The following is a 144,179-nucleotide window of genomic DNA, read 5'->3' as shown; positions in this document are numbered from 1 at the left end:
ACGGTCTAAGGATAAGGGGTAAGCCATTTCGGACCGAGATGAGGAGAACCTGCTTCACCCAGAGAGTGGTGAACCTGTGGAATTCTCTACCACAGAAAGTTGTTGAGGCCAATTCACTAAATATATTCAAAAAGAAGTTAGATGTAGTCCTTACTACTAGGGGGATCAAGGGGTATGGCGAGAAAGCAGGAATGGTGTACTGAAGTTGCATGTTCAGCCATGAACTCGTTGAATGGCGGTGCAGGCTCAAAGGGCCGAATGGCCTACTCCTGCACCTATTTTCTATGTTTCTATGTTTCTATGTTCACATTGATCATATTTTACCTACAGATGTGGAAGGAGTTGAAAGTTGGAATGATTCAATTATTTCTGACGAGTCAGATAGTCTTGTTACAAGTAGAGTACCAGTAGCAAATCCTACATCAGATATACTAGAAACAAGTCCAAGAGAATGTCAGAATTTAAGTCTGAATCCATGTTAGGCAGACAAACAATCTGAAGTTGTAGAGAGTCAAAATGTAGATCAAAGGGATTCCCTTGGATAAAAATTCTCCTCAGGCTTAGCCTAGATTGAGTCTAAGTTCAAAATCAAGTTTTGGAAAGTTCTGTTCAAGAAAGGAGGTATTCTCTTCGAAACAGAAAACCATTTGTTAAGTTTGATTTGTAAATATGACAAAATAAGTCCATATCTTTTGTTGTGCATAACCATGCAAGCTATGTATAATATTATTTTGTTATGATTACTTCTTCAATAAGGAGGGAGATGTGTAATAATGCTCCCCCTAATGGACTACTGCTCCACCTAGTGGACAACCAATGTAATGCAACTACTGATGTAAATACAATAAAAGGGTCATGTGGAAAAGTCACATGATGACAGTTGGAACCATCTTGTAGAGTGTGTTTCTTAGTGATGTTAGAAGAAAATATCACACTCATCCTCCTGAATCTAGAGATTTTGGAGGACATCTTCCTCAGCCCAGAAAACTAATTCGCCATTTAAATAATGAAGTTCCGCTGGACACACAAATGCAGGTTCACCTTGGCTTGTGATTCATTTCACCCAACAACAGCCTGAACTGTCCAATCTCTGCTCCCAACAGCTACTTAATGGTGTTTGATGATACTTTTCCAAGTTATTGATGCTGTTGAAATGCAAAGGAAAAAGGAGCAAAGGATTCTTCCAAGATAAAATGGGCAGGATTTTCAATTAACAGAATTTAAGTACAATACTCCAGAAAAACAGATTCATAATACCTTGGGGTAGATTATGACTTTGTGGGATAGTGTAAAATGGGTGATAGTAAATCGGCAGCCTATTTAACACTTCTCCCGATTCACTATCATCTGTTTTACCCTATCGCGCAAAATCAGAATTGCCGACTCCAATGCCCCATTCCTAAAACAGGTAAATATGAGCACGAGTGGGAGCCTTGGCCAATTTAACCCAGCTAGGGAAAGCCAACTCAACACAAACCCCAGGCATTGAACTTGGCACCTTCCTGTGATTACCAGACCTAAGGCAAGAAATAAATACTGGTGAGCATTTGATCAAATTCCTCTGTCAACTGTTTTAATTGAGCCAATGAGATTGATTCAGGGCCGCAGTTGGAAGAATGCCAAACACATTAAACATTGGTGAGCTTTTAATGCCAACTATAATTTCTGACATTTTAACATTAATGCTCCTGATTCTCCAAGTAACATCTGAAAATATGCACGTATATCTAAGGAGCAAAGATCACAAGCTGTAAAGTATTTTTCTCAGAGTCGGCATTCCATTAGTGTCAGAGAAAGAATCCGAATCAAGCAATCCCATTTTCATGGACTGATGAAGTCATGTATACTGTTAAGAGAAAAAGGCAACATTGAATCGGTCGTTCAGCTTCAAATAGCTGTTGCTGCAAATTATTAAATAAAGCCAATGAATGTGACTGAAAACCCTGATATGTAAACAGCAGAGGACAGTGGGGAATGAAATCAGCGGCTGGAACTGATTGAATGATAACGCATCCTGCAGAGAGTGTGAGAGCTGTTCTTCCTTCAGTCTGCAATGCTCAAACCTTTCTCTGCTGCTCAGGTTCAGACAGAACTTCCAGTGATCTATTAAATACATTTTCACATGATGCAATAAAATGGTGAAATGTGTTAATCTAAATAAACTGTTTAAGATGCTGACCCAATGCTTTTGATGGACAGGGAGAGTGGGTAGTAAATTCTTGCTATTCCTACTTTTTAGGTTCATGTCTCGAGTCATCCCGACTCTTCCCACCATTTTGCCCTCTTGTTCCTTCCTCTGCCACTAAAGAGGAACAAGTAAGAGACACAAGTTTGGGTGGACCAGAGAGTCGACACACTAACGGTCACGTGATGTTCAATTAGAGTACCCATCAAGCTTGGCACGGAGCGCACTACATTGTTACATGTGCTCCACGGTCTGACAGAACTGGGTGACATCCTCTCATTCACAAAGTACCAGGACTCAATAATCTCACAAGCTTCAGACATCGGGACTTCTCAGGAGCAATTCGGGATGGTCAATAAATGTTGGCCTTGCCAGCGACACCCACATCTTATGAATGAATTTTAAAAACTTGTAATCCACTAGGACAGGAGTTCACGACCCCTCGAGTTCCGCGAGAAGGTTTCAAGAGTCCGCCAGAGAATGACCGGTTTCCCGGGCCTGGGACAATCCGGGGAAGTCCGTGTCAGGGGGAAGGCCCTGGGTCGAGGTGAGGGACAGATCACAGGGGACATTGCACGGACAGGGACGGAGCAGCTCTGCGGCCTGTCATCAGGTAGAGGCAGGCTGGGTCTAGGGCTGGGGGATGAGGAGGTGGGCCTGGAACAGTACAGAGTTAGCTGGGGTGAGAGGGTCCCTGCATGTCCTGGGACAGCTGACTCGCTTCACTGGGCTGTGCGCTGGCTGCCGAATCCGGGCACCAGACCCCAGGTCCCAGTCTCATAACCCCTGACACCGTTACCAGCAGGCTCTGCTCACCCTGTCCATGGAGGCCCGGCCCATGGGGTCTCCAGAACCGTTCCAGACCGGGGGTCAAACTGTCTACCCCCCGTCCCCCACAGACACACCCAACCCCACAGACTGGGGGGGTCAAACTGCCCAACCCACACACACACACACACACACACACCCCCACAGACTGGGGGTCAAACTGTCAGCCCCCCACACACACACACCCCCCACAGACCGAGGGTCAAACTGTCTAAACCCCGTCCCCCACAGACACACCCAACCCCACAGACTGGGGGGTCAAACCGCCCAACCCACACACACACACACACACACACACAGACTGGGGGTCAAACAGTCAGCCCCCCCCCACACACACCCACCCACCCACCATAGACTGTGGGCTGTGGGTCAAACTGTCAGCGCCCCCCACACACACCCCCCACAGACTGGGGATCAAACTGCCCACACCCCCACACACACACACACCCAACCCCACAGACTGGGGATCAAACTGCAGCCCCCCCCCACACACACCCCCCACAGACTGGGGGTCAAACGGTACCCTCCATCCTCCATAGACTGTGGGACAAACAGCCTCCCCCACACACAATTTTTATATATAAAAAATATTTGTGTTGTGTTACAGAGGTCCGTGTAATTTTTATAACACGGGAGAGGGGTCTCAGAAGCAAAGAGGTTGAGAACCCCAGCAATAAACCACCAGGAAACTGGACTCATCAGGGCCGAAATTCAGCTCCCAAAAACTGCTGGAAAGCAGCGGCCACGCGATGGAGTCGAGTGGTCACCGACTTCCAGTCCAATGGCCGCCGCCAGTGAAATTCAGCTTGGGGATTTTTCTGGCAGTTCCCACTTCCGCCCCGCTGCTGCCGACCGGCCTAAGTGCGTCATCAAAGGGCGCACCGCCGATCTCCCGTACCTCCAGCCAAATTCAGCGGCAAAAATCTTAGATCCGCCAAGCGGTGCCCCGGACAGCTTTTTCTGTCGGTGCATCTTGCTTTCTGTGTGGGAGACTTGGCTACGCAGCGGCCATTAAAGGCGAGGGCCCACGGCCTCAGCCACCGTTTTTTATTTTTTGCTGGCCGGCTTCCAGATCGGCCGGAAAATTATGCCCCCGGTTTGGCGGCCTGGCATCCCCTCTTGGGTGCCAGACAGCTGGCCTGGCCGAAACCCTCCCTGGTGGCCCAGTGGGCTGAACCTAAAGAATCGCTGCTTCTCTCCCCTTTAAGTGAAGGGGAGAGCCGTGGTGATGCACACGCGTCATGATGTCATCACCGCTCCGCTGCTGACTGAGAGCGGAGGATACTCCGTCCCTCTAGTGTGCTCACCACCCTACTTCCGCTCCCATTATGACCGACTTTCACTCCACTTAAAAAAAAACGATTAAGAGCTGAATTTTACGAAAGAGGCTACTTCATCTGAAGTGGCGGAAAAAACACTTCAGGAGTGGTAGGTGCGACCTGTTTCGGGCGGAGGTGAATTTCGGCCGATCCAATCATAAACCACCAGGAAACGGGACTCAACCAATCATAAACCCCAAGGAAACGGGGCTCAACCAATCATAAACCAGCAGGAAACGGGACTCAACCAATCATAAACCACCAGGAAACGGGACTCAACCAATCATAAACCGCCAGAAAACGGGGCTCAACCATCAGGAGTAAATATTGTGCTATTAATACTATTCAAGGATTCCTTGAAGGTACTAAGATCAGAAAGGCAAATAAATGAACAGCAAAAATGAAATTAGTCTTGTTAAAGGCTTGTTAGCACTTTTAATGGCCCCGCTGAAAGGAAATTGTGCACAAGTTGTGCTGATTTCCTCAGAGCTCAGTGCAAATGAACTTTCCTTTGAGACCAAACATTACTGTGAGAAGGATACATAACTCATGGCACTGTCAGTACAGCTTGGTTGTGTTTCGGCAGGTGTCACTGACCCCCACTATCACGCTAAAGCTCACCCTACTACTCTGCATCTGCTAAACCACCATGGCAGCCGTCAGGGGAGCCTGCAACACAGCCCGCACACTGCTTCATTTCTGTGTATGAGAAATTAATTGATTCATTTAGTTCATGTTTCTGAAACTGCCTTCCATTTATTGCGGTTCTATCTACAAATGACTGGCTCCCCAACTGTTTTTTTTTATATGCATTCCCAGGATGTGGGCATCACTGACAAGGCCAGCATTTATCCACTAAAGCCCACTGACTGCCACAGTTACCTTGTCTACACTTCCTCCCACCACACTTACTGTAAGGACTCTATTCTATTCTCCCAGTTTCTCCGTCTCCATCTCATCTATTCTGACGATGCCACCTTCCACACCAGTCCTTCCGATACGTCTTTCTTTTTCCTCAATTGAGGATTTCCTTGTACGATGGTTGACATGGCTCTTGACCTTGTCCGTCCCACTTCCTGCTTCTGCTCTCACCCCTTCCCCTTCCTCCCAGAACCACGGAAGGGTTCCTCTCATCCTCACCTTCCATTCCACATTCCAGCCTCCACATTTAACAGATTATCCTCCGCCATTTCTACCACCTCCAGTGTGATGCTACCACCAAATATGTCTTCCCCTCCCCTCCCTGTTCAGCATTCCGAAGGGACCGCTCCCTCCGCGACACACTGGTCCACTCTGCAGTCACCCCAACACCCCATTCCCTTCCCACAGCACTTTCCCAGGAGATGCAACACCTGCCCTTTTACCTCCTCCCTTCCCACCGTCCAGGGTCCCAAACACTCCTTCCAAGTGAAACAGCGATTTACTTGTACTTCTTCCAATTTAGTATACCGTTTTTGCTGCTCACATTGTAGCCCCTCTATACTGGGGAGACCAAACGCAGATTGGGCGATTACTTTGCTGAACACCTCCATTCAGTCTGCAAGCATGACCCTAGTCATCTGCCGTTTTAATTCTCCGTCCCAGCCCCACTCCGACCTCTCTGTCCTCGGCCTCCTACACTGTTCCAAACAAGCTCAATGGAAACTCGAGGAACAGCGCCTCAACCTTTGATTCGACACTTTACAGCGTTCTGGACTCAATATTGAGTTCAACAATTTCAGACCATAACCTCTGCCCCCATCTTTTCAGACAGCAGGAAATGGTTCTCCTATTGCCATTTACGCATCCTCTCGGCCCACCTTGTTGCTTTACTTGTCCCATTACCATCCCCTTTTGCCTGCCACCATTTTGTCATTTAATCTCTCCTGCTTTTCACCCTATCACACACCGACCCTTTTATTCTTACTTCCCTTTCCCTGCCTCTATGCTTGCCTAAAACCTGTTACAGCTTTAACTTTTTCCAGTTCTGCCGAAAAGTCCTGGACCTGAATTTTGAACTTTGTTTCTCTCCCCACAGAAGCTGCCTGACCTGCCCAGTGTTTGCAGCATTTTCTGTTTTTATTTCAGATTTGCAGCATCTGCAGTATTTTGCTTTTGTTCCAGCATTTAATCGAGTTGCTGCAAGAAGGTAATGGTGGGTCATCTCCTTGTGGTGCTGCAATACAGCGATTTGATACAACTGGATGGATTTCTAGGCTGCTTCAGAGGGCAGTTAAGAGTCACCACATTGGTGTGGAACCAGAGCCAAACCGACAGGCATCCTTCCCTAAAGAACATTAGTGAACCGGTTGAGTTCATACGACAAACCAACAACTTATTGGTCACTTTTACTGGTACCAGCTGTAAATTTATTGATAAATTATTCCTGATTGACACAGGAGATATTTGTTATAATAATAGGAAAGCTGGGAATTGATGAATAACTCACACAAGCCAGTTTTACTTCAGCCATTTCAGTGTGACCTGTCATTGGGGACTCGTGTGACAGCTGTCCTCAGGCATTCAGCTTGATGGTTGTCATGGGTGGCTGAATCAAAAACTGGTAGTGGAATCAAGGCTGGGACCAGGGTTAAACTGAGGACTGGGCTCAGGGTTAAACTGAAGGCTGGGACCAGGGTTAAACTGAGGACTGGGCTCAGGGTTAAACTGAAGGCTGGGCTCAGGGTTAAACTGAGGGCTGGTCTCAGGGTTAAACTGAAGGCTGGGCTCAGGGTTAAACTGAGGGCTGGTCTCAGGGTTAAACTGACGACTGGGCTCAGGGTTAACTGAGGACTGGGCTCAGGGTTAAACTGACGACTGGGCTCAGGGTTAAACTGAGGGCTGGGCTCAGGGTTAAACTGACGACTGGGCTCAGGGTTAAACTGAGGGCTGGGCTCAGGGTTAAACTGAGGACTGGGCTCAGGGTTAAACTGAGGGCTGGGCTCAGGGTTAAACTGAGGACTGGGCTCAGGGTTAAACTGAGGACTGGGACCAGGGTTAAACTGAGGACTGGGCTCAGGGTTAAACTGAGGGCTGGGCTCAGGGCTAAACTGAGGGCTGGGCTCAGGGTTAAACTGAGGACTGGGCTCAGGGTTAAACTGAGGACTGGTCTCAGGGTTAAACTGAGGGCTGGGCTCAGGGTTAAACTGAGGACTGGGACCAGGGTTAAACTGAGGGCTGGGCTCAGGGTTAAACTGAGGGCTGGGCTCAGGGTTAAACTGAGGACTGGGCTCAGGGTTAAACTGAAGGCTGGGACCAGGGTTAAATTGAGGGCTGGGCTCAGGGTTAAACTGAGGACTGGGCTCAGGGTTAAACTGAGGGCTGAGCTCAGGGTTAAACTGAGGACTGGGACCAGGGTTAAACTGAGGACTGGGACCAGGGTTAAACTGAGGACTGGGCTCAGGGTTAAACTGAGGGCTGGGCTCAGGGTTAAACTGAGGACTGGGCTCAGGGTTAAACTGAGGGCTGGGCTCAGGGTTAAACTGAGGACTGGGACCAGGGTTAAACTGAGGACTGGGCTCAGGGTTAAACTGAGGACTGGGACCAGGGTTAAACTGAGGACTGGGCTCAGGGTTAAACTGAGGACTGGGCTCAGGGTTAAACTGAGGACTGGGCTCAGGTTTAAACTGAGGACTGGGCTCAGGGTTAAACTGAGGGCTGGGCTCAGGGTTAAACTGAGGACTGGCTCAGGGTTAAACTGAGGACTGGGCTCAGGGTTAAACTGAGGACTGGGACCAGGGTTAAACTGAGGACTGGGCTCAGGGTTAAACTGAGGGCTGGGCTCAGGGTTAAACTGAGGACTGGGACCAGGGTTAAACTGAGGACTGGGCTCAGGGTTAAACTGAGAGCTGGGCTCAGGGTTAAACTGAGGGCTGGGCTCAGGGTTAAACTGAGGACTGGGACCAGGGTTAAACTGAGGACTGGGCTCAGGGTTAAACTGAGGGCTGGGCTCAGGGTTAAACTGAGGACTGGGACCAGGGTTAAACTGAGGACTGGGCTCAGGGTTAAACTGACGGCTCGGCTCAGGGTTAAACTGAGGACTGGGCTCAGGGTTAAACTGAGGACTGGGACCAGGGTTAAACTGAGGCTGGGCTCAGGGTTAAACTGAGGACTGGGCTCAGGGTTAAACTGAGGGCTGGGCTCAGGGTTAAACTGAGGGCTGGGCTCAGGGTTTAACTGAGGACTGGGACCAGGGTTAAACTGAGGACTGGGCTCAGGGTTAAACTGAGGGCTGGGCTCAGGGTTAAACTGAGGACTGGGCTCAGGGTTAAACTGAGGGCTGGGCTCAGGGTTAAACTGAGGACTGGGACCAGGGTTAAACTGAGGGCTGGGCTCAGGGTTAAACTGAGGGCTGTGCTCAGGATTAAACTGAGGGCTGATATTGAGATTCAACTCAATGCTGCTATCAAGATTGAACTGAGAGTGGGTTTACGGTTGAACTCAGGGCTTGCATTTAATTGAACTGTGGGGTGGTATTAACAATGAGTTGAGACAGAGGGAGTGGTAAACTGAGGGTTAGGAACAAGGCTGAACAGAGGGCTACATGCAATTCCATGAACCCGGCAGCCATCAGCAATGTAGGAAGATTTCCTTCTGTTTTGCTGACTGCACCACTGGAACTATGAATGTTGTGGCTTCTTTACTTGTTCAGCAGTTTGTTCAGCTGTTTGAGAAAAATGGGCCGGAATTTAACATCTTTGACCCGCCGGGAGCGGGAGAAATCCGGAAGTCTGGGATTCCCCGCCTGCTGTGGAGTTTAACAGCATCCTTTTATTCGGATGCTAGCGCACAAGAGGATCTGTAAAGAGTCCTAATATACATTACAACAGTGACTACACTCCAAAAGTACTTCATTGGCTGTAAAGCACTTTGAGACGTCCGGGGGTCGTGAAAGGTGCTATATAAATGAAAGTCTTTCTTTTTACAAGAGGATCTGTAAAGGATCCTAATAGAAGATCTTCAGTGAACACATTCCAGAAAATCAATTTAGATGTTGTGGTACCCTGACTCCTGAATAATCTCTAAATCTGCCACCCAAGAGTGCCAAGGGGACCAATTACCCATCAACTGTATGACATAGGTATGGTGCGTCACCAACTGTTGCCCTACCTCTGGACAAGAGCACTCACAGATGGTGAACTCGCCTATTTTTATTCATAAGATTACATAGGGTATACGGCACAGAAACAGGCCATTCAGCCCAACCAGTCCATGCCGGTGTTAATGCTCCACTCGAGCCTCCTCCCGTCTTTCCTCATCTAAATCGATCAGCATAACCCTCTATTCTTCTCCCTCAAATGCTTGTCAAACCGCCCCTTAAATGCATCTATACTATTCGCCTCAACTACTCCCTGTGGTAGTGAGTTCTACATTCTCATTCTTTGGGTAAAAAAGTTTCTTCTGAATTCCCTATTGGATTTCTTGGTGACTATTTTATATTGATGGCCTCTAGTTATGCTCTTCCCCACAAGTGGAAACATTCTTTCTGTATCCATTTTATCAAAACCTTTCATAATTTTAAAGATCACTATTAGGTCACCCCTCAGCCTTCTTCTTTCAAGAGAAAAGAGACCCAGCCTGTTCATCCTTTCCTCATATGTATAACCACGCATTTCTGGGCTTCTGTGCGCCCTCTCCAGTGTTTCTATATCCCTTTTATAATATGGTGACCAGAACTGTACGCAATGCTCTAAGTGTGGTCTAACCAAAGTTCGATACAGGTTTAACATAACTTCCCTACTTTTCAATGCTATACCTCGAGAAATAAATCCCAGTGCTTGGTTTGCTTTTTTTATGGCCACGCTAACCTGTGCCGCAACTTTTAGTGATTTGTGTATTTGTACTCTGAGATCCCTTTGTTCCTCTACCCCATCTAGACTCTCACCCTCCAAGTAATAAGTGATCTCTTTTTCTTCCTTCCAAAATGTAATATCTCACATTGATCTGTGTTGTATTTCATTTGCCAATTATATGCCCATTCTGCAAGTTTATTTATGTCCTCCTGTAATTTGTTGCAGCCCTTTCCTCAGTATTGACTATCCCCCCAATTTGGGTACTGAGGGAATGATCAGCCATGATCTTATTGAATGGTGGTGCAGGCTCGGAGGGCTGAATGGCCTACTCCTGCACCTATTTTCTATGTTTCTATGTCATCCGCAAATTTAGAAAAGGTGTTTTTGATTTCAAAGTCCGAATCGTTAATATAAATTGTGAACAACAGTGGTCCCAGCACATTAACAGTCTGAATCACTTTGAGACGTTTTGATGTGATGGGTGCAAATAAATGCATGTATCATGGTATTAATATTTATTTTTAACCTTGGTCATGGTCTGCACTGAAGACCTTGGCGCTTCACCTATGTCTCTCAATGAAAGCTGTGCATTGAGTTCAGCGTGTAACGCGCTGGTTAAAATCAATGCTCCATCAAGGAAGCTAAGTCCGACAAATACAGCCTATGGTTCTTTTCATTAAAGGATTTGCTGGCAGTCAGCATTTTCACGCTGCAGGCTCCATTTGAAGCAGCTTTTCAAATCATGCTTTTCTTTTTACAATATAAAATTGTAGGTTACCGCCCAACCACACCACATGTATTCCCGGATTTTAACAACGGAAAGACTTGTACTTATATAGCGCCTTTTTGCGACCTCAGAACGTCCCAAAGCACTTTGCAGCCAATGAAGTATTTTTGAAGTGTAATCACTGTTGTAATGTAGGGAAATGCGGCAGCTAATGTGCAGTACGCAGAGTCCAGAAAATTTCATCCTTGCCAATGTAAGGACAAAGGAATCTTTTTTCCGAGCATAGCTCCCTTAACGATCGTGTGCATCATATTGTCATTTCCAGAAACCTAGTTACAAAATAAGAGTGCAGATGAAGCAATTAGGAAAGAAAAGGAAAAATCTAAGCAGTGGTGATTAATTTTCCCTTACCTTTTAGAAATACAAGTCATGTAATAAATTAATGTAACAGAAGCTTTGTTTTGTTTTGAGGGAGAGGCAGAGAGTGAGAGTGTGCGTATGGAAAATGTTACGAAATGTAATCAATTTCATTTTTTAATGTTCTCATTCATTATTAAAATATGACTGTCAACTGGTATTGTGTTTGATTAATAGCTGCAGTCAGACCAGCTAGTACAGGAGCAACAGAGCAGTTAGCATCGTATTAACCCTCGGAGTGCTGCTTGAATATGTAGCTCATGGCTTAACATTTAGATACTTGCATCGCTACATTTGTCTTCGATAGTGTTTAAGATTGTAACAGGGACCCAGCACTGTAGGGTGCAGCTCCCAATGTTACAACACGAGCTAAAAGCAAAACCAGTCAACACAAGGTAAAAAGTACTTGACGCGTCGTAACCTACAGGGCTATGGACCAAGAATTGGAAAGTGGGATTAGGTGAATAGCTCTTTGTTGGCCGGCGCGGACACGATGGGCCGAAATGGCCTCCTTCTGTGCTGTAGATTTTTATGATTCTATAAGGTGACAGAAATTTCCCTCAAGCTGTCAGCGGGCTAACATAGAAACATAGAAAATAGGTGCAGGAGTAGGCCATAGAAACATAGAAACATAGAAAATAGGTGCAGGAGTAGGCCATTCGGCCCTGCTAGCCTGCACCGCCATTCAATGAGTTCATGGCTGAACATGCAACTTCAGTACCCCATTCCTGCTTTCTCACCATACCCCTTGATTCCCCTAGTAGTAAGGACTTCATCTAACTCCTTTTTGAATATATTTAGTGAATTGGCCTCAACAACTTTCTGTGGTAGAGAATTCCACAGGTTCACCACTCTCTGGGTGAAGAAATTCCTCCTCATCTCGGTCCTAAATGGCTTCCCCCTTATCCTTAGACTGTGTCCCCTGGTTCTGGACTTCCCCAACATTGGGAACATTCTTCCTGCATCTAACCTGTCTAACCCCGTCAGAATTTTAAACGTTTCTATGAGGTCCCCTCTCATTCTTCTGAACTCCAGTGAATACAAGCCCAGTTGATCCAGTCTTTCTTGATAGGTCAGTCCCGCCATCCCGGGAATCAGTCTGGTGAACCTTTGCTGCACTCCCTCAATAGCAAGAATGTCCTTCCTCAGGTTAGGAGACCAAAACTGTACACAATACTCCAGGTGTGGCCTCACCAAGGCCCTGTACAATTGTAGCAACACCTCCCTGCCCTTGTACTCAAATCCCCTCGCTATGAAGGCCAACATGCCATTTGCTTTCTTAACCGCCTGCTGTACCTGCATGCCAACCTTCAATGACTGATGTACCATGACACCCAGGTCTCTTTGCACCTGCCCTTTTCCTAATCTGTCACCATTCAGATAATAGTCTGTCTCTCTGTTTTTACCACCAAAGTGGATAACCTCACATTTATCCACATTCTACTTCATCTGCCATGCATTTGCCCACTCACCTAACCTATCCAAGTCGCTCTGCAGCCTCATAGAATCCTCCTTGCAGCTCACACTGCCACCCAACTTAGTGTAATCCGCAAATTTGGAGATACTACATTTAATCCCCTCGTCTAAATCATTAATGTACAGTGTAAACAGCTGGGGCCCCAGCACAGAACCTTGCGGTACCCCACTAGTCACTGCCTGCCATTCTGAAAAGTCCCCATTTACTCCTACTCTTTGCTTCCTGTCTGACAACCAGTTCTCAATCCATGTCAGCACACTACCCCCAATCCCATGTGCTTTAACGTTGCACATTAATCTCTTGTGTGGGACCTTGTCGAAAGCCTTCTGAAAGTCCAAATATACCACATCAACTGGTTCTCCCTTGTCCACTCTACTGGAAACATCCTCAAAAAATTCCAGAAGATTTGTCAAGCATGATTTCCCTTTCACAAATCCATGCTGACTTGGACCTATCATATTACCTCTTTCCAAATGCACTGCGATGACATCCTTAATAATTGATTCCATCATTTTACCCACTACCGATGTCAGGCTGACCGGTCTATAATTCCCTGTTTTCTCTCTCCCTCCTTTTTTAAAAAGTGGGGTTACATTGGCTACCCTCCACTCCATAGGAACTGATCCAGAGTCAATGGAATGTTGGAAAATGACTGTCAATGCATCCACTATTTCCAAGGCCACCTCCTTAAGTACTCTGGGATGCAGTCCATCAGGCCCTGGGGATTTATCGGCCTTCAATCCCATCAATTTCCCCAACACAATTTCCCGACTAATAAGGATTTCCCTCAGTTCCTCCTCCTTACTAGACCCTCCGACCCCTTTTATATCCGGAAGGTTGTTTGTGTCCCCCTCAGTGAATACCGAACCAAAGTACTTGTTCAATTGGTCCGCCATTTCTTTGTTCCCCGTTATGACTTCCCCTGATTCTGACTGCAGGGGACCTACGTTTGTCTTTACTAACCTTTTTCTCTTTACATATCTATAGAAACTTTTGCAATCCGTCTTAATGTTCCCTGCAAGCTTCTTCTCATACTCCATTTTCCCTGCCCTAATCAAACCCTTTGTCCTCCTCTGCTGAGTTCTAAATTTCTCCCAGTCCCCGGGTTCTCTGCTATTTCTGGCCAATTTGTATGCCACTTCCTTGGCTTTAATGCTATCCCTGATTTCCCTTGATAGCCACGGTTGAGCCACCTTCCCTTTTTTATTTTTACGACAGACAGGAATGTACAATTGTTGTAGTTCATCCATGCGGTCTCTAAATGTCTACCATTGCCCATCCACAGTCAACCCCTTCAGTATCATTCGCCAATCTATCCTAGCCAATTCACGCCTCATACCTTCAAAGTTACTCTTCTTTAAGTTCTGGACCATGATCTCTGAATTAACTGTTTCATTCTCCATCCTAATGCAGAATTCCACCATATTATGGTCACTCTTCCCCAAGGGGCCTCGCACAACGAGATTGCTAATTAATCCTCTCTCATTACACAACACCCAGTCTAAGATGGCCTCCCCCCTAGTTGGTTCCTCGACATATTGGTCTAAAAAACCATCCCTTATGCACTCCAGGAAATCCTCCTCTACCGTATTGCTTCCAGTTTGGTTAACCCAATCTATGTGCATATTAAAGTCACCCATTATAACTGCTGCACCTTTATTGCACGCACCCCTAATTTCATGTTTGATGCCATTCGGCCCTTCTAGCCTGCACTGCCATTCAATGAGTTCATGGCTGAACGGTTAAATTACCAAGAGATTAGGAATGAGCATCTCTAAAAAATGTGTGGGTGCAGCAAATGATGAACGTAATTGTGGAATGATACAAGCAAAATCACATTGTGTATTAATAGGAAGTCAGAATGTATGGATTTAGACACAATCATACAAGCTGGACAATTCCACAGACTCTTCAATAAGCATAGGTTACACTGCACTGTTACATAAGAACATAAGAAATAGGAACAGGAGTAGGCCATACGGCCCCTCGAGCCTGCTCCACCATTCAATAAGACCATGGTTGATCTGATCATGGACTCAGCTCCACTTCCCCGCCCGCTCCCCATATCCCCTTATCGATTAAGAAACCGTCTATTTCTGTCTTAAATTTATTCAATGTCCCAGCTTCCACAGCTCTCTGAGGCAGCGAATTCCACAGATTCACAATCCTCTGAGAGAAGAAATTTCTCCTCATCTCTGTTTTAAATGGGCGGCCCCTTATTCTAAGATCGTGCCCTCTAGTTTGAGTCTCCCCCATCAGTGAAAACATCCTCTCTGCATCCACCTTGTCAAGCCCCCTCATAATCTTATACATCTCGATAAGATCACGTCTCATTCTTCTGAATTCCAATGAGTAGAGGCCCAACCTACTCAACCTTTTCTCATAAGTAAACCCCCTCATCCCCGGAATCAACCTAGTGAACCTTCTCTGAACTGCCTCCAAAGCAAATATATCCTTTCGTAAATATGGAAACCAAAACTGCATGCAGTATTCCAGGTGTGGCCTCACCAATACCTTATATAGCTGTAGTAAGACTTCCTTGCTTTTATACTCCATCCCCTTTGCAATAAAGGCCAAGATACCATTGGCCTTCCTGATCACTTGCTGTACCTGCATACTATCCTTTTGTGTTTCGTGCACAAGTACCCCCAGGTCCCGCTGTACTACAGCACTTTGCAATCTTTCTCCATTTAAATAATAACTTGCTCTTTCATTTTTTCTGCCAAAGTGCATGACCTCACACTTTCCAACATTATACTCCATCTGCCAAATTTTTGTCCATTCACTTAGCCTGTCTATGTCCTTTTGCAGATTTTTTGTGTCCTCCTCACTCATTGTTTTTCCTCCCATCTTTGTATCATCAGCAAACTTGGCTACGTTACACTCAGTCCCTTCTTCCAAGTCGTTAATATAAATTGTAAATAGTTGGGTCCCAGCACTGATCCCTGTGGTACTCCACTAGTTACTAGTTGCCAACCAGAGAATGAACCATTTATCCCGACTCTCTGTTCTTTGTTAGTTAGCCAATCCTCTATCCATGCTAATATATTACCCCCAACCCCGTGAACTTTTATCTTGTGCAGTAACCTTTTATGTGGCACCTTGTTAAATGCCTTCTGGAAGTCCAAATACACCACATCCATGGTTCCTCTTTATACACCGTGTTCATTACATCCTCAAAGAACTCCAGCAAATTTGTCAAACATGACTTCCCCTTCATAAATCCATGCTGACCCTGCCTGACCGAATTTTGCTTTTCCAAATGTCCTGCTACTGCTTCTTTAATAATAGACTCCAACATTTTCCCAACCACAGATGTTAGGCTAACTGGTCTATAGTTTCCTGCTTTTTGTCTGCCGCCTTTTTGAAATAGGGGCGTTACATTCGCAGTTTTCCAATTTGCTGGGACCTCCCCAGAATCCAGGGAATTTTATTAAATTACAACCAATGCATCCACAATCCCTGCCGTTACTTCTCTTAAGACCCTAGGATGTAAGCCATCAGGTCCAGGGGATTTATCTGCCTTTAGTCCCATTATCTTACTGACTACCACCTCCTTTGTGATTGTGATTGTACTAAGTTCCTCCCCCCCTATAGCCCCTAGACCATCAACTGTTGTAATATTGTTAGTGTCCTCTATCATAAAGACTGATATAAAATATTTGTTCAGAGTTTCTGCCATCTCCATGTTCCCCATCACTAATTTCCCGGTCTCGTCCTCTAAGGGACCAATATTTATTTTAGCCACCCTTTTTCTTTTTATATGCCTATAGAAACTCTTGCTATCTGTTTTTATATTTTGCGCTAGTTTACTTTCATAGTCTAACTTTCCTTTCTTAATCATTTTTTAATCATTCTTTGCTGGCTTTTAAAAGCTTCCCAGTCTTCTGTCCTCCCATTAGTTTTGGCCACTTTGTATGCCCTTGTTTTTAACTGGATACCATCCTTTATTTCTTTAGTTAGCCACGGATGGCTATCCTTTCCTCCTCAGTGGAATATATTTTTCCTGAGAGTTGTGAAATATTTCCTTAAATGTACACCACTGTTCATCAACCATCCTACACTTTAATCTATTTTCCCAGTCCACTTTACCCAACTCTGCCCTCATACCTTCATAGTCTCCTTTATTTAAGCTTAGTTCGCTGGTTAGAGATCCAACTTTCTCACCCTCCATCTGAATTTGAAATTCAATCATGTTATGATCACTCATTCCGAGGGGATCCTTTACTAGGAGATTATTTATTAATCCTGTCTTATTAGACAGGACCAGATCTAGGATAGCCTGCCCCCCTGGTTGGTTCCATTACATACTGCTCAAGGAACCCGCCCCTTATGCACTCTATGAACTCCACCTCAAGGCGACCCTGACCAACTTGATTTGTCCAATCAATATGGAAGTTAAAATCACCCATGATTATTGCTGTTCCCTTTTTACAAGCCCCACTATTTCCTGGTTTATGCTCCGACCAACAGAGTTGCTACTGTTAGGGGGCTTGTAGACTACACCCACCAGTAACTTTATCCACTTATTGTTCCTTATCTCCACCCAAACTGTTTCAATACCCTTATCATTTGAGCCACTATCATTTCTTACTATTGAAATGATTCCATCCTTTATCAATAGAGCTACCCCACCTCCTTTTCCTTTCTGTCTGTCCTTCTGGATTGTCAAGTACCCCGGAACATTTAATTCCCAGTCCTGGTCACTTTGCAACCACGTCTCTGTAATAGAAACATAGAAACATAGAAAATAGAGTAGGCCATTCGGCCCTTCGAGCCTGCACCGCCATTCAATGAGTTCATGGCTGAACATGCAACTTCAGTACCCCATTCCTGCTTTCTCGCTATACCCCTTGATCCCCCTAGTAGTAAGGACTTCATCTAACTCCTTTTTGAATATATTTAGTGAATTGGCCTCAACAACTTTCTGTGGTAGAGAATTCCACAGGTTCACCACTCTCTGGGTGAAGAAATTTCTCATCATCTCAGTCCTAAATGGCTTACCTCTTATCCTTAGACTGTGATCCCTGGTTCTGGACTTCCCCAACATTGGGAACATTCTTCCCAATCAGATCATACCCATTTGTCTCAATTTGTGCCGTCAACTCATCTATTTTGTTACAAACGCTACGTGCATTTAGACAAAGTGCCTTTAAGTTTACCCTGGTCAGTCTACTGAAAGCAATAAGCTCAGTGAAGAAACAAGGCACAGGAAACAGATGTGATGAATACATCCATTTTATTCCAACGAACATGCCAAGCTTTCATGGTAAGTAAACTATAGAGGGTTTTTTTTATTTCAAAATATACTTTATTCATATAAAAATTTGTACAGTACATTCAAAAGCAGTTCAGTACATTTAGTTGCGGTCAGCAATCCCATACACTACATTTGGGTGCTGACAGCAGTTCCGTTCAATACATTTCCTTGCTTTTCAGTTCAAGTACAATTCGGTACAATATGGGATACATTGTAGAACATTCAACAAATTACATTACATGTGTCACTATACAGTACACGGAATGGGTAACGGTACATTTACATTTTTCTTTTCAACGTGCATTACGAAACAGACCTTGCATTGTACATGGCACAACATAGGTGTTTACAGATCATGGTGCTCCATGTACACAAAAAAGAAGTTACAAGTACAGTCCGAGGGGAGTTTTGTACTGATTCCTGCCCCCGGGTTTACCGTGGCAGAAGGGCTTTAAACTGTGGCCCTTCCCCACCGTGCCTTTGCGGTGACTGCACCAATTTTAAGTGCGTCCCTCAGCACGTAATCCTGGATCTTGGATTGCGCCAGTTTGCAACACACAGACGTGGACATCTCCTTGCTCTGGAAGACCAGCAAGTTTCGGCAAGACCAAAGAGCATCTTTGACCGAGATGATGGCCCTCCAGCAGCAGGTAACATAGAAACATAGAAACATAGAAAATAGGTGCAGGAGTAGGCCATTCGGCCCTTCTAGTCTGCACCGCCATTCAATGAATTCATGGCTGAACATGCAACTTCAGTACCCCATTCCTGCTTTCTCGCCATACCCCTTGATCCCCCTAGTAGTAAGGACTTCATCTAACTCCTTTTTGAATATATTTAGTGAATTGACCTCAACAACTTTCTGTGGTAGAGAATTCCACAGGTTCACCACTCTCTGGGTGAAGAAGTTTCTCCTCATCTCGGTCCTAAATGGCTTACCCCTTATCCTTAGACTGTGACCCCTGGTTCTGGACTTCCCCAACATTGGGAACATTCTTCCTGCATCTAACCTGTCTGAACCCATCAGAATTTTAAACGTTTCTATGAGGTCCCCTCTCATTCTTCTGAACTCCAGTGAATACAAGGTGATGTCTGTCTTGGTGTGTGTCCCTGGGAACAGCCCGTAGAGCACAGAGTCCTGTGTTACGGAGCTGCTCGGGATGAACCTCGACAGCAACCACTGCATTTCTTTCCAAACCTGCCTTGCGAAAGCACAATCCTGAAGGAGATGGGTGACAGTCTCGTCCGCCCCGCAGCCGACTCAGGGGCACCGTGCCGTGCTGCTGAGACATCGGCTGTGCATGAACGCTCTGACGGGTAAGGCCCTCCTCACTGCCAACCAAGCTACGTCTTGGTGCTTGTGTGAAAGCTCTAGCGATGAGATGTTCTGCCAAACGAGTTCGACAGTCCGCTCAGGGAACCACCCGACAGGGTCCACCCTCTCCTTCTTTCGTAGGGCGTCCAGGACGTTACGTGCTGACCACTGTTTTATGGCCTTGTGGTCAAACGGGTTTTTTGTGAAAAACTTTTCCACGAAGGACAGGTGGACAGGCATGGTCCAACTGGTGGGGGCGTTTCGTGGCAGCGTGGACAGGCCCATCCTTTGCAACAATGGGGACAGGTAGAACCTCAGCACGCAGTGACACTTGGTGTTTGCATACCAGGGGTCTGTGCACAGCTTGATGCAGCCGCACACAAAGGTGGCCATCAGGATGAGGGCCACGTTCGGAACATCCTTTCCTCCACTGTCGAGAGATTTGTACATTGTGTCTCTGCGGACACGTTCCATTTTGGACCTCCAGACAAAGTGGTAGACGGCCCGGGTGACTGCCACGGCACAGGAGCGAGGGATGGGCCAGACCTGTGCCACGTGCAGCAGCCCCGAGAGCACCTCACTCCTGATGACCAGGTTCTTTCCTGCCATGGAGAGGAAGCACAGCTTCCACCATCCCAGTTTTTGCTTCACTTTGGCGATACGCTCTTCCCAGTTTTTAGCGCACGCCCCGTCCGCTCCGAACCATATTCCCAACACCTTCAGGTAATCTGGCTTAACGGTGAAGGGAATAAAGGATTGGTCGGCCCAGTTGCCAAAGAACATGGCCTCGCTTTTGCTGCGATTGACCTTCGCTCCCGAGGCCAGTTCAAACTGGTCGCAGATTGTGAGCAATCTGCGGACCGACTGCGGATCCGAGCAAAAGATGGCCACATCGTCTACGTACAGGGAGGTTTTGACCTGAGCGCCTCCGCTGCCTGGGATAGTCATCCCTCTAGTGCCCACATCCTTCCTGATGGACCCGGCAAAGGGCTCGATACAACACACAAACAAGACAGACGAGAGAGGACAGTCTTGCCTGACTCCAGATCTGATTGGAAAGCTTTCAGTTTCCCACCCGTTGATTAGAACTGCGCTACTGATGTCTCTGTAGGAATGCAGGAATGTATCACTACATGTGTACAGTGAAGCAATTCCAAATTTAAATGAGACTCTCGAGCTTGAAACTTAAACAAATATCAGGGTCCAAGTCAATATCTCAAGTCCAGAGTCCTGACTGGCTCCATCATTAGCCTTTAGAACTCATTATCAGCCAATCAGAGGTCATCTTTGGAAGATGCTGATTCCCACCTCCAGAAAAGAGCCTGGCAGTTCAGGAAAAAAAGGGAAAACTTAAAAAAAATTGGAACAAGGTAAAGAAAAAATTGGAAGGTAGCATTATTTATAAAGGTGGGCAATTAAAATAAAGTTAAACCAATAACAAATAAAGGAGGAAATAAGGAGAAAAGAATGAAGGGACAAGGGACTGCAGGAATGGTGTCTCAAACACATTTTATTTCCAATTTAAGGTATTTATTTTAGTAATATGAGATTCTTGCTTCAGTAGCATTATTACTCTTGAATTCTCATTAGGTTTATTATTGCAATATTAGGGTCTGTTTAGCCGCACAACATGAAAACTGTAACCTGTCTGGCCCAGGCAATCTCAGGGTTAAACTGTAACCTGCCTGGCCCAGGCTATCTCAGGGTTAAACTGTAACCTGCCTGGCCCAGGCTATCTCAGGGTTAAACTGTAACCTGTCTGGCCCAGGTAATCTCAGGGTTAAACTGTAACCTGCCTGGCCCAGGCTATCTCAGGGTTAAACTGTAACCTGTCTGGCCCAGGCAATCTCAGGGTTAAACTGTAACCTGTCTGGCCCAGGCAATCTCAGGGTTAAACTGTAACCTGCCTGGCCCAGGCTATCTCAGGGTTAAACTGTAACCTGCCTGGCCCAGGCTATCTCAGGGTTAAACTGTAACCTGTCTGGCCCAGGTAATCTCAGGGTTAAACTGTAACCTGTCTGGCCCAGGCAATCTCAGGATTAAACTGTAACCTGTCTGGCCCAGGTAATCTCAGGGTTAAACTGTAACCTGCCTGGCCCAGGCTATCTCAGGGTTAAACTGTAACCTGCCTGGCCCAGGCTATCTCAGGGTTAAACTGTAACCTGCCTGGCCCAGGCTATCTCAGGGTTAAACTGTAACCTGTCTGGCCCAGGCAATCTCAGGATTAAACTGTAACCTGTCTGGCCCAGGCAATCTCAGGATTAAACTGTAACCTGTCTGGCCCAGGTAATCTCAGGGTTAAGAGGTGGATGAAAATCTGAGCAAGTACCAACAGATTTTTCAAAAACCGAGTTGATTAAATGAAAGCCATTAAGAAATAGAAAAATGGCACTGCCAATTCTAATCTCAAATCAAGCCACGAATGGGCTGCTGGAGATTGCCAGGGACTATTAAAAACAACTAGGTAAAATCTACAGATATTAGAAATGGATGTGGGATGAATTGAGCCGATACTGACAATATCATTCAGGGGGGATTATTAAAAAAAACCTTTTAAAAATTAAAGGGAGGAAGAGCTCAATCTTTGGGAGTTGTCAGGAGAAGCCGTGAATACACAGACCTGGGGTTCTGCTTGTTTTGTAGTGATATTGTAAATGGGAATGTGAAAAGTTGCTCTCTTTGTCAATTTTTTTTTGTCTTATAACACTGCTGTGAAGCGCCTTGGGAAGTATTACTACGTTAAAGGCACTATATAAATACAAATTATTCCTGTTGTCGTTTGGTGTTTCTAACAAGATCCAAACACATTGGGTCCGAACTTGGTTGAAGTTCCGCCCACAGCCACCGAGGCTCCGCCGGAAATAGTTTTTTTTTGCCAATTGCTCCGGTCCCGCCCATCTGTCGCCCAGTTGCCACCCAGGTGCCACCCGCCGGGAGATTCCTCACCGAGGTTCCGCCGGCATTACTTGCTGCCGCCCCCGCGCTGGAAGCTGAAAATTCGGGGTTCTCCTCAGGCACATCCCGGGTATCGTGCACATGCTTCAGCATTAACAGTGGCACAGAACTAGCAATGTGATGGACTTAACCCGCACAGAAAGAGTTGGTATATGTTAATCCGGATTACTCCGTTGAAGGGAAGGTAAGGTAGAGGAAGCGGCAATGAGTAGCGAAAGATGGTAAAGGCTTAATGGAGATGCCCTACAAGAGTTTTGACAGCATTTCAGGCGGAACATATTTAGTGACAGATTGTGACTGCGCAGATGGTATGAGCTTATGTCAAAGTAAATAAGCGAAAGTTAGAAGATGTAAAGCTCTGTCAGTTCGCTGCATGTGATAGTGAGAACAGCACGACATGAGGTATGGAAGACGGAAAAATACATATAATGGACTGCAATGTCACTGATGCACATGTCATCTCAGGGGTGGCACTCCGCCATGTTTAGCATCAGAGAAAGTGGGTTGAAGTGCAAGCCTTAATGTGTGCCCTGCAAGTAGTGCAAATGACTCTCATTGAATGGAAGCCTTCCTGCATTGGTGACCCTTACTTGTCGTGGCGAGATGGCTTGATGGCAGGGCCCATTACACAGTCGAATCATATGTGGAGGGCAAGATATTTCTCATACAGCAGAACACCTGAGGGAGAGCTGTGTTTTTCTCAGAAGGCACCACACATTATGTAAAAATTACACACTGGCCAAGAGTGGGTGAACAATGTGACTTTATTGAAAAGTGCAGCATTCTAAAAGTGACAGAACATAATAAAATTAATGAACATATCCACCACCAACATCCACCCCTCTACCCGTCACCACCACCTCCCTTCTCCCCCTCGATGTGAGGCCCATCGTCCTCTTCTTCACTCTGCCTTCAACACAGCGCCCCGCACCCCTGCCCCTCACCACCTCTGCTTGAGCAGGTAGTGCAGGAGGGCAGCCAGATCCCTACAGACATGTCTGTCTTGGCGAGAAGATAGGGGGCGTGACTGAAGGAGCCGGCATGTCCAGCTCCTCGGGATCTGTCTGCCTCGAGGGTGTGGGCTCGGGGGCTTGCACGACCTGGCCAAAAGCCATTGCTTGCCTCATCGTCTCGACAGACTCGGTGTTGCGCTCCACCACATGAATGAGCCGCTCCATGCTGTCAGTATGGTGTTGAGCAAAGGTGGCAATGCTGGCAGCTATCCCAGCCTTAGTCTGCAGCAGATCGCGACCGAGCTCGGCGTTTGTCCTCGAGAGGTGGACTATCTCGTTAATGGCCCCGAGCCGTCCCGCATCCTCAGGTGATTGTTGGGTCTGTGAGGGTGAATGTGCCGTGGTTGGTTTAATGCCACGGCCTCTTCGCCTGCCAGCATTTGTTCCTGGTTCGTCTGGTTCGAAGCCCAGGATTTCGGACCCTGACGCCGAGGCTCTCCGTACAGGTGGCACACATGTCAAGAGGCTGGTGTCCTCCTCTTTCAGCTCCTCGAGCTCAATTGGCTCGACCACGAGCCCTTCTCCCTCCCCTACCTCCTAGTCTTCCTGACTCTGGGTGGCAGAGGTGGGTGATCTTGGGGGGGATGGTGGGGTGGGGGAAGGAGCCGCTGTCTTGGGCTGGTGACAACGTCGGGGTGGCAGAAGTTAGGATCACACTCCTCCTTTATGTTCCATAGGTGGATGGTGTGCATCTGCAAGTAGAGGACAACATTTCAGTCTCTAGCTGGAGGGTGGGATTGGTCGAGATGACATGTGAGCCGTGCCATCTCACATTGCGCCATCAAGGAGTTCCATCACTACATGGGCGCACCAATGATGGCCGACAAAGTGTGCGTTAAACGCATTTGACTTAACATTGCATGACCTATCATACATGAGCGCCACACACACCAGAGATTAGTATAACCTTACCATGCTCTAACACGGGATATGCATCACCCACCAAAGCCAAGGCACGCTCCTCTAGGCTGCTCATCTCTATGACCTCAGCTGGGCCTCCTCCCTTTGCTCTCAGGCTTGCTGTCTTGGATGTATTTTTCTTCTGCAGAAAGAAACGTTGCAGACTTGACCCCTTTTACTCATGCCCCCCACACACACTCACAGACACATCTGGCACAGAACCTTTTGGAGTTGTCCAATAAATGGTAACTCACTCTTGCTGGCAACACATCGTTCTAACGTTTCCTACATAGGTCTCCATCCTGAACAATGTTGCCAATTGAGGACACGGCCTCACCAATCTCTCTCCAAATGCGTCTGTATTGGGGTGGTGGAGGCTTTCCACAACCATCCCGGGTAAGGTCTTTGTACCTGCGCTCCATCTCTGATACAAGCTCTTCCAGTTCTTCATCATTAAATCAGGGAGCTCTGGGCTTGGTTTAACAGTCTTCCTTGAAGCTTGTTGTCCACTCATTTTAATTCCCTTGATGGATGACCTGTGATTACTTTGTAGCTCTGTACTTCCAACACTCTCCCCTTTCCAACTGGTAGGTGCAAAGGAGTGATCAGCATTCAAGCACATGCGCAGATGTCCCATCAGCCCGAATCGCGGCAACACTGACGTTAGCTGGCAAATGAAACTACAAAAAAAAACTCCCCAAGTCTCGCGCACGCGCGGTGCACGGCCTCCGACGTTTTCTGAATCGAGAGGCCTGCACCTACCGCCCACTGCTTCCGCCTCCCGCTGACGCCGATACAACCGCGGCGAAACTCGCTTCACGCTGGCCCCAGCGGCAGCGGGCGGCAAAAAGGTAGGTGCCGCCTGGGGACTGCCGAGAAACGGACGGGCCTTAGAGTCAACCAAGTTCGGGCCCAATGGCTATGAAATGCGGTGGTTTAGCGGCGGACATTAAGGCCGATTTTGTGAAAAAATGGTGGCCGCATCGCTTTCGGTGTGTCCCGTGGCGGCCGCCATTTTGAGTGCTGGGTAGCGCTGCCATTTGCCTGCGCTCGCTCCACAGCTTTTGGTGAGGCCGATCGTGGCATCAATGATAGTGCAATGCTGATTTGACGCATAATCTATTATTTTGAACATCACCGCTCCATTTAACTCCTGATCATAACCAGCTAACCAAGCGTTCAGCAGCAAGAAGGATCCCCCACCAGCGTCACTTAAAGGAATCATCAGCAACTTGTACCTGACTTGCTCTATCAGTTCTACTGGCTCTCTGTAAGTTTGTGCAACTGTTTGGAGCTTTCTACAGTTATTTAAAGTTGCTGAGGTGACAGGCAGTGTTACTGCAAGTGGAGAATGCCTTGCTTCTCATTTAAAGGGTTCTGCTCACACCACTGGCTTCCCCCTTGTAGTCCCCCTCGCGCTCGAGGGTGATAGAGAGATGGAGCGGAGACAGCGAAGAAGAGGACAAGATGCTCACAGAGGGAAGAGGAGGAGGGGCAAGGGGGCTCTCAGCAGGAGGCCTTACCCACCTCGGCTCTTCAGGGAGCTACTTCTCCCACCTGTACTTAAGCCAGGAGCAGTGTAGTCGGAGGCTCCGCTTCATTATGGAGGTGGTCACAGAAATCTGACACCCCCTGCAAACCAGACCTGCAGCCTCAGAGCAGGGCAATGATTGCTCTTCCAATAACCCTTAAGGTCACGTGGCCCACAACTTTTTGCCACCAGATCCTTCTAGTCTGGAGCAGGCGACATAACTAACATCCCCCAGTTCGCCGTCCATCGCTGCATCTGGGAAGTCTGGGGCACTCTACTCCAGGAGAAAGGACGTCATTGCCTCCTCTCTGAAGCAGGACGGGCATGCATGTGGCTTTTACCAGGATAGTGGGCTTCCCCATGGTGCAGGGCGCCATTGACTGCACACTGTAAGTGGTTTTGCCCTTGGTGGTTTCGAATCACCCCGCTTACAACGGTTCTACACTCGAGAATTATAATGGTAAACAGAATACATGGTTATAGACAGATCTTTCGGTCTCAATCATCACAATGCTTTTATTCAAGTTAAAGCACACACCTGCTTCCAGGAAAACACACCCTGGTGGTGTAAAACAAAAAAAAAAAACACACAGTACAACACAAGCCTGTCTGAACAGGCCCCTATTGCGAAGTACCCACGACTGAAACACCCCTGCTTGGCTCAATAGGGCAGCACCGAATCTGTGCAACAGACTGTGCGTAATACTATGATCCAAGCAGAAACCTCTACACTAAACCCCTAAGGCTTGGTTGGGACACACGACGCCCCTTCACATTATGCGGTGGTCTTAAAGATGTGTGGGCTGGGATAATGCTCACCAGTTACCCCTCTGGCTTACTCACTGCTTCTCCTGATGCGCGAGGCTCTCATTGCTCATAGATGGTGGTTTCTTCTCTCCGTCCCAGATGGAGTGCTCGATCCATGAGTGCGTTGAACAAAGCAAGCAAGCGTAGAAGAGGAGCGAGAGAGAGATGGCTGCAACTGCCGTCTCTTATACCTGAAAAAAATGCTTCAATTCTTCGCGCCAAAAAACAATCCTTTGCCTGAGGCAGTCGAACTAAAGAGCAATGATTCACATCTTCGGCCTGTGCCTTTGTTACCAGGCTCTTCTGGGGCCAAATGGCTTCCTTTGACCCGAGGTTCCCGCGCTCTGGGGCTCTCACTCATTTTGATGGCTTGAGCACTGACCAATTTACTTGATCTCTCACTGATGGGTTCCCATTACATGACAAAGGGTCCCATCAGCCATCTTCCTACGATCTCAGCCATCAACCCATCCCCGCCCACCTGACGTGTATTCCTGTGGAACATGTTTGGGCCTGTCCCGAGTCATGCTGGCTGTAGTAACAGAAAATATAGAAAAGCAAAATCCAGAACTTAAAGTCCAAAATGTTTAGAAGTCTGTCGATGTTTCTGCCGATTCTTACAGCACACATGGCTTTGAGGGCGCCAATTACCAATCCTGAGATGTTCCAACCTGGCCAGCCAGTCCCTGAAGTTGTGGAGGAGAGTGATGGAGACAAGTCTGTCAGAGAGCCTTTTGTCAGTGTCAAGGAGCGTGGAGGAGTCCGGCTCCAACATTGCACAGGTGTTTTGCACAGAGCTTGGAACCCATGAGTTCCAGGATGGAGATGATGGGCAACTCCATGAAAGAACCTGTGGGCCCAGCCATGATGCTGTGTGTGATGGGCGATGTCGCAGGTTCCATTGCAGCATAGGCGAAAGTGACCCAATGTCTCAGTGTTGCTCTCCTGCAGTCTCAGCTTGCTGCCACCCTAGATCAGAGTTCTTGGGTATGTGAGAGGAAAAAGGCACAAGGGTCGGGTTGTAGTGAGGGGAGTGGTGAGCGGAAGCAAGGATTAAATTAAATGAACATATATGAAAATATATTTCATTGTTTAAAAACCTTCCCCACTACGGTAAGTTTATTTTAAGGCATAATTAAAAAAACTTTTTAAAAAGTCGGGAAAGTATAAAATTTTTTCAGAACTTTAATTTAAATGAATCTTAAATATGTAGTGTATTTTTCTATTTTTTAATTAGTGTTTTGAATGTTTGGGGGGTTTTCTCATTCATAATAATGGGAACTCCAACTTACGGAGTTCCCATTATTATGAATGAGAAAATACTGTACCTTGATTGGCTGCCCAGAGCCATGTGACTCCAGCTCCAGCATACGGATGTCCCAACGTGCACGCGTTCTGATGCGTAGGAGTGAAGGCCTCAGGATCGGAAGTTCGAGCGGGCGTAGCAGGAACAAGTAGGTGCGTATCTTTTTTAACTTTTTCAGTCGATTGCCCGCGGGAAGAGCTCGACCGGGATTTCTAGGCCAATCTTTTAGAATCTAGAAATAGGGCAGTGGAACTCTTCATGAATATGGGGAACCTGGGAGTCCAGGCTGCAGCAGTTAATCTTAGATGAATGTCTTAGAGTAGAATGAATATCTGCTTAGAAATGGAATTGATGGTTTCAAGCTAGTTAGAATGAACATGATGGTACCTGGGCTGCTAACACCATGTCACGTCAAGGATAGCAATTTGTCAAGAGATGTAAGATATGTAAGATAGTAATGTAAGATATTCGGTCAACCCTCTGAGAACTTTGCATTCTTCCAACCCTGTGCATCTCCCCACTTCCTTCACCCTACCAGTGGTGGTCGTGCCTACAGCCATCTAGGCACCAAGCTCTGGAATTCCCTCCCCAAACCTCCCCACATCGCTCCTCCTTTAAGGCGCTCCCGAAAGCCTACCTCTGTGACCAAGCTGCTAGTCACCTGTCAAATTCTCACTTTCTTTGGCTCAGTGTTAATTTTTGTCTGATTACTCTCCAACGAAGTCCCTTGGGACGTTTTACTATGTTAAAGCCATTATATTAATGCAAGTAGTCGTTTGATTTACATTTGGGGCAAGGAAGACACTTTCTGGTACCTTCCCTCAGGAGATTCAGTGGGTGGAAAGTGGCCACAACAGGGCAGATTGTGTGGGTCTGTTGGAGGAGTGGGCATGATGGGCTGAATGGTCGTTTCTCATTCCATACTTTCTTGTTACTTAAGTCTTTTATAGTCCGGATCTGTGGGCTTACTGTCTTTAAAACTTTTATTCTTAAAAATAAAGTGATTTGAAAGGTAACGTGTGCTGGCATGATTAAACAGGCAGAGGTTATTTTCCTGGCCTTTGCAAGAGGTATGTCAGAACAATTTAACATAAAATTCCAAATGCTGACCCCTTGAACTGAAAGCCTGTTCGTGTCATTTCGTCTCATTAATCAAAAGGGATGATAATACAAACGCCATAATGTCTGGCTGACATCTCGGTTTGCCAGTTGGTTAAAAAGTACTTTGAACAGTAAGAGGTGGTTTAGTGAAGCAACTTCCTTTCCTGTCAGCAAAAAGAATGAAAGACTTGCATTTATATAGTGCCATTCACGATCTCAGGATGTCCCAAAGTGCTTTACAATCAATGAAGTGCTTTTGAAGTGTAGTCACTGTTGTAATGTTGAAAATGTGCACACAGCAGGCTCCCACGAACAGCAATGAGATCATGACCAGATTACCCAGTTTAGTAATGTTGGCAGAGGGATTAATTTTGGCCAGGACACTGGGAGAAGTCCCTTGATCTTCTTTGAATAATGCCATATATCTTTTATATCCACCTGAGGGGGCAGACAGGGCCTCAATTTTACATCTCATCCAAAAGTGCAGCACTCCCTCAGTACTGTACTGAAGTGCCAGTCTGTGGACTGAACCCACAACCTTCTGACTCAGAGGCAAAAGTGCTATCTCTGAGCCAAAGCTGACATCTTGGGTTCTCAGAGGAGTAAGACGATCTCTCCTTAATCACAGTTAATCTTTTCTGTTGGCATCACCCAGGTAACAAAGCATCAGTTAGGAGTTTACCTTCAAACTCGCGTGTCAGCTGTGCCTCATTGGGTAGCACACTCGCCTCTGAGCCTTAAGCACATAAATCTAGTTAACACTCCAGTGCCGTACTGCGGGAGCGCTGCACTGTCGGAGGTGCTGTCTTTCAGATGAGATGTTAAACCGAGGCCCTGTCTGCTCTCTCAGGTGGACGTAAAAGATCTCAGGGCACTATTTTGAAGAAGAGCAGAGAAGTTATCCCCGGTGTCATGGCAAATATTTATTCCTCAATCACATAACAAAACCTGTTTATCAGGTGATTATTACATTGCTGTTTATGAGAGTTTGCTGTGTGCAAAATAGCTGCCACATTTCTCACATGATAACAGTGACTACACTCCAAAATTACTTCATTGGCTGTAAAATGCTTTGAGACATCCGGTGGTCGTGAAAGGCACTATATAAATGCACCTCTTTCTTTCTTCTTTCTATCCTTCTTAGTAATTAGCACTTTTGGTGTTTTTTTTGTGTTTATCACAGTGAGGGATGTGTCAGTGATGGAACATTTACTTTTCTTATTCTTTAAATGATTCAGGAGAAGTTATTACCAACATACAGTAGCATTGCTGCCTCACTCACTGCCTGTTCTCACAGTGGCTGGTGCCATATATGGCGTAAGATATGGTGACGCGTAGGATATGCTGTTTTATAACTAAGGTGTTATTCCATTGTTAGAATTTCAGACCTGCCGTAGACACTCTCTCAATTGCCATGGCGCCAGTAGCTACTGGAAGTGGTCTGAGCATTTGACCTTTGTGCGAGTTGGCTCTCACATTTTCCTACATGTATTTTTATGAAAGTGTAACCTGAGATCAATAATACCCCGTTGTGACCTGAACCAGATATCGGTGTTAATCACATGTACCCTGTTTCAATTTTTCTGAAGGCAGATTGAGCATACACTTGGTGAAAGTAAGCTGGATACGGATCAAGAAACTACTTGATTTCACCATAAGGTGAACGTACAGAACAGCAGTTATATTTGGACATACTCCATTGGAAATTTTTATAAAAAGAATGAAAGACTTGCATTTGTATAGCGCCTTTAACAACCACCAGGCAGCCCAAAGCTAATTAAGTACTTTTTGAAGTATAATCACTGTTGTAATGTGAGATATGCAGCAGCCAACATTGCGCACAGCAAGCTCCAACAAACAGGTGATAATGGCCAGATAATCAGTTTTTGTGATGTTGATTGAGGGATAAATATTGGCCAGGACACTGGGGATAACTCACCAGCTACCCTTTGAAATGGTGCCATGGAATCTTTTAGGTTTATCTGAGAGGGCAAACAGGGCCTCGGTTTAACATCTCATCCGAAAGATGGCACTTCCGACAGTTCAGCACTCCCTCAGCACTGCACTGGAGTGTCAGCTTAGGTTTTTGTGCACAAGTCTCTGGAGTGGGACTTGAACTGACAACCTTCTGACTCAGGTCAGGGTGCTACCCACTGAGCCACAGCTGACACACACACACACATATATATATATATATGTAGGTTGTTATAGGCTGTTCTAGGACGAGAAAAGATCGACACGCTAGGAGTCCGTGCGAGAACCCACTGGCTCGCCGGACATCGGACCTCATCAACATATTTCTGGTAAACTGTGGGCGCTTGACACAACTCCAGAGGCAGCTCTGCCTCCAATTTTGGTCCGGCAGCAGCTTTCAGGAAAGCCCTGTGGTCTTTCTGTGGTCAGGAAGGAGAATGGGAAAGGGGCTCGGGTGGGCCATCAGCAGCCCGTAGTAGTGCTGTGGAGCTGGGAGGAGCAGGACCCGATTCCACGTGAAGGTGAATATATAAAAAAAACGCTTACTGCTGGTTAGGCCGCAGCAAACCCAGGAAAACCAGCGCTGACCAGTTTAGCAGAGACGTCCTGAAACAGGAGTTAGGCCCCTTAGTATCACACGCGAGAGGCCAAGCGCCTGATTTAGGGACGTCTGAATTTTACCATCATGGTGACAGATGTATTTCAGACATACTTAGCACATTTTTTCCCCTATTTTATGCTTGAAAAATGGGGTCCAATTTCCTGGCTTTTTAAAAATATACTTGCCTTCATGTAGAGCTGGGAGTGGCTCCACAGCACTACTGCGGATTGCTGACAGCAAGGTAACCCTCCCAAAATTGGAGGTCGGGACACCGGGGATCTGCCTCAGCAGGCATGATAGGTGCCCGCACATCTCTTGGAAATATGATCCCCACATCAGTCTTACTTGACTTTAACAAAAGGTGCTGAAATATAACAGCAATGTAATGCACGCTGTCCTATTATCGGGCTATTGATTCACACTGATTGAACTCGTTAAATTCTGTTTTGTGCAAATCAACAAAGTGTGATGGGGAAGGTGTTACAGGAAATATGGCACTTACAGGAAGCACGAGCTATACACACTGGCTCTGAAGTTTTGTTGAGGTTCTCTCAACCTGCTGCAGTACCTGGGAGTCCAGCGGATCGCCCAATGAAACCACAAACAGCAGAACAGGACCCCCTGTGAAAGTTCAAGGCAAAGGGGCCAGAATTGCCCCTTTTTATAGCCCCGTTGCGCCCCCCTGAGGTGCTATGAAGTTTTTGCTCGGGCGAGGCTGGGTGATTGCGGCTCCTGGGAAATTGCCCTGGAGGTTTGGGAGGCGATGTGCTGGTAGCGGCATGCGATTAGCACCCTGGGCCGGTGCACACATGCCGATGACATCATTGGCGTGCGCGCCGACCCCTTACCGCCCCACACCGACCCCTTTGCGCTTCGCGATGGAAAATTGCCCGGCGGGCAACGAGGATGGCACCGGCGGAAGTCACTGCCAGCTTCGTGGTACACGGGGCGAGAAGCTGGCGGCCATCCACCGCCAGACGCCCCTTTATGGGGGAGGCCTTCTGCAGCGCAGGCCGCCATGTTTATTTGTCGGACAATGGCGGCCCTCGCATGTGACTCGCATCTACTCCGTTATGGGTGCCGGGCCACTGGCCTGGTCGATCGCGTCCCTGGTGGCCCAGTGGCGGCCACCAAAGGGCCCGCAGAGTGCGCAGCGGCCCTGCCCTTTAAATGAAGGGATGGGGCATTATAGCACGTTTGCGCTACACTGAGCATCCGCGTAGCTCTACTCCGGAGCCCGGCTCTGCACTCCACGCAGCGCTCCCGCCCCTCCGAGAACACAGAACGCCGGAGGCCGCACTCCGCGTCCTTGGAGGGGGGCACGTGCCCAATTCCGTGTCGGGGCCGGACGTCCAGGCCTGCCGATAAAGGTTCCGGCGCAGAAGTTTACCACCCCCGATCGGCGCGCGGGGCAATTTCGGCCCCTGTATTTTAAAGCTTTATAATTGTTTAATCCATGCTTCGGATGCCTTTGTACTCAGAGTCAATGACCATGGCGCTTCAAACTTCGCCATGATTGAGTCAAATTCCTTTGTCAGACAATGAATTCTAATCTCTGCTGTTACTGAAATAGCTTGTACATCGTTATTCAACTGAATCAATAGGAAATAATAAGTAATGAGATCAGGTAAACTGACCTCGTAACAATCCTTCCATATCTTGTTACTATTCACTGTCAGTTTGATTGATCTGGGGCTGTTGATGGGGCTTTAAACTAAAAAAATGGGGGGGAGGGGCCGGTGAGAGGAAATTGAGGAATCTAAAGAGAAAGGTCAAAGCAATAGAGCAATGTAGCGATCTGGGTAAAAATAAGCGGGGTGTGACAGGAAGGGACAGAGAGTTTAACGGTAGCAGTGCAGCAGAGAATAAGGTCGAAACAGGGGATACTGGTTTCTGTCAGAGTGTACAACAGTAACAATTGAATAAAAACAGCAATAAAGAGAAGTTACTTATCCCTTACTGTACATCAAAGATAAAATATAATAATTCTGGAACGATTGAATAAGGAGAAGTTACTAACATAACTACTTCTGGGAAGGTTTGCTACTACAGAAGATTTGTTTCTAATTAACAAAAGTTACATATTGTTCTGGCTAAAATGGAGGCAGACCATGCTGCTTGCTGGCTCTCTCCCCTGTCTTTCTGCCTCTCTGCCCAATTGGAAAACCCAGTGGCGGGAATACATCATGACAGCTACGGTGGCCACAATCAGTCAAGAAGCTCCAACCATTACACAGGGAATAATGGTAAAAAAATTAAATTAAAGGCTCTTTATCTGAATGCACGAAGTATTCGTAAGAAGAAAGATGAACTAGTGGCACAAAGAGAGATAAATGGGTTTGATCTAATAGCCATTACAGAGATATGGTTACAAGGTGACCAAGGTTGCGAACTAAATGTTCCAGGGTACTTGATATTTCGAAGAGACAGGCAGAAATGGAAAAGGAGTTGGGGGTAGCCCTGATAATAAAAGATGATCGGGCCAAAAATTGCGATCAGAGGTTTCCTTCTTACGAACGCCTCTGACCCGAAAAAAATCTACAAAACTACCTGTTGGTCCTGGAGGAACGTAGAATTCCGGTCGGAGGCCTTCATTCGCTGCGCGGCGTATGGGAACCTGTCTTCCACGTATGAACGCATATCCTGAAATCATATGGGCCTGGTCCACCAATCACTATCTAGTATTCTCATTGATAATAATGGGAGCTCTGTTTGTACAGGCTCTCTTTACTATCAATGAGAATAACCCCCTAAAACACCGAAACACAGTATAATAAATAACTAAAACACCTCACATATATATAAAATTAATTGAAATTAAATGTAATTAAATGTTTTAGGAAAAAAATATTTTGGGAAATTTTTTTAAATGTGTTTTAGTAGGGTTAAAAATAAATTTACCTTAATGGACAAGGGGTTTTTATATAAAAATGAGTGATTACATTTAATTTTTCTATGTTTTCAAAGTGGTACGCTGGTAAAAGTAGGCTATACGCCTGCCTTTACCAGGCTTAAAAGTTTGAAGGACATTCGCTGGGCATGAGCTGGGCAAATAGCCCAATCTCTCCCGCGCGGATGTCCTTCTCCCGGGGATGCGTAGAATCCGCTCCTGAGGAAGGGCAATTTCTAAAATGGTGGCCCCTCCACGAAGATTATGGCCACAGCTTTCAGGTGGTCAGAGGCCTTATCGAAAGGGGCAATTTCGGCCCCGAAAAATCTTGTGAAATGCTGAGAAGCTGGCACAGGAGTTAAAAGGCTGAATGCCACCATAAAAAGCTGTCAGTTGCCATGCATGCTGAAGTTTTTGGGCCTAAGCCTGAGGCCATGTACTGACACTGCTTTTCTGCAGCTTCTGTGAAAAATTAGAATATCTACAAAGCAGCGAGTGATATGCAGCATATGAAAATAAATCTTTATTTGATGAAGTTGGCATTGCTTTGTTTCAATCAACCACAATGCACCTGTATATGTTTGAGGGAAGGAACAGTAGTGGGTACAATCGTGAGCTCTACAATGGCACACTGCTCTGTTTTGTTTCTTTTTAAAAAAATATCATGGCCCTCTGGCAAAGAACAATTTTATTTCTAATCGAGGAGTATCAAAATTGGTACTACGCTGTATAATGTGACATATTTGGAACATGAAAATGTTTTGTTTCACAAAGTTCATTAAAAACAACTTGTGTTCCCACTGATGACCAAGTACTGAAAAACATTGACCCGGTGTAGTTCGAAGCAATACACACCAGAAAACCCAAGCTCAAGTCCCAGTCCATGCTGAACCAACCACTCTAGTTAGTCTCAGAGCCCATACAGAAAAGTCAGCCTGGGAGTCCTGCTTATTGTTTGCTATCTAGGCATCGCCTACTGGAAGTGTGAGCGTGTGCAGGTTGTGTGACAACCATGATGGTGGTGATGCTCCCACATGTGAATGGCCTTCAACACTCACTGTCTGGACTCACATGTCATCTGGGCGAGGTGATGGATGTCAGCTGGTGCCCGTGAAACTGCACAATCGGAGCGGAGCGAAGAAAATTGGGAATAAGAACCGCTCTGTGTTTTCCCTTGGTCCACAACCTACTGGATCATTAGGTATCAGCTGTGGCTCAGTTGGTAGCACGCTTGCTTCTAAGTCAGAAAGTCATGGGTTCAAGGCCTGGCCCAGCCCAGAGATTTGAACTTATAATCTAGGCTGACATTTCAGTGCGGGAGTGAGGTACTGTCTTTTGGAAAAGACTTTAAACTCAGGCCTCTCAGGTGGTATTCTTTCTTTATCATAGAATCATAGAAATTTACAACACGAGAGGCCATTCACTCCATCCTGTCTGTGCCGGTTGAAAAAGAGCTATGCTGTCTAATCCCACTTTCCAGCTCTTGGTCCGTAGCTCTGTAGGTTACGGCACTACAAGTACATATCCAAGTACTGTTTAAATGTGATGAGCATTTCTGCCTCTACCACCCTTTCAGGCAGTGAGTTCCAGATCCCCACTACTCTCTGGTTTAAAAATGTTCTTCTCAACTCCCTTCTAATCCTTCTACCAATTACTTTAAATCCATGCCCCCTGGTTATTGACCCCTCTACTAAGGGAAATAGGTCCTTCCTATCCAATCTATCTAGATCCCTCATAATTCTATACACCTCAATCCAGTCTCTCATCAACCTCCTCTGTTCCAAAGAAAACAACCCCAGCCTATACAATCTTCCCTCATAGCTAAAATTCTCCACTCCTGGCAACAACTTTGTAAATCTCCTCTGTACCCTCTCTAGTGCAATCACATCTTTCCTGTAATGTGGTGACCAGAACTTCCTTCCTTCCTTTCATTCACTAGACAGTTTCCTGGGATGAGAAGATTGTCCTAGTGGAGAGATTGAGTAGGTTGGGCCTATACACTCTGGAGTTTAGAAGAATGAGAGGCGATCTCATTGAAACATATAAGATTCTGAGAGGGTTTGACGGAGTAGATGCTGAGAAGCTGTTTTACCGGGCTAGAGTGTCTAGAACCAGGGGGGTCACAGGCTCAGAATAAAGAGTCGGCCATTTAGGACTGAGATGAGGAGAAACTTCTTCACTCAGAGGGTGGTGAATCTTTGGCGTTCTCTACCCCAGAGGGCTGTGGATGCTCAGTCATTGAGTATATTCAAGGCTGAGATTGAGATTTTAGGACTTTATGGGAACCAAGGGATATGGGGATCGGGCGAGAAAATGGAGTTGAGGTCGATGATCAGCCATGATCTTTTTGAATGGCGGAGCAGGCTCAAGGGGCCGTCGGGCCTACTGCTGCTCCTATTTCTTATGTTCTATTCTTTCTGTTTTTTTCCACAAGGGCGCATGGTTCGGAACAGCAGGAGCCCTTTTGACCTCAGTCTGTTCCTTGTTTTGACAGTCTAATTCTTAAGTTAAATAAAGATGGAGGAAACAGAAGGCTGGACCAGTGCATCACACAGCAAGCAGGCCCCGTGGGTTCCACTCCCATCTCTCTGCTGGAACTGCGCATTCATTTCTCTCAAATCACTATTTCATTCCTGGCCTGGTCCCCAATGAACTTCTGATCCTCTGAAGGAACCATGGCTCCAAGTCTCTAGCAGAAACCAATAAATAAAATGAACAAGCAGCATTTATTATTCCTTTGAAGTCCATAATCTCTATGAATGGACATTAGCTGTTACCGCTCCATCTTATTCCCTGAGGGATAAAGAAAGTTGCTCGGAGAAGGTAATAACTTATAGAACCAGCACATGTGGACTAGCTTCACAGATAAGGAGGCTCATATTGTGTTCACTCCCTTTTAAAGGAGCTGGAGAAATAAGCCAGTTCAGAAAAATGATTGAGTGCGATTTGGAGAAGGATATACATCAAGAATCAAGTGCTCTATGGACATGATTTCTGTGCTGCTACAATCACGAAATGATGTACTGAGTGCTGTAAAAGCTGTTTGATTTTAAATGTGCTTGTTTTATATTAAAAGCTGATGTTATTAGTTTCTAACTGAGTGATCAAAAGCATGCATCGCCCAAAGTTCAAAGTGCTCCATTTCCATGGTTGAGTGAGTGAGTAATTAATGGGAAGTTTTTAAATTATATTTGGCACCTCCATTGCTGAGATTCTATAATGTGCTAATTGGATCTTGTGAATGTCGGACGAGCTACCGATTGCATACACACATATATATATATATATATATATATATATATATATGTATCCGACTTTTAAAATTGTCTTCTTTGTGTTGTCAAATTGTATTCCCATTTTCAGAATATTCATCTACTGGCATCTACAAACCTGTAGCCTACTCAGTCGTGAATTATGCTTGTCTGGAAAACACATCAATTGCCAATTCCCAGACAGATTGAATTATAGAATTTTACATAGAAACATAGAAAATAGGTGAAGGAGTAGGCCATTCGGCCCTTTGAGCCTGCACCGCCATTCAACAAGATCATGGCTGATCACCCACCCCAGCACCTCCCCCCCCCCCCCCCCCCACGCTCCCTCCACACCCCCTGACATCCCCCGGCCACAAGGACTACATCCAACTCCCTCCCGAACACATCCAATGAACTGGCATCAACAACTCTCCGTGGCAGGGAACCCCACAGGCCAACAACTCCCTGAGTGAATAAGTCTCTCCCCATCCCAGCCCCAAACAGTCCACCCCCCATCCCAAGACCGTGCCACCAGCCCCCCTACCCGCCGGCTCCGGACCCACCCAACACCGGAACACCCCCCCGCACCCAACCCCCCCCCCCGTCCCGTCAGAATCCTGCCGAACACCCCCGGAAGTCGAGCCCCCAGCCCTGGCCATCCCGGAGCCACGCCCCCACCACGCCAACCACACCACATCCACCAACCGCCATCTGCACAGTCAACCCGTCCACCCTACTCCGAACACTTCCCGCATCGAGGCACAGAGCCCCCAGGCCCGCCCCTCCAACACACTTCACCCCTCCCACCCCCAGACCTCCGCTGCAGTGTGGCCCCTCCCGTCCCCCGCCCTGGGTTTCTCCGCCCCCCCACCTCCACCACTCTCTCCTCCATCCCCCGCCCCCATCTCCCCTCCACTTCCCTCTGCCTCCCCGCACAGACTCCCATCTTGGGGCGGTAACCTTCTGGGGCCGGGAATTTTAGCCCCCAGCGTGGAAGTCCTGCTCCCGCCGCAGAATTGGCCTTACCACCCCTCAATGGAAGCGGAGTGCAATTTCCTACACTCCACTTCCTTTGGGGGCAACAAGGAATCCCTTCCCACACTGAGAGCAGGTGAATGGCCTCTCCCCAGTGTGAACTCGCTGGTGTCTCAGCAGGCAGGATGATGTACTGAATCCCTTCCCACACTTGGAGCAGGTGAATGGCCTCTCCTCAGTGTGAACTCGCTTGTGTCTCAGCAGGCAGGATGATATACTGAATCCCTTCCCACACTTTACAGCACGGAAGGAGTCCCTATGGCCAGCGTGTCTGTGCCGACACTCCGAAAGATTTATCTATTTAGTCCCATTCCCCTTCCCTATCCCTGTACCCTTTCATTTATTTCATTTTCAAATATTTATCCATTTCCTTATTAAAGGCTATTAAGGATTCTGCTCCCATCATTGTTTCTGTTGTGTATGGAGAAAGAGTCAGACTGAACACTGAGCTCAAAGTAAAGTCTGACCTTAGTCCTTTATTGCAGGTCTCCAGAGTGCCTCTCCAACCTGTGAAGCCTCCTTAAATACCTGTCTTCTCAAGGGATTATGGGATCCCTTGAGATTCCAGGGGATGAGCCCTCTGGTGGCTGTACAGAGTAAATACAAGTTTACATATATAACAATAATTCCCCCCCCCCCCCCCCCCAAGTCAATAGTGTAACTATTTACAATGTGAGTTGATCTGGGGCCCTTCTTGCCCTGGTTGATCATCTTGGTGTGAAAGCTGGTGTTGTTGAATCATTTGTTGGGCCCTCGCTGGGCTGTTGTGCAACTGACCTTGCTGGGCTGCCTGGTGTGTTGGGCCCTGCTGGGCTGCTGTGGGTCATGGGTTCTGCTTTGTGGTCAACCACAGTTGCCGGTTGCCACTGGTGTGTATGTTGGGGGATCAAAAAAGGTGGGGTCCAAGGTGGGTTGCTCAGGATAGTCTGTGAATCTGAGTTTGATTTGGTCCAAATGTTTCTGGTGAATGAGTCCATTTCAAAGTTTGACCCAAACACTTTGCTCCCCTCTTTGATCACAACAGTGTCTATAATTTAATACAAATACAGGATAATTGATTTCAATCTCGCGTGACACATTTGCGCTATCATGGTATGCACTTTGTTGAAGCCGCCTGCTCTCTACCTGTTCATGTAGATCAGGGTGAACTCACGAGAGCCTTGTCTTAAGTACTCTTTTCATGAGCAGTTCAGCAGGTGGGATCCCAGTGAGTGAGTGGGGTCTCGTGCGGTAGCTAAGCAGGACTCGGGCTAGGTGAGTCTGCAGTGAGCCTTCAGTTACCCTCTTCAAGCCTTGCTTGATGGTTTGCACTGCTCTCTCTGCCTGACCATTGGACGCTGGTTTAAATGGGACAGATGTGACATGTTTGATCCCGTTATCGGTCATGAATTCTTTGAACTCAGCACTGGTAAAACATGGCCCATTGTCGCTCACCAGGACATCGGGTAGGCTGTGTGTGGCAAACATAGCCCGCAGGCTTTCAGTAGTGGCAGCGGACGTGCTAGCTGACATTATCTCACACTCAATCCACTTGGAGTATGTGTCTACAACCACAAGGAACATTTTACCCAAGAACGGGACTGCATAGTCAACGTGTACCCCAAAACCACGGTTTGGAGGGCCAAGATCATAAACTTAGCAGTGCCTCCCTGGGTACATTGCTTAACTGCGAGCATGTATTATATCTGTGAATGCAGGACTCTAAGTCCACATCGAAAGCGGGCCACCACATGTGGGATCTGGCTATTGCTTTCATCATTACAATGCCTGGGTGGGTACTGTGGAGGTCATTGATGAAGGTGTCACTGCCCTTCTTGGGATCCACTACTCGATTGCCCCACAGAAGGCAGTCTGCCTGTATAGCCATTTCATCTTTGTGCTGCTGGAACGGCTTTATCTCTTCCTGCATTTCCACTGGGATACTGGACCAGCTCCCGTGAAGCACACAGCTTTTGACTAGAGATAATAAGGAGTGCTGGCTTGTCCAGGTTTTGATCTGCCGGGCAGTGACGGGTGATTGCTCACTCTCAAATGCTTCCATAACCATGGCTAGATCTGCGGGCTATGCCATTTCCACCCCCATGGTGGGCAATGGCAGCCTACTGAGAGCATTGGTGCAGTTTTCTGTTCCTGGCCTGTGGCGGATGGTGCAGTTGTAGACAGACAGCATGAGCACCCATCTCTGGATGCGGGCCGATGCATTGGTATTTATCCCTTTACTCTCGGAGAACAGGGATATAAGTGGCTTATGGTCAGTTTCCAATTCGAATTTTAGCCCAAACCAGTATTGATGCATTTTCTTTACCTCATAGACACACGCTAATGCTTCTTTCTCAATCATGCTGTAGGCTCTCTCAGCCTTAGACAGACTCCTGGATGCATAAGCAACCAGTTGCAGTCTCCCAAAATCATTAGCTTGTTGCAATACACACCCGACGGCATATGACGACGCATCACATGCTAGTACCAAACACTTACATGGATCATACAACACAAGCAATTTATTTGAGCATAACAATTTTCTAGCTTTTACAAAGGCATTTTCTTGGCTTTTGCCCCAACCCCATTCATCCCCTTTTCATAGTAAGACATGCAGTGGTTCTAACAGTGTGCTGAGACCCGGTAAGAAGTTACCAAAGTAGTTCAGGAATCCCAGAAATGACCACAGCTCCGTCACTTTCTGCAGCCTTGGTGCATTCTCGATTGCCTCCGTCTTCAAGTTGGTGGGCCTGATGCCGTCCGCCGCAATCCTCCTTCCCAGGAACTCCACTTCAGGCGCCAGGAAGACGTACTTCGAGCGTTTTAACCTGAGCCCCACACGGTTGAGTTGACTAAGAACCTCCTCCAGGTTCTGCAGATGCTGAACTGTGTTCCGACCTATGAGCAAAATGTCATCCTGGAAGACCACAGTGTGCGGGACCGACTTCAGTATGCTTTCCATGTTTCTCTGGAATATCGCCGCCACCGATCAGATTCCAAATGGGCATCTGTTATAAACAAAAAGCCCTTTGTGCATGTTAATGCAGGTGAGGGTCTTCGAAGATTCTTCCAGTTCCAGCATCATGTAGGCTGAAGTCAAATCCAGCTTCGTGAACAACTTTCCTCCCGCCAGCGTTGCAAAGAGGACGTCGGACTTTGGTAGTGGGTATTGGCCCTGCAGGGAGAAACAATTAATAGTTACTTTGTAATCGCCACAGATTATGACGGTGCCATCTCCCTTGAGGACTGGGACGATAGGACTGGTTCACTCGTTGAACTTGATCGGGGAAATGATGCCCTCTCATTGCAACCGGTTTAGCTCAATCTCTACCCTTTCTCTCATCATGTACGGTACAGCTCTCGCCTTGTGATGGATGGGTCGCGCCCCCAGAATTAGGTGGATCTGTACTTTTGCTCCTTGGAATTTCCCGTTGTCTGGTTCGAACAGCGAAGGAAATTTGTTTAAGACCTGGACAGACGAAGTGTCGTCAGCGGGCGATGGCGCTCGGACGTCGTCCCAGTTCCAGCATATCTTTCCCAGCCAGCTCCTGCCGAGCAGCATGGGACCATCCCCCGGTACCACCCAGAGTGGTAGCTTGTGCACCACTCCATTATAGGAGACCTTTACGGTAGCACTGCCAATTACAGGAATCAGTTCTTTCATGTAAGTTCTTAGTTTCATGCGAACTGGAGTTAAGATTGGCCTTGAGGCCTTGTTGCACCACAACCGTTCGAAAAACTTTATGCCCATGATGGACTGGCTCACGCTCGTGTCCAGCTCCATTGACACCGGAAGTCCATTTAGTTCAACATTCAGCATTATCAGGGGACAATTCGTGGTGAATGTGTGCACCCCATGTACCTCTGCCTCCTCGATCTGAGGCTGTGGTTCGTCGTGATCCTCTGTGGATCTGCCCTCCTCTGCAACATGGTGGATTGCAGGTTTAACAGGCTTTGCAGCTCACCTGCACACTCTTTGGAGGTGTCCCATTGTTCCACAGCTCTTGCAAATGTACTCTTTGAATCGGCATGAATGGAAACAATGATCACCCCTGCAGTGCCAACAAGGTGTTAATGGCCTTGCATTCATCACCCTTGATGATGGATTCTGAGACATCTGCGGACGTGTAGCTGCAGGTATGTGTGACCTGCCCTGTACGTTACGATTTGTAAACAACGTCACTTTGTTCACAGTACTTGTAGCAGCACTTGTGTGCTGAGAGATTTGCTTCGTATTGTAACTGGTGGCAATGAACGCCTGGGCTATCGCTATGGTCTTACTCAAGGTTGGGGTCTCTACAGTCAAAAGTTTGCGAAGTATGGTTTCGTGGCCAATGCCAAGTACAAAAAAGTGTCTGAGCATGTGCTCCAAATGTCCTTCAAATTCGCAATATCCTGCAAGGTGTCTTAGCTCGGCGACATAACGTGCCACTTCCTGGCCTTCGGACCTTTTGTAGGTGTCGAACCGGTACCTTGCCATCAAAACGCTTTCCTTCGGGTTCAAATGCTCTCGGACCAGTGTGCACTGGTCATACGATTTCTCCGTGGGTTTTGCTGGAGTAAACGGATTCTTCATGAGGCCATACGTTGGTGCCATACGTTGGTGCCCCACAGATGGTGAGGAGGATCGCCCTTCGTTTGGCAGCGCACCCTTCCCCATCTAGCTCATTGGCCACGAAGTATTGGTCGAGTCACTCCACAAAAGTTTCCCAATTGTCTCCCTCTGAGAATTTCTCCAGGATGCCCACTGTTCTCTGCATCTTTGGGTTCACTATCTGTATCTCATCGACAGTTGTTGTGTATGGAGAAAGAGTCAGACTGAACACTGTGAGCTCAAAGTAAAGTCTGACCTTAGTCCATTATTGCAGGTCACCAGAGTGTCTCTCCAACCTGTGAAGCATCCTTAAATACCTGTGCTCCCAAGGGATTATGGGATCCCTTGGGACTCCAGAGGATGAGCCCTCTGGTGGCTGTACAGAGTAAATACAAGTTTACATAAATAACAGTTTCCAGTCGGGCTTTCCATGACCCAATACCCCATTCCAGTCGAATCATTCTGCCAACCTCTTCTTATATTGTTTTGGGGATGATCTTAAATTTATGTCCTCTAGTTACTGACTCACCGACTAGAATTTCCTCATCAAAGTCCCTCATAATTTTGATGTTTAAAACAAAAAACTTGGAAAGGGCTGAAGCTGTATGATGTTTTCAACAACTCCAAGGGTGGGGAAATTCAGTAATGCCCCATTTAGGGTGTTAACTTTTTAAATTTTGAAAAGTTAGCACCAGGCGCAAACAATTGCTAACTTGTTCTGAATTGGGCTTTAGCACCGCAGGAAGGAAGGGGGCGGTAAATGAGGCGCTAATGACCTCAGTGAGGCACTGCAAGGGTGCTAGTGGCATGACGCCACCCAATTTCAGGTGACTAGTATTCAGCAACCATCCTTCAATCCTTTATACTTGCTCATTCCAGCTCTTAAAGGGGAGGTTATATCAAACTGCACCTGCTCATTTTCAGCTGCATTTGTGGGAGAGTTGTGAGCAAGTGCAACAAGTTTCTGGGATGGCTCTTACAAATCCAGCTGGCAGGAAGAGGGCAAGGCTATTTAATGACGTGGCATTGAAGGCATTGGTGGGGAGAAGAAGGTATGCAGTGTTCCCCGCAACTGGAAGGAGGATATTGCCATAGGTTCACGGCCATGTGGAGAGAAGTGGCGATGAGGTGTCGGTCAGCCTTGTGTCAATTAAACCCTGACACAGTGCCGGAAGACATTCAATGACCTCAGTGGGGTGCTCAAGGTGAGTACATGCTTCCACACCTCCTATATTCCAGCCTTTGAACCTCTGTCTGTGCACACTGTGCAAACCACCACTCACCCACCAAACATATGCAGCTACTGAAAATCACATCCTCATTTCACGCCTTGCCTACATTCAGAGCTACTCAACGACGGCAGGCATATCTCTCACATACAAAGCTGGATTCTGCCTCTCACACATTCCTTTCTTTTGCAGGCCAAGATGGCACATTATCAAAGGGAGTAGCAGAGGACTGGCGGGTGTGAACCTCAGCTCCAGGAGCTGTGTGACCTGATGGAGCGAGTGCTATGTCTCATTGGCCTGCAGGTGGGCACCACAGCCGTCGGTGACATCGACCCCGTTGAGGGCAACAACGGTATCTTCATCTTCTCTCCTTTTCTCATCCCATTTCCCTGTCACACCAGACGGCTTTATCAGTTTCCAGCTCCTGACACTGTCTGCCTTCCTTGCTGCATTCCTGTCCCCTGCCCACACCTTAACATGAGTCTTGTGCCATTTATCTTTTCAGGTAGTCAGCAAGCAGATGACCAGCCTGTCCCTGAGCCCCCCATGATGCAGACGAGGGAGAAGAGGAGGAGAACCCAAGCACTGCATCATTGCATCTCTCACCCGCAGGCACTAGCTCAGAGACCTTAGAGCAGTGGTTCTTAACCTTTTTGTGTTCGTGGCACACTTTCGAATATTAGAATTTTTGGCAGTACACTTGGTACATTTGAAGGGATTAAAAGGTGAACACAGGTTAAAAAAAAAAGCAAGTTTCAGAAAATTTAAAAAACATTTTATTAATCACAGTATATGAAGATATACAACATTGTACACATGTATGTTATTAATTATTTTTTATTCTGAAAGTAACACTAAAATAATAAACTATAATAATAATTCCTCACATTAATTATAGATTAATTAGTATTTTAATGTGGTACTTGAGCCTGACTTTTTTGAGTTATGTCACTAATATTAGGGTGTAAAACCGATAAGACGACTCTCATTTCGTGTTCAAGTTCGCTAAGTTTTGCCCGTTTTTTGCATTTGATGTTCGTAAGAGTTGAGAATCCTAATTTGCAGAGATATGATGTTGAAAACTGCATCAGAATTATCAAGGCCTTTTTTGATATTGCAGGATATTCTTCTTTAATAGAAATCCAGAACGCATCAAGAGACATGTTTCATTTTAAGACCGCGGTCTGTAGAAACAGAAGTCAATTCTTCTTCTTCTTGCAATGTAAAATCAAAATCTGACATACTAATTGGAGAAAATGGATTTCTTACCCAATCTTACTTTTCTACATCCAAAGATGGAAAATATTTTTTAATGTTGTCTTCCAGTGATGCCAAATGCTCTAACACGATAGGATCAACCTTTTTAATACTGTGATTTGGTATCAAAGGGAACATTTCAAGATTTCTTTCTGTTGCTCTCTTTTTCCAGATATAATTTTTTTTCTGAAAACTAATAGCTTGTCTGTAGAGGTGAGAATGTTTTCATTTCGCCCTTGCATACTGGTATTAACGCTGTTAAGACAATTAAATATACCTGTCAAATATGCTAACTTAGCACACCACATTTCACTTACGGTATTTGCAAAAGATATCGTTTCCTTCTCTTTCAAAAAATAGTGACAATTCTTCTTTAAGTTCAAATACATGACATAAGACTTTTCCCCTTGAAATCCATCTTACCTCTGTATGCAAAAGTAAACATTCGTGCTGTGCATCCATAGCTTTGCAGAGCTGTTTAAACAAGCGAGTTTTTAAAGGCCTTGATTTTATATAATGTACAATATTAACAACTTGAGCTTCAACACAGATTTTAAATCTAGCGGTAATGTCTTTGCAACAAGTGCTTCTCTATGCAAAAGCAATGGTGAATAATATATTTGGATTATGTTTTTTTGCGAGCGTAACGAATCATATGACACATTCCACCATAGATGGAGCACCATCATAAGAATGTGGTTAAATGTAATTAAATAGTTTTTGACATTTTATTATAAAAACTACACTTTATACTGCATATGTGTTAGACTCGTCTTTCATTTCTTTCATCCAAATTAATAATCAAATTTTAAGCTTTTCACATGAACAATTTAATACTATTATTTTTGATTAGGGGTGGCCATGGCCAAGTGCCCCCCCTGGCTACGCCCTTGGTACAGACGCAAATACACACACACACGTAAATATACATACACACGATTATACACACACACACACACACACACACACAGTTTCATTCGATGGTTGGCACTCGCACTTCTCTATCAGTAATGGGAGGGAGTAAAGGAGTGGGGGGGCAGGGGGGGGCGGGTGTCGAGTACTCAAAGGAAATAAATTTTGCCAAAGGATTTTGTTCTGAGTATGGACATTTAAATTGTTAGTGCATGTTGCCTCTTGTCATTATTACTTGTACAACTCTAGAACATCATTTTTTTGATAATAGTAGAGATAAATAGATAGTTATTTGTCAATATTGGCAATGTTTACTGCAGCAGTAGCGTCATACATATAGGTAGATGACATATGTGTCTGTCTGTCTCTCTCCCCCTCCCCTTCTGTTTCAGAGTTAAATGGTTTGTGTTTCATTGTGAAATCAGCTAAAGTCCACCATACTTTTACACAATTTGGCGGCTCACCTGTGAAGGCCCAGAACTGGTTGAGGGCATCGTGCAAGGCCATCTGTAGTCTCTGGCCCTGACACACAGCAGCCTTCCATCAGCCCTGCTGCATCCACAGGGGACACACTGTGGAGGAGCTCTAGAATAGGTAAACTGAATGTTAAGAGTAGATATAAGATATCGCACAAAGGTGATTCTTAAATATAATTGTTGTTTATGATACTGTTAAATGTTATGAGATAAATTTTTATTGGAATGTTCCTTCGTTGGTGGTGTTTCTCATTTCAGTTTTGGGGCTGAGATATGGAAGGAGAAATTGATGTGCTGATGGGGACGTGCAGAACAACCGGGAAGTAGGCTGCAATTCACTGGAACCGAAGTCTGATGAGACGGTCGCGGACTGCCCTTGCAAAATCACGATTGAGTGACAGCCTCCTCCGTTGTTGGTGTTGCTGTTCCTGCTCCTCCTCAAACTCCTCCTCCTCTTGCTCCTCCTCCTACCCCTCCTCCTACTCCTCCTGAGGTGGTGGAGCTATGCCTGGTGGCAATGGCTGTGCCCTCATGATGGTCAGGTTGTGCAGCATGCAGCAGAGAATGACAAATAGGCACACCCGCTCAACTGAGTATTGGAGGACTCCTCCCGAGTGGTCAAGGCAGTGGAACCATTGCTTCAGCACTCCAATCGTCTGCTCAATGATGTTCCTGGTAGCAGCATGGCTCTCATTATATGAGTGCTGGGAACGCGTGTTGGGGTTGCGGAGGAGGGTCATGAACCAGGGGGAGAGTGGATAGCCCTTGTGTCTCAGCAGCCAGCCACGAGCTTGATGTGGTGGCTGGAAGAGAGCTGGCACGCCGGTCTGGCGTAGGATGAATGCATCGTGGCTGCTGCCAGGATAGCGGGCATTGACGGTGAGGATTCTGCGTGTGTGGTCGCATACTAACTGCACATTGTGAGTGCAAGCCTTCGCGGTTACGGAATACCTCAGGATTGTGATGCGGTACCCGCAAAGCGATGTGGGTGCAGTCAATGGCGCCCTGTACCATGGGGAAGTCCGCTCGGGTTGCTTCTCTCTGGTCACCTGCGTGCAGTTTTGGTCACCTTACTTAAGGAAGGATATACTAGCTTTGGAGGGGGTACAGAGACGATTCACTAGGCTGATTCCGGAGATGAGGGGGTTACCTTATGATGATAGATTGAGTAGACTGGGTCTTTACTCGTTGGAGTTCAGATGGATGAGGGGTGATCTTATAGAAACATTTAAAATAATGAAAGGGATAGACAAGATAGAGGCAGAGAGGTTGTTTCCACTGGTAGGAGAGACTAGAATTAGGGGGCACAGCCTCAAAATACGGGGGAGCCAATTTAAAACCGAGTTGAGAAGGAATTTCTTCTCCCAGAGAGTTGTGAATCTGTGGAATTCTCTGCTCAAGGAAGCAGTTGAGGCTAGCTCATTGAATGTATTCAAATCACAGATAGATTTTTAACCAATAAGGGAATTAAGGGTTACGGGGAGGGGCGGGTAAGTGGAGCTGAGTCCACAGCCAGATCAGCCATGATCTTGTTGAATGGCGGAGCAGGCTCGAGGGGCTAGATGGCCTATTCCTGTTCCTAATTCTTATGTTCTTATGTCATGGGGAAAGAAATGTAGTCCCTCCTCCTTCTGTACAGAGCATCTGTGACCTCCTGGATAGAGCAATGGATGCCAAACTGGGAGATGTTGGAGATGTCTCCTGTTGCTTCCTGGAAGGATGCATTGGTGTAGAAATTGAGCGTGATGGTGACCTTGACTGCCACTCAGAGAGCCGTCCTCACTCTGGTCTGAGGCTCGAGATTCGGTTGCAGGAGATGGCAGAGCTCTGTGACCACGTCCTTGCTGAAGCGCAGCCTTTAAACACACTGTTCCTCAGTGAAATTGATGTATGAGAACTGCTGCTGGAATACCCTGGGAGGGTAAGGGCTCCTGTTGACAGCCCTGTTGGGCCTTCTTCCTCTGGCCGCATTTTGCTGCCTTTCTCTCGGCCTTTTTCTCTGCCTACATTGTCTCTGATGGTGACGTCAGAGCAGGAGGGAGAGTGCCAACACAGCCATATAAAGTTTGTCCTTTCAAATCTTCCCTCAATGAAAGTCAGGAATGTTTAACAGCCAGAAGACTCCTTCAACTGAAAATTGCTGAAATCTCTGAAAAAGATTGTCTGCCTATGTGGAAATAAGCTGAAAACAGTAATGGCCGACTAAAATTTTTCCCAAAGATACGCCTTTAATTAGCGCCCCTCCAGCCGACGCCCGACTGACCCTAAACGGAACACAGGGGTCACAACCCAATTGAGCTTCCGGGGCTGTAACGGGGCAATGCGTATGTTGATGACATCATCATCGCCGGGCACGGCCGAGCGAGAGCTACATGCTAGCACTGCTGCTATAGGAAGGGGGTACTGAAGTTGCATGTTCAGCCATGAACTCATTGAATGGCGGTGCAGGCTAGAAGGGCTGAATGGCCTACTCCTGCACCTATTTTCTATGTTCTATGTTTCTATGCAAAGCCCCTGCCCAATTTAGCGGGAGGCGCTGTTCTCGCCGCGCCCAGGCGGAAACTCATTTGCGCCCCTGGGGGTGCCAACGGGAGACGCAGAGTACGCACATTTCACCCCCTAAGTGTGCACATTAAAGAAACATTATACTGCTGTTATAGTGCATTATCAGGAAATTCCTTTTCAAAAGAAAAATATTTCTTCAGCAGAAATCATTATAACAGGCAATTACCGTATATACTCGCGTATCATGCGACTTTTGAAGACCTAAATTGTAACCTAAATTTGGGGGGTCGCATGATACGCGAGATACAAAATTTGCGGGTGTGAAGTGCTGGCCAAGATTAGGCTGTTAGGCTGTTAAGCAGACCGTATCCACGCTGAATCTCGGCAGGTATCTCCTGGGCTGGATTGCAGCCTCTATTGTCATTTGTACTGTATCTTTGCTGTGGTCTAGAGATCGCCACCCACAACTCCCTCTGAAGTTTGCTGCATTATTAGAGGCTTTAACAATCAAATCTCCATCTATCTCAGCCCATGCTTCTTTTACCCGCAAACACAGTAGAGGCAAATCCGGAGCCTTCATATTCCTTCCCTTCGTAAATGATTTCTCTCCTTCCATCATCCAGTCATTCCATTTCTTTCTTATATTGTCTTTAAATGGCTTATTAATGGATACGTCAAGTGGCTGAACGACGCTAGTCAAGCCAGCTGGAATGATTGCTATATCGGTGTTCGATTCGCGAACAGCTTTCACAACAGAATCCACTCGATGTTTCATGATTCGGTTGTTAAGGTCTGTATTCGATCGTTGTTATGTGTTAGGGTACTTGTTACGTGTTGGGTACTTGTTAAACTTGTTTGAAAGCCTAGCCTAGTGGCATCTGGTATCTCAAAAAAGTGACTCGCATGATACATGAGATATATGATAAAATCATGTTTTGGGGACGAAAATTTAGGGGTCGCATGATATGTGAGATCGTAGGATACGCGAGTATATACGGTAATTCAGACATTGCACACTAGCGGATAAACATCACCTTTTTGCAGTTTACCAACAGGAACAGTGAACTGCAGGGAGTCCAGTAATCTTCTTTTGAACCTGATTACTTATACATGGTGAACTCCAATCTATAATCCCATTTATAATCGCGGTCACTCAGTCTGTGTATAATTGGAGTCACTCAGTCTGTGTATAATTGGGATCACTCTCAGTCTGTGTATAATTGGGGTCACTCAGTCTGTGTATAATTGGGGTCACTCAGTCTGTGTATAATTGGGGTCACAGTGTGTGTATAATTGGGGTCACTCTCAGTCTATGTATAATTGGGGTCACAGTGTGTGTATAATTGGGGTCACTCTCAGTCTGTGTATAATTGGGATCACTCTCAGTCTGTGTATAATTGGGATCACTCTCAGTCTGTGTATAATTGAGCTCACTCTCAGTCTGTGTATAATTGGGGTCACTCTCAGTCTGTGTATAATTGGGGTCACTCTCAGTCTGTGTATAATTAGCCTCACTTACAATGCTACTTATAATTGGGCTCACTCACTATTCAGTGTACTATTGAGGCACTTTTTATATTTCCTTCTGATTATCTCATTTAAATTTGCCTTCAGGAACACTTCCTTTCCACATATCCTCTTCCTTCTCCACATGTTCTGGTAGATTTTCCTGCCCTGGAAACACTGAGGCATTGTTCGATACTCTCTGACCGTGATTGAGCTTGGCTCTTTGTCAATGGTCTGCACATTCAACTTTTCAACTCCTGCTCTGCAAGTTTGCTAAACAGTGGGTGGTATTTGAACTATGCCCCCAAACTTTCTGTGTTCTGGCAACAGCCCAAATCAAGGCAAGTTTCCTTTACCTTGGGAGGACCTGGCTATATCTCTCTTCTTCTGATGTTTTTGATGAAATTTTAACAGTTTGGTTTGGCCTGGCGATATTAAGAACTTAAGAAATAGGATCAGGAGTATGCCATACGACCCCTCGAGCCTGCTCCGCCATTCAATAAGATCATGGCTGAACTTCATAATGCCAACCACGCCATCTCATAAATCAGAAGACAAACACTGAAAAATCATAAGATTTAGTAAGAAATCATGAGTTGGTATTTTTTGCTTTATAAACGTCATTAGTCACTTTATTTAATCTCTAACAGGTCACAGCTTTTTGCAAACAATATATCACCACTTCTGAAAATTATCACCACTCATCGCGAGTTGTGAGGAATTTTCATTAAAAATCGCGTGTCTTGTGATTATTTCGCCAGAGTGGGCATTACTGCTCCTGTTCTGTGACAGCTGCTACAGATCTGCACTCTGCTTCACATGACTAAAAACACCATATTTTATAATGGCTCAGAAATTGCGGTCGGAGGCTTCCCGCGGGCAGATGCCTCCGACCACAATAATTTCTACGAAAGTACCTGGTGGTCCCAGAGGTTCAGCGACTTGTAGTCCTGGGGCTCCACGCGAAGGCCAGAGTAATGGACCACGTATCAGGATCGTACGGGTTTCGTATGGATCTCTGGGATCACGTGGGCCGGCCCAACCTATCAGAGTAGGGGGATTCCCATTCACACTTATAGTAAGTCCGTATGTACGGAACTGCGATAAGTATGAATGGGCACACCCCCCCCAGAAACACTGAAAATAAATTTCAAAAACATGTTACATATTTAAAATGAATTAAAATGCAATTGAATTAAATATTTTATGCAAAAATGTATTTCACAGGGCTAAAAATAAACGTACCTCAGTGGACAGGGTTTTTAATATATAAATGAGTGATAACATTTTATTTTTCTATGTTTTAAAGCTCTTACGCTGGTAACAGCAAGCCTTACGCCTGCTTTTGCCAGCGTAAGAATTTGAAGGACATTCGCTGGGCAGGAGTTGAGCAAATTTCTCCGCCCGCGGAGGCCCTTTTCCTTTGCAAGCGTACGATTTTGACAGATTGCAAGTACCGGGTTTAGGCGCATGCACTTCGCATTCCTAAACCCAGAACTTGCGGGGACCCCACGGCTGCATGCGCACTTCGTACACGCCCGTGGGGAGTGAAATTTTTGACCCATTACTTTTGCTTTTAGATTATAAATGAGTTCCACCAAAAGCATCTCAAAGTATTTTTTTTAAGTCCCTGAACTGGAGCCAGGTCCTGTGGATTGACTTCAGTTTGATAAAAGACCCTTTAAATCAAAAGAATTCCTTACCCTTTGTGCAGGCAAATCAGACAGCAAATTTATTCTAGTCTGCCTGACTCATTTATAACTCAGTTGTAACACAGGCAGAGTCAGCTAGAAATATCTTTATCCATTGTATTAATCCAGCCAGGATATCACTGAAAATTAAACTATGTAATAGGCTCTGCAGTGGTCTCTCCTCCTGGTATATTTCAGGGTCCCAGATGTCAATTCACACTCAGCGCAAGCCCCGGGGAGAGGCAAACTTTTCAAATAAACAAATTGCAAACTAAAACTTCAGCTGCTCAAGGAGCAAAGAGCAGATGCCTTGGGGATAGCAACATAAAATTACTTTACAATCACATTATTATTTTTGCAACTTTTTTTTTCAATCCCGGATAACCGTCGCTCACAGCCTTTTTTCTGCAACAAAAACTGTTTCGCTTTTCCAGCTTAGATTTCTGACAGCTCAGAGAGAAGTGGGAGCTTGGCTCTGATATATTTACTCACTGAACTCCTCCACTCCCAATCTCTGTGACTACATGCTGCCTGCCTTGGGTTTGGTCCTTGACTGTCACGTGACCGCAGGGATCTGGTCCTTGCCCGAAGTCTATGTTTGATTGGCTATCTTCTTACCCCGCTTTCCTTCTATTGGTCGGAGGAGACTTTTCGGGGACACCCTCAGGGCCTCTTTAATGAAATGCGGCATCCCCACCGACACCTGGGAATCCCTGGCCCAAGACCGCCCTAAGTGGAGGAAATGCATCCGGGAGGGCGCTGAGCACCTCGAGTCTTGTCGCTGAGAGCAAGCAGAAAACAAACGCAGGCAGCGGAAGGAGCGTGCGGCAAACCAGACTCCCCACCCACCCATTCCTTCAACCACTGTCTGTCCCACCTGTGAGCAAGACTGTAATTCCCGTATTGGACAGTTCAGTCACCTAAGAATTCACTTTTAGAGTGGAAGCAAGTCTTCCTCGATTTCGAGGGACTGCCTATGATGATGATGATGATGATGATGATCTGTTGGCCTGCGGTAACTAATGGTTACAATGCTCGTGTGGGGTCAGTTGGTTTCAAATCTGAAGCTGTTTCCGGTGCAGCAGCACGGTTTGAAATCCTCCCTTTGCTCCATAAGGAAAATCCTGAGACTTTACAGTTGATTCGCGAGTTGGGGCAATTTTTTAATTAGAAATCGCATGCCGCGCAATCAATTCACAAGAGTTGGCATTACTGGAACTTCTACCTCAACTCCACTTTCCTGCACTATCCCCATATCCCTTGATCTCCTTACTGCCCAAAAATCTATCGATCTCCATCTTGAGTCTACACATCGACTGAGCAACCACAGCCCTCAGGGACAGAGAATTCCAAAGATTCACCACCCTCTAAGTTAAGAAATTTCTCCTTATCTCAGTCCTAAATATCTTGAAGCTGACCCCTAGTTCTAGACTCCCCAGCCAGGGGAAACATCCTCTCAGCATCTACCTTGTCAAAACCTCTAATCATTTTACATGTTTCAATGAGATCACCTCTCATTCTCCTAAACTCCAGAAAATATAGGCCCGTTCTACACAATCTCTCATAGGACAATCCTCTCATCCGCGGAATCAATCTAGTGAACCTTCTTTGCACTCCCTCTAAGGCAAGTTTATCCTTCCTTAGATAAGGAGACAGAAACTGTACACAGTATTTCAGGTGTGGTCTCAAAGGCCAGTATAATTGCAGCTATTCTGACAAATCCACACGCACACTCATACTGCTTCTCTCTGGTCATGGGGAAGGAAATGTAGTCCCTCCTCCTCCTGGGGCCGAAATTGGCCTCTTGTGCACCTCCCGTTAGCTCCTCCGGGGGACACTAACGGGGCGCAAATCTGTTTTCGACCAACAAAATTGGCCTCCTTTTTTGTGGTGACGCTAGTGCCCCGCTCCTGCCTGTAACATCCCGCTAATGCCAGTAACGCCCCGCTCCTGCCAGTAACGCCCCGCTCCTGCCGGTAATGGCCCGCTCCTGCCGGTAACGCCCGCTCCTGCCGGTAATGGCCCGCTCCTGCAGGTAACGCCCCACTCCTGCCGGTAACGCCCCACTCCTGCCGGTAGTGCCCCGCTCCTGCCGGTAGTGCCCCGCTCCTGCCGGTAACGCCCCACTCCTGCCGGTAACGCCCCGCTCCTGCCGGTAGTGCCCCGCTCCTGTAGGTAACGCCCCACTCCTGCCGGTAACGCCCCACTCCTGCCGATAGTGCCCCACTCCTGCTGGTAACGCCCCGCTCATGGCTGTAATGTCCCGCTCCTGCCAGTAACGCTCCGCTCCTGCCGGTAGTGCCCCACTCCTGCCGGTAACGCCCCGCTCATGGCTGTAACGCCCCACACCTGCCGGTAACGTCCCACTCCTGCCGGTAGTGCCCCGCTCATGGCTGTAATGCCCCACTCCTGCTGGTAACACCCTGCTCCTGCCGGTAACTCCCCGCTGCTGCCGGTAATGCCCGTTCCTGCCGGTAGTGCTCTGCTCCAGTGCACCGTCTCATTACTGCCCCTCAACATAAATTCAGCCTCTCCCCTCATTTACCGCCTGGTGCTGACAATGACCGCTTCAGCTGTCGAGTTGCAGGCGGGAGTCAACTGCAGAAGCGCTATTTAATGGCGCCATCTTGACAAACAATTTTCTGTCAGCCATTATTATTTACAGCTTGCTGACAGATAGGCAGAGTGCCTGTTGCAAAGACTGTAGTGATTTTGATGTCAAGGACTGTTCTGACTCTTAAGTGTTGCTTTGTTTAATTCAGGGCATTTGACTCACCAACATTTTTCTCCTTTCATGGGGGCTGTGTTGGCACTCGACCTCCCACTCCAGTGTCACTGTTGGAGGTCACTTAGGCGGAGACAAAGACAGACACAATGATGGAGAGAAAGGCAGAGAGAAAAAGAGGCAGCAAGACGGAGAAAGACAGGGAGAAAGAGGGAGAGCGAGCAAGACAGGTACAAGGACAGCAAAATGTGGCCAGAGGGAAAAGGTGCAACAGGGCTGGCAACAGGAGACCTTACCCTCCCAGGGTATTCCAGCAGCAGTTCTCCTACATCAATGTCACTGAGGAACTGTGTGTTCGAAGGCTGCGCTTCAACAAGGACGTGGTCACAGAGCTCTGCCACCTGCTGCAAGCAGACCTCGAGCCTCAGACCAGGGTGAGGACGACTCTCTCAGTGGCAGTCAAGGTCACTATCGCGCTCAATTTCCCCACCAATGGATCCTTCCAGGGTGCAACAGGAGACATCTCTAACATCTCCCAGTTTGGCGCCCATTGCTCCATTCCAGAGCTCACAGATGCTCTGTGCAGAAGGATAAGAGATTACGTTTCCTTCCCCATGACCAGAGAGAAGCCGCACGTGTCCCTCATCGAAGTCATTGATAAAGATTGTAAATAGCTGGGGCCCCAGCACTGATCCTTGCGACACTCCACTAGTTACACACTGCCATCCTGAAAATGACCGGTTTATTCCTACACTCGGTTTCCTGTCCATTAACCAATCCTCAATCCATGCTAATATATTGCCCCCAATCCCATGAGCCTTTATCTTCTGTAACAACCTGTTGTGTTCATCTTATCAAATGCCTTCTGAAAATCCAAATACACTACATCCACTGGTTCCCCCTTATCTACCCTGTTACTTACACATTCAAAGATTCGAATAGATTTGTCAAACATGATTTCCCTTTCATAAAACTATGTTGATGCTGCCTAATCATATTATGATTTTCCAAGTTACCATCCTTAATAATAGATTGTAGCATTTTCCCTACTGCAGATGTGAGGCTAACTGGCCTGTAGTTCCCTGTCTTTATGTTCAAATCTTTCATTATTTTTAGGTCCTTCCAATCCTTCTCTGTCATAGGAACAAGAGTAGACCATTCAGCCCCTTGAGCCTGCCCTGTCATAGAAACATAGAAACATAGAAAATAGGTGCAGGAGTAGGCCATTTGGCCCCTCAAGCCTGCACCACCATTCAATATGATCATGGCTGATCATGCAACTTCAGTACCCCATTCCTGCTTTCTCTTCATACCCCTTGATCCCTTTAGCCGTAAGGGCGACATCTAACTCCCTTTTGAATATATCTAACGAACTGGCTTCAACAACTCTCTGTGGTAGAGAATTCCATAGGTTCACAATTCTCTGAGTGAAGAAGTTTCTCCTCATCTCGGCCCTAAATGGCTTACCCTTTATCCTTAGACTGTGACTTTTGGTTCTGGACTTCCCCAACATTGGGAACATTCATCCTGCATCTAACCTGTCCAATCCCATCAGAATTGTATCTGTTTCAATAAGATCCCCTCTCATTCTTCTAAATTCCAGTGAATATAAGCCTAGTCGATCCAGTCTTTCTTCATATGTCAGTCCTGCCATCCCGGGAATCAGCCTGGTGAACCTTCGCTGCACTCCCTCAATAGCAAGAATGTCCTTCCCCAGATTAGGAGACCAAAACTATACACAATATTCAAGGTGTGGCCTCATCAAAGCCCTGTACAATTGCAGTACTCTTGGGGAGCGGGCGGGTAAGTGGAGCTGAGTCCACGGCCAGATCAGCCATGATCTTGTTGAATGGCGGAGCAGGCTCGAGGGGCTAGATGGCCTACTCTTGTTCCTAATTCTTATGTTTTTATGTTCTTATGTTCCCTGCTCCTATACTCAAATCCCCTCTCTATGAAGGCCAACATGCCATTTGCCTTCTTCACCGCCTGTTGTACCTGCATGCCAACTTTCAATGATTGATGTACCATGACACCCAGATCTCATTGCATCTCCCCTTTTCCTAATCTGTCACCATTCAGATAATATTCTACCTTCCTGTTTTTGCCACCAAAGTGAATAACCCCACATTTATCTACATTATACTGCATCTGCCATGCATTTGCCCACTCACCTAACCTGTCCAAGTCATCCTGCAGCCTCTTAGCATCCTCCTCACAGCTCACATTGTCACCCAGTTTAGTGTCATCTGCAAACTTGGAGATATTACATTCAATTCCTTCATCTAAATCATTAATGTATATTGTAAATAGCTGGGGTCCCAGCACTGAACCTTGTGGTACCCCATTAGCCACTGCCTCCCATTCTGAAAAGGACCCGTTTATTCCTAATCTTTGCTTCCTGTCTGCCAACCAGTTCTCTATCCACGTCAATACATTACCCCCAATACCATGTGCTTTAATTTTGCACACTAATCTCTTGTGTGGGACCTTGTCAAAAGCCTTTGAAAGTCTAAATACACCACATCCACTGGTTCTCCCGTGTCTACTCTACTAGTTACATCCTCAAAAAATTCTAGAAGATTTGTCAAGCATGATTTCCCTTTCATAAATCCATGCTGACTTAGACCGATCCTGTCACTGTTTTCCAAATGCGCTGTTATTACATCGTTAATAATTGATTCCAACATTTTCCCCACTACCAATGTCAGACCAACTGTTCTATAATTCCCCGTTTTCTCTCCCTCCTTTTTTAAAAAGTGGGGTTACATTAGCTACCCTCCAGTCCTTAGGAACTGATCCAGAGTCTATAAAATATTGGAAAATGACCGCCAATGCAGCTACTATTTCTAGGGCCACTTCCTTAAATACTCTGGGATGCAGACGATTAGGCCCTGGGGATTTATTGGCCTTCAGTCCCATCAGTTTCCCTAACACCATTTCCTGACTAATAAGGATTTCCCTCAGTTCCTCCTTCTCGCTAGACCCTCAGTCCCCTAGTATTTCCAGAAGGTTATTTGTGTCTTCTTTAGTGAAGACAGAACCAAAGTATTTGTTCAATTGGTCTGCCATTTCTTTGTTCCCCATTATAAATTCACCTGATTCTGACTGCAAGGGACCTACATTAGTCTCCACTAATCTTTTTCTCTTCACATATCTATAGATGTTTTTGCAGTCAGTTTTTATGTTCCCTGCAAGCTTACTCTCATACTCTATTTTTCCCCTCATAATTAAACCCTTTGTTCTCCTCTGCTGAATTCTAAATTTCTCCCAGTCCTCAGGTTTGTTGCTTTTTCTGGCCCATTTATATGCCTCTTCCTTGGCTTTAACACTATCCTTAATTTCCCTTCAAGCAGATCATGGCTGATCTGTAACTTAACTTCATTTACCCACCTTAGCTACAGATCTCTTGTTACCTTTCCTTACAAAAGTCTATTGATCTCAGTCTTGAAAGCTCCAATTGTCCCAGTATCCACAGCCTTTTGGAGGAGAGAATGTCAGAATTCTGCTACTCATTGTGTGAAAAAATGCTTTATGATTTCCCTCCTCGATGGCCTTGCTCTAAGTTTAAGATGTCTCCTCATTCTTGAATCCCCAACCAGAGCTTCTCTGAATCAACCCTATCAAGTCCTTTTAACATTTTAAACCCCTCGATCAGATTATCCCTCGATCTTCTATACTCAAGGGACTACGAGAAAGGTTTATGCAACTTGTCCTGGTAATTGAACCCTCTAAGCCAGGGTATCACTCTGGTGAAATTGCGTTGCACCCTCTCCAAGGCTATTATATCCTTACTGAGGTGCGGTGCCCGAAATGCACTGACTCTTGCTGGGATGCGGTTTCACACTTACCCTTCAGGCACCTCGTCATGTGTGAGCATGGACAATGCTGTTGGTTGGCTACCCATCCATAGAGTGCATCACAGCTGAGCTTAATACTCCCCTCACCCAAACTTCGAGTGGAGATCACTGGGTAAGATTAGGAGCTGGAAGTTGGCTGATTTTTTTTTGCCTCCCTGGATCAGTGGTACTGAGGCCAGTTGTAGATTTCCAACTGCGGTCCCACGTGAGATCAGCTAATGGCACAGATTGGGAATCAAACCGAGGGCAGTCTGATTTGCATGTCATCATTCACACAAGACGTTAGACCACAGTCCTGTCTACCTGTAAAGGATCCCATAGCACTATTTGAAGAAGAGCAGGGAGCTCTGAAAAACCTGGCCAAAAGTCTTCCCTCAATGACATCACAAAAACAGACTTGTCTCCTGGCTTTGTGGGATCTTGCTGTGTCTGTCATGTTGGGCTCCATTCGAAAGAGGATCTGCACTTCAACATAATTCACTGAATGAGAAGCACTTTAAGATGTTTCTGAGAGGATTGACGAGCAGTGTACAAACGCTTTCATTCCTTCAATACCGCTGTGTCGCGTGATACCTTTCCTGACAGAGCCATTGTCACAGTTCAGCTTTTTATTCGAGACTAACTTTTTTTTTTGTGTACAGGGATTTTTGGTTTTGAGTAGAATGTTATATTCTGCAGCTCGCTACTGGCGGAGTCAGTGTGAGGACACAGAATGATTCAATGCTTTAGCTAATCCTATTCTAATGTATTCAGCGAGCTCATCAAATCTACCCCGCTTTATGAAAAAGCTTTTTGCAGTGACCTTCATATATTTAATGGAATTCTGTGGTAAACATGGGGCTCAATACGAATACATGAAGATTGGTGACAGGATGCAGAAAAACGTCAATAATATCCACAACTTTACATTTCCAGTTGGAGGACTGATGGCTCAGTCTGGAAGAGGTGGCAATTTGCAGCTGGAGTTTGTGTAGTCTCAGGGGGCGAGAGGAGGGGAGGGGTAGAACTCAAAGATTTCTTTGTGGCTTTTTATATTCAGTGCAAGATATCCACGGCTTGTAGGGATCCATGCCTCGCGTTGGCCCCATTTTAATCACGGCTTCCCCCACGTTAAACAGCACTAATGCAACCAATAGCAGCTGCGTGCAAAGCCAGCGGTTTGACAGAGAATTGCACTGTCTGCCTCTCTTCTGCAGGTACATCCGAGCCAGGGTGTCCCTGGAGATGGAGCACGCGGTGTCCACCAATACGCTCGCGGCCTTCCACGAGAGGTGGGCACCTGAGGGACTGGAGTGCATCATCACCCCTGGCAACCAAATTTTAATTTGACCGTTTATTGTTAAAATTGTTTAACGTGTCGGTTTTGGTGCCCCCTCCCCTTTAATCAGGGGGCACTTGGTTGAAATTTGATTTACAGATACAACAAAAATAGTTGACAGAGAATTGCAAACTCCCACCTGAATTCCACCCTCTCAACATTGCAAGTGGAGACTTATGGTGGAAGCCACTTACAGATACTTCCGTCTACCCTGTCAGGTACTGAGCTGGGCTGCGGGTTGCCAACCCTCCAGGAATTGTCCTGGAATCTCCAGGAATTGAAGATTAATCTCTCGGACACTGCTGGGAGCAAACCAGGAGAAAAATCGTAGGGGCATTAAACCAAAAAAAAAATCTTTCAACACTTTTGTTTATTCGTTGTAAAAATGTTGGAGATGGGAAAAGAAAGGCTGTTTGATTGACAGTCAAGAATCAGCCAATCGGGTAATGAAGAGCCTGTTCGCTTTCCAATTGGCCGAGAGAAGGCGTTGCCCCATGAGGGTGACCAATGAGGGGGAGCATGGGGGCGGGCAGTTGGAGGGAGGAGGTCATGTGATGAGACCTCTAGGAATACATTCAACCAGAGGTGACAACCCTAAGCTAAACCCAAGGCCCAATCGTCCACTTGTACTGTGCGAGAGCCATTGATGCCACACTCAGTGTGAAGGCACTTTTGTAGTATATACAAGATGGTGTATCAATCTCTGGAGGCTCAGAAACAACACCTTACTGGTAGTCTTCACTCCCTGGGCCTGTGGATAAATTGCCGATGATACTAAATAAGCTGTCAGTCAGATTTCCTTTAATAAAGAAGAAAGAAAGACTTGCGTTTATATAGTGTCTTTCATGATCACCGGACGTCTCAAAGCACTTTACAGCCAATGAAGTTCTTTTGAAGTGTAGTCATGTGAGAAACGTGGCAGCCAATTTGTGCACAGCAAACTCCCACAAGCAGCAATATGATAATGACCAGATAAACTGTTTTTGTTATGTTGATTGAGGGATAAATATTGGCCAGGAGATTTAAGGGCTAGAAGATTAAAATCACAACTTGACTTGGTATCCATTTTGCAAGTGCAACTGGTTAGAATATTACTGAGAAGCTCTGAATCGCCCTCTGCAATGTGAGCAAGAAAATACAGAACATTTGGCGGCAACGCATGTTGTAAAATCATTTCCAAGGAGGGTTGTATCATAAAGAAAGCAACATTTTCATTTATAGAGTACATTATCACGTTCCTCAGAACCATCCCAAAATGCTTCACGTCCAACGGAATGTAGTGGCGTGTTAAATGGGCTAGCATGGCAGCCATTTTGTGAAGCGCACGTTCTCACAAACAACAATGAGATGAATGACGGATGAATCTGTGACTGCCGGTGTTGGCCGAGGGAAGAGTGCTCTGCATGAGATCAGGTCAACATCTTGTTCCTTTTCAAACGGTGATCATGGTGATCTGTAACGTTCATGTGAGCAGGCAGCTGGGACCTGGGCTTGTGGGTACCAGAGCTACAACAAACCACCCGCTGCTTCATGAAACCGCCCCGTTAATGAGCCGCTTGCCCCATTGTAGCTCCACAAGGGAGGAGTGGAACAGAGAGCAGCAGAAATAAACATGGTGGCCACCACACAAGCCTACTTCAGGCTGTCCCTCCCCTGCACCGGTTTTTGCAATGGGCATACAGAATTATAGTTAAAAGTTTCTTTGATCGAGAAGCACCGGGCTGAGTAAATGCCGGCAATGCTGGTGTTAGACAGGATCGTGTGAGGGCACGAACAGCTTGATGGCAGTGGCCATGGTTTGAGCCTCCAGAGTTTCTGTGGCCGTGTATCTCCGATAATGTGTTTAGCAGCAGGAGCTCCTGAATACAGTCTTGTGTATAAAATCCGAGAGAGACAGAACATTAACCAAGGGCAATTATCCACACTACATTAATGCAACATCCTTAGCATTAGAACATAATAGGAGCAGTAGGCCATTGGGCCGAGAGACACAATTTTCTGATCTCCTTGCCTCACAGATGCTTCTCATTCTCTCTTATGGACGCCCTCTCTGGCTCGTCCACCTTCATTAGCTTCGGTGCTTTCAATAGCTGCCAACAGCTCAGGCTCGACTCCCCTTTCTCCCCAGGGATCTTGGCATCTCCACTGGACCCGGTCCTGTTTGACCAGCTGCTGCTTGGGGCTCTCCTTGCTCTGTCCGAGCTGCTCGTCCAGTTGGACCCTCCCTGCAGCACGCTCACAGCACAAAGCTTTACACCGCAGAGACCTGCTCTCCAATCATTCCAGATTTTCTCACCCAGATCCACCTGCCTTCTTCCTCACCTGCTGCTGTGATTGGCTGCTGCAGAAGGACATCCCAGGAGTCCGATGTGTTTTTGCTCCAGTACAACTTGTGCATATTACAAACACAAATCATCATATCCAATCTGTGCCAAAGGACCCGATTCTTTTTTTATTCATTCATGGGATGTGGGCGTCACTTGTGCCTCGTAGGTGGTGGAAAGACTTTGGGGAGTCAGGAGGTGAGACACTCGTCGCAGAATACGCAGCTTCTGACCTGCTTTTGTAGCCACAGTGGCTAGTCCAGTTAAGTTTCTGGTCAATGGTGACCACCAGGATGTTGATGGTGGGGATTCGGCGATGGTAATGCCGTTGAATGTCAAGGGGCAGTGGTTAAACTCTCGCTTGTTGGAGATGGTCATTGCCTGGCACTCCTGTGGCGCGAATATTACTTGCCACTTATCAGCCCAAGCCTGAATGTCATTCATGTCTTGCTGCATGTGGGCATGGACTGCTCCATTATCTAAGGAGTTGCGAATGGAACTGAACACTGTGCAATCATCAGCGCATATCCCCACTTCTGACCTTATGATGGAGGGAAGCTCATTGATGAAGCAGATGAAGATGATTGAGTCTAGGACACTGCCCTGAGGAACTACTGCAGCGATGTCCTGGAGCTGTGATGATTGACCTCCAACAACTACAACCATCTTCCTTTGTGCTAGGTATGACTCCAGCCAGCGGAGAGTTTTCCCCTTAATTCCTATTGACTTCAGTTTTACCAGGGTTCCTTGCTGCCACACTCGGTCAAATGCTGCCTTGATGTCAAGGACAGTCACTCTCACCTCACCTCTGGAATTCAGCTGTTTTGTCCATGTTTGGACCAAGGCTGTAATGAGGTCTGGAGCCGAGTGGTCCTGGCGGAACCCAAACTGAGCATCGGTGAGCAGGTTATTGGTGAGTAAGTATCACTTAATAGCACTGTCAATGACACCTTCCATCACTTTGCTGATAATTGAGAATAGACTGATGGAGCGGTAATTGGCTGGATTGGATCTGTCCTGCTTTTTGTGGACAGGACATACCTGGGCAGTTTTCCACATTGTCGGATAGATGCAAGTGTTGTAGCTGTACTGGAACAGCTTGGCTAGAGGTGCGACTAGTTCTGGAGCACAAGTCTTCAGCACGACAGCCGGGATATTGTCGGGCCCACAGCCTTTGCTATATCCAGTGTGCTCAGCCGTTTCTTAATATCACGTGGAGTGAATCAAATTGGCTGAAGACTGGCTTCTGTGATGGTGGGAACCTCAGGAGGAGGCCGAGATGGATCATCCACTCAGCACTTCTGGCTGAAGGTGGTTGCAAATGCTTCAGCCCTGTCTTTTGCACTCACGTGCTGGGCTCCGCCATCATTGAGGATGGGGATATTCATGGAGTCTCCTCCTCCCGTTAGTTGTTTAATGGTCCACCACCATTCAGGACTGGATGTGGCAGGACTGCAGAGCTTTGATCTGATCCGTTGATTGTGGGTTTGCTTAGCCTGCCAATGGCATGCTGCTTCCGCTGTTTAGTTTCCCCTGACTGGCACCTCATTTTTAGATACGCCTGGTGCTGCTCCTAGAATGCTCTTCTACACTCCTCAATGAACCAGGGTTGGTCCCCTGGATTGACTGCAATGGTCGAGTAAGGGATATGCCGGTCCAAGAGGTTACAGATTGTGGTGGAATATAATTCTGTTGCTGCTGTTGGCCCACAGCGCCTCATGGATGCCCACTTTTGAGCTGCTAGATCAGTTCTGAATCTGTCCCATTTAGCACGATGGCAGTGCCACACAACACGATGGAGGGTGTCCTCAGTGTCCTCAAGATGGGACTTCGTCTCCAGAAGAACTGTGCGGTGGTCACTGCTATCAGTGCTGTCATGGACAGATGCATATGCGACAGGTAGTTTGATGAGAACCAGGTCAAGTAGGTTTTTCCCTCATGTTGGTTCTATCACCACCTGCCGCAGGCCCAGTCTGGCAGCTATATCCTTCAGGACTCGGCCAGCTCGGTCAGTAGTGGTGGACATTGAAGTCCCCCACCCAGAGTACATTCTGTGCCCTTGCTACTCTCAACGCTTCTTCCAAGTGGTGTTCAACATGGAGGAGTACTGATTCATCAGCTGAGGGAAGGCGGTAGGTGGTAATCAGCAGGTGGTTTCCTTGCTCATGCTTGACATGAAGCCCTGAGGCTTCATGGGGTCTGGAGTTAATGTTGAGGACTCCTAAGGCCACTCCCTCCCTCACTGTATACCACTGTGCTGCCACCCCTGGTGGGTCTGTCCTGCTGGTAGGACAGGACATATCCAGGGATGGTGATGGTGGAGTCTGGGACATTGGCTGAAAGGTATGATTTTGTGAGTATGACTATATCAGGATTTTGTTTGACTTGTCTGTGGGACAGCTCTCCCAATTTTGGCACAAGTCCCCAGGTGTTGGTGAGGAGGACTTTGCAGGGTCGACTGGGCTGGGTGTGCTGTTGTCGTGTCCATAGCCGGTGCCAAGGTTGATCTCAGGTGGTCCATCTGGTTTTATTTTTCTTATTGTTTCTCGTAGCAGTCTGGTACAATTGAGTGGCTCACTAGGCCATTTCAGAGGCAGTTTAAGAGTCAAATGCATTGCTGTGGGTCTGGAGTGGTGGGATTTGAACTCACGTCTCTGGATCATTAGACCCGGTCTCTGGATTACTAGTCTAGTAACATTATCACTATGCTCCCTTTCCCGATCTGTATCATCACACCCGATGTGTACCACAACACCCGATCTTTACCACAACACCCGATCTTTACCACAACATCCGATCTGTCACCACACCCGATCTGTACCACCACACCCAATCTGTGCCAATACACTCGATCTGTTGCCACCACACTCGATCTGTACCACCACACCCAATCTGTGCCAATACACTCGATCTGTTGCCACCACACTCGATCTGTGCCACCACACCTGATCTGTACCATCACACGTGGTCTGTATGATGTCACCATGGATGCTCCACTACATTTGATCACAGCCGACACCATATATTGTCTTAACAGTGGTGAATAATTGGCCTGGGGAACATTGAGATATTGTGACACAAAAGCTGCCTCCATTCGACCCGACACATTGCACTGTCAACAGTGAACATGGATTAATCCCTAGCTTGGATCGTCCTGGCATTCTGCCATGAAGCTCAGAAAAAAACAGAGATCAGATTGTAATGGAGGCCGTCAATTTAAACTTTAACGTCTTTTTCATTCTTTGTCCATTTCTATTGTTTTCTTGCACTTTTTTTGTTTGAATGGTGAGTGCTGATGACATCATCAGAGGTTACTGAGTCTATGGAAGGTATTGAGACACACTACATCTATCAATCCATTTCCCATCCTTAACTGTTACCCCCTATCCGATCCTTCATTGTGATTCCCCCTCTATCTCTATTCCTTCACTATCCCTTCATCCCCATCATCATCATAGGCAGTCCCTCGGGATCAAGGAAGACTTGCTTCCACTCCTGAATTAAGTTCTTTGGTGGCTGAACAGTCCAATACGAGAGCCACAGACTCTGTCACAGGTGGGACAAATAGTCATCGAGGGTAGGGGTGGGTGGGACAGGTTTGCTGCACGCTCTTTCCGCTGCCTGCACTTGATTTCTGCATGCTCTCGGCGTCGAGAGTCGAGGTGCTCAGCGCCCTCTCGGATGCGCTTCCTCCACTTAGGGCGGTCTTTGGCCAAGGACTCCCAGGTGTCAGTGGTGATGTCGCACTTTATCAGGGAGGCTTCAAGGGTGTCCTTGTAACATTTCCGCTGCCCACCTTTGGCTCATTTGTTCTGAAGGAGCTCCACATGGAGCACTTGCTTTGGAAGTCTCGTGTCTGGCATGCGAACTATGTGGCCTGCCCAGCGAAGCTGATCGAGCGTGGTCAGTGCTTCAATGCTGGGGATGTTAGTCTGGACAAGGATGCTGATGTTAGTGCACCTGTCCTCCTCGGGGAGTTGTAGGATCTTGCGGAGACATCGTTGATGATATATCTCCAGTGACTTGAGATGTCTACTGTACATGGTCCATGTCTCTGAGCCATACAGGAGAGCTGGTATTACTACAGCCCTGTAGACCATGAGCTTGGTGGTAGGTTTGAGGGCCTGGTCTTCAAACACTCTTTTCCTCAGGCGGCCGAAGGCTACACTGGCGCACTGGAGGCAGTGTTGAATCTCCTCATCAATGTCCTTCACTGATTCTTACTCCATCTACCTTGTTCGCTGTCTCTCCATCCAACTCCCATCATTCACTGTGTTTCTCCATCCATCACTGTGTTTAGTCCTTGCTCTCCATTCTTTACCGCTCCTTCACCATGTCATAAGAACATAACGTAGGAATTAGGAGCAGGAGTAGGCCATTGTGCTCTTCGAGCCTGTTTCCCAATTCAGTAAGATCATGGCTGATCTTCTACCTCAACTCCACCTTCCATCACTATCCCCATATCCCTTGATTCCCTTAGAAACTAAAAATCAATCAATCTCGGTCTTGAATATTATAGCCCTCTGGGATAGGGAATTCTAATGATTCACAACCGTTTTGAGTGAAAATATTTCTCCTCATCTCAGCCCTAAATGGCCGACCCCTTATTCTGAGACTGTGACCCCAGCCAGGGGAAACAACCTCTCAGCATCTACCCTGTCAAGCACTGTCAAGAATTTAATATGTTTTAATGAGATCACCTCTCAATCTTTTAAACGCTAGAGAATGTAGGCCTACGACCCAAGCATCCATGGCCCTACCCAGCTGCTGGCCAAGAACAATGAGGTACTCATCAAGGACAGAGAGACAGTCAGTTAAGATCTCCTCAACCAAGACTCTGTTTTCGACGCGAGTGTCCTCTACCCCATCCCGCAGCATGCTACCCGCCACCATCTCAGCACAACCCCAGCCCAGCACGAGGTAGAAAAGGCCATCCGTCAGCTGAAGAACAACAAGGCATCAGGAGCAGATGGAATCCCCGCTGAAGCGCTAAAGCATGACGGAGAAGCACTTTTGGCACAAATACATGACCTAATTTCTCTTATCTGGAAGGAGGAGAGCATGCCAGGAGATCTCAGGGATGCTGTAATTGTGACCATCTTCAAAAAAGGGGACAAGTCCAACTGCGGTAACTACAGAGGAATCTCCTCGCTGGGAGTCATTGCAAGAATCTTCCTCAATCGTCTTCTCCCTGTGGCTGAAGAGCTCCTCCCAGAGTTGCAATGCGGATTCCGTCCACTAAGGGGTACAACAGACATGATCTTCACTGCGGGAAACTCCAAGAGAAATGCAGGGAACAGTAACAACCCTTGTACATGGCCTTCTTTGACCTCAAAAAAGGCCTTTGACACTGTCAATTGTTATGTCTTGAATAAGGAGCCAGACTAGATACTGCAAGCTCAAAGTAAGGTGTGACCATAGTCCTTTATTACAAATCTCAGAGTGCCTCTAAAGCCTGTGAGGCCTCCTTATATACAGGTGCTCCCAGGGATTGTGGGATTCCTTGGGATTCCAGGGGATGAGCCCTCTGATGGTTAGACATGGTATTTACATACATAACAACACTTCTCCCCAAAGTCGATAGTGTAACTATTTACAATGTGAGTCGATCTGGGGCCTTCCTTTCCTTGGTTGATCGTCTCGGTGCAAATGCTGGTTTTGGTGAGTCATTTGTTGGGCCCTTGCTGGGCTGCTGGGGGTGGTGAGTCCTGCTGGACTGCTGCGGGTGATGGGTTCTGCTTCGTGGTCAACCGCTGGATCGGTTGCCACTTGTGTGTGTGTTGGAGGGTCGAAAAAGGTGGAGTCTATTGTGGGTTGTTCTGGATAGTCCGTAAATCTGAGTTCGGTTTGGTCCAAGTGTTTCCTGCAGGTGAGTCCATTTGAGAGTTTGACCACAAACACCCTACTCCCCTCTTTGGCCAAAACAGTGCCAGGAAGCCACTTGGGACCTTGTCCATAGTTCAACACAAATACAGGATCATTTATCTCAATTTCGCATGACACATTTGCGTGATCATGATATGTATTCTGTTGAAGCTGCCTGCTCTCTATCTGTTCATGTAGATCAGGGTGGCCTAAAGAGAGCCTTGTCTTAAGTGCCCTTTTCATGAGCAGTTCAGCAGGAGGGATCCCAATGAGCGAGTAGGGTCTTGTGCGGTAACTAAGCAGGACTCGGGATAAGCGAGTCTGCAGTGAGCCTTCAGTTACCCTTTTCAAGCTCTGCTTCATTGTTTGAACTGCTTATTCTGCCTGACCGTTGGACGCTGGTTTAAACGGGGCAGATGTGACATGTTTGATCCCATTGCAGGTCATGAACTCCTTGAACTCAGCACTGGTAAAGCACGGCCCATTGTCATTTACAAGGACATCAGGCAGGCCATGCGTGGCAAACATGGCCCGTAGGCTTTCAATGGTGGTAGTGGACGGGCTTGCTGACATTATCACACATTCAATCCATTTGGAGTACAACCACTAAGAACATTATTCCCAAGAATGGGCCTGCATAGTCGACATGGACCCTGAACCACAGTTTGGAGGGCCAGGACCATAAACTTAGTGGCGCCTCCCTAGGTGCATTGCTTAACTGTGAAGATGTATTACATTTGTGCATGCAGGACTCTAAGTTTGCAGCAATACCGGGCCACCACACATGGGATCTGGCTATCGCTTTCATCATTACAATGCCTGGGTGGGTGATGTGGAGATCACTGATGAAAGTGTGCCTGCCGTTTTTGGCACACTACCCGATTACCCTATAGGAGGCAGTCTGCCTGTATAGACATTTCATGTTTGCACCGCTAGTACAACTTTATATCTTCCTGCATCTCTAACGGAACACTAGACCAACTCCCGTGGAGCACAGTTTTTTACTAAGGGTAGTAAGGGGTCCTGGCTCGTCCAGGTTCTAATCTGTCGGGCGGTAACAGGTAATTGCTCACTCTCGAATGCTTACATTACCATGACTAAATCTGCGGGCTGTGCCATCTCCACCCCTGTGGTGGACAATGGCAGCCTACTGAGAGCATCGGCACAGTTTTCTGTGCCTGGCCTGTGGCGGATGGTGTAGTTGTATGCGGACAACGTGAGTGCCCATCTCTGGATGCGGGCCGATGCATTCGTATTTATCCCCTTGCTTTCAGAAAAGAGGGATATTAACGGCTTATGGTCGGTTTCCAATTCAAATTTGAGCCCAAACAGATATTGATGCATTTTCTTTACCCCGTAAACATACTCTGACGCTTTTTTTTCTATCATGCTGTAGGCCCTCTCGGCCTTAGACAGACTTCTGGATGCATAAGCAACCAGTTGCAATTTCCCAAATTCATTAGCTTGTTGCAATACATATCCAACCCCGTACGATGATGCATCACATGCTAATACCAAACGCTTACATGGATCGTACAACACAAGCAATTTGTTTGAACATAACAGCTTCCTAGCTTTCTCAAAGGCATCTCCTTTACTCAGTAAAGAGTGCAGGGGTTCTAACAATGTGCTAAGACCCAGTAAGAAGTTACTAAAATAGTTCAAGAGTCCTAGAAACGACCGCAGCTCCATCACGTTCTGTGGTCTCGGTGCGTTCTTGATTGCCTCCGTCTTCGAATCAGTGTGCCTGATGCCGTCCGCCGCGATTCTTCTCCCCAGGAACTCCACTTCAGGAGCCAGGAAAACGCACTTCGAGCATTTTAGCCTGAGCCCCACTCGATTAAACCGACTAAGAACCTCCTCCAGGTTCTGCAGTGCTCAACGATGTCCCAACCTGTAAGCAAGATGTCATCCTGGAAGACCACGGTGCGCGGGACCGACTTCAGCAAGCTTTCCATGTTCCTCTGGAATATCGCCGCGGACGATCGAATCCCAAACGGGCACCTTTTGTGTGTATTGATGCAGGTGAGGCCTTTCGATGATTCCTCCAGTTCCTGCGTCATGTAGGCCGAGGTCAAGTCCAGCTTAATGAATCAGCGTCGCAAATAGGTCGTCTGCCTTTGGTAGCAGGTATTGATCCTGCAGTGAGAAACGATTGATAGTTACTTTGTAATCACCACAGATTCTGATGGTGTCGTCTCCCTTGAGGACTGGAACAATCGGACTGGCTCACTCGTTGAATTCGATTGGCGAAATGATGCCCTCTCTTTGCAGCCTGTCCAGTTCGATTTCCACCCTCTCTCTCATCATGTAAGGTACCGCTCTCGCCTTGTGATGGATGGGTCGCGCCCCCGGAATCAAATTGATCTGCACTTTTGCTCCTTTGAACGTCCCGATGCCTGGTTCGAACAGCGAGGGGAACTTATTTAGGACCTGGGCAAATGAGGTGTCGTCGACAGACAAAAGCGCTCAGACGTCGTCCCAGTTCCAGCGTATCTTTCCCAGCCAGCTCCTGCCGAACAGCGTGGGGCCATCGCCCGGTACCACCCAGAGTGTTAACTCGCGCACTGCTCCATCGTAGGAGGCCTTTACAGTAGCACTGCCGATTACGGGAATCAGTTCCTTTGTGTACGTTCTGTTTAGTACGAATGGGAGTCAGGACTGGCCTTGAAGCCTTGCTGCATCACAATTTATCGAAAGTCTTTTTGCTCATTATGAACTGGCTTGCGCTCGTGTCCAGCTCCATGGACACCGGGAGTCCATTTAATTCAACCTTCAACATTATCGGGGGACACTTTGTAGTAAATGTGTGCACCCCATATACCTCTGCCTCCTCGGTCTGAGGCTCTGGTTCATCGTGATCCACCGTGAATCTGTCCTCCTCTGCAACATGGTGGTTTGCAGGATTGGCAGGGTTTGCAGCTCACCTGCACATGCTTTGCAGGTGTCCCACTGTTCCACAGCCCTTGCAAACGTATCCTTTGAAGCGGCATAAGTGGAAACGATGATCACCCCAGCAGCGCCAATAAGGTGTTAATGGCCTTGTATTCACCATCCTTGATGGCGGAGTCTGAGTCATCTGCGGACGTGCAGCTGCAGGCATTTAAGTCCTGCTCTGTACATTTCGATTCAAAAACAATGTTACTTTGTTCACAGTACTTGCAGCAGCACTCATGTGCTGAGAAAAATGTTTGGTATTGTCACTGTTGGCGATAGACACCTGGGCTATCGCTATGGCTTTACTCAAGGTTGGGGTCTTTACAGTCAAAAGTTTGCAAAGTATTACTTCATGGGCAATGCCAAGTACAAAGAAGTCCCTGAGCATGTGCTCCAAGTGTCCTTCAAATTCGCAATGTCCTGCAAGGTACCTTAGCTCGGCGACGTAGCTCGCCACTTCCTGGCCTTCAGACCTCTTGTACGTGTAGAACCGATACCTGGCCATCAGAACGCTTTCCTTCGGGTTTAGATGCTTCTGGACCAGTGTGCACAACTCATCGTATCACTTGTCTGTGGGTTTCGCTGGATCGAGCAGATTTTTCATGAGGCCATACGTTGGTGCCCCGCAAACGATGAGGAGGATCGCCCTTCGTTTGGCAGCGTTCGCTTTTCCTTCCAGATCATTGGCCACGAAGTATTGGTCAAGTCGCTCCACGAAGATTTCCCAATCATCTCCCTCCGAAAATTTCTCCAGGATACCCACGGTTCTGTGCATTGTTACGGTGGGGCTCGTCGTTTGTATCTCGTCGCCAGTTGTTATGACTTGAATAAGGAGCCAGACTAGATACTGCAAGCCCAAAATAAGGTGTGACCGTAGTCCTTTATTACAGATCTCAGAGTGCTTTTCCAGCCTGTGAGGCCTCCTTATATACAGGTGCTCCCAAGGGATTGTGGGATCCCTTGGGACGCCATGGCATGAGCCCTCTGTTGGTTAGACATGGTATTTACAGGTTTACATATCAACTATGAGGGATTATGGAGCGTCCTCCTCCGTTTCGGCTGCCCTCAAAGGTTTGTCATCATATCGTCTGCTCCACGATGACATGCAAGCCGTGATCATGACCAATGGATCGACCACAGACCCAATTCACGTCCGGACCGGGGTCAAGCAAGGCTGCGTCATCGCACCAACGCTCTTTTCGATCTTCCTTGCTGCAATGCTACATCTCACCCTTAGCAAGCTCCCCGCTGGAGTGGAGCAAAATTATAGAACAGATGGGAATCTGTTCAACCTCTGCCGCCTTCAGACCAGATCCAACGTCGTCCCTTCCTCTGCCATTGTACTACAGTATGCAGACGACGCTTGCATCTGTGCACACTCGGAGGCCGAACTACAAGCCATCGTCAACAGCTTCACCGAGGCGTATGAGAGCATGGGCCCTACGCTAAACATCCGTAAGACAAAGGTCCTCTATCAACCTGATCCCGCCACAGCACTGCCCCCCGATTATCAAAATCCACGACGAGGCCTTGGACAACTTGAACCATTTTCCATACCTCAGGAGCCTACTGTCAGCAAGAGCAGACATTGATGACGAGGTCCAACACTGCCTTCAGTGCGCCAGCGCAGCTTTTGATCGCCTGAGGAAGAGAGTGTTTGAAGACCAGGACCTCAAATCTGGCACCAAGCTCATGGTCGACAGGGCAGTAGTGATACCCGCCCTCCTATATGGCTCAGAGACATGGACTATATACAGCAGACACCTCAACTCGCTGGAGAAATACCATCAGCACTGCCTCCGCAAGATCCTACAAATCCATTGGCAGGACAGATGCACCAACATCAGTGTTCTCGATCAGGCCAACATCCCCAGCATCGAAGCATTGACCACGCTCAATCAGCTCTGTTGGGCGGGCTACCTCATCCGCATGCCCGACATGAGACTCCCAAAGCAAGCGCACTACACGGAGCTTCGACACAGAAAGCGAGTCCCAGGTGGGCAGAGGAAACGCTTCAAGGACACCCTCAAAGCCTCCTTGGTAAAGTGCAACATCCCCACCGGCACCTAGGAATCCCTGGCCCACAACCGCCAAAGTGGAGGAAGAGCATCCAGGAGGGCACTGAGCACCTCGAGTCTCGTCGCCGAGAACAATCAGAAACCAAGAGTAGACAGCAGAAGGAGCGTGTGTCAACCCAGGCTCCCCGAACACCTTTTCCTTCAACCACGCTCTGCCCCACCTGTGACAGAGACTGTAGGTCCTGCATTGGACTCCTCAGTCACCTGAGAACTTATTTTTAGAGTGGAAGCAAGTCATCCTCGACTCCGAGGGACTGCCTATGATGATGAGTCTACTCAATCTCACCTCATAGAATACACCCCCATCCCAGGAATCAGTCTAGTGAACCTTTGTTGCACTTTCTCCAAGGCAAATATATCCTTCCTGAGGTAAGAAAAATAATACTACACAGTGCTCCTGGTGTGGTTTCACCATGACCCTATACAATTGCAGTAAGACATCTTTACACTTAAAGTCCAATTCTTTTGTAATAAAGGCCAACATACCATTTACTTTCCTAATTGTTTGCTGTACCTGCATGTCAACGTTCAGTGATTCATGTACAGGGACATCCAGGTCCCTCTGAACACCAACCTTTCCCAATCACTCACCATTTAAAAATATTCTGCTTTTCAATTTTGCCTACCAAAGTGGATAACTTCACACTTCTCCACATTATATTCCATCTGAAATGTTCATGCCCACTTACTTAACCTGTCTATATCCCCTTTGCAGCCTCTCCAATCCTTCACCATGTCTCCAGTCCTACATTGTAGCCTCACTTTATTTCCCGTGAATCCTTCATTGAATGGAGGAAATGTTCCCCCACTGTGTTGTGCCATCAGATGGTCATTGGCATCATACGGAAACTTCTCCTGGCCATCTGCTGGTAATTTGCCCTTGATTACATGACCACCATCAGATTACTGTGAAAAATAAAATAATTGCAATCTTCACTTGAAGAAAATCTGATAATGTGATCAATGTATTTGTGAAATTGATAACGAGCAGTGCTGGTGCTGTCCCCTAGAAGGCACTGTTCTGCTGTGCACTTCTGACCTCCAGTTCAAAGGTCACGGTATTTTAATAGTTTGTAAAGCTCACATCAGCAGTTCCAGATTACATAAAACATTATGTTGCTGATTATAGTTTGTGCTTAGACTAAAGTATTTTATTTATATATGTTTTTTAAACTGCCCAAATAAGCTAACCAATGGCAATGCAGCAGGTGGGTCGTTGTGTGAGCAGAGGCAAGGCCTGGCTGTAGCTGTAGCTGATGGTGAGAAGCAGAAATAAATCACTAATGCAATTTGCTATCTTAGCTTTGTCAGTTTTAATGACCATTTAAGCAGTTATAGTGCAGTTTATGCTGTGCAACAAGCTCACCATGATTTAAAAGAAAAGTTATTTGAGGTTTGCAGTTTGGGTGGAGGCCATTTGTCCATTGTGTTTGCAGTGACACTATTAGACCAACCCATGAAGGTGTGTGGTGACCAGGCTCCAGTCGCTTCCCCTGTGTGTTGAGAAGATGCTGACATTGCAGGACTGGCCAATTTTCCTTCATGGGGGAGTCTGCAGGTAGAGAAAACAATGTGTACTGGAAATGCTGCAGTTCTCTTGTGAAAGTGAAGTTGTTTTAAAAGCAGGTAGGCTTTGGTGTAGTTGTGTGAGAGTCTCTGACATTAATTGAGGGGAAAACCTTGTACTCTTCTCATTGTGTGATAAATTAATGTGCTTAGTGATGACATGGGTGTAGTTTGATGATTCCTGCTGTACAGCAACACCTCAAAGTGGATAAATGATTTACCAAAATGCTAAGAGATCAAGTTACAAGTGTAATAATCTAGTTGGGTTCAGAGATGTTGGAGCTATGCTGTCACTGTGAGTCACGCGAACTTGCGGTCTGGCTTGTAAGAGTCTGGTATCATTTATAATCTTTACTTTCACTTCAAGATTGATGAGGCCAATAAAGCACTTTAGTGACACTGTGGCCAATAAATAGGGACCCACCCCAGAATCACGGGGTATCTGTCGAGGTTCAGGAGTAACTGGGTCGTACAGGGACTAACATTATCCTTTCAGTTTAGAGCCTGGACTGACTGGCTGCAGCTCCTCTTCCCCTCCCCCCCTCTCTCTGCTGGTTGTAAAAATTTGAAGTGAAATATATTTGACTTGGCCTCGATGTAGTTTCCACATCTGAAAACTGCCCACGGTTCAGTGCAAATGATCAGTCTTGCTCAGTGTGACAGACGTGCTGGGATTAAGGTAGTTTGATAAATTAATGACACAATAAGGGGAGCATTATCTGATGCTTAACCCATGCCTTCCCTGGGTGTGCTTGATGCTGACTGTGTGCAAAAAGTGGGGAAATACACATTTAGTATAAATGTGCTGAAGTTTGTCCTTCAAACAAGTGATTTTAATCTTTCCTTTTAATGGTCACCAGCATTCAAACTGTTTATCAGCATTACTTGGCAATGTGAAAACATACAGGTTGAGTGTCCAAAATCTGGAGTTCCGGCATGTTCTGGAATCCGGACTTCGGAGTGATTAGTGGCAAGGTAGTCTGGAATCCGTAAAATGTTCCGGAGCCTCGCCTCGCCTCGCCGCCACTGCCCTTACCTCGAGGCCCCCTCGCCGGCCCACCCGAACACCACCTCCGCGATGGTGCCGCCCGACCTGCTCTTCGGCGCGGCCTGCCCAAACACCTCCCTGGTGGCGGGTTCTGCCCGAATTCTTCCCCCGGTGACGGGGTCCCGGCCGACAACCTCATCGCCCAGCGAACACCACACCCCCTGACGTTCGGAAATACCCGAACCTCGGCTTGGGTGTTTCTGGATTCGTGAGGTCAGAAAGACGTTCCAAAATCTGGCAAAACGTAAAATCCGGAACGGCCTCGGTCCTGAAGGTTCTGGATTCGGGGCGCTGCACATGTACTAATGTAAGCTTGGTTTAGTGACAGCACTCTCACTCCATGAGTCAGTGTGGGTTCGAGCCCCACTCCAGGATTTCAGCATGCTAACCTAGGTGCAGTACTGAGTGAGTGCTGCAATATGGGAGGTGCCATCCTTTGGCTGAGATGTTAAACCAAGGCCCTGTCTCTCTGCCCAGGGCATGTAAAAGGTCCCACAGCACTATCGGAAGACAAGCAGGGAATTTGGATCATTTATCGCATTTGCTTATGCAGTTGCTTACATAACACTTCAAAAATACTATTGATCATGAAATGCTTTGGGATGAACTGTGGATTTGAAATTCGCTTTCCTTCAAATTATATGAGCTGCTTGTAGTAAGGTGTAAATCCAAAATACAACTCCATCTGACTTCCCAATCTCACTTTTTAAAAAAACAAAACCATTTTCTGGTAATATTGAGGTGCAATAGTCAGTTTCTTTGTAAATTAAAAAAATATATTGCATTCAAAGAGCTAGCCTTTCGGCACATCATCGCCCATATAAGTGCTGAGATTCAGGCTACCGCCCATATTTGATAAAATGGAAACTAGTGCCCATTTATCGCCGGTGCAACTTTCAGAATACATGAGTGAGCTGCGTCGCCCGACCTATTTTTAAAAAAATATGATGTCATCCTCGTGCAAGGCCCAGAATACTGTTTTTATAATGGAAACTAGCGCCCGATTATTGCCCAGATTATCGCCGAGCGCTACTTTCGGCATTTTGCCGATAATTCGCCCAAATGATCGCTCGCCCAAAAAGATGCTCAAGAAACGCTACACTCACCTGACCTTAACTCGGCACTATGGACGCCATTTTGTAACTCGGAGGATCTTTACTAAAAGGCTGCCTGAAGTTTTTGGGAGAAGTCATTTGTGAGTGATTTTAAGGGGGGTTTTGAATCTTGCTAATCAAATTGTAATTGTTGAGGACAATTTAAGAAGACCGATTAGGCTGTTTATAGTGATGGGGCCTGTAATTTCTCAACCAGTATTGATGACTACTGACATGCTGCAGACTAGAGATGGGAGAAGATATATTGAGCATCAATCAAAAAGGTGGCAGACTGCTGAGGAGGAGTAGACATTACACCCAAAGCATTTACAAGGATAAGCAATCATACCTAGACTTGTCCAATAACATGTACGTTAGAAGGCTGCACTTCTGAAAGGAGGCCATCGGTGAGATATGGCAGCTAATTAAGGGAGATCTGCAGCTTACCAGCACCATCAGGATCACATTGCCCGTTGAGGTTAAGGTTACTGCGGCGCTTTCCTTCTATGCATCGGGCTCCTTTCAGGCCTCAGCTGCCGACATTTGCTGCATCTCTCAGCACGCCACACATTGCTGCATTCGACAGGTGACTGAAGCCTTTTATGCACACAGGATGGACTTTATAAACTTCCCTATGACCAGGGAGGCACAGAGTAAGAGGGCTTTGGGATTCTCGAACAGCAAACTTCCCCAAGGTGCAGGGAGCAATAGACTGTATGCACATCGCCCTGCGAGCACCTTTACAGGATGCAGAGGTGTTTCGAAACAGAAAAAAATTCCACTCCCTGAATGTGTAGTTCGTTGTCGACCACAAGCAAATAATCATGGCAGTAAATGCAAATTTTCCAGGCAGCAGCCATGATGTGCACATCTTGCGTGAGAGCACTGTCTCTGACCTGTTTAAGAGTCAGCCACAAGGTCACGGTTGGATGCTGGGAGATAATGGATGTGGCCTTGCCAGCTGGCTCATGACCCCCCTGTGTAAGCCCCAGACAGAAGCATAGAAAAATAGAAAATAGGTGCAGGAGTAGGCCATTTGGCCCTTCGAGCCTGCACCACCATTCAATGAGTTCATGGCTGAACATGCAACTTCAGTACCCCATTCCTGCTTTCTCGCCATACCCCTTGATCCCCCTAGTAGTAAGCGCTACAATGAAAGCCATATAGCCACACTCAATATTGTCGAAGACAATTGGAGTTCAGATGCCTGGAACACTCGAGGCAACCTAGAATACCACCCTGAGCAGGTCGCTGAGTTCATTGTGGTGTGCTGCATGTTGCATAACCTAGCTATCAGGAGAGGACAACAACTGCCAGATGGGACTGCCGGTCCACCTCAGGAGAGAGGGGAGGAGGACGAGGACCTCTGGGAGGACAATCAGCCTGGAAATGAACCCATGCCCCCCCCCCCCGCCCCCAACACCACTGGAAAAGCCCCGTGGTAGTTACACAGCTGCAAAACTGTTGCGTTAGCAGCTCATATATGAACACTTTGTGTGAAGTTACGTTGGTGACAGTTACAGTTGCGTTACGTTTCATCCTTGCCTGGCCTGGCCATGGCCATTGTTTGCAACCCTTGTATTGATGTTTTACCTTACATTATTGGAAGACATTTCACAACAATTGTAAAGTTAAATAAAATGTTTTAATTTTACAACTGATTTTAAATATTTTTTAACAAACTATAACTTCCCGACCCCAACAGTCAACAAAATGTTTTCAATAATATGATAACACCGTCCCACCATCCCCAACAGTCAACAATTATTTTTATTTATTATTATTATAATAATTAATAATATACATGCCCCCTCCCTATCTGTGGCCACGCTTCCCTCCTCTAACTTGACTCCCCAGTCGTAACCCCCATTTTCCCACATAATCCCCTAGTAACCCAAGACGTCTTGCAACAGAGCAACTCTGGGGGGGGGCGGGGACGTTTGCAGAATGACTTCAGTGGATCGAGGAGAAGACGTTTGCGAAGAAACATCTTCCGAGTTGGAAGGAAATTCTTCCTCCTGTCTCACATCTGTCATGCTGGCTGGTGGTACGGTACCTTGGGGTGCAGTGCCGTATCCTGAAAATATCACATGCCGCAAGGCATCGACAAGACGGTGTTCGCCTCATTGCCGCAACCACCTGTCCCATGCCCTCCGATAGTTTGGCAGATAGTGTGGCAATGTTGCTAGTCAACCCACCAATCGCCCGGACGAGCTCTCGGCCTATGTCGACCTCGACAGTGACACCATGTCCTTGTTGACATCTGCCTGTCGCAGCGCGTGCCTACCTCACTGACCCAATCTCCGTGGGGTCGGCGTGGGCACTGGACGATTTGGAGTGGCCTGCTGCAAGCCGCTTGGCTCCGCTACTTCATCTGTTGAGGATGACATTTCTGGTTGTTCATCCTCCTCCTCGGTTGTATGTTGTTCTTCCCCTGTTGTCAGCACGACCTGCAGCAGTAGGGGTGATGCTCCAGGGGCCTCCCGTTGCGCCTGGGGCGCTGGAAAACATAATTGAGGTTAGTAGAAGAGAAGGGGAAACGTGAGAATGTTTGCACTGCGCAGGCATATGTACGAGCACCGACACTACTGCAATAAATGTGAACGAGAGACGTTACATATGATTAACATGAGTACAGAAGGGTACAGAAGCTGCATGCATAACATTACATCATTCATATATGATCAATTGGCATTAAATTACTTTAAATTACCACTGGTTTACACATTAATCACGTGGCACAACAATGGGATCTGCACCACCACGGGTGGCTGAACGATTATGCAGGCCTACTAAGGCAGCAGCACGCTCCTCCTGATCAGTCAGAGGATGCAGGTCCAGCAGGTCCTCCTCTGGTCCGCCTCCGCTCCGCCTGATTCTTAGATATCTTCCTTTGCAAATGTGACGAGCATGGCATAAGCTAATTGCCAAGGTACTATTACGGAAACACAACAGATATTGTAATCCACAATTGGTCGCCCCACATGCTATTCATCATTAACGTTGTATACTAATACGGTTTGTATCCAATGGATGCATGTTTATAACATCTACGTTCAGTGAAAATATTTAATAAGATCGTGTTTAGGAACTAATGCTTGACACCAACCCCCTCGCATACAATCTCCAGAAAAGGCCCCATCCACGGGCCGTCCCATTCAGCACCTGAGGGGAGGGAGCCGGGTTATTGCAATCGATGGAGGTCACCGAGGGGGGGAAATCAGGACCGCTGGTGAGCTCGGCAATGACAGGACCGTAATGGAAGGGGGCACCCTGTCCCTGGGCTCTGCTCGAGACCTCCGTGTGGCCAGAGCTAATGTCCCAAAGTGTCCAAGGGCATACAGTGAGCCAGGGCAGCTCTCCCCCAGTCCAGGCTGGGTCACTGTGTGACTGACGGCAGCAGGAGAGACTCACACAGTCTAGGCAAAGCTGAGCGGATCCCTCAGTGCTCAGTCGTGCCCCCATCCACCAATCTAATCATGCATGCGCAGGACGCCGTTGCTATGGGCGCCAGCCTTGCATGACTGAGTACATCGCTAAGGCCCATTTCACATCGCTAAGGCTATCGCCCAAATTAAGAAGGTGAAACTAGCGGTTTTTAAAATGGGCGATATTCCAGCGATCCTGAGAATTTTTTTAAAGCACTAAGGCTGGAAATGTCGCCCAATGGAACCAGCTTTAATTTTTAAAGCCTTCCTGAAGGCCAGCAAATGAGCACAATTAGTGCAAACTCCCAATGGTGATTAATTCACCCTGGGGGCGTGGCCAGTTTTGTGGGCGGGGCCTGCTTCCAGCACGATGTTTTTAAAACTAGCGCAAAAGATCACGGAAACTTGACTTGTGCTGAACGCAAATTGCGCTTACAATTCCGTCATCTTTTAATAAGAACATAAGAATTAGGAACAGGAGTAGGCCATCTAGCCCCTCGAGCCTGCTCCGCCATTCAATAAGATCATGGCTGATCTGGTCGTGGACTCCGCTCCACTTGCCCGCCCTCTCCCCGTAACCCTTAATTCCCTTATTGGTTAAAAATCTATCTATCTTTGACTTGAAAACATTCAATGAGCTAGCCTCAACTGCTTCCTTGGGCAGACAATTCCACAGATTCACAACCCTCTGGGAGAAGAAATTCCTTCTCAACTCGGTTTTAAATTGGCTCCTCTGTATTTTGAGGCTGTGCCCCCTAGTTCTAGTCTCCCCTACCAATGGAAACAACCTCTCTGCCTCTATCTTGTCTATCCCTTTCATGATTTTAAATGTTTCTATAAGATCACCCCTCATCCTTCTGAACTCCAAGGAGTAAAGACCCAGTCTACTCAATCTATCATCATAAGGTAACCCCCTCATTTCTGGAATCAGCCTAGTGAATCGTCTCTGTACCCCCTCCAAAGCTAGTATATCCTTCCTTAAGTAAGGTGACCAAAACTGCACGCAGTACTCCAGGTGCGGCCTCACCAATACCCTATACAGTTGCAGCAAGACCTCCCTGCTTTTGTACTCCATCCCTCTCGCAATGAAGGCCAACATTCCATTCGCCTTCCTGATTACCCGCTGCACCTGCAAACTAACCTTTTGGGATTCCAAAAAGAGTTTCATGCACAAGGATCCCCAGGTCCCTCTGCACCGCAGCATGTTGTAATTTCTCCCTATTCAAATAATATTCCCTTTTACTGTTTTTCCCCAAGGTGGATGACCTCACACTTTCCGACATTGTATTCCATCTGCCAAACCTTAGCCCATTCGCTTTTGCAGCAGTTATTCTGAGTGGGCCTAAAAAACCCAGTGCAATCGAGCGGGTGCTCCAGGCTATTGAATTTTCAGTCTCTGGCTGAAAGCTGAACCATGTGGAGAGCATTGGAGGCCAAGAGGAATCGATTGTATCGTTCCTCGTCGGTCATCGGCTAACATCATAAGGTGCAAATAGTGTCAGAATCTCAGTGCACTGTAACTGTGGACTGCCTGGTGTGTGTGTGGGCACGCGCGCTGCCGCGCGTGTGTGTGTGTGGACACGCGCGCTGCCTTTGTGTGGGTGCGTGTGTGTGGACACGCACGCTGCCTGGTGTGTGTGCGGATACGCGCGCTGCCTGGCCTTTGTGTGTGTGTGTGCGGACATGCGTGCTGCCTTTGTGTGTGTGTGTGGACATGCGTGCTGCCTTTGTGTGTGTGTGTGGACATGCGTGCTGCCTTTGTGTGTGTGTGTGGACATGCGTGCTGCCTTTGTGTGTGTGTGTGTGTGTGTGTGTGGACACGCGCGCTGCCTGGTGTGTGTGGACACGCGCGCTGCCGTGTGTGTGTGTGTGGACAAGCGCGCTGCCGTGTGTGTGTGTGTGTGTGTGTGGACACGCGCGCTGCCTTGTGTGTGTGGACACGCGCGCTGCCGTGTGTGTGTGTGTATGTGGGCACGCGCGCCGCCTGGTTTGTGTGGGTGCGTGTGTGTGGGCACGCGCTTCCTTGTGTGTGGGTGTGTGTGTGGGCACGCGTGCTGCCTTTGTGTGTGTGTGTGGACATGCGTGCTGCCTTTGTGTGTGTGTGTGGACATGCGTGCTGCCTTTGTGTGTGTGTGTGGACACGCGCGCTGCCTTTGTGTGTGTGTGTGGACACGCGCGCTGCCTGGTGTGTGTGGACACGCGCGCTGCCTGGTGTGTGTGGACACGCGCGCTGCCTGGTGTGTGTGGACACGCGCGCTGCCGTGTGTGTGTGTGTGTGTGTGTGTGTGGGCACGCGCGCCGCTTGGTTTGTGTGGGTGCGTGTGTGTGGGCACGCGCGCTGCCTTGTGTGTGGGTGCGTGTGTGTGGGCACGCGTGCTGCCTTTGTGTGTGTGTGTGGACATGTGTGCTGCCTTTGTGTGTGTGTGTGGACACGCGCGCTGCCGTGTGTGTGTGTGTGTGTGTGGACACGCGCGCTGCCGTGTGTGTGTGTGTGGACACGCGCGCTGCCATGTGTGTGTGTGTGTGGACACGCGCGCTGCCGTGTGTGTGGACAAGCGCGCTGCCGTGTGTGTGTGTGTGGACACGCGCGCTGCCGTGTGTGTGTGTGTGTGTGGGCACGCGCGCCGCTTGGTTTGTGTGGGTGCGTGTGTGTGGGCACGCGCGCTGCCTTGTGTGTGGGTGCGTGTGCGTGGGCACGCGCGCTGCCTTGTGTGCGTGGGCATGCGCGCTGCCTTGTGTGCTTGTGTGTGTGGGCACGCGCGCTGCCTTGTGTGCTTGTGTGTGTGGGCACGCGCGCTGCAATCGGGAGCTGTGAAAGAGTTACTTTAAATCTCTCCGAAAAATTACAGGAAGCTGTCACTGTTCCGATAGTGGTGAGAGCACGTTCCCTGCTCGAATCGCTGACGTATATCTCATATGCTTATAATCGGTGCGAGGAATGAATCGGAGAGTTTACAGGGGCCGAGAGAAATGTGAGTGAGGTTGAATTGGGAGGGGGTGGTGAGAGGGAGGGATACATCACTGAACAGTTTGGGGAAATGAAGAGATGACAGTGTCTCTCTGAACTGAACAATTACGGAATTAGCATTTACAGAGATGAGGCAGGCGTAGTAAACTCCAAACCTACACCCAGAATAGGAGGTGATTCGAATCATTATACTTAATAACACAGGCTTTGTATAAAAACTAAATAGGAAATCATTTGGGGTCTTGATAAAAGGCCACACTCGCGAGTTAATGTATATAATGGGATGCACTGTATCAATAGCAGTCATTGGTATTATAATCAGTTGGTTCCCACATGTCTAGCAGAGCAAAGTGAGGTTGAAGCAATTCTGAAAGGAGAGGGAGCCACTTGTCTCAGATTTCAACGCACTGTTAGATTATTGGTTTGTTACCGTACAGATGCTCGCTGGCTGTTGTCTTGGACGTATAACTTTGCTCTGACGCAGATGATATGATCTAAGCTGGCGTGTCACTAGGCTTGGTAGCAAAGCTGAAGCCCATGGAATAAAAGGAGCAGTAGCAACGTGGATACAAATCTGGCTAAAGGATAGAAAAGAGTTATAGTGAATGGCTGTTTTATAGACTGGAGGGGTATACAGTGGAGTTCCCCATACTACCACCACTGCTGTTTTTGATGCACATTAATGAATTGGACTTCGGGGTACAGGACACAATTTTTTAATTTGCACATGACACGAAACTTGGAAGTGTAGTAAACAGTGAGGAGGATAGTAATAGACTTCAAGAGGACATAGAGAGTCTGGCGGAGCAGGTGGACACGTGGCAGATGAAATTCAATGCAGAAAAGTGAGAGATGATATATTTTAGGAGGAAGCGGCAGACAGACAGACAGACAGACACAGAGAGGGTTATGGGGAACGGGCAGGGAAGTGGAGTTGAGGCCAAGATCAGATCAGCCGTGATCTTATTGAATGGCGGAGCAGGCTCGAGGAGCCAAATGGCCTACTCCTGCTCCTATTTCTTATATTTTTATCAGGAGAAACAATACAAGCTAAACCCGATTTCAAACTCTTGACTTTCTCGTCTGAAATCCCCAAAAAACTAAAAACCGGAATGGATTCGGTCCCAAGGAATCCAGATTTCGGACATTGTACCTGTATCAGTAACTGTGTAATTGCCGGATTGTTGTTTAAAAACCCATCTGGTTCACTAATGTCCTTTATGGAAGGAAACCTGCTGCCCTTACCCAGCTGGCCTATATGTGACGACAGACCCACAGCATTGTGGTCGACTCTTAACTGCTCGCTGAGATGGCCCAGCAAGTCGCTCGGTTGTACCAAACTGCTACGACAAAGTCACTGGGAGTACCTTCACCACACGGACTGCAGCGGTTCAAGATGGCGGCTCACCACCACCTTCTCATGGGCAATAAATGCCGGCCTTGCCAGCGACGGCGACATCCCGTGAATGAATTTTTTTTAATCTTATATTAAGGACACCAATTTTGCCAAATTGTCCTTAAATCCACCATCTTAACTAATTAATATGCAATCAACCAATCTGAAGAGACCATCTACCATGACCAAAGCCTTCTAGTATAGTACTGATGGATCTCCCATGGTGTTGTTCATTGCGAGTTGGAGGTAATGCTGTTACAAAAGGGTCGGTGAGGGATGGGTGCAGATGGCTGCTGAAAGAATTTAGAAGTTTGAGAGATGAAGTAAATGTATTTTCACTTGGGGATCCCATCATCATAGGCGGTCCCTCGAACGAGGATGACTTGCTTCCACAAGAGTTCACAGATGTTTCAATGAAGGACCCGATGTTCCAGTCCTGAACTCCAATTGAGGGGGTGGAAGATGCCTGTGCGTGGATTTTTTTTAACGTGTGGTGACCGTTGCACACCAGCCACCGCAATGGCTTGACAGAGCTAGGCCTTTATCCAGTGGCAAGGATTACCCAGGACGATTGGAGACCTGCTCTGCTGCACAAATATATCATCGTGGGCCGCCCCGACCTGTGTGAGAACACCACCACAGGTCGGGGCTATAAATAGAGCTGGAGTGCCAGACCCTGGAACATCGTGGGCAAAGGTGCGGCAACAGGTGGGGGCCCAGAAGAGCCGAGGGCCATGGGGCAGCACGGGCCTGCCCACACTGAGATATAACCAGATCAGGTGTGACAGACACTGCGCATGGAATGAATGCGTTAGATTTGACTTTTTTTGTACGCTGGTTGATCTCCCTTGGCATTGCACATGGGTAGGCAAGACCAATTAGAATTTTCCAGGCCAAGCAGAGTTAGTGGGCAAGAGAAAATGAAAGCATTGTGGAGGAAGGAGGACGAGGAGGCAACTTGGACAGGAAGGGAGGAGAGAAGGGTATGTGGATGCAGAAGTTTAAAGAGACTGCGCATTGAAATTTAGCAGGTACGGTCGCACAGTGGTTATGTTGCTGGACTAGTAATCCAGAGGCCTGGAGTCATAATCAGGAGACGCGAGTTCAGATCCCACCACAGCAGCTGGGGAATTTAAATTCAGTGAATTAAATAAATCTGGAATAAAAGCTAGTATCAGTAATGGTGACCATGAAACTACCAGATTGTCGTAAACAGCCATCTGGTTCTCCAATGTCCTTTTTAAGGAAGGAAATCTGCTGTTCTTACCCGGTCTGGCCGATGTGACTCCAGATCCAAAGCAATGTGGTTGACTCTTAACTGCCCTGTGAAATGAACACAGCACGCCACTCTGTCGTATCAAAAAAGAACTGCTATGACGGACTGCAGCGGTTCAAGATGGCGGCTCACCACCGCCTGCTCAAGGCCAATTAGGGATGGGCAATAAATGCTGGCCTTGCCAGAGACGCTCACATCCCACGAATGTATAAATATAAAACATGAGGTTGAGCAGCCTGGTCTGCTGTTCAGGTGCTGCTTGTAGGAACCATGGGCTAAATAAGCATATCCTGGAGTGGGCAGTTTCTTTAGATTGGTTGGTGCTTGTAAAACCCCTGCTCTTGTCCTTGTGGCGTGGGCCAGTCGGATGACCCGGCACGGCGTGGCTGGTTTCCTTCTCATTTTAAAGCCTGAAGTGTGACAGACACCAGACTTTAGTGACTAGAGCCTTATTCTACAGTACGGGTATGAAAGTATTGCGCTGCATACGAAGGAATCTGAGCGATCATCCACCTTCTACTGCACATACAATCGCATTTCCATTGGGAAAACGTGAGCCAAATGATAGCGCTATTATGTGATTAAATAGCATACTAATGTCAGTGTCGCAGCACAGACTGGTGCAGATGAAGCAGGCTCTTGAGCCCACTTGATCTCGCCCTTTCAGAATACTAACACCACCAGCCTCCCTGTGCGGCATCCAGCATCGTAAGGTGGCACCAGTGGTAACACCATGGAGTGCTACAGTAGCCTCATGGCCCCTGACCCCTTTGATGACGAGGCAAAGCAGAGGACAGGAATAGAAGGAAATCAGGCAGTCCTTGCTCACATTTCTCAGTGGCCAATTAGAAAGTAGGATCGGTTGAGACTGAAGAGCAGCTCATCTGTTCAATGCTAATCTGTGGAATGATGTACGGCCGAGAGAGGGGGGGGGGGGGGTGCGAGGGGGGTCCGCGTGCCCAGTTTTAGTATGGCACGAGCAAGAGAAGGGCTGTGAGGAAACTAGAGATTTCGTAAGTTATAAACTGACTGACTTAAGATTAGGTTTTTTTCCTGTCTCTGAAAGGTGTTCACTGTTGATTCACAATTTCAGAATAGAAAACACAAAAACTGCTTGAAATCTGAAATAAAACCGAAAGTGCTGTAAATGCTCAGAATCTGAAAGAGGTGAATGTTTCATGTTTTCTGATTAGAGTTGGCAACTTTGGGCATATTCCTGGAGAATTCATCACGTGACAACCCGCCACTAACTACCCTGCCCAGTCAACCAGCCTTGTTCCCCATCTATATAAGAACATAAGAAATAGGAACAGGAGTAGGCCATATGGTCCCTCGAGCCTGCTCTGCCATTTAATAAGATCATGGCTGATCTGATCATGGACTCGGGTCCACTTCCCCGCCCGCTCCCCATAACCCCTTATTCCCTTATCGGTTAAGAAACTGTCTATCTCTGTCTTAAATTTATTCAATGACCCAGCTGCCACATCTCTCTGAGGCAGCGAATTCTATAGATTTACAACCCTCAGAGAAGAAATTCCTCCTCACCTTTAAATGGGTGGCCCCTTATTCTAAGATGATGCCCTCTAGTTCAAGTCTCCCCCATCAGTGGAAACATCCTCTGCATCCACCTTGTCAAGCCCCCCTCATAATCTTATACGTTTCGATAAGATCACCTCTCAATGGGTAGAAGCCCAACCTACTCAACCTTTCCTCATAAGTCAACCACCTCATCTCCGGAATCAACCTAGCCTCCAATGTTTTTTATAACTAACATTTTTAATGAAGTATTCTAAGAAATGTGACCTTTTAGTTTTAATGCCCTTGTTTTTTATTTCCCGGGTTGCTCACAGCAGTGTCCAGGGGACCAGTCGTCAATTGCTGGCGACTCAGGGCCAAGAAAGAAAGACTAGGATTTCTATAGCGCCTTTCACGACCACCGAATGTCACAGCACTTTACAGCCAATGAAATACTTTTGGAGTGCAGTCACTGTTGTAATGTAGGAAATGCAGCAGCCAATTTGCACAGATGCAAGCTCCCACAAACAGCAATGTGATAATGGCCAGATAATTTGTTTTTGTTATGTTGATTGAGGGATAAATATTGGCCAGGGGATAACTCCCCTGCTCTTCTTAGAAATAGTGCCATGGAATCTTTTACGTACACCTGAGAGGACAGACAGGGCCTCGGTTTAACGTCTCGTCCAAAAGGCAGCACCTCTGACAGTGCAGCACTCCCTCGGCACTGGAATGTCGGCCTGGATTTATGTGCTCAAGTTCCTGGAGTGAGACTTGAACTCTCAGCTTTCTGACTTAGAGGCGTGTGTGCTACTCACTGAGCCACAGCTGACACTGGCAAACCTGGAGGGTTGCCAATCCTAGTTCTGATAATGGGTGCCCATGTGAAACGGTAACCAGACTTGTGTCTCTCCAGATACTGGTAGACCTGCTGTGTATTGACAGTACTTTCTGGGGAGGGGGGGTGGGCCCAGAATCTGGTTGTGGCCCCGCTCCTCACCCAGCTCCTGTCTGGGTCAGACTTGGGAGTGTTCACATTAACTAACACTGCAGAAAATACCTAATGGGAAGAATATTCCAGGGATGTGAAGATGAACCAAACAGTCACCACCAGTACGATCTGTGAAGATTAGTTCCCACTTGCTGGACTAATATCACTTAATTAGAAGAGATAGTTGCTAATGTACAATTCTTGGTGCATTTAGAAAAGCGATTGGAGCTAATGACATTTTCTTGGTTGATAGAGAATATTGTAATCCTACCGGAATAAATCCTGAGCCGTTCATTGTTCAGCACCAGCAAATGATGCCAAGTAATATCACTTAATTAGGGAGCATTGTCAATATCGAAGCTTCTTTATTGCACTTCAATGAGAGGTTTCCAGCTAATCTCTCATATTGATTGATATGCAAATGCAGTTTATTGGAAAAGGTCATTTTTGGAAAGATTCTGTGAGAAACTTCTCGCTGCCATTGTCTGCTTCATGAAGAGTGATTGGCTGTTGCAAGTCACAGCAGAGGTAGGCTGGGTTGGTTATACTCATTTATAAATACTGCGCTCATATCATTCGCTGTCTATTGACACGGGAGCAACTTGGCTTCTAATGGTTTCAAAAGCCATTGGAAAATCTTAGCTACAATGAAAGCAAATGCATACAGGGCAGTCTTGCCAGTAAGTGTGTGTGTGTGGCTATTGCTTATCAAGGTGAGGGATGATCGTGTTAGGAAATTGAACATTATTCCACTCTTGTCAACCAGATATCTCGGGTCATGTACAGGTCAAATACAAAGCAGGAACGAGTTGTAACGAATTAATTGACAATCTTCCCCCTTCATCACCTGATTATGTATCTCTAATCCATTGATAATCTTCCTCCCTTCACCTGATGATGTATCTCTAGCCCAGTGAAGATCTTCCTCCTCAATTACCTGATAATATATCTCTAACTTAGTGAAGATTTTAAACTTGCATCACCTGCTAATCTGGTACTATATCTCTAACCCAGCAAAAAATCTTCCTCTTGCATCACCTGATAATCTCTAACCCTTGTGTCTAGGTGAGCAGAGCTGAGGAAGTACTCGAGGTGCGGTATGACGATGGCACTATACAATTTCCTTGTAACTGCCTCGGATTTGTATTTTACTATTTTGGTACAACATTGTGTTGGATTGTTGCTGCTCTGCACTGGTTGGGCATGTTGAAAGTTGAGTTTACTGTGACTTCCATCGCTTTTAACTTCATCTTCATCCTCAGTTGTTTTAGCAACTCTCATGAAGTACATGTTGCCCATTTTTCACTCCTTTGGGCTGTACTTTACATAACTCTCCATTAAATTTCATCTGCATTGCTCTTCCTACTTACAACTTTTGTTCAACTCATTCTGTAATTTCTGACTGAGCTGCGTTCTCCAATTCCACGGCCCTCCTAGTTTAAAATTGTCGACAAATTTGATCGGATTGCATTGAATTTGAGTCCGTCACTTAAGTAAATTAGGAAGTAGTGGGGCTGCCTGGGGCATCCCGTTGAGTGCACTTCCCATCCCTCGCCCCATGTAATTTCTCTAACAGCTGCCTGTTGCTTTCTACCTTTCAGCCAATTTCTTCTCTATCTGTTTCAATGTTGAGCTTAATAGTTTTTGTCAAATGCTTTGTAGAAGTCGATCTGAAATACATCATGGAGCTCAGCAAAGTCCACTTGGGATGTTGGTTCAAGGAGGCTGCTCTTTCTGAATCTGTGTTCAGAAAGTTGTTGTTATACCGATGTTCCAGTATTCATCTTGGTGAAGCCCATCCTCCTTCTCCCTGCAGCATTCATAGAGTTCATTTTCTTTATTTCACTTCTGATTTATTTCATGATTCATTTAGGGCTACGCCCATGTGGACTGAGCTGCTGGTTTTAAAAAAGAAAAAAAGAAAGACTTGGATTTATATAGCGCCTTTCACGACCACCGGACATCTCAAAGTGCTTTGCAGCCAATGAAGTACTTTTGAAGTGTAGTCACTGTTGTAATGTGGGAAACACGGCCGTCAATCTGCACATAGCAAGCTCCCACAAACAGCTATATGATAATGACCAGATAATCTGTTTCAGGAGGGATAAATATTGGCCAGGACACCTGGAATAACTCCCTTGCTCTTTGAAATAGTGCCATGGAATCTTTTGCGTTCACCTGAGAGGGCAGACGGAGCTTCAGTTTATCGTCTCATCCGAAAGACAGCAACTCTGACAGTGCAGCGCTCCCTCAGCACTGCACTGGCGTATCAGCTTAGATTGTTTGTGCTGAAGTCCCTGGAGTGAGACTTGAATCCACAATCTTCTGACACAGAGCGAGAGTGCTCCCCACTGAGCCACAGCTGACACTGCAATTAAATATATATTTATCCTGTATGCTTACATTATGCCTTTATAAAGGTATTCCCTTTGTTGAAGTTGAACAACTTTCCAAAATTTGCCTGAGTTTTTTTGTTTTATCTGGAATTGACCCTTTTTAAGATGCATCTCCTGCTCCTGGTTTTTGGTATTTCTGAACCTATTGCAAAATAAAAACTCCACGGGAAAGGTAATCCATCTGTGGCTAACTAAAGAAGTTAAGGATATTATTGGATTAAGAGAAGCGGCTTATCATGTTGCGAAAAATAGTAGTAAGCCTGAGGATTGGGAGAGCTTTAGAAACCAGTAAAGGATGACCAAAAAATTGATAAAAATGGAGAAAATAGAGTGAGAATAATCTAGCCAGAGATATAACAACTGATTGGAAGAGCTTCTACAAGTATGTAAAAAGGAAGAGAGTAGCAAAGGTAAGCGTTGGTCCCTTAGAGGCTGAGACAAGCAAAATTATAACATTTACCTGCCTTTAATCTATATCCTTTGATACCTTTACCGAACAAAAATCTATTAATTCAGTCTTGAAAACCATTGACAGCCTTTTGGGGGGAGTTCCAGATTTCTATGACCGTTTGTGTAACTTAGTCATGTTTCTGATATCTATTGATGATTTTAACTCCTCAGCACCATAAGCCTTGGCACCTTTTTTAGCTAGTGCCCTAATATCACCAGAACTAATTGTTCCAAGTATTAAGGAAATAAATAGAACTGAACTGGAGAACATAATGTTGGGTGCTAGTTTGCAAAATTATGCTGATGGTGAAACCTTTTAGCAAAGGTTAACATCTGATTCTGTGCTGATTTGCTAGATTATGGCACTGTGCTGAGATAGCTGGGGTAGTGGTGTGGTGCCCCTGGGTTAGGAAGGACAAATTGCTTCTTATCACAATTCATTGACTGTTGCTAGAAAGTGTGTGTGGACGTTCGATGAGGACTGGATCAAGCCCTGCTGTGAAAATCCTTTCTCTTCACTATATTTTCCCCCTCACCTCCAATACTCGCTGTCTAGGGTGACGCACAGAAAATGGCCGGTTGGCTGGGATGCCAGAGGGTGACTACAACCTGCAGCACCATAGACCAGGAGAACAGAGACAATTGTAGTATAGGAAGAGATGAAACTCCTTTGTCTGGTATTGTATCTGCATGCATGTATTGATCAAATGTCTGGGTGAGAATTAATCGCACTGCAACCTCCTTAACCTGACACATCTCCTCCATCTCACCTTTTTGGGAGCAGGCTATTAATACATTCAGAAAGTTGGGTTCTATGACTCCGAGTCATTAATGGGTGATCAATGAGGCTAGGCTCTGGGACACACAGTCTCAGTGGATTGCTGGCGAGGAATGGCATTGAATAACTAAGCTGTTTTGAAGTGCAACCTCTTTAGAACGGAAATTGATTGCCATTGAAAACTCATAGACGCAACATTTATTATTGCTCAGTTGAGTTACTGGTATTGTTAAATGTTATCACCAGTCCTTTGACATCTCCTGCACTGGTGCTCTGATACAGTTTGCTGGGAGTTATGCAAGAGTAGCCAGTGAGTAACTGTCCCTTTTAAACTGTTTGCTGTCACTAGGAGACTGGCACTCGGGTGACCCATGATCTATGCCAGCCAGTCTCCCAGCTGCTCTTTGGTAGTGTGCCATCATAGAATAGTACAGCACAGAAGGTGGCCATTTGGGCCATTGAATTTGCGTCGTCTCTTTCGAAGAGCAGTCCAGTTAGTCCCACTCCCCCGCTCTTTTCCCCAACATCCCTGCAAAAGTTTTCTCCTTCAAGTATTTATCCAATTCCCTTTTGAAAGCTACTATTAAAACTGTTCCTATTGGCCAATTGTAATGCGATTTAGGATGGAGTTCCACATTTTGCGATGCTAAAGAGCAGCTCTGAGGACTCGTGCAAAGTCAAGTATCGGTCCTTGTTCGAGATGCGTAGTCCACTCCGTTTACATTGTGTACAGCTGGCAGCAGGTGTACTGCTCTCTTGCCCTCGTTGGCACACTGCACAGTATGAAAACACTCTTGGGGTTCCCGTCTTTCTCGAGTCCAAAACTGGACTGAGCTGGGCAGCAGCTGTGACATCCGCCTGTCAAAATTAATCGACAACTTTGACCTGTAAGGCCACGTCACCAGGCATAGAAGCCTTTCTGCGATAGTCATTGTGAAGTTCTCTTTCCTAGGCTTACTGCTTCATTTCCACATGGGACAAGTGGAATTCATTCCCTGGGCCAGATATATCTCCCTCCCGCTTCAGTTGCTGGTAGTCACTGTTTCTGGATACTGCTTGTACATAGTGCTTGCCCTTGCTCCCTGCCGAAGATGACCAGGAGCCTTGAACAACTGAGATTCAGTGAATGATCTCCTAGTCCAGGCCTTTCGACTGGCCAGAATCCCCAGCACCCTCTTGGTCAAAGAAGCCCAGTCAGGAATGCTGCACCTCAGTGAAGGGAGGTGGGTCTGGGCTCAAGATTCCACACATGGTGAGCTTACAATTTGCCATCGTAGACAGTTGCTGCGTATGCCCACATTAAAGCCTTTTGCCTCCGCTGAAGTTATTGGGAAGCTCTACCTCCTGATCGCATTGGAAAGCAAGAGCAGGAGAGGGGACAGCACTGAGTTACAGCAGGCCAGAGTCCTACATCTGGCCATGGAGGTACTGAAGCATGCTAACAACAGGGCTGCAGATGAATATGCGATGGGCTCCAAATGGCTTCGGTGTTGTGTTATGAAGAACACTGTGCTGGGAGATGGGGAATTTCGTGCAGCAGCTATAAGGCTGCCCAATAGAAATAGATTTCATCCAAAGAACCAGACCAATAACTGGTTACCTCTGGGACAAACTGAAGCCATCTCTTAAAAGCTGGCTGTGCCCCCTTGGGAAGAGTTCTGGCCAATAACCTCTCATATTCATTTACTTTCCAATGAAAGTTTAATGCACAAAAAGCAATAAGATGAAGATCACATCCAGTGTCATTACCTGACTGGTCAGAAAGTGCTTTGTAATTTAGCTTTTAGATGAAGATTACAGCTACAAAAATGCCCTAAAGTGAAACATTAAAAGGTCGCTTTCAGTAAGAAATGAAGCACTAAGCATCAGTAATGTAGGAACCTACATCAACAGACCCTGGGCCAGATTAGAATTTGGTATTGAAATGCATTTAAATGCAGTTCTGCTGTTTTACACGTGAATATGTTGAAGCAAGAGTGAGATCGGGATTCGTAAATGGAAAGCAACTGCAGGCAGAAATTACATTAGGGATTAAGAGAAGAGGTAATGCTATCAAAATGGCAGACTTTGAGGTATTGAGTTTTTGTTAGTAGAGATGGGAATTTGATTTTAAAAGGATATGGCTTGATTTTACTGTCCATCAGGTATCCAAACTCGAGCAATTTATGACTTCAGGTTTATATATTTCTGGTCTCGCTATAATTAAATATTTCACGGATCAGAGATTCAGGCTGAGTACTTTAAGGGATACCTAGTAGTAGTTTGAGCGATGCTGATACCACGTACCAGCGATCCAGGTTGGAGCAAGGATAATAGTGTGCTCCAGGTATCATTTTTAAATTCGTTTGGTGCCAAATGTTAATTGAATGAAATAACAATGACTATGAAATACTGAATGGGGTTAAAGTGCAGATTTTCCAAGCAGGGAGGTCAGAGCTATACAAAACTGGATGGGTCATGAAGGGGCAGTTGAAGCAGTGAGCCCACATCCCCTGTTGTGACCACATACAGATTGCATTGTCCTGACCTGAAGATTGGACTTTGAGGTGATCTGATTGAAGTGTTCGGGATTATAAAGGGAATGGCCACAGTTGATTCTGTTCACTGGCGAAGGGGTCGAATATCCGAGAATATCCGGTTTGAAATTAAAAGTATGAAGTTAAATCTTTTGGTTGCACCTGATTTTACTTTTAATGGCAACTCATTCCAGACCACACATCTGGGCCTGAGGCAGCTGGATGTGTTTGTAGAGAAAGAAGGGATTGCAGGATGTGGTGAGAAGGGCAACAGATGGGATTGAGCTATGAATGCTGGGCAGGCTTGTTGGACCTAATGGCCATTTTCTGTTCTTAAAAATTCTTGTGTTTTCTCAACTTATTTAATTTCCTATGAAAGGGAAAATGTCCATGAGCTTAAAGCACTGAATCTTGTCTCTGATCCCCTCGTTGCGAAAGTGACCAGAGTTTCCATTGCTCTGTGCTGACCAGTCACACTCCAGAGATACCATTCATAGAAACATAGAAAATAGGTGCAGGAGTAGGCCATTCAGCCCTTCTAGCCTGCACCGCCATTCAATGAGTTCATGGCTGAACATGAAACTTCAGTACCCCCTTCCTGCTTTCTCGCCATACCCCTTGATCCCCCGAATAGTAAGGACTTCATCTAACTCCCTTTTGAATATATTTAGTGAATTGGCCCCAACCACTTTCTGTGGCAGAGAATTCCACAGGTTCACCACTCTGGGTGAAGAAGTCTCTCCTCATCTCGGTCCTAAATGGCTTACCCCTTATCCTTAGACTGTGACCCCTGGTTCTGGACTTCCCCAACATTGGGAACATTCTCCCTGCATCTAACCTGTCTAAACCCGTCAGAATTTTAAACGTTTCTATGAGGTCCCCTCTCATTCTTCTGAACTCCAGTGAATACAAGCCCAGTTGATCCAGTCTTTCTTGATGGGTCAATCCCACCATCCCGGGAATCAGTCTGGTGAATCTTCGCTGCACTCCCTCAATAGCAAGAATGTCCTTCCTCAAGTTAGGAGACCAAAATTGTACACAATACTCCAGGTGTGGCCTCACTAAGGCCCTGTACAACTGTAGCAACACCTCCCTGCCCCTGTACTCAAATCCCCTCGCTATGAAGGCCAACATGCCATTTGCTTTCTTAACCGCCTGCTGTACCTGCATGCCAACCTTCAATGACTGATGTACCATGACACCCAGGTCTCATTGTACCTTCCCTTTTCCTAATCTGTCACCATTCAGATAATAGTCTGTCTCTCTGTTTTTACCACCAAAGTGGATAACCTCACATTTATCCACATTATACTTCATCTGCCATGCATTTGCCCACTCACCTAACCTATCCAAGTCACTCTGCAGCCTCATAGCATCCTTCTCGCAGCTCACACTGCCACCCAACTTAGTGTCATCCGCAAATTTGGAGATACTACATTTAATCCCCTCGTCTAAATCATTAATGTACAATGTAAACAGCTGGGGCCCCAGCACAGAACCTTGCGGTACCCCACTAGTCACTGCCTGCCATTCTGAAAAGTACCCATTTACTCCTACTCTTTGCTTCCTGTCTGACAACCAGTTCTCAATCCACGTCAGCACACTACCCCCAATCCCATGTGCTTTAACTTTGCACATTAATCTCTTGTGTGGGACCTTGTCGAAAGCCTTCTGAAAGTCCAAATATACCACATCAACTGGTTCTCCTTTGTCCACTTTACTGGAAACATCCTCAAAAAAATTCCAGAAGATTTGTCAAGCATGATTTCCCCTTCACAAATCCATGCTGACTTGGACCTATCATGTCACCATTTTCCAAATGCGCTGCTATGACATCCTTAATAATTGATTCCATCATTTTACCCACTACTGAGGTCAGGCTGACCGGTCTATAATTCCCTGTTTTCTCTCTCCCTCCTTTTTTAAAAAGTGGGGTTACATTGGCTACCCTCCACTCGATAGGAACTGATCCAGAGTCAATGGAATGTTGGAAAATGACTGTCAATGCATCCGCTATTTCCAAGGCCACCTCCTTAAGTACTCTGGGATGCAGTCCATCAGGCCCTGGGGATTTATCGGCCTTCAATCCCATCAATTTCCCCAACACAATTTCCCGACTAATAAAGATTTCCCTCAGTTCCTCCTCCCTACTAGACCCTCTGACCCCTATTATATCCGGAAGGTTGTTTGTGTCCCCCTTAGATCCCATCGATCCAAGGGGACTGGGGTCAAGCAGAAGTGAATTTAGGTCCATCTATGAATTCCAACATACGTGCCAAATATAAGACTGCCAACTAATGTTCAGATTCTGGACCATTTCTCCTGCAGACTTTCATCCCCTAGAAGCTCCATACTGAGTGTCCAAACCCTTTCCAGATAGGACTTTGACAGCAGCTGGAGAAGACCTACATCGTTCCGTCTGGGTTCTCGGAATGAACGCACCACCTGAGGGTCCAGCGGACCACCCGGTAACTCTTGAAAATGTCCTTTTCATAATGTTATTGTTTCGAGAGATCCTGCCAGCCAGTCAGCTACTTAACTTGTAAATGTAGCTAGCATTTGGTCCCGGGCCAGAGAGTATTGTGAACTCAGCAGTATCACTTGGGTCTGCTGGTGCCCTGTTGCTGTAAACCAGTACCGATCTCTGTCCAGTGTCCATGAGATCACTGCAACCTGCTTTCCGATTGAGTTTTGGAGGGGCTTGACATGGTGATTATTTATGCAGTGTTCGACGCCCTGCAGTAGGTAACTGTACCACACCTTTCGCTGTCTTTGCAGTGCTAACCAATCGCTCTGGGGCACTAGTGTTGGCTTCATTGCCCCAGAGCGAAAGAAGGAAAGAATTGGCACTGGTGGTTCCTGATCCTCAATCATCCAGTGACCCCTGTTAAGTGGGTGCATGTGTGTGGCTATTGTCCGAGAACCAGCTTGGGCTGGGCTGTGATGCCTCCATGGATAAATAGCCAACCCACACTTGCGCATGAAACATGACTGCTGAGGTAATGTACCACGGGGTAACCAGTATGCCAGCCTGAGTCATGGAATTATAGAAAGTTACAGCACGGAAAGAGGCCATTTTGGCCCATTGTGTCTGCACCGACCAACAAAGAGCTACCCAGCCTAATCCCATTTTCCGGCTCTTGGTCCGTAGCCCTGCAGGTTACGGCACTTCAAGTGCACATCCAAGCACATTTTAAATGTGGTGAAGGTTTCTGCCTCTACCACCCTTTCAGGCAGTGAGTTCCAGACCCCCACCACCCTCTGGGTGAAGAAATTTCCCCTGAAATCCCCTCTAAACCCCCTAACAATTACTTTAAATGTATGCACCCTGGTATTGACCCCTCTGCTAAGGGAAATAGGTCCTTCCTATTCACTCTATCTAGGCTCCCCATAATTTTATACACCTCTAAGGTTTCCCCTCAGCCTCCTCTATTCCCAAGAAAACACACTCAGCCTATCCAATCTTTTCTCATAGCTAAAATTCTCCAGTCCAGGCAACATTCTTGTAAATCTCCTCTCTACCTTCTCTAGTCAGCACCTTCTGAAGAACTGTGAGATGATAGGGGGTAAAGGAGGAGTGGTTCACTACAGGAGAGTCTAGATGTGTTTACCACTCGTTTTGTTAGGAATGCTGACTCAGCCTGACTCTGGAGAGCGGGCGGGGAAGTGGACCTGAGTCCATGATCGGATCAGCCATGATCATATTAAATGGCGGAGCAGGCTCGAGGGGCCGTATTGGCCTACTCCTGCTCCTATCTCTTATGTTCTTATGAATATTGCAAGTACATGGCATTTTTAAGTGATGTTTAATGTCTTTTAGTTTCAGAGTCCCTTCTACTACATGTCCCAGAGAATGCAAGATGTGACTGGAGATGGCGGTGTGTTAAAGGAGGTTCTCAGACCTGGCTCGGGCAGTGTTATCCCATCTACTGCCTCAGTGTCTGGTACGGTCAACCAACGGGTATCCTGAGCAGATGCCAGGTTCAAGAAATGGGTGGTCACGTAATGCCCCAAAGCCGAGGGGGTCTCCGGCACGTGAGGAGTTTCCAAATGGAAACCACGGCAAAGTCTAAAACACTAAGTATTCACCTTTTTAATCCCTTTGATCTATGAATTCCTAATTCCGGTTCCAATTCCCAGAGGGGAACCCTGAAGGTCAGTCAGTCAGTCTGAAGGAGTGGGGGGTGGGGGTATTTGCACAGAATGAGCCAATCTCTGTGATGAGCAATGCTGCAGGGAGCCACTAATCAGGAGCAGAAATTTGGACAAGAGGATCTTTATCATTTCAAGTCCAAGCCTGTTGGTTAAACCCTATCCTTCACTGTAAGGGTCTCCTGTTCCTTGCAAAGTTGCACTGTTTAGTTTTCTTTGTTCTTCCCTTGCAATGTCTAAATATGGGGGCTGTAATGAGAATTTAATATTTGATGTGTCATGTATCCTACATGGCTACTGTTGGTTCTATCACAAGATGTGCCACCAGAGGGCACAGCAGTGGGAGACTTGTAGGTTACCTGTACAGGTGTGCCTGGCCTAGTATAAAAGGCAGGACACCAGGTGTGATCTTCACTCTGGAGTTAACAAATAAAGGACTAAGGTCACTGCAGTTCAAGTACAACACACTGCCTCATGGAGTCATTACTAGAGCATCTAAGGACACAACATGATGGAGTTGGTTGGGGGGGGGGGGGGGGCGGGGGGGGTCCCCTTTATCTTTTTAGCTATCACCCCTCCCCTACCTCCAATCTACCCAAATGTTCACCGGTTTGAAACAGTAACTGAACAGCATGGGGTGACCCGGGTAATAGTTTTTGCCAAAAGGAAGGGGTGTCCAAATTCAGGTTGATCCATCACACCAGCCTAGACAGTAATGGGACTGTTTGAAGTAGCAACTCCCTGGTAATGGAGGCAAAAAGCTCTGGAATCCTGCGAGAGGCAGCTGAATGCTGGAATGGTGGTTGGATGAACAGGGTGGGTCAAATGGCCTCCCTTAATTAGCCTTGAGCTAAATTAGTGCGATGTGGATAGACTGGAGAAGCTGGGGTTCCTTAGAGCCAAAGCTGAGAGAGGATTTGATAGAGGTTCAAAATCATGAGGGGTCTAGACAGAGTAGATGGAGAGAAACTGTTCCCATTGGCAGAAGGGTTGAGAAGCAGAGGACACAGATTTAAGATGATTGGTTATTTTGTCAAAGGCCACATGAGGAAAAACTTTTTTACGGCATTGAGTGGTTAGGATCCTGAAAGGGTGGTGGAGGTACATTCAATCGTGGCTTTCAAAAGGGAATTGAACAAGTACCTGAAGGAAAACCATTTGCAGAGCTACAGGGAAAGGGCGGGGGAATGGGACTAGCTGAAGTGCTCTTGCAGAGAGCCAGCACAGGCTCGATAGGCCGAATGGCCTCCTCCCTGTGCTGTAAACATTTTATGATGCATGTCTGTAGCTTTGGAGGAGCAGTAACTTAATGTTGAGCGGATTTCTCATGAGGTGTATGGACTGGCACGAGTTCACCTCGCGGTAGATCAGGTTTACCATAAGCCAGAGATCCATCTTGTTGATGCCCGGTCAAGTTGGTAAAGGCGGTGATCTGCGCAGACTAGAAGGTCCAAGCTTCGATCACAGTAAATGCTGCGCTCGATGATCGTCACAGACTCTGCAGTTGCCCTCAGTGCCTCTGGGCGACGAAGGGAACAGTTTGCTGGGGTTTGCTGGATCACTGTTGTTTACCTGTGTGGACCCGGTGATAGCAAGATTGGGCTTGGTTGTGATTCAAACAGCCATTTGACGTGTGGCTGAACCTTTTGAATCCTGCTCGGGCTCCTTTCTGAAGTCAGATTTGTAGTTAAACTTTGTTTTTCTGTGTTCCTTTCTTGCAGTTCATTACAGTGCCTATAGCGAATATATAAACAAACCCTTTGACTCCAACGTGCTGAGGGATGTGCCAAGGTTCATGAAACTTGGTCAAGGTGAATATGGACTATTCTGGTCGCTGTGTAAACGTGTGATTGAGGACCCTTGCTGAGCCTGCTGGGAGTGGCTAGATACAGCATTAGTTTGCAGGTGCAGTAGGTAATCAGGAAGGCGAATGGAATGTTGGCCTTCATTGCGAGAGGGATGGAGTACAAAAGCAGGGAGGTCCTGCTACAACTGTACAAGGTATTGGTGAGGCCGCACCTGGAGTACTGCGTGCAGTTTTGGTCACCTTACTTAAGGAAGGATATACTAGCTTTGGAGGGGATACAGAGACGATCCACTAGGCTGATTCCGGAGATGAGGGGGTTACATTATGATGATTGAGTAGACTGGGTCTTTACTCGTTGGAGTTCAGAAGGATGAGAGGGGATCTTATAGAAACATTTAAAATAATGAAATGGATAGACAAGATAAAGGCAGAGAGGTTGTTTCCACTGGTCGGGGAGACTAGAACTAGGGGGCACAGCCTCAAAATACGGGGGAGCCAATTTAAAACCGAGTTGAGAGGAATTTCTTCTCCCAGAAGGTTGTGAATCTCTGGAATTCTCTGCCCAAGGAAGCAATTGAGGCTAGCTCATTGAATGTATTCAAATCACAGATAGATAGATTTTTAACCAATAAGGGAATTAAGGGTTATGGGGAGCGGGCGGGTAAGTGGAGCTGAGTCCACGGCCAGATCAGCCATGATCTTGTTGAATGGCGGAGCAGGCTCGAGGGGCTAGATGGCCTACTCCTGTTCCTAATTCTTATGTTCTTATTACACGTCCGCTCACTGCACTTCCTTCCTCTGAGGCTTTAATCCTGGTGCTGCCTGAGGGGAAGCACTCGCTGCCCTACTCCCAGTTCAGCAGCGCCTCCCGACAGATGTGCTCTTCCCCCCCCCACCCCCCGCCTCTGCATTCCATGACGCCCCAGCTCCTCCTCCTCTCTTCCCAGTGAGAAGGCACCAGGAGGCAGGGTTGTCCCAGCATTAAAGAGCAAGTGAAAGGACCCGAATAAAACTATCCTGCCATACTATAGGGATTAGTGATGGTGATGTGGCTGTAAATCAAATCTATCTCGGCCCTCGTGCTTTCTCTTGTGACCGAGCATCCCTCTCCTCAAGGCCTGTATCTGGCTTCAGCTCGGTAACTGCCCACCGCTCTGATTTCAAATCTGGAGTTGTCTATGGGGAATCACAGGCACAGCTCCCCGTCCCATCTCCGTGTGGGGTCGTCTCGGACCCCCGTGCCGTCGTGTCTCGGATCCCCGTCCTGTCTCTGTGTGGAGTGTCTCGGGCCCCCGTCCCGTCTCCGTGTGGAGTGTCTCGCGGGCATGGACCTGTCACCTGTTGGTCAGTGGTGCAGGGTGTTAGAATATTCCTGTCGGTGGGCATTGAGTAACGATGCTGCTGAGGATTGTGGTCTTGGATAATAGGCTAGTGACTAACTGGGTGTAAAGACGGAGAGGTAATCGAGACATACCCAACAAGTCGTGCTTTCTGGCACTGATTGGAAAGGCCTGTGTCTCACTGGTGTAAACTCTACATGTGTCAGTTGAGTTAATCCGAGCACAGTTGCAGGAAGCTGTCTCCATTTCTCTGGCTTCATGTTGCTGCACTGTAATCGGAGCCAGTGTGAAGTGAGATTTTATAAAGGACTGTTAGTGCAGGGCACATGCGACCAGCTAACACTAAAATCACAGCGGCAACTGGACGCAGCTCGCTCGAGTCCCGAGCGAGGACACGCCGGGCTCTCGTGCCCCTTGGCAGAGAGTAATATAAAATCGGCTGGGAGTGTAATATGGGGCGATTCGCTGTGGGGATTATCGGTCTGAACCTGGAGCCTCTGCTGCTCTACTTGTAGCTGCATAAATGTAGCTTCTCCGCACCGCACCTCCTGCACAATGACTGTACTACACCACCTCCAGCAGGTAGTGAGCTTGTGCATGTGTTGAAAAGCCGAGAATTTTGTGGGAGGACGGGTTCACATTGCTACATGTCACTGACTGTCCCCTCCTGCTCACCCACGGTGCACCGGCGCCATCTACACACAGCACCTGAGTATTTCAGCCCTTCCTGTTGGGTTTTCATACATTTGAGCACAGAATTGATGCTGCCGTCAACAAGAAGTGTTTTGTGTGTCTGACACTGCGGGTGGTTGATAGAACGGATTGGAGAAGATGTCTGGGGTGACGAAGGAAGCTCGGCTATCCATAGCCTAATGATGCTCCAGAAATAAGAGAACTTCTTTTATCCAGAGGACCAGTAGTGCAGTGGATTAATCACTGGCCTAGACTGCTGCTGCAATGACGGCTGGTCATTGTGTGAAATGAGGTTATATAGTCTACTCTCCGATTTAGCACTAAATTGGCAGCTCTCTCTGGAGAAGTGTCACCTGGTTATAGTACTCTGCTGTACCTGCCTGGGCTATATTGAGGGAGATTTGCTCTATCTGACCCGTGCTGTACTTGACCTGGGAGTGTTTGACGGGCAGTATTAGAGCATCCGGGAGGGTGCTGAGCACCTCGAGTCTCGTCGCCGAGAACATGCAGAAAACAAGCGCAGGCAGCGGAAGGAGCGTGTGGCAAACCAGACTCCCCACCCACCTTTCCTTCAACCACTGTCTGTCCCACCTGTGACAGAATCTGTAATTTCCATATTGGACTGTACAGTCATCTGAGAACTCACTTTTGTAGTGGAAGCAAGTCTTCCTCGATTTCGAGGGACTGCCTATGATGATGATGATGATGATAAATGAAACCTTGCCCTGTATCTGACCTGGATGTGTTTGACGGGCAGTATAAATGGAACTTTACTCTGTATTTGACCTGGGAGTGTTTGATCGGGCAATATAAGAAATAGGAGCAGGAGTAGACCATTTGGCCCCTCGAGTCTGCTCCGCCATTCAATAAGATCATGGCTGATCTGATCATGGACTCAGCTCCACTTCCCTGCCCGCTCCCCATAACCCTTTACTCCTTTATCGCTCAAAAATCTGTATCTCTGCCTTAAATATATTCAATGGCCCAGCCTTCACAGCTCTCTCGGGCAGAGAATTCCACAGATTTACAACCCTCTGAGAAGAAATTCCTCCTCATCTCAGTTTTAAATGGGCGGCCCCTTATTCTGAGACTATGTCCCCTAGTTTTAGTTTCCCCTATGAGTGGAAATACCCTCTCTGCATCCACCTTGTCGAGCCCCCTTATTATCTTATATATTTCAATAAGATCACCTCTCATTCTTCTGAACCCCAATGTATATAGGCCCAACCTGCTCAACCGATCTTTATAAGTGAACCCCCTCATCTCTGGAATCAACCTAGTGAACCTTCTCTGAACAGCCTCCAATGCAAGTATATTCTTCTTTTTAATACGGAGACCTAAACTCTACGCAGTATACCAGGTGTGGCCTCACCAATTCCCTGTACAGTTGTAGCAGGACTTCTCTATTAGAACTATGCCCCCTAGTTCTCGATTCCCCCACGAGGGGAAACATCCTCTCTGCATCTACCCTGTCAAATGAAACTTTATATCTGAGCTGGGAGTGTTTGATTCTGGTTCCTGAAATGGATAGTGTTGCACTTCCATCACCTTGATGAACACACAAAACCCCAGAGCCCTTTCACACAGGAGGACGGTTGTTGGAAGCTATGCCGATCTGCCACACTTTGACACCCGATGTCCACTCCTACCGGAAATTGCGATTTGAGGCATGGGTTCAGGGTTCATGGCGACAGAGAGGTATAGTAACTGGCGCTGGGTTGGAAAGGTGATGTGTCATCGCAGCCGAGTTACGCCGATTAAGTGCTGAGTTCTGTGGGAAAAGTGGGTGCGCAATGTGGGGAAAGGTGTGACTAGGGGAATGCTCCTGGAGAGAACAGTGGGCGATCCCACTTGGCTGTCATCTATATGGACAGTGGTCCCCTAAATGGACCAGTGAATGTGACGTGTCTTGCAGCTCGGCTGGTGTACCCACCCCATCGCTGAAAGGTGTTGTACTCAATCCTGGTGCCCTGCTGTGTTTCAGATATTACGCTGCTCGGGATGGAACTGGCAATACGGACGATGAGAAAGGGCGAGTTTTCCCGGTTTCTTTTCAAGCCACAGTACGCGTACGGCCAGATGGGCTGTCCCCCCCGGATACCTGCAAACGCCACAGTAATGTTTGAATTGGAGATTCTGCATTTTCTAGACACCTTGGAGTCTGACGAATACTTCATTCTGTCGCAGGTAGGCACCCCAGCCACTCACAGAATAGGCATCACTCCAGCTGCTTTACTTTGGAAGGGTCTTGCCAGTAGCATGGGCACCTTGCCGCTTGGGCAGGGGGTAACTGAGCTGCAGTCCATGGGCTGGTAATCTGGCCTTTGGAGCCCAGGCGATTCTGTCTGATTTGTGCTTGCATTTCTTGTTCAGTGGTTTGTCCTGTTTGAATGTTCTGGGCCTGGAAATTTGGGAAGGGCTGTTTTTAAAACTGCTGCCTCATTGGTGGAAAAATCCGAATTTCGTGAGGTCTGACCAGCCCAATGATTGCCCTTTAAATACAGGGTCAGTGGGATGCCTCCCATTGGAACCCATCCCTCAACAATGATGGCAGGTCACTGCATGTTGAATGATGCCAATGTTTCAGTGTTTATTACCTTGGTTGGTACATAATTCCAAGAAGTTTTTCTTGATCGCTTTAAATTTACTTCTCTCTAATTTCTGTTCAGGAGTTCCTAGAATCATTGGCCTCCTGTGTTGTGGAATCCTTTCAGCCCATCATTCCTGCATCGACCTCTGAACGATCTATAGACTTTGTCCCTTTCCTCATCCCTTTCAGCTTTTGCTTGTTCTACTTTCCTGGCTTAATTCAAGTGATGATCTGGGTTTCAATTCAAATTGGACTGGGAAAATAGATTAAAGTGTGGGATGGTTGGTGAGCAGTGGCAGACATTTAAGGAGATATTTCATAACTCGCAACAAAAATATATCCCGATGAGCAGGGATAGCCATCCGTGGCTAACTAAGGAAATAAGGGATGGTATCAAATTGAAAACAAGGGTATACAATGTGGTCAAGACTAGTGGGAGGCCAGTGGATTTGGAAACTTTTAAAAGCCAGCAAAGAACGACTAAAAAAAAAAAAATGATAAAAAGAGGGAAAATAGATTATGAAAGTAAACTAGCACAAAATATGTTGTGTATCTGTAAAGCATGCACTCCCATGTTCTGCCACCAGGGAGCGCATCGCCTGAAGTCCCAAGGGATCCCAGCATCCCTTGGGAGCACTGTATATAAGCCAGGCCCCTAAGGCCTGTTCCTCACTCTGGAGTGTCTTAGTAAAGACTGAGGTCACTGTTACTTTAACCTCCCTGTGTGCAGCCTCATCTGTGTTAGGAACACAATAACTGGAGACGAGTATACGAATCCAACGCAAAGATGCAGCAAACTGGGCATCCTGGAATAGTTCTCGGAGGGTGAGGACTGGGACGCCTATGTCGAACTGCTAGACCAGTACTTTGTAACCAACGAGCTGGACGGAGAAGGAAGTGCTGCAAAAAGGAGAGCGGTCCTCCTCACGGTCTGCGGGGCACTGACCTACAGCCTCATGAAGAATCTTCTGGCTCCGGTGAAACCCACAGATAAGTCGTATGAGGAGCTGTGTACACTGGTTCGGGAGCATCTTAACCTGAGGGAGAGCGTGCTGATGGTGAGGTATCGGTTCTATACGTACCAGCGATCTGAAGGTCAGGAAGTGGCGAGCTACGTCGCCGAGCTAAGGCGGCTTGCAGGACAATGTGAGTTAGATGGCTACCTGGAGCAAATGCTCAGAGACTTTTTTGTACTGGGCATTGGCCACGAGACCATCCTACGAAAACTTTTGATTGTAGAGACACCGACCCTCAGTAAGGCCATTGCGATAGCACAGGTGTTTATGTCCACCAGTGATAACACCAAACAAATCCCTCAGCACACAAGTGCGAGCAATGTTCATAAATTAACTGAAATTGTGTTTGCGAGCAGAAATGTACAGGGCAGAAACCACGAGTCTGCAACTGCCAGATGATCCAGATGACTCGAGGCAATTTACACCTTGTTGGTGTTGTGGAGGCTTCCATTCAGCCTATTCATGCCACTTCAAATGGTATGTTTGCAAGAGCTGTAGAACAATGGGGCACCTCCAACAAGCTTACAGATGAGCTGCAAGCTCTGCAAAACCTGCTAACCACCATGTGGCAGAGGAAGATCGGTCCATGGTGGACCAAAGCAATTTTGAGCCTCAGAGAGGAGGCAGATGCTGAAGTACACAGGGTGCACACATTTCCGACGAAATGTCCACCTATAATGCTAAACGTAAAATTGAATGGCTTACCCATAGCCATGGAGCTGGACACTGGCGCTAGCCAATCCATCATGAGAGACTGTGGTGCAACAAGGCACTCAGACCAGCCCTGAGCCCCATCCACACGAAACTGAGAACGTACACCAAAGAGCTTATCACTGTCCTGGGCAGCACCATGGTCAAGGTCACCTATGAGGGCACAGTGCACGAACTGTCACTCTGGATTGTCCCGGGCGATGGCCGCACACTGCTTGGAAGGAACTGGCTGGGCAAAATCCGCTGGAACTGCGATGACATCCGAGCGCTATCACATGTCGATGAGGCCTCATGTACCCAGGTTCTTAACAAATTTCCTTCCCTTTTTGAGCCAGGCATTGGAAACTTTTCCGGGGCGAAGGTGCGGATCCACTTGGTCCCAGAGGCACGACCCATTCACCACAAGGAGTGAGCGGTACCTCACATGATGAGGGACAGAGTGGAAATCAAGCTGGTCAGGCTGCAACGCGAGGGCATCATCTCCCCAGTGGAATTCAGCGAGTGGGCCAGCCCGATTGTTCCAGCACTCAAAAGTGATGGCACGGACAGGATTTGCGGCGATTATAAAGTAACTATTAATCGTTTCTCGCTACAGGACCAATACCCGCTACCTAAGGCAGACGACCTATTTGTGACGCTGGCAGGAGGCAAGACGTTCACCAAGCTCGACCTGACGCAGGAGCTGGAGGACTCTTCGAAGGGCCTCACCTGCATCAACATGCACAAGGGGGACTGTTCATCTACAACAGATGCCCCTTTGGAATTCGGTCGGCTGCAACGATCTTCCAGAGAAACATGGAGAGCCTACTCAAGTCGGTACCATGCACGGTGGTTTTTCAGGACGACATATTGGTCACGGGTCGGGACACCGCCGAGCACCTACAAAGCCTGGAGGAGGTCCCCCAGCGACTGAATCGCGTAGGGCTGCAGCTGAAGAGGTCGAAATGTGTCTTCATGGCAACAGAAGTGGAGTTTTTGAGGAGAATGATCGCGGCGGACGGCATTTGGCCCACAGATGCCAAGACAGAGGCTTTCAGGAACGCGTCCAGGCCACACAACATCACGGAGCTGCGGTCGTTCCTGGGACTCCTCAACTATTTTGGTAACTTCCTACCGGGGTTAAGCACCCTCTTAGAGCCCCTACATGTGTTATTGCGTTAGGGTATGGGGGAAAAAAAAACAAGTAATTGCTTTTGAGAAACCAGAAACCTTTTATGCTCCAACAAGCTGCTTGTATTGTACAACCCGTGTAAAAGACTCGTGCTAGCATGCGATGCGCCGTTGTATGGAGTCGGGTGTGTATTACAACAAGCTAACGTTGCGGGGAAGTTGCAATCTGTCGCCTATGCCTCCAGGAGCTTGTCTAAGGCCGAGAGGACCTACAGCATGAGTGAGAAAGAGGCATTAGCGTGTGTGTTCGGGATAAAGAAAATGCATCAGTACCTGTTTGGCCTCAAATTCGAGCTGGAAACCGATCACAAGCCCCTTATATCCCTGTTCGCTGAAAACAAGGATAAATACTAATGTCTCAACCCGCATACAAAGGTGGACACTCGCGCTGTCAGTATATAACTATACCATCCGCCACAGGCCAGGCAACGGGAATTGTGCGGATGCTCTAAGTCGACTACCATTGCCCGCCACGAGGGTGGAAATGGCGCAACTTGCAAACTTGTTGATGGTAGCGCAGCCCACAGATTTGTTGATGGTCATGGAAGCGTTTGAAAATGATAAATCCCCTGTCACGGCCTGCCAGATTAGGACTTGGACCAGCCAAGATCCTCTGCTGTCCCTAGTAAAAAAAACTGTGTACTGCATGGGAGCTGGGCCAGCATCCCCATTGAAATGCAAGAGTTAATCAAGCCGTTCCAGCGGTGAAAGGACGAGCTGCCCATTCAGGCAGACTGCCTGTTGTGGGGTAACCGCATAGTGCTGCCTGAAAAGGGCAGGGAGACGTTCATCTCGGATCTCCACAGCACACACCCAGGTATAGTAATGATGAAAGCGATAGCCAGACCCCACGTGTGGTGGCCCGGTATCGACTCTGACTTAGAGTCCTGTGTACGGCAATGCAGTGTGTGTGCTCAGTTGAGCAATGCGCCCAGAGAGGCACCACTACCTTTGTGGTCCTGGCCCTCCAGACCATGGTCGAGGATCCATGTCGACTATGCGGGTCCGTTTCTCAATAAAATATTCCTGGTGGTGGTGGATGCTCTTTCAAAATGGATTGAATGTGAAATAATGTTGGGAAGCACCGCCACCGCCATCATTGAAAGCCTGAGGGTCATGTTTGACACCCATGGCCTGCCTGACATACTGGTCAGTGACACCGGGCCATGTATAACCAGTGCCGAATTTAAAGAATTCATGAACCGCAATGGGATCAAACATGTCACCTCGGCCCCGTTTAAACCAGCCTCCAATGGGCAGGCAGAGCGGGCAGTACAAACAATCAAACAGCGTCTTAAACGAATCACAGAAGGCTCACTCCAAACCCGCCTGTCCCGAGTACTGCTCAGCAACCGCACGAGACCCCACTCGCTCACAGGGGTGCCCCCGGCTGAGCTACTCATGAAAAGGACACTTAAAACCAGACTCTCGCTGGTTCACCCCAACCGGCATGATCAGGTAGAGAGCAGGCGGCAGCAACAAAATGTAAATGATGGTCGCGCCACTGTGTCACGGGAAATTGATCTGAATGACCCTGTGTATGTGCTAAACTATGGACATGGTCCCAAGTGGATAGCGGGCACGGTGATAACTAAAGAAGGGAGATGGACAAATTTGCATAAAGCACCTGGGCCAAACTAGGCTGCGATTCACTGACTGCCCTGAACAACACACAGCAGACACCACCTTTTTCAAGCCCACAACACACACCCAAAGGATCAACGACACCACGCCGGACCAGGAAATCGAACCCAACACTCTCAACAGCCCAGCAAGGCCAGGCTCACCCAGCAGCCCTGCAGGGCCAACATCATGCCAGCTCAGCGAGGGCACAGCCAACACACCAGAACAGACATTTGTAACGAGGCGGTCCACCAGGGAAAGAAAAGCTCCCGACCACCTCACCTTGTAAATAGTTTTCACTTTGACTTTGGGGGGGGGGAGTGATGTTGTGTATCTGTAAAGCATGCACTCCCATGTTCCGCCACCAGGGTGCGCATCCCCTGAAGTCCCAGCATCCGTTGGGAGCACTGTATATAAGCCGGCCCCTAAGGCTTGTTACTCACTCTGGAGTGTCTTAGTAAAGACTGAGGTCACTGTTACTTTAACCTCCCTGTGTACAGTCTCATCTGTGTTAGGAACACAACAAAATATAAAGAGTTTCTACAGGTACATAAAAAGAAAAAGATTGGCTAAAGTAAATGTTGGTCCCCTAGAGGATGAGACTGGGGAATTAATAATGGAGAACAGGAAAATGGCAGAGACGTTGAACAATTATTTTATATCTGTTTTCACGATAGAAGACACTAAAAACATCCCAATCGTGGATAATCAAGGGGCTATAGGGAAGGAGGAACTTATAATACAATATAATAAATGATTAATACAATCACTATCACTAAAGAAGTAGTACTCGGTAAAATAATGGGATTAAAGGTGGACAAGTGTCCTGGACCTGATGGCTTACATCCTAGGGTCTTAAAAGACGTGGCTGCAGACAGAGATAGTGGATGCATTGGTTGTAATTTACCAAAATTACAGTGGATTGGAAAACCACAAATGTAATGCCCCTATTTAGAAAAGGAGGCAGACAGAAAGCAGGAAACTATAGACCGGTTAGCCTAACATCTGTTATTGGGAAATGCTGGAGTCCATTATTAAGGAAGCAGTAGAGGGACATTTGGAAAAGCATAATTCAAGCCAGCAGAGCCAGCATAGTTTATGAAAGAGAAATCATGTTTGACAAATTTGCTGGAATTCTTTTGAGGATGTAATGAGCAGGGTAGATAAGGGGGAACCAGTGGATGCAAATTGTGAGGCCACAAAAATCTGCAAAGAGATATCGACAGGTTAAGTGAGTGGGAAAACATTTGGCAGATGAAGTATAATGTGGGAAAATGTGAGGTTATCCATTTTGGCAGAAAAAATAGAAAAGCACTTTGCAAATTTTTTACATTTAAATTATAAAGTGCTACAGTACAGAGGGACCTGGGGGTCCTTGTGCATGAAACACAAAAAGTGAGTATGCAGGTACAGCAAGTAATCAGGAAGGCAAATGGAATGTTGGCCTTTACAGCAAAGGGGATAGAGTATAAAAGCAGAGAAGTCCTGCTACAGCTGTACAGGGTATTGGTGAGAAGTGAAGTGGAGTTGAGGCCATGATCAGATCGGCCATGATATTGAATGGAGGAGCAGGCTCAAGGGGACAAATGGCCTACTCCTGCTCCTATTTCTTATGTTTGATTTACCTCATCTGTACCATTTTAATATTTGGCAAAATCCAATGAGGCCCCCAGTTAACCATGGTCCTGTTCAAACTTCTCTAATCTTTCCTTCTAGCTCACTTCTGAGATCAGTCTTGTTTATAAGAACATAATAACGCAAGAATTAGGAGCAGGAGTAGGCGATTTGGCCCCTCGAGTGTGCTCCGCCATTCAATAAGATCATGGCTGATCTGCCTCAACACCACTTTCCTGCACTATCCCCATATCCCTTGATTCCCTTAATATCCAAAAATCTATCGATCTCCGTCTTGAATATACTCACAGACTGAACCTTCACAGCCCTCTGAGGTAGAGAATTCCAAAGATTCACCACCCTCTGAGTAAAGAAGTTTCTCCTCATCTCCATCCTAAATGGCCGACCCCTGGTTCTAGACTCCTCAGCCAGAGGAAACATCCTCTCTGCATCTACCCTGTCGAGCCCTGTAAGAATTTTGTATGTTTTAATGAGATCACCTCTCATTCTTCTAAATTCTAAAGAATATAGGCCTAGTCTACTTAATCTCTCCTCACACAGGATAATCCCTCCATCCCAGGAATCAGTCTAGTGAACCTTCATTGCACTCCTTCAATGGCAAGTATATCCTTCCTTGGGTAAGGAGGGCAAAACTGTTCATAGTACTCCAGGTGTGGTCTCACCAAGGCCCTGTATAATTGTAGTAAGACTTTTTTACTCTTATATTCCAATCCCTTTGTAATAAAAAGCAACTTATCATTTGCTTTCCTAATTGTTTGCTGTACCTGCATGTTAACTTTCTGTGATTTGTGTACAAGTCCATCTGAATACCAACATTTCCCAATCTCTCATCATTTAAAAAATACTCTCTTGTACTATTTTTCCTACCAAAGTGGATAACTTCACATTTCTCCATTATATTCCATTTGCCATGTTCTTGCCCACTCACTTAGCCTGTCTATAGACCCTTGAAGCCTCTTTGCATACTCCTCACAACTTACATTCCCATCTCGCTTTGTATCATCAGCAAACCTGGATATATTGCATTTGGTTCCCTCATCCGAACCATTGATATAGATTGTGAATCTCTGGGGCCCAAGCACCAATCCTCACAGCACCCCAGTAGTTACAGCCTGCCAACCTGAAAATGACTATTTATTCCTACTCTCTGTTTTCTGTTTTTTGTTACTTTTCTCGGCACTCTCTCCAGTATCATCTTTGTGATGGAACACAAACTTTCCATAGTACGTGCAGTCTGCGCATTGCATTGTAAAGGCTGAGCATAAGCTCTGTAGACTTTCTCGGTATTGTTCTGACTACATATCCCTGAACTCTGTCAGGTTATATACTAAAGAATGAGTTTGGAAACTGGTGTCCCTGAACCCTAAAGGTTCCTGTATTCGAGTCCTGTATGGGTTGAGTTATTAATCTGTTATTTCCTCAACTGTATATTAATGATCTGTGCATTAATATTAATAGAACACGTTCTCCAGTGAAAGCAGTGTTTTCCCTCGGGTAGCTGACACTATTTTCCTCGCGTTTGGACAGGGAAATTCTGGGATGCACTGGCACAGTAATATGTTAAGTTTAATAAAGATGTAGAGGCATCTCCTGAGTTGCCTCATCCCCTGGGGTCCAGGGACCCAGTGTGAAAACCCGCACTGTGGATCAGGGTGGAATTCTACGTTATTTTAAACATGGACATGGTGTTTGTTCCAAATAGCCTGGGGCGTGGGCGAGGTCCCGATGGCTGCTGGCTTTTTAGCGTTTATGACATTCTGTTTCCTCGGTTTTAGGAGCAGCAGGCTATTTATCCATTGGAGAAGCTGTTGAAAGTGGCCAGTACGAAGCGGGAGTTTGGGAACTATTTCTTCCAACAGCAGCAGTACGAGGATGCAAAGGACCAATACAAGAAGGTACCAAACGGGCAGGGCTGAGTGATGGAGAGAGGCTGCTTACTGATGCCATGGGTCTACTGTGAAACCTGGGATAGAAGTAGGCCCAGGATCCACAGACTGTGAAAAGAGTCTGTAATTGTAGCTCACCTTTGGGTAGATTGAATTAGGGGAGGTGTCCCTGGATGTGCCAGTACTGACTGGGGGATTCTGTGTGTTTGCAGGGGGTTCCCTCGAGGATTCCCTGTGTTGAAATCTTTCATCCTCTGATGATCCTGCATGCACCTTTTTCTGCCCAACATCAGAATAAATGTTAGCATCTGTCCAGGTGTAAATCCTGCCAGTCAGGAGACCTGCCTGTTTTCAAAGGACTCAAATAGCTGTCTATCAAATCCGCTGCCTCAAGTGTCTGGGCCTGTCCTTTGCTGTGTGACCAGGACTACCAGGCTAAGGGCTGTGCAAATTGAGTAGAACAGTTTAAGCAGCAATATGTCTTCATCGTACAATGTAGGGCATCTCTGCCAATAGCTCAAGGTTTTCGAGATTGTAAACGTTGTATGATCAATTACCACTCCCGATCCCCGTTGTGTGGCCTGAAACAGCCTTGCACCTTGAGATCTAATAGACAAATGGGTTGGTTCACTCTGGCTTTCTGTTAAATAAATACTGTACATAGCCTTGGGAGACAATCCCTTGTATATTAAATCTAGCGGTACACGTTAAACACAGGTAAAAATCCATTGCTGCCCTAACAAGTAGTTATGGTTCTCGGACAATGCTGGTGATCATTTTGGTGGGAGAGAAGGAAAGGGAGGGTAAACATAGCGGAATATGTTCCTCTCTCTTCCTCTCCCCAAAGTTGATTGCTGCAGAATGACATTAGCAGTGGCCTCAAACCCAGGGGAGGTTAAAAGATTAGACTGAAAAGAGCTATCTGTTAGACTGGGGAAAAGGAGCAGCATATTAAATCTGCCAGGATCAATGGCCCTCTGTACTGATGGTGCATATGTTTGTCTCAGGCTCCTGGACACATGCAGGCAGTATCTAGTTGTACATCTTTGGCGATCATCCACTCCTGTTCAGCTTTGTTCCAAATCTATTCACAGCCTATTAAAGACGTTGCTTGTTCCGAGTCCTTGCTCTGTACTCCTGCCGTTACCTCTCGCCTTCTCCCCTCCTTTGTCCCGCCTGAAACATGACCCTGTCCTCTCTCATCGATGCAGCTGTTTTGTATGTTTCTGGACATTTCTCTTTCCTTTTGTTGAGTGTCATCTTCAGTTGTAGTTGGTGTTAGGATGTGAACATTGCCCCGTTACTGACGTTTAATATTTCCACTAATGCCGTCTCTTTCATCAAATCCCCATACGCAGCCTCGTGTTGAGTGGGTGTGGCCTACACCCATCCCCTCCAGAGCACGGGTTTTCAGGAAGCACAGGTATGAGCAGAGGGGTGTACACTCTTCTGATCAGACCTGCTCCACAGGGTCCCTATGATCCCCCATTAGTGCTCATGCCCCTTACACGGTTCGATAATTCCTCCTGAATTTCCAGTATGTTCTCTGGGTGAGAATCCGGTCGGAGTGTGAAGTTGGAAAATGATCCTTCAAGCTTTCTAATTGAATTCCTGCCATGTAACTGGAGCTGAATGTCTGTGTCTGTCTCTTTCTTTCGTCTATCTCATTATCCCCTTCAAGGGTTCCTCTTTCTATAGGGAAGCGTCCATTGGAAAGGGGAACTAATTTGCTAATTTCAAGGTCTTAATTGCATGTTTTCCCAGCTATGATCAATCTCAGAGGGACAGGGCAGTCAGAGTTTCCCCTGTGCCCCAGCACACACTGTCCTCACTCTCCGTATTTCTCCTTAGGCGCTGTCAGTGTTTGCACATCGCCATCCAGCTGATGAGGAGCAACAGTGTAAAATGCACTCCTCCAAACTGTTGCTGTTCCTAAACCTGTCCATAGTCAGCCTGAAGCTGAATGCACCGGGCCGTGCGCTGGTTTATGGGGAGAGGGCTCTACAGATTGAAAGCAAGAATCCCAAAGCACTATTCCGCTGTGGCCAGGTGAGTGAGTGTGCACACTGACAAACTCACACGGTTCCCTGCACAGTAAGCCGCCATTTTATTTTATTGATGTGAATTCTGTGCTCAAGGTGAGGGATCTTTATGCTGTACAACTGAACCATTTTTGGCCCAGATCAGTGTTGAGCATTGACCCCACTTCAATACATCCATGTCCTTTTGAAGATAGGGCACTAGACTTGTACACATTCAACTGTCCATCATGGGTATTCTCGAGAGTGGAGTGATTGGGGGTCGCCCGGGGGGGGGAGGGGGAATTGATTGTGGGCCACCCGGGGGGGGGGGGGGGGGGGGAATTGATTGTGGGCCACCCGGGGGGGGGGAGGGGGGGAATTGATTGTGGGCCACCCGGGGGGGGGGAGGGGGGGGAATTGATTGTGGGCCACCCGGGGGGGGGGGGGGGGGAATTGATTGTGGGCCACCCGGGATGGGGGGGGAATTGATTGTGGGCCACCCAGTGGGGGGGGGTGGGGGGAATTGATTGGGGGCCACCCGGGATGGGGGGGAATTGATTGTGGGCCACCCAGTGGGGGGGGCTGGGGAGAATTGATTGGGGGCCGCCCGAGGGTGGTGGGGGGGGAAGTTTGATTGGAGGCCGCCCAAGGGCTGGGGGAGGGGGGAGATTGATTGGGGGCCGCCCGGTGGGGGGGGGGGGGGGAGGAAATTGGGGGCCGCCCAGGGAGGGGATTAATTTGGTGTCTGTGAATTTGTTGAATTCCCCAATGGCTTCTCCTCACTTGCTGTGAGCAAATTGCTGAATGGTTGCCTGATGTGAGAGGTGGTGTGTGTCGCGTCTCTCTCGCAGCTAACCAAGCTTTCTGTGTGGTGTTGCCCCGTACCAGGCCTGCTTGCTGATGCTAGAGTATGACAAAGCCAAGGATTTCCTGGTGAGGGCACAGAAACTGGAGCCATTCAACCCTGACGTCAACCGTGCCCTGGTGAAGCTGGACAGGTGAGCTCTCAGAAACCCCTGGGTCTGCAGGTGATAACGCACGATGTCCCTGCTCACCTGCTGGCTGTTGTATGGGAAACATTATTTGCATGTTTGAAATAATGGGACGTTACAAATGAGGCTATTTTCCGACTGTGCTCTTGGTGAGGGAGCCTCATGCACCAGAAATGCATATTGAAAAACCTTGAGACACGGTTTTCTAGCCATGTCAGGAGTGCACGGCCGGAAAATGACCCCCGATAATCAGACTGATCATTCTTTATATTCACAGAAGACAACAATGTGCAATTTTTATTTTTTATGACTGTTTGTTTATTTTAATTCCATTGTTGTATTCCAAGCGTTGTCATGGCAATAAGGCGTTTTCCAGTTGAGCCTCTGAGCTGCAGATCGGAGGTGGACTTGCTGGGATTTTGGGGATAGTCAGTGTCTCCAGTGCAATATTTCAGGGTAAATCCATACAGTATTTCAACATTAAAATGAAGACGTCATAGATATTTTCAAAAATGTGAATACCAGAAGGCAATGTCTAGAAACGGGACTGCTTTTACTGAAACCCTTTTTTAAGGGAATTTCTCTTCTGTGTATTGGAAGTTGATGTGCCAGAGGAGCCAGTAGGTGGCAAGCTGTTGGGACCTTGCAGAATATAAAGATTGAATCAGAGTGCCTGGAGTGTGATGTGCAGTTTATCCTTGCATTACTCTGATTCTGGCACTGGGTGGTGCTGGTGGGCTTTGCCACGAGGGACAGTAATCGAGTGTAGAAGGTGCAAGTTGTGCACAGTTCACACGACTGTACCAAAATCCTAAATTGTGGAGCGCCAGTGTTGTGTGACTCGGGTTGATTGGGCATGGGTATAATTCTGTGATTTTTACCTGTTGCAATCAGAGAGGACAGAGGCGGAAGGCGTGACACCCCACTCGCGTGCCGCCAGGTCAGCATTGGTTTTATGTATTTTTTTTAAAACCTGGGAATGGGCCTAGGATTTGTATGTTTTGGAGAGGCAGAAGCCTAAAGGCAAGGGAGAATGTTCCATAAGTGATGCTGTGAAATGTGGTGAACTTGTTTGGTTTCCCTTCCGCCTAGCTGCTATCGAGAGTGGAACATGAAGGAGAAGGAGATGTGTAGCAGGATGTTTGCTGCCTGGGAACCTGCGGCAGTGAAAGACTGAGGTGAGTCGCGGGTGACTTGTTTCCGATGTAGCTGCGAGAAGTAGCTTCGAGCAGGCGCTGTGCTTCACTTTAGTGGGGCATGAAGGGGCTTTCAGGTACTTTTCCAATTCCCTTTTGAAAGCCACGATTGAATGTGCCTCCACTACCCTTTCAGGTCGTGCATTCCAGATCCTAACCACTCACTGTTTTTTTTAAAGTTTTTTTCTTGTGTCGCCTTTGGTTCCTCTGCCAATCACCTTCAATCTGTGTCCTCGGGTTCTCAACCCTGCTGCCGTTGGGAACAGTTTCTCTCTCTCTCTGCTCTGTCTAGACCCCTCATGATTTTGAACAGCTATCAATCTTCTCTGCTATCAGGAGAACAGCCCCAGCTTCTCCAGTCTCTCCACGTACCTGAAGTCCCTCATCACTGAAATCATTCTCGTAAATCTTTTCTGCACCCTCTCTAAAGCCTTCACATCCTGTCTAAAGTGCAGTGCCCAGAATTGAACACAATACTCCAGTTGTGACCGAAATAGTGTTTTATAAATGTTCATCATAACTTCCTTGCTTTTGTACTCTATGCCTCTATTCATTAAGCCCAGGATCCCATAAGCTTTTTTAAACCACTTTCTCAACCCGACCCACCTTCAATGATTTGGTCACATATACCCCCAAGTCTGTCTGTTCATGCATCCCCTTTAGGATTATACACTTTTGTTTATCTATCCTCTCTTCGTCTTTTCTACCAAAATGTATCACACCTCACTTTTCTGCGTTAAATTTCATCTGTCACCTGTCTGCTCGTTCCACCAGCCTTTGTTTTCTGATTTGACTGGGGAGAGGAGCTGGCTGATTAATCATACAATCGTAGAATGGTTACACCATAAAAGGCCATTCGGCTCATTGACCTTGCCATCTCCCGTAGCCTCGCTACTCTCATCATGTCAATCAAAGATAAGGCCATCTCTGACCACTTCCTCGTATCGCTCTCGCCACACATCCCCCTCCCCCCCCCCCCCCCCCCCCACCCCTACCTCCTTCTGTGTCCGCCCCTGGGGGGAAAAACATTCTCCCAACTCTCTGACAACTGCGCTTATGAACTCTCAACTCTCCAGACTTTGGCCCTCCATTCACCATGACATTTCTGCAGCTACCGATCTGCTCAATCACACCCTCACCACCACCTTTGATGCCCCAGTCCCTGTTAAAACAATTACTCTCTCTCTCACCCTGGCCATTCCCCCAGTACAGCCCTGATCTTCATTTCCTCAAGTCCAAGGGACACAGACTTGAACAGATATGGTGGACAACTGATTTAGCCATTCACCACCAGATATAGCTGGACCACATAAAGCACTATCGGGTCCTGCTCTTGTCTGCCACAATTGCTCACTATTCCAGAATCATTCTGGAATGTAAATATAAACCCCGGCTTCTATTCTCCACTGCTAACCGCCTCTTTAAAACCCTCTCCCCAGTCTCCACCCTCACCTCCGACAATAAATGTGAGGAGCTCATGGACTTCTTTGCCTCTAAGATTGAGACCATCTGTTCGGCCGCCTCTGCCCCTTCCCTTCCTTCCCCTAGCTCACCGGGCCAAACTTCCTTTAAGGATCCCCCCCTGCCCTAGCCCTAGCCCTGAGCTCATATCTTTCTCCAATCTCCGCTCATGACCTTTCCAAGCTCAGCCTGTCCATGAGACCCACTTCCTGCTCCCTTGACCCTATTCCAACCAAACTGCTGACCACCTAACTTCCTTTTCTGGCTCCCATGTTAGCCGACATTGTTAACGGTTCTCTCTCCTCAGTTACTGTCCCCTCTCCTTCAAATCTGCCGACATCACCCCTCTCCTCAAAAAAAGAACCCTTGACCCCTCCAGCCTTGCAAACTACCTCCCAATCTCCAACCTCCCTTTCCTCTTAAGTCCTTGAACGTGTTGTTGCCTCCCAAACAAGTGCCCATCTTTCCCGCAATCCCATGTTTGAATCCCTCCAATCCGGATTCCGCCCCTGCCACAGTACTGAAACAGCTCTCATCAAAGTCACAAATGACATCCTTTGTGACTGTCAAAGGCAAACTATCCGTCCTCGTCCTCCTTGACTTGTCTGCAGCCTTTGACACGGTTGACCACGCTATCCTTCTCCAACGTGAAAGGCACTATACAAAGCCAAGTCTTTTTTTCTTTCTCCTATTCCCACGAGCAACTTCTTCTTCCCCTGACCCCCTCTCCTTCCCCTCCCTCTCGGCCCCTGAGCCCCCCTTCTCTCTCTCTCCTCTCTCCACCCCCCCCAAGCCTCGATCCCCTGTCCTCTCTTTCTTCCCTCCCCCTCGATCCCCTCTCCTCTCTTTCTCTTCCCTCCCCCCCCCCCCCCCCCATCTCCCTCTCCTCTTCTTCCCTTCCCCCCCCCCCCCCCCCGAGGTGTCTGTGCTCCTCTAATTCTGACCTCTTGCGCATCCCTGATTATAATCGCTCAACCATTGGTGGCCGTGCCTTCTATTTCCTAGGCCCCAAGCTCTGCAACTCCCTCTCTGCCTCTCTACCTCTCTTTCCTCCTTCACCTCTTTGACTAAGCTTTTGGTCACCTGCGCTAGTTTTATCTCATCATACTCCTGTGAACGCCTTGGGACGTTTCATATGTTAAAGGCGCTATATAAATACAAGTTGTCACTAGTGGTGATTGCTTTATTAGTTGAATTATGAGTAGCAATCTATTCTTTTATTCATGTAAATTTATATTAATACTAAAATTAAGTGTAAGAACACCACTCAGATAACAGAAAATCTGGGCACATATAGGTCTGAAACCAGGGCCCCTTTTCAGCAGGAAAGTTCTGTTCAATTCAGGTTCATATCTAGAGAGTGGGTCCCACAGAAGCATTTACAAGGACAGTGGTATATCTTGTGTAAAAGTTTCTGCAAATCACTGAAAATGAAAAAAAATAATTGATGAACAATTTCTTTGGAAGCGGCTGATCTCTCCAGGCAGCGGTGAAGTTTTCTCTTTTTTTTTCTTCCCCTGGGAGACTGTTAATTTTCTATCAATCGGGACACCACAAACATTTCAAAAATGAGTACTTTAATTTCAAATCCAACATCAAGACACGATGAGCATTGGCTGATCTAACACAAACCGCGATCAACAGAATGATTAGCAGCAGGCCTCGAATTCTGTCGCTCAGTGGCCGTTCCAGGCGTGACCGCTATCTGATGGACCCTCTGTTAATACTGTGCCCGGGAGATTAGCTGCATTGCTGCAGCATTAGGCACTGGATGGCTGTTCAATTTCTCTTGAGTTGGGGTCTCGCCAGTTCAGCGTGGGTCCCTGAACTGTGACAGTTTCTTTGGAGAGTGCGGAATGATCTGCACGCTCACCGCTCTGCTCCCAATCGTGGACTCCACCCAACTCATTTAATCTGCCACGGGAAAGCTCTGTATAAATGTTCAGAAGAGTAATCAAGCACCACTCCAGAATGTTCATCTGTCCTCACATCTCCATTGATCAATGCTGGCCTGTTGCCTCTCCTCCCGCCCCCCGCCCAGTCTAGCAGAGACTATCTTGTCCCATGGTGTATTTGGTCCATTGCAATGACATGAAACTCACTCCGAATGAAATCTCTCCACATGTCCCTGTTTGAGGCCATTAATTGACTGCTTTAATTAGTTTTCAGTCTGTTCCTCACACCCACTGCTCCTTTGTGGGGGGGGGGGGGGGAAGGAAAGGTTTTTCTAACATCTTGTCTCACTTGAGGCTCGTTTAGCTTTAAATCTGTCCTCAAGTTCTGCGTTCACAGCAGGAGACCTAGAATTGGCCCCTGTCGAGCTCCACCAGTCACTGCCCCTCCCCCCAGCCACAGTCCTTTCCATTTAACACCACCTTCTGCTTCCTATTCCAGGTCCCTCTTCAATCCAGCAGCTGAATATGCCAATAATTCCACGAACCCTAGCTCATCAGATCCGTGTAGCGTTATAATATCTGCCAGGGTGTTGCTGAGTGACATTGATTGACATCGATGGCAGAAATATGCACTGCCCCTGGGCAGTCATGGCCTGTCCCCACTCTTGTACCAGCCCCTCTCACTGCATTGACTGTGTCACGTGGCAGTCCTCCCACCAGCACTGCCTGTTTATGCTGGCCAGCTCTGGTGGATTCAACAAACCCAGTTTTGTGTAAAGTGATAGTTTTGGATAGAATGCAAAGCGTGTTTCTGCCACTGACTGCACTCCCTGCCTGCTGCCTCTGGAGCCTTGGCACTAATCATCTCACCTTTTGTGAATTTTCTAATTACTTACTGGGGGAGTGTAAGATAAATAGCTGCACTGTTTGTCCCGCATTCAGGCTGAAGCCAAGATGCATGTTGAGGTCATTTGGAGAAAATAAAAGGGTTAGTTAAACCACAGGACTCTCACTTTTTAAAACCTTTTTAAAATGTTTTTTTAAGTTGTCAGCCTTGGCTCAGCGGGTAGCACACTCGCCTCTGAAGTGGGGCTTGAACCTCCAACCTTCTGACTCGGAGACTTGAGAACGTAGCACAGCACTGGTGTGTCAGCCGAGACTGAGGGAGTGCTGCACTGTCGGAGGTTCCATCTTTCGGATGAGACTTTAAGCCGAGACTGCGACTTCCCTCTCTGGTAGATGTAAAAGATCCCATGGCACTATTGGCAGAGGAGCAGGGAGTTATCCCCGGCGTCCTGGCCAAAATTTATCTCTCAATTGTCATCACTTTTTTATAATATTTAAAAACAAGCACAAATTCTGGCCATCATCTCATTGCCGCTTGTGGGACCTTGCTGTGTGCTAATTACCTACCTTGTTCCCTACATTGCAGGAGTAGCTACACTTCAAAAGTATTTTGTTGGCTGTAAAATGCTTTAGGATATCATGAAAATTACAAACACTTTCTTTTTTTGTTATTTGTTCTCTGGTTGTGGGTAAATCTGGCAAGGCTGCATTTATTGCCCATCCCTAGTTGTCGTGAGAAAGAGGTGGTGAGCCGCCGCCTTGAACCACTGCAGTTCATGTGGTGATTGTGCTCCCACAATGGTTTTAGGGAGATAATTCCAGGATATTGACCCAGCAATGAAGGAATGGCGAATGTGTCGCAGGCAGGATGGTGTGCGGGTAATGGTGCTCCCACGGCATTGCTGCTATTGTCCTTCAAGGTGGTCGAGGTCACAGGAGGGAGATACTGTTGAAGTAATCTTAGAATGCACTGCAACAACTCACTATGACTGTACAAACTGCAGAAACATGGCGGAGATATTGGGTCCAATGTTGGGGCATGGATTATTGAGCATTGCTGTGGCTGCGCATCCAGGTGAATGGTGAGCAGTCACTCTCCTGACTTGAGCCTGGTAGATTGTGAAGAGGGTTTGAGAGATCAGCAGGTGAGCCCCTCACTGCAGTGCACTCAGCCTCTGCCTTGATCTTGTAGTCATGGTGTTGATATGGCTGGTCCAAGTCAGCCAATGTTACCTGCCTCTTGTCTGTCCAAGCCGGGATGTTATCTAGCTCGTGCTGCAGGGAGGGATGGGCTGCTTCATTATCGGAGGAGTTGTGAATGGAGCTGAATACTGGGATAGTCGGTGAATAGTCCCACTCCTGACCTTATGACGGAGGGAATGTCATTGATGAAACAGCTGAAGGTGGTTGAGCTGAGGACGCTTTGTTCCCACCTCCCATAAAAGGAAAAAAATTATCGACTTCATCCTCCCCTTTGAGGTGTAGTTTGAAGCAGTGTCCTAGGTTTATTCCCTCAGCTGTTTAGCCAGGTTCTAGCTCCAGATTGTTATCCACATTACAACAGTGACTACAATCCAAAAAGTACTTCATTGGCTGTAAAGCGCTTTGAGACATCCGGTGTTCGAGAAAGGCGCTATATAAATCCAAGTCTTTCTTTCAATCACTTGCTGCAAAGTGCACATGAGATTATTGGATAACAGTTGGATTGGACTCGTCTATCTTACCGTCACTGATGGACACTCGTTGCCTCGGTGTGAATGAGTAGTGGGCACTGGAACAAGGTACCACTGAGCTGCCGGTGCTGTGGAATGAACATCAAGAGGGAGGAAGGAGGCCTTACACCTCGCATTTAACCTGTGGTTAGGCTGCAAACCCACTCTTCTATTTTCGGAAGAGTTCCACCCTTGCTCTAGATTTTCCAGCTTCCATATTTAGAATCCGATCTCCCTATGACTTTGAAAGTAGCTTCATTAGCCTTGGTATCTAGGTAAGCCTTTGGTAATAAGCCTGGGGTAATGAACAGAAAAGCCTTCTGCTAAGTATCTTAGCGACTGGAATTGACCTGTTCCTCGACTTGTGTACCAGCTGATGATCAGTGGACTGTTGCAGCATCAAACCGAGGTTTAAATTACCAACTGTTGTGGAATAAAAGATGAATAAGTGAATAACAGCAATTTAATGTATATAAAGTTACACTAATTCCTTGGAATGACAATAAGAAACGGTCACAATGCCACTACAGGGTACTAAATTGGTATTCTTTTAAGTGAACGTTTTATCTGCACAGTGATTCCCTTCACTGTAAAAGCTGAACTAACCTGGCTTAACACTTGAGCATTCCGAGCAGATTCACACGTGCCTGAGTCGAGAGTATTCCTGCAACAGTTGTGAATTTGAATAACTGACAGCTGGATTCATACATAACTCGCTGCCATTCACATAACTGATCAATTTGCACAATGTGTGTTTGTTTGGTCGAGATTTGGCTCCGTCCCTTGAGCCTATAGTTCGAAGACCAGCTTGAAGCATCCTTGTAACATTCGTATTGATTTAGGCCGAGACATGGAACTTAACTGCAGCTGGCTTTTAAACTTGTGTATTGTGACTGGATTGAAAGGGACAGCTACCAAAACTAAAACTTCATTTTATTTGACAACAAAATCCAAAAAACAACTCCCAAATTGCCAAGCGAGTAAACCTCTGATCAAAGGGAGTTTGGCAAATTGTAGCTGCCATGGATCTTAAAACTTGTATGGTGATCCACTAGATCTCGGGATGAAATGGATTCACATGATCTTGGCAGAATGGTATTGTTTGTTGGCTGGATGGAGATTATCCATTTATCTCAAACTCTTGTCTGCAACTGGATGTAACTTGGATGTATTTTCACTCTTGCACCTCGTAGGCTTGCAAAGAAAATGAGCTTCCTTAGGAGCAACCAATCAGTTTCTAAGTCCTTGTATCCTGGTGGGACTGAGACGTTGGGTTCTCCCATGCTGAACAGCATCTTGGGCCCTGGACAATCAATGGTAGCCTTCTGCTGGCAGACAGCCAGGCTTTGAGCACCTGGTAGGAACAAGGGGCCCTCTAATAGGACAGTAGCAAGCCCATAAATGGGTCAACTTTCCTGTGTAACATGGCAGAATCTTTTTCAAGTAGTTCCTTCCGATAATCTGCACGCCTCATGAAGTATTAAAGCCTTAATGTTGCAGCAAGATGTGTCCAGTAAAATGGGCCTTTGGTTTTAATCTAAGACACACCGATTATACCTGCCTCCTAGGAGGTACCTGATGGTGTTTGAAGAACCTCTGAAGTGCAATAGACTCTTTCCCCGATGTGTGCTCATCCTCCCTATTTAACCACGTACTGCATTACATGATTCCCTTACTCGTGTATATAACACAAAGTAGTTCCCTGTTTTCATGCACATAGCTCCCTACTCCAGGAGAGATCATTAACTCAGCACTTTGCTAGATATAGGGACCTTTCTAAGGAGCCTTTCAGAATTATGCTTCCAGTAGCCTCAAAGTTTGGATGATATCAACCTGAGCATTCTCTTCCACAGAGATCCAGGGAACAAAACTCTTCCTGTCTGAATCAGGGAGAGGCATCCCAGCAATTCTGTTTCTTCACTGGACAGCTACAGTGTGATGCAGCCAATGAGGCCGACTGTGTTAATATAATTATTGATCTCTTTTTTTTTTTCTTCAATCCCTTGTGAGCTATTCCCGTCCCATTTCCATATGCATTAGTTGTTGACTAAAATGATGGGGACGTGTCTTGCCTCTGCCGGGTGACTGTCTCGAGCTGGCCATTGGGATATGCCCCAGAGTCCCCCCACCCCCACCCCACCCACCCTTCCTTTGCAAAGGCCTCTCTCTGCCACCTGAGATTGGGAACAGGTGTAGGGGCCGTGAAGGTGTAGCCCAACATGCACTGCACAGCTGTAACTCCTGGAGTAGTGGGCAGGTGTTCCTCGGTCCAGATGTTTCGAACACCAATTGGCGTGGAGGAGGGGCAGAGTAATGGAAGGGGATGATCTGGTGTGTACAGTGAATCTGCATGTATAAAGGACTAAAGGAGGCTGAGCAAATTAATCTGAAGGTTGGTGAAATACTGAGATTCTGTCATTTTTAAAATTCATACAGCAGGTGATTTTCGTACTATAATTTGGGTCAATCAAATTTCTGTAAAAATGGAAATAAAAATAACATGCAGGAAATCTGAGCCCAAAAATTACAGTCTCTGACATAAATAGATGTTGGGGTGGAACCCTTCATCAGACTGGACTGATCTGGCTGAGGGGAGACCCTTGTGTTAGGACGGACTCGGATAATGCGGAAGATGCCCCAAAAATACGGGCAAACAGTTAGAGGTCAAGAGTTCAAATATTACACTGACTGCCCTGACACAGGGCAGCATTTTTAATTCATCCTTGGGATGTGGGCCTGGCTGGCATTCAGTGCCCATCCCCAGGTGGTGGCGCTGGGCACCACCTTGAACCATGTGAACAGTGTGTGGTGAACATACTCCCACAGAGCTGTTCAGTCGGGAGAGCCAGGATTTTGATGCAGTGATCATGAAGGAACACCAATATAATTCTGAGGCAGCGTGATGTGTGATGTGGAGGGGAACTTGGTGATGGGCTCAGCGACGCAATTGCATGGTGCAATGGCCTAGAGCTCCACTCTACTGTGATAGGAGACTTCTAGTTCCTTGTCTAGCTCCCTCAGGGGCCCAATGGGTAACCACTACCTGGGCCTTCAGACCAGGAGGCCCAAGTTCAGTTCCCAGTCGGTGTGGAGTTAAATGAACTCGGTAGTGACCGCAGCATGGAGCCCACAGGTGGTGTTAGCACCCTTGGGCTGGGAATGGTGAAAGTCAACCAGGCCTCCTGCCCCTCCTCCCCCCCCGCCCCCCCCATCCAGTCAACCCTGCTGGATATGCATGTATGTGGCTGGCAGTCGATGATGGAGTCAGACTGTGCTGCGGGGCCCCTCCGTGACGGAGCAGCTTGCTGGGGCTTGGGACTGTCCACTCGGGATTAGGTACTGGAAGACGGCCGGACTCCATAGAACTGTGGCCAGCACAAGTCAGCACCTTGAGAAAGGAGAAAAATGACAACAACAAAAAATTCCCAGACGCTGAGTGCCTGATCTCCGAGCAAACGTCCAATGCCTCCTTATAGTGAGGCAACGTCTAAAGAATCGGTCTGAGCTGATGCTCGCCCCCTCGAGGCCATTTACAGAATAGCTGAGCAATAATAATTGTCTTTTTGACCTTTCGGCAGAGGATGGAGTAAGGAAACCAAAAGAAAAAATGAAGAAACCTTATTGCAATAGTGCAGGGAAGGTGTTTAACCGTTTACACAACACACAATAGCTCACCTTGAGGTTGCAATCTTGGTTTATGCCGTGTCAGGTGACCTGATCATGTCTACGACACAACTGTGTCAACTTTCAGGCCATAGCTGAAAAACCAGGCAGGCAGAGACGAGCTTTTTTAAAAAAAAAAATGGGTCCCACCTACAAAATTCACGAGGCAGCAGCAAAGAGGCGAGTAAACTTGAGCTTGATGTGGGCTCGAGTCACACTCGAGAACCCGGAGCACTTTGAGACGAGGTGGGCACTCCAGGGCTGTATGCAGGGAGCAGTGGGGGATCTGGGAGATTGTCAGAGGGACTGTCCTTCAGATGTAACAGACTGACGTCCCATCTGCTTGCTCCTGTGGTTCAGGTGGAGTTTAAAGATCCCTTGGTGCAGTTTGATCGATGGATAGGGAATTATCGTTGTGCCCTGGCCAGCATCTCTCCCTCAGCCACTACCACCATTGCTGTGCATAAAACTGCTTTGTTGATGAAACGTTATATAAATATAAGTTTGTTGTTTGTTTCAGGGAGTAAGAAAAGTGGAAAGGATAAGGTTACAGCAGTTAGAAACCAAATAAGCTTAAATAGAATTAGAAATGAAAAATGGTGTAGGGAGCGATGTGAATGAGCAGAAATGGTTTAAAAACATACTGTGCACTTAATTTTGCAGTAATGAGGCTGCTCCTGATGTTTGAATAGCTTTGTCATGTAGCAGGGCTTGCACAGCCCTGGTGTGAGTTTGATTCCCTCGATCTGTCAGTACTCTCAAATTGGCATGTCTGTATTATACCGTCGCTGCGTGTGTGAATTTGGTTTGGGATTGCTGGATCAGGGTATCGGTTGCTCACCACAGTGGGGACTGGAGTGAGTGATCGCCACTGGGGACACTGCAGCCTGGGCGCTGTCTCATCGATCTGGAAACTGGAGAACCTGTGATCTTCCCACATCAGAGGGGAGAAAAATAAATCGCCCGTAAATTCTAACTCTACTTGGTTTAAGCAGCAGTTTATCACTCCATCAAGCTGAGTCCTGAAGCAGATTCTGTTTCACGGCAAAATATCCGAGGAATCTGTCTTGCAGTTGACACGGTTTGAATGTTTACAGCTGGAATCTGATGTCTGACACTGGCTGGCTGACTGGCGGATTTTTATAAGGCCCTTGTAAGTGATAAATGACCAATTATGTTTCCACACAAGTGAGTAAACATCTGCAATCCATCCACTGTGATTGAGCTTGAAGTATTTTCTCAGCCGAACTACAAATTTTGCAACATTTGGCAAGTATCTGAAAAACTGGTACTGAGTGTCGGGATTAGTACAGATCAGTCAGGGGCTGTAGCCTTTGATTAAAGTGTTGGACTGGTGGGAGTATGTTTTTCTTTTCACTTTGGTGGCACACTGATATAAATTGAATGTCGGGATGTTTCACTGATTGAGCTAACGTCAGTGGAATCTTCAAACCTACTTTGTTTAACCCATGACTACTTTATATGGAAATCATTGCATTGTCTGCCAGGACTGGATCATCAGTAGGTACTGGGCCTGTTGGTGGTTTGGAGCCTGTAGGTTTACTCCTATTGATGCTTTAGGCTCTGTTGCTGCTGTTACTGTAGATTACACTACCCTGCCCTGGGTGCAGTTTGTCCCTGGTTCTCATCAGTGGGTTTTCAAAATCTGCATCTATGTCAGTTTGAACTTTTATATAATTTAAAGTTCTGCCATTTGGTTGAATTACACAAGAACATAAATAGGAGCAGGAGTAGGCCATTTGGCCCTTTGAGCCTGCTCCACCATTCAAGAAGATCATGGCTGATCTATCTCCACTCCCCCTTCCTGCACTATTCACCCTATCGCTTGATTCCTTTAGTATCCTAAAATCTAGCTCTGTCTTGAATATACTCAATGACTGAGCATCCACAGCTCTCTGGGATAGAGAATTCCAAAGATTCACATCCCTTTGAGTGAATGCATTTCTCCTCATTTCCGTCCTAAAGGGCTGGCTCCTTATTCTGAGACTGTGCCCCCTAGTCCCCAGCCAGGGGAAACTTCCTCCCAGCACCTATCCTATCAAGCCCCTTAAAAATATTTCATATGTTTCAATGAGATCACCTCTCATTCTTCTAAACTCTAGGAAACATAGGCCTTGTCTACTCAATCTTTCCTCATAGGGCAATCCCCCCATCCCAGAAACCAGTCTAGTGAACCTTTGTTGCACTCTAAGGCAAGTATATCCTTCCTTGGGTAAGGAGAGCAAAACTGTTCACAGTACTCCAGGTGTGGTATCACCTGTATAATTATAGTAAGACTTATTTACTCCTATACTCCAATCCCTTTGCAATAAAGGCAACTTATCATTTGCTTTTCTAATTGCTTGCTGTACCTGCATGTTAACTCTCTGTGATTCGTGTACAAGGTCACCCAGGTCCATCTGAATACCAACATTTCCCAATCTCTCTCCATTTAAAAAATATTCTGGTTTTCTTTTTTTCCTACCAAAATGGATAACTTCACACTTCTCCACATTATATTCTATCTGCTATGTTCTTGCCCATTCACTTAACCGGTTCCATATCCCTTTGCAGCCTCTTTGCATCCTCCTCACAGCTTACTTTCGCACCTAACTTTGTATCGTCAGCAAACTTGGTTACATTGCACTTGGTTCCCTCATCTAAGTCACTGATATAGATTGTAATTAGCCGAGACCCAAGCACTGATCCATACAGTACCCCACTAGTTACAACCTTCCAACTCGAAAATGACCCATTTATTCTTTCTTTCTGTTTTCTGTCTGTTAACCAATCCTCAATCTATGCTATTTATTATATTAGCCCCAATCCCATGAGTCCTAATTTTGTGTAATACAGGTGCAGCGTCGAGAATCCTCAGGACCAAGGCTGTTCCAGATTCCAGGCTTTTCCGGACTTTCGATTGTCTTTCTGACGTCACGAATCCAGAAATATCCGACCTCAGGTTCAGGTATTTCCGGATTTCGGAATGTCAGAAAGGATGTGTCTGTATGTGTGTCCCGCCGAGGAGGTGTTTGGGCCGGCCGGCCCCCCCCCGAGGAGGTCCCAAGGTAAGGGCAGCGGCCGCGAGGTGAGGCCCAAGGTCTGGCAGCGGCGGGGCCCCGAGGTCAACGGGTCCGAATTCCGGAACATTTTACGGATTCCGGACGACCCTGCCACCGATCGGTCTGGATTCCGGAACTCCGGATTTTTGACGCTGCACCTGTAAATAATCTCTTGTGTGGCACTTTATTGAATGCTTTTTGAAAAAACCAATGCACCATATCCATTGGTTTCCCCCTTATTTACCCTGATAGTTCCAACATCAAAAAAACCCTTAATAGATTTGTCAAACACTATTTCCCTTTTAGTTCCCGGTTTCCTCCCTCCTTCCTTTCTTGAAAAGCGGAGATGCATTTGCTACCTTTTAAATCTATAGGGACAGTTCTGGAAGATCAATACCTGTGCAGTCACTACCTCTATAGCTACCTCTTTTAAAACCCTAGGATGTAGGCCATCAAGTCCAGGGGATTTGTCAATATTTAGTCCCTTTTAATTTCTCCAATACAATTTCTTAATTTCTTTTAAGTTTCTCATTCTGAACCATTGGTTCCCCACTATTTCCGGAATGTTTTGTGTGTCTTCTACCGTGAAGACAGGTGCAAAGTATTTATTTAATGTCTCTGCCATTTCATTATTCCCCATTATAATTTCTCCTGTCACTGCCTCTAAGGGACCCATATTTACTTTCGCTAATCTCTTCCTTTTTAAATATCTATAGTAGCTTTTACGATCTGTTTTTATGTCTCTTGTTAGTTTACTCACATTCTCTTTTCCCTTTCTTTATCAATTTCTTGGTCATCCTTTGCTGAATTCTAAAATCTTCCCAATTCTCAGTCTGTCTTCTCTTTTTGGCAACCTTTATAAGCCTTTTCCTTTAATCTAATACTTTCTTTACCTTCTCTTCTCTTGCAGGCCATGGTTGGACCACTTTTCCCGTGAGGTTTTCATTCCTCAAAGGAATGTATATTGGGTGTGAATTATGGATTCATTCTTTAAATGTTTCCAATTGCTTATCCACCATCACCTTTTTTAATACACACAGAAAATGCTGGAAATCTCAGCAGGTCAGGCAGCATCTATGAGAGAAACAGCGTTAACGTTTCGGGTCGATGCCCTTCTCTCTCCACAGATGCTGCCTGACCCGCTGGGATTTCCAGCATGCTCTGTTTTTATTTCAGATTCCAGCATCCGCGGTATTTTACTTTTGTATCATCTCTCTTAATCTAGTTTCCCCAGTCTAACTTGGCTAACTTGCCCCTCAGATTTAGGACCCTGATTTCTGGCCTGACTCTATCAGTCTCCAACTCAAAGCCTTCACATCCTTCCTAAAGTGCAGTGCCCAGAACTGGACACAATACTCCAGTTGAGGCCAAACAAGAGTTTTATAAAGGTTTAGCATAACTTCCTGGCTTTTGTAGTCTATGCCTCTATTTATAGCTCTGCTTTATTGCATCTATTTTGTTGCAAATGCTTTGCACATTCAGATATTGTGCCTTTAGCTTTAACTTTTTTTTCTTTCTTTCCCTGATGTCACCTTAGTCTCTAATGCCCTATTACCTTTGTTAAGCTCTCTGTCCCTTCCTGGCCCACTCTATTTCTTTTGACCCAAATCGCTACTCTACTCTATATAGCCTTGATATTTTTCTTGCTGCTTTTGAATTGACCTTTTCATAAATCCTCCCATATACCCTTCATTAAGTTAAAGTCCTATCTACCGCCCTAGTTATTCGATTCGCCAGGACACTGGTTCCAGCCCTATTTAAGCGGAGCCCGTCCCAACGGAACAAATCCCTCTTTTCCCCGAATTGGTGCCAGTGTCCCATGAATCGAGACCCACACCACTCTTTGAGCCACGCATCTGACCTAATCAGTTTGTCCCAATGCTAATTTGCACGTGGCTCAGGTAACAATCCAGAGATTATTACCTGTGATGTTCTGCGATTTAATTTCTGTTCTGCCCGGAGTGTTGCCACTCCATCTCCGTGTTGGATGGCCACAGATGCACCTCACCCCTCCACCTGGGTATCATTTCAAAACCATTTTAAAGTCTGCTGTTGATTTCATCCAGACTTTGGTGGGCTTACCTGGGTGGGATCTGCCAGAAGCCAGGCCTCGGGCAAGGTGGACATAGAAACACAGAAAATAGGTGCAGGAGTAGGCCATTCGGCCCTTCGAGCATGCACCACCATTCAATAAGATCATGGCTGATCATTCACCTCAGTACCCCTTTCCTGCTTTCTCTCCATAACCCTTGATTCCTTTAGCCATAAGGGCCATATCTAACTCCCTCTTGAATATATCCAATGAACTGGCATCAACAACTCTTCCACAGGTTAACAACTCTTGAGTGAAGAAGTTTCTCCTCATCTCAGTCCTAAATGGCTTACCCCTTATCCTTCGACTATGTCCCCTGGTTCTGGACTTCGCCAACATGGGGAACATTCTTCCTGCCTCTAACCTGTCCAGTCCCTTCAGAATTTTATATGTTTCTATGAGATTCCCTCTCATCCTTCTAAACTCCAGTGCATACAGGCCTAGTCGATCCAGTCTCTCCTCATATAATAGTCCTGCCATCCCGGGAATCAGTCTGGTGAACCTTCGCTGCACTCCCTCAATAGCAAGAACATCCTTCCTCAGATTAGGAGACCAAAACTGAAGACAATATTCCAGATGAGGCCTCACCAAGGCCCTGTACAACTGCAGTAAGACCTCCCTGTTCCTATACTCGAATCCCCTAGCTACGAAGGCCAACATACCATTTGCCTTCTTCACCGCCTGCTGTACCTGCATGCCAACTTTCAATGACTGATGTACCATGACACCCAGGTCTCGTTGCATCTCCCCTTTTCCTAATCTGCCTCCATTCAGATAATATTCTACCTTCGTGTTTTTGCCACCAAAGTGAATAACCTCACATTTATCTACATTATACTGCATCTGCCACACGTTTGCCCACTCACTGAACCTGTCCAAGTTCCCCTGCAGCCTTTTAGCATCCTCACACTGCCACCCAGCTTGCAAACTTGGAGATATTACACTCAATTCCCTTATCCAAATAATTAAGGTATATTGTAAAGAGCTGGGGTCCCAGCACTGAGCCCTGCAGCACCCCACTAGTCACTGCCTGCCATTCTGAAAAAGACCCATTTATCCCGACTCTTTGCTTTCTGTCTGCCAACCAGTTCTCTATCCACGTCAGTACATTACCCCCAATACCATGTGCTTTAATTTTGCACACCAATCTCGTGTGGGACCTTGTCAAAAGCCTTTTGAAAGTCCAAATACACAACATCCACTGGTTCTCCCTTGTCCACTCTACTAGTTCCATCCTCAAAAAATTCTAGATTTGTCAAGCAGGATTTCCCTTTCATAAATCCATGCCGACTTGAACCGATCCCGTCACTGCTTTCCAAATGGGCTGCTATTTCATCTTTAATAATGGATTCCAACATTTTCCCCACGACTGATGTTAGGCTAACCGGTCTATAATTACCCGCTTTCTCTCTCCCTCCTTTCTTTAAAAAGTGGTGTTACATTACCTACCCTCCAGTCCATAGGAACCGATCCAGAGTCGATAGACTGTTGGAAAATGATCACCAATGCATCCACTATTTCTGGGGCCACTTCCTTAAGTACTCTGGGATGCAGACTATCAGGCCCCGGGGATTTATCAGCCTTCAATCCCATCAATTTCCCTAACACAATTTCCCGCCTAATAAGGATTTCCTTCAGTTCCTCCTTCTCACTAGACCCTCGGTCCCCTAGTATTTCCGGACGGTTATTTGTGTCTTCTTTCGTGAAGACAGAACCAAAGTATTTGTTTAACTAGTCCGCCATTTTTTTGTTCCCCATTATAAATTCACCTGAATCTGACTGTAAGGGACCTACATTTTAAGGAGTTAAATGCAACATACTGAACAGCTATACAGGGTCTGGCACGGACGGAGGAGGCTATCCATCGTAACTAGCTCATCCTTCCATTGTAATCTCTGGTCTCCCCATCACTGCGTCTGATTGCCTCTTGAATGATTCCATAGTTTCTATCGCCACCTAGAACCCATTCCAGGTACTGAGCACTCATTCCTTTTCCGTTTCCAGCTATGCTTCCTGTACTGCCGTTATGGTTTAACATGAAGTAGTGCTCAGGATTAACCTTTTCTATTCCACCTAATACCTTGTCCCCTCTCATTCAGCTCTGTCCAAGTTTTCCTAACCTTTCTACACAAACTCAGTCCTCTGACACCAGGGCTCAGCTTTGTGGCCCTTCTCTTCCAGGAATTGGATATATCCAATGTGTGTGTGACTGAACATGGTACTTGAGGTATGGACTGACCAGAGCAACACACAGTCTTGGTACGATGGGCTTGGACTGCAAGCGTAAGTTTTACAAATGGAAAATCAGCGGATGTGTATTTATGAACTATAAATGTGCACTCCAAGCGCAGTTCACATCAGTAAAATTGACCTTGTCCTTCACTGACTTTGCCATATAACAACATTCTGTCAACATGCTGCCCTGCTGTGACTGAACAAATGCTGAGTCCACCATCGCTCCCAAGGTTCTTTCAGCTTCTCTCTCAGCTACTTTCATACCAATCATTGCATAAGCATGTTTCTTCATTTTATTTCTAATGTGTAGCACCTTGCACTTGTCGCTGTATATTTCATCTGCCCATAGTCCTACCCACTCGCAAATTCTGACACGGTCCTTCTGCATTTCCCTGGCTGCTTCATTGGACTTGATGTGTTCCCCCTCCCCTGCTAATTGCAGCTCATTCAATACAACAAAGCTTTGCAAAGTCCTGCACTCCCCTCATCCTTTCCCCAAGCTCCCTGTGGCCCATTCATTTGACTTCAAGATTCTCGCCTTTGCTTTCAAATCCATACATACCTTACCTTGCTGATATTCTCCTGTGTTTTCCTCACATGGTCCTCGGCCACTCTGCCTACAGTTCCACCATTGCTAGCCACTTGTCCCGCTCCTGCCCTCCGGAACTCCCAGCCCCATGCCTCCCTCCTCCCTGCCTTCAAAAACCTCCTTCTCTCTCTGCTTGTCACATTGACGCAGTCTGCTCCCCCTGATTGTGCCTTTCCATACCATCCAAACCTCACTTCTTTTTACTCGAACATCCGCTGATGTGTTTTTTTTTCCCTTGCTGTATATTGCTTTGACCTGTCACTGGAAACACTAGATATACAGAGTTGTATGTGTTTGTTATTTATCATCTGTGAACTTGATCAACTTTATTACATTTATATATTTCCAGGATATTTATCCAGATCAAATAGCCCCAGCATTGATCCCTGAGGCACGTCATTCCCCTAACTACAGTCTGCTGCTTCCCCTCTCGGCCAATTCCTTATCCACTTCCAAGTTTTGCCCCAAATACTCGCTGCCTGAAGCATGTGCTCCATTAATTCTCTGTACATTAGTTGGTAGCGCTCTTGCCTGAGTCAGAAGGTTTTTAGGTTCAAGTCTCACTCGCGGACTGAAGACCTGATGCAGTGCCAAGGTAGTACTGCATTATCTTTCAAATGAGAGGTAAACTGAAACATCCATCTGCCTGTTTAGGTGGATGTAAAAGATCCTAAGACGTTAGTCGAGCAACAGGCATTTCTTCCAGTGTCCTGGCCAACAACCTCCCTCAACATTGAATAAAACCGATTATGTGCTCATTTACATCATTGCTGCGCGTAAATTGGCTGCTGTGATCAACTACACAACAATAAATGTAATTCAAAGTAATTAATTGGACGTGAAACACTTTGGGACGTCCTGATGATGTGATGTACCTCAGGAGCCTGATCTAGTAAGAAAGGGGGAGGCCATGTGGGAACTCGGGGACACTTCCGGTGTCCCTGACGACTACGTGTGTGGGAAGTGTATCCGCCTCGAGCTCTTGACGGTCCGCGTTGCGGAATTGGAGCTGAAGGTGGATTCACTCTGGAGCATCCACGATGCTGAGAATGACGTGAGTATCACGTGTAGTGAGTTGGTCTTACCGCAGGAGAAGGGTCCACAGCCAGATAGGGAATGGAAGACCAACAGGAAGAGCAGTGCAAGAAAGATAGTGCAGGAGTCCCCTGTGGTCATCCCCCTGCAAAACAGATACACTGCTTTGAGTACTGTTGGGGAGGATGACTCATCAGGGGAGGGCAGCAGCAGCCAAGTTCATGGCACCGTAGGTGGCTCTGCTGCAAAGGAGGGCAGGAAAAAGAGTGGGAGCGCGATAGTGATAGGGGATTCGATGGTGAGGGGAATAGATAGGCGTTTCTGCGGACGCAACCGAGACTCCAGGATGGTATGTTGTCTCCCTGGTGCAAGGGTCAAGGATGTCTCGGAGCGGGTGCAGGACATTCTGAAATGGGAGGGAGAACAGCCAGTTGTCGTGGTGCACATTGGTACCAACGACATAGGTAAAAAAAGGGATGAGGTCCTACGAAAAGAATTTAAGGAGCTAGGAGCTAAATTAAAAAGTAGGACCTCAAAAGTAGTAATCTCGGGATTGCTACCAGTGCCACGTGCTAGTCAGAGTAGGAATCGCAGGATAGCGCAGATGAATACATGGCTTGAGCAGTGGTGCAGCAGGGAGGGATTCAAATTCCTGGGGCATTGGAACCGGTTCTGGGGGAGGTGGGACCAGTACAAACCGGACGGTCTGCACCTGGGCAGGTCCGGAACCAATGTCCTAGGGGGAGTATTTGCTAGTGCTGTTGGGGAGGAGTTAAACTAATATTGCAGGGGATGGGAACCTATACAGGGAGACAGAGGGAGACAAAAAGGAGGCAAAAGCAAAAGACAGAAAGGAGATGAGGAAAAGTGGAGGGCAGAGAAACCCAAGGCAAAGAACAAAAAGGGCCACTGTACAGCAAAATTCTAAAAGGACAAAGGGTGTTAAAAAAACAAGCCTGAAGGCTTTGTGTCTTAATGCAAGGAGTATCCGCAATAAGGTGGATGAATTAATTGTGCAAATAGATGTTAACAAATATGATGTGATTGGGATTACGGAGACGTGGCTCCAGGATGATCAGGGCTGGGAACTCAACATCCAGGGGTATTCAACATTCAGGAAGGATAGAATAAAAGGAAAAGGAGGTGGGGTAGCATTGCTGGTTAAAGAGGAGATTAATGCAATAGTTAGGAAAGACATTAGCTTGGATGATGTGGAATCTATATGGGTAGAGCTGCAGAACACTAAAGGGCAAAAATCGTTAGTGGGAGTTGTGTACAGACCTCCAAACAGTAGTAGTGATGTTGGGGAGGGCATCAAACAGGAAATTAGGAGTGCATGCAATAAAGGTGCAGCAGTTATAATGGGTGACTTTAATATGCACATAGATTGGGCTAGCCAAACTGGAAGCAATACGGTGGAGGAGGATTTCCTGGAATGCATAAGGGATGGTTTTCTAGACCAATATGTCGAGGAACCAACTAGGGGGGAGGCCATCTTAGACTGGGTGTTGTGTAATGAGAGAGGATTAATTCGCAATCTCATTGTGCGAGGCCCCTTGGGGAAGAGTGACCATAATATGGTGGAATTCTGCATTAGGATGGAGAATGAAACAGTTAATTCAGAGACCATGGTCCAGAACTTAAAGAAGGGTAACTTTGAAGGTATGAGGCATGAATTGGCTAAGATAGATTGGCTAATGATACTTAAGGGGTTGACTGTGGATGGGCAATGGCAGACATTTAGAGAACGCATGGATGAATTACAACAATTGTACATTCCTGTCTGGCGTAAAAATAAAAAAGGGAAGGTGGCTCAACCGTGGCTATCTAGGGAAATCAGGGATAGTATTAAAGCCAAGGAAGTGGCATACAAATTGGCCAGAAATAGCAGCGAACCTGGGGACTGGGAGAAATTTAGAACTCAGCAGAGGAGGACAAAGGGTTTGATTAGGGTAGGGAAAATGGAGTACGAGAAGAAGCTTGCAGGGAACATTAAGGCGGATTGCAAAAGTTTCTATAGGTATGTAAAGAGAAAGAGGTTAGTAAAGACAAACGTAGGTCCCCTGCAGTCAGAATCAGGGGAAGTCATAACGGGGAACAAAGAAATGGCAGACCAATTGAACAAGTACTTTGGTTCAGTATTCACTAAGGAGGACACAAACAACCTTCCGGATATAAAAGTGGTCAGAGGGTCTATTAAGGAGGAGGAACTGAGGGAAATCTTTATTAGTCGGGAAATTGTGTTGGGGAAATTGATGGGATTGAAGGCCGATAAATCCCCAGGGCCTGATGGACTGCATCCCAGAGTACTTAAGGAGGTGGCCTTGGAAATAGCGGATGCATTGACAGTCATTTTCCAACATTCCATTGACTCTGGATCAGTTCCTATCGAGTGGAGGGTAGCCAATGTAACCCCACTTTTTAAAAAAGGAGGGAGAGAGAAAGCAGGGAATTATAGACCGGTCAGCCTGACCTCAGTAGTGGGTAAAATGATGGAATCAATTATTAAGGATGTCATAGCAGCGCATTTGGAAAATGGTGACATGATAGGTCCAAGTCAGCATGGATTTGTAAAAGGGAGATCATGCTTGACAAATCTTCTGGAATTTTTTGAGGATGTTTCCAATAAAGTGGACAAAGGAGTACCAGTTGATGTGGTATATTTGGACTTTCAGAAGGCTTTCGACAAGGTCCCACACAGGAGATTAATGTGCAAAGTTAAAGCACATGGGATTGGGGGTAGTGTGCTGACGTGGATTGAGAACTGGTTGTCAGACAGGAAGCAAAGAGTAGGAGTAAATGGGTACTTTTCAGAATGGCAGGCAGTGACTAGTGGGGTACCGCAGGGTTCTGTGCTGGGGCCCCAGCTGTTTACATTATACATTAATGATTTAGACGAAGGGATTAAATGTAGTATCTCCAAATTTGCGGATGACACTAAGTTGGGTGGCAGTGTGAGCTGCGAGGAGGATGCTATGAGGCTACAGAGTGACTTGGATAGGTTAGGTGAGTGGGCAAATGCGTGGCAGATGAAGTATAATGTGGATAAATGTGAGGTTATCCACTTTGGTGGTAAAAACAGAGAGACAGACTATTATCTGAATGGTGACAGATTAGGAAAAGGGAAGGTGCAACGAGACCTGGGTGTCATGGTACATCAGTCTTTGAAGGTTGGCATGCAGGTACAGCAGGCGGTTAAGAAAGCAAATGGCATGTTGGCCTTCATAGCGAGGGGATTTGAGTACAGGGGCAGGGAGGTGTTGCTACAGTTGTACAGGGCCTTGGTGAGGCCACACCCGGAGTATTGTGTACAGTTTTGGTCTCCTAACTTGAGGAAGGACATACTTGCTGTTGAGGGAGTGCAGCGAAGATTCACCAGACTGATTCCCGGGATGGTGGGACTGACCTATCAAGAAAGACTGAATCAACTGGGCTTGTATTCACTGGAGTTCAGAAGAGTGAGAGGGGACCTCATAGAAACGTTTAAAATTCTGACGGGTTTGGACAGGTTGGATGCAGGAAGAATGTTCCCAATGTTGGGGAAGTCCAGAACCAGGGGTCACAGTCTAAGGATAAGGGGTAAGCCATTTAGGACCGAGATAAGGAGAAACTTCTTCACCCAGAGAGTGGTGAACCTGTGGAATTCTCTACCACGGGAAGTAGTTGAGGCCAATTCACTAAATATATTCAAAAGGGAGTTAGATGAAGTCCTTACTACTCGGGGGATCAAGGGGTATGGCGTGAAAGCAGGAAATGGGTACTGAAGTTTCATGTTCAGCCATGAACTCGTTGAATGGCGGTGCAGGCTAGAAGGGCTGAATGGCCTGCTCCTGCACCTATTTTCTATGTTTCTATGTTATGTTTCTAAATACCTATAGTGTCGTCAGTCCTCTGCTGTGAACAGGATCCATTGTGAGAGAAACCAAGGGGACAAAAAGGAGGGTTCAGTCGTGATAATTTTAACCCCTTTCCCCCCCCCCCCCCATTGCATAACTGACTGGATCGGGTCGGTCGCCTGTTTTACACCACGCCCAGTTTTATTCTTCACTGAAGGCAATGGAGAGTTAAAACGGGCGGCCAATCCGATCCTGGCCGTTTCCTGCCGGGTTGATTAGATTAAAATTACCCCCGAGGTGTAGTGAATTATATTTGAGTGATTTGTAAAATGAGGTTACTGATATTTTCTCTCTTTTTTTCTTGGTAGGACTCCCAACAACAAATGTGGTGGGCCATCCAATGGAGTTGTGGGCCTGTTTGCTAAGAGATGACAGTAAATATAAACCCTACAAAAGTGGAATACACATTCTAATATGTTAAACTATTTCACAAAGTGCAAGTTAATTGTGCTGCATGTAGCACCTCTCTTCTGTGTGACTAATCCCGTTGGCTGAGACCATGTAGGGGACTAGGTCACTAATCCCATTGGCTGAGACCATGTAGGGGACTCTGTCACCAGCCCTGTAGCTATTGCCACCACATTCTCCACGTTCACTCATTCCATGGTTTTTTTTTTTAGAAACCAGTTCATGGTTCATTATTAAACAGTAAAATTAAAGGTAAAGTTAATTTGAACATTTGTAACTGGGAGAATGGCGCCTTGAATCTAATTTGATTTTAAAAGTTTACTGGTGAGCACCTTTAGATTTGAGGAGTGTATGTTGTGTACTTGCTGCTGGTACAATGGGCGTTAACCCCCACACTGGTGGAGAGCCACTGGTCACACACTGGAGCCATGAATCGACCGAAACTGGCAGTCACTGTCCTCTGTGTATATTCCATTGCCGAGAGCTTTGTTTAATTATGATTTAAATAAACAGTTTGGTTACTTAAAGCTGTCTGGCCTTTGCAAAGCTTGAATTAAATGGGTAAAATATGTACAGCTTGGAGTCTGCTTTATGGGCTGTCCCTGTAAACTGGCTCTTGTTATGAGAATGGAACACATCGACCTTGCTCTTAACCAGTGAGCCCTTTAACTTTTCACCTTTTTAATTATATTTTATAACAATATACGTGCAGTTTTTACTCAGTAGATTATCCTCCATTTTATATGTGTAGATTCAACCTATTCAAAGGAAGTTTTCGGGCTGGCCTGGAGCTTCTCCTGCCTGGATTAGCTGCCATTCCAGTGCCCCCTCTCTCTGGCACCCATCATCCCATTGCACTCTATATGGCATCTCCGCCTCTGCAAGGTGCGGCAGGTGTTTGGTGCGGCGAGGGATCGTGGCGGAGGTGTGGCGAGTGTTTGTTGCGGAGAAGCGGCGAGAGATCATGGCGGAGGTGCGGTAAATGAGGGTACGGGGACCAGAAGAGCCGAGGGCCCAGTGGTAGCACGGGCCAGCCCACATTGCGATATGTGTGCGCACTGGGTCTGTGCAGCAGAGCAGGTCTCCAGTCGTCTTGGTTAACTCTTGCCACTGGATAAAGGCCTAGCTCTGTTAAGCCCGTGTGGTGGCTGGTGTGCAATGGTCACCACACGTTAAAAAAATCCATGCACAGGCATCTTCCATCCCTTCAACTGGAGTTCAGGTCTGGAATATCGGGTCCTTCATTGAAACATCTGTGAACTCATCCATTTTGGTGTGGAAGCAAGTCATCCTTGTTAGAGGGACCGCCTATGATGATACAGCATCTGCCTTTTTTAAATGTCCTGTTGTCCAAGTCTGTTTCCCTGCCTCTGTCCTGGATAGTTCTGCTTTCTACCAGTGGCCTTCAGTTATTTTGTAGGTATGCTGTAACTTTCATTTTATTGAAAAGCATCTCTGTTCAAAGGTGTCTCTATACCTTGAACCCTCACTGCTGCTCCAGTCCATTGGGTCACCTCTTTGGCCAAATCTGCAGAATTCCAAGTTTGTAGGAAGCTAGAAAGACAATTGGACGTGACGATGTCTCCGAGATTTAGTTGGTTCCTAAAATGGTGAAATTATAGGGAGTTGGTCCTGAAAGTTCTGGAAGGGACATCTGCACAGAACATGCTGCCGTGTGTGGGTGAGCAGTGTATCAAGTGTAAAGGCAATCCTTATAGTCTGCAACACTGAACTCTTGTCTCATTTAACTAAAGCCATTGGTGAAGTTTACTGAGCACAGCCGTAATCTTGGCTAATACTGCGGTATTGCTATAACAACCAGTTCCCTAAGCACTCAAGGTTTTCCCTCCCATCAAAGAGTCAATGGGCTATAATTTGCTGTAGCAGGCCATCTAACGGCATCTGCCATAAGTTAGACTTTCCCTCGCACGTTCACGTTTATTAAAAAAACATTGTGTGGCATGTTGCTTAAAGTGCAAGCTAATAACGTCGCAGTGAGGGAAACAAGACATCTGGGACCTGAGTGAACAGGGCAACCAACAGTATCTCCTTAACCAGAGGAACGATGGAGAAGGAAGTGTAAATTAGAGTGGGTGAATTCAATATCAAATCTGGTGCAGAAAGAAAATTAGAGAGGGGGGGAAAAAAAGATTTGATTGAGAGAGACAAAATCTCCAACAACAATTAATATCTGAAGGAATGAGACTCCACACTTGTAACAATTATTTTTTGATGGCAGAGGGGTTAATGGGCAGTAATTAACACTTATCACGTCAAAAGGATATTTGCGCTTGTGATGACGATACTTAACTTTCTGTGGCGAGTTTGCTTCGTATCTACTGCGCAATTACAGCAACTTCATGACGTTCGGTGCGTATCGACAGTGAGGCAGACAGCGAGATGCTGGTTTCGCGAAGTTTATGACGGAGCGGCACAACCCGGACAGCGACTTGTGGATTTCTGCCTTTAACCGGGCATCTGCCCTCGCATGAAGTTGCTGCAGCATTTGTGCCTAAATAACGGGGAGCTCCATTTGCCTCGCCATTATTTTGACAGCAACTTATGGCCCATTAGGTCCAGCACTGGGTGAGTGGCACGTGAGCAGACTGGAATTCACAGTGGTCTTGATTTACCTTCCACACTCTCACCTACTGGACAAGCTCTCTTGGGGGAACGGCTTATTTAGGGTCCAGCTCAAAGCAATCCCCTTAAAAACTTCAAAGGCACCATCAAAACATGTGGACCTTTCTGATACGCTCCTTTAAAAGGGGCATCTAGGCAGGCATCGCTCCAGACCAGCTCCTTTTCAGCAAGGAAACTGCTGACCTGGAGTAAGGCGGGATCACTGAGGAATAAGCACCACTGCCAAATAGGTCAGCGGGGCCCCAGGGAAAAAGGCTAGCCTCACCACATTGCTCACATTACCCTCTACCATTATGGAGCAGGGAGCTAACTATTAGTAGCTTTCCCCATCCCCATACAACTTGTGTTTATTTAGTGCCTTCAAGGCGGGGGGGGGGGGGGTGGGGAGAAACCCAAGCAGCATCGGAGCCGGAATGGACATTGAGCAGTAGGGGTCTGGAACATTGGAAGGTGTGGATGTCTCGAGTGG

At 46.9% G+C, this 144,179-nt stretch overlaps 1 protein-coding gene across 5 annotated transcripts; it reads left to right on the top strand.

Annotated features, from left to right (window-relative positions):
- The first annotated feature begins 24,900 nt into the window (after positions 1 to 24,900).
- On the top strand, positions 24,901 to 141,594 carry fkbp6 (FKBP prolyl isomerase 6). 5 transcript variants are annotated; one of them, XM_070857283.1, is made up of 11 exons: positions 24,901 to 25,018; positions 47,030 to 47,231; positions 97,670 to 97,809; positions 99,162 to 99,285; positions 101,215 to 101,304; positions 105,318 to 105,520; positions 113,854 to 113,973; positions 115,816 to 116,013; positions 116,874 to 116,983; positions 118,070 to 118,155; positions 140,968 to 141,594. In XM_070857283.1, exons 3-10 carry the CDS (start codon positions 97,774 to 97,776, stop codon positions 118,152 to 118,154), a joined length of 966 nt encoding a protein of 321 aa, XP_070713384.1. In that variant the 5' UTR covers positions 24,901 to 25,018; positions 47,030 to 47,231; positions 97,670 to 97,773; the 3' UTR covers position 118,155; positions 140,968 to 141,594. The 5 variants fall into 5 exon arrangements, with proteins under 5 accessions (XP_070713384.1, XP_070713383.1, XP_070713386.1 ...); XM_070857285.1 differs by lacking the exon at positions 24,901 to 25,018 and adding an exon at positions 25,210 to 25,437; XM_070857282.1 differs by lacking the exon at positions 47,030 to 47,231.
- Positions 141,595 to 144,179: the final 2,585 nt, after the last annotated feature.

Source organism: Pristiophorus japonicus, chromosome 16 (genome assembly GCF_044704955.1).
Source record: "Pristiophorus japonicus isolate sPriJap1 chromosome 16, sPriJap1.hap1, whole genome shotgun sequence".
Lineage (NCBI taxonomy): Eukaryota > Metazoa > Chordata > Chondrichthyes > Pristiophoridae > Pristiophorus > Pristiophorus japonicus.
This window is presented reverse-complemented; position numbering and strand designations above follow the sequence as displayed.

Bases quoted from the DNA above. Each gene is read 5' to 3' on its own strand.
- fkbp6 (XM_070857282.1), top strand. From the start codon at position 97,774: ATGAACGCACCACCTGAGGGTCCAGCGGACCACCCG. The intron at 97,810-99,161 runs GTAACTCTTGAA...AATGTCTTTTAG, and splicing joins AGGGTCCAGCGGACCACCCG to TTTCAGAGTCCCTTCTACTA. The intron at 116,014-116,873 runs GTGAGTGAGTGT...GCCCCGTACCAG, and splicing joins CACTATTCCGCTGTGGCCAG to GCCTGCTTGCTGATGCTAGA.